General features: G+C 42.2%; 1 protein-coding gene and 2 long non-coding RNA genes across 5 annotated transcripts; 1 reads left to right on the forward strand and 2 right to left on the reverse strand.

Annotated features, from left to right (window-relative positions):
• Positions 1 to 35,537: 35,537 nt before the first annotated feature.
• LOC114593483 (uncharacterized) lies at positions 35,538 to 44,911 on the reverse strand. Of its 3 annotated transcripts, none has more exons than XR_013392395.1 (3): positions 43,805 to 44,911; positions 42,563 to 42,649; positions 35,538 to 35,685 (listed from the first exon to the last, which is right to left on the reverse strand). It is a non-coding gene; the product is annotated as an uncharacterized LOC114593483 (long non-coding RNA). The 3 variants fall into 3 exon arrangements; XR_003705707.2 differs by lacking the exon at positions 35,538 to 35,685 and adding an exon at positions 37,802 to 39,238; XR_013392394.1 differs by lacking the exon at positions 35,538 to 35,685 and having other exon boundaries at positions 41,451 to 42,649.
• Positions 36,307 to 37,792, reverse strand: LOC144327324 (uncharacterized). The gene is made up of 2 exons (XR_013392396.1): positions 37,522 to 37,792; positions 36,307 to 36,998 (listed from the first exon to the last, which is right to left on the reverse strand). It is a non-coding gene; the product is annotated as an uncharacterized LOC144327324 (long non-coding RNA).
• Positions 44,912 to 45,205: 294 nt separating the features above from the next.
• On the forward strand, positions 45,206 to 120,577 carry SPRED1 (sprouty related EVH1 domain containing 1). Its single transcript, XM_028721863.2, has 6 exons — positions 45,206 to 46,075; positions 90,083 to 90,257; positions 98,771 to 98,939; positions 100,177 to 100,226; positions 109,966 to 110,124; positions 114,699 to 120,577. The coding sequence occupies exons 1-6, from the start codon at positions 46,044 to 46,046 to the stop codon at positions 115,356 to 115,358; spliced, it is 1,245 nt and encodes a 414-aa protein (XP_028577696.2). The 5' UTR covers positions 45,206 to 46,043; the 3' UTR covers positions 115,359 to 120,577.
• Positions 120,578 to 142,397: the final 21,820 nt, after the last annotated feature.

Consider the following 142,397-nt stretch of genomic DNA (forward strand, 5'->3'; position numbering starts at 1 on the left):
TAAGCCCCATTGAACTCAGTAGGACTTACTGCTGAGTAAAACATGATTAGGATTTGCAATGAAATGACTGAAGTCAACTGCTTGATCCACATGCTCCTTTATGTATAGCTTCTGCTTCAGACCGTCTGTCCAGATAAGTGATCACAATAACACAATGAAGGACTGGCAGACTTTGGGCTCACAAATTTCAGTGGTGCCCTGTGCAACCCCCCCCCCCCTCCATTCTACACCATTGTTGTGGCTCCCCCTGCAGTGTGATGCCCAGAGCAGCTGAACCAGCTGTGCTACCCTAAATTTGCCTCTGGATAAAGCGAGGAAAGGGAAACATGTTCATAATGTCAACCTAATTAGTATTCAGGGCCGATCCATCTTCACCTGGAGAAAGCATCTTTCTCTATACAGTAAAAGAGCCAATGCCTTGAGCAGCATAGCCAAATTTGCAAGAAGGTCCACGTCTATTTGGCCCTGTAGACTTCACAGGGGAGGGTTTTCTTTAAGTGTGGTGCTTAAAGAAAAGCCCTGCTCCCGGTAGAGGCTAGTACCACTATGAGAAATAAGAGGCACACAACAGGGCTCCTTTTAAGGATCCCATGGTCAGGGAGGTCAACAGAGGAAGCTTCTCTCTGAGGTACCATTTAGGACAAAAACTGGACTTTTAATTCACCCCAGCTTATCAGAAGTACAGAGATGAAAGAATGTCCGAGGGGTGTCATAGGATTTTTGTGAGCTGGCTCCACCCTTCATGCATTCAGCTACCATGGCCCTCACTGATGTGAAGGAGCTCAATGCATGTACAGTGGTACCTTGGGTTACAGACGCTTCGGGTTACAGACGCTTCGGGTTACAAACTCCGCTAACCAGGAAGTGGTTGCTCCAGGTTAAGAACTTTGCGCAGGATTAAGACAGAAATTGCGCGCCAGTGGTGAAGCGGCAGCAGAAGGCCCCATTAGCGAAAGCGTGCCTCAGGTTCAGAACCGTTTCAGGTTAAGAAAGGACCTCTGGAACGAATTAAGTTCTTAACCCAAGGTACCACTGTAGTGATAAGTACGCAGCAGCAACCATTGCCCACAGACACAAACACACACACTTTTGTAACGACATTCTACACATGTACTAATGTATGCACACAAAACTCTTCTATGCGCTGCTGCTGGGCCACGAACCTCCTCACTTGGGGAGCTTGACACATGTCAATCATGTTTTGCTGTTTTACATGCTGGCTGAATTGGGTCACCAGAGGGCGGAGGGCATGACTACCCCACTCATTCTTTCAATGTGTGTGTGTGTGTGTGTGTGTGTGTGTGTGTGTGTGTGTGCGTGTGTGTGTGTGTGTGTGCAGCCCCACCCCATTATAGTTGGCAGTGATCACATCGCAAAATTCAGAGGAGTGAGTTTCTAAAGTTAGGTTTGTTTCAGTTTGCTTTATTTTGGGAAATGCAGATTAGGTAGAGTCACCTTTAAATTCAAACTGAATCCAATTTCCCCCTGTCCCTATCTGGGTGAAGTCTGGAGTTTCATATTGCTGTTCTGTCTTGTTGATGAGAATAAACATCCTTGCCTCGTTTCCTGGACGGTGTTTCCTCTAAATCTTCCATTGCATCCTCCTTATATAGTGATTGCTTACTGAATAGAATGAGAACTTCAATCTATGCCTCGTAACTTTGTAAAAAACCGACACACCAATTCATGAAGAAACACAACATTTCTTCAGAATTCTGCTTTGCTTTCTGTGATGTGAGGCAGAGTTAGTCATCTTTTAATAGTTACACTAAAAATATCCAGGTCAGGGATCATCAACCATTCGTGATGGAAGAACCTGGCTTACTAACTGCATTGGGAATGACTAACATGCAAACGCAAATATTCTTCATAATGCCCCCAGCTTAGTCAGTTGCCGGTGATTAACATTTCGTCACAAACATTAGCTTTCATTTAGAATAGTTCTCAGGACCATGAATATCACTGAATTTGTGGAGTTTGAATTTGAAATGTTGAAGAATGTGAGTTAGAAAGCACAAATTAGATAGCCAAAATTAGAAAGTTTGCAATGCAGAAGGCAACTTTTTCTTTAGAAATATACAGAGGTCTCGGGATAACTTGGTTGTTGAAGCAAGACTGAAGAGAAACAGGAAGCAGTCCTGGACTCCTTCCTGTCCAGGATGATCCAACAGCCAACCCAAATGGACGATCAGTCCATGGTCAGGGCATGAGGTTACTAAGCTACCTGTGCAGAGGCTGCAAGGAGCTATTCAGCAATTCGTCATATGGGGCAGTTGTTGTTGTTGTTGTTGTTTAGTCGTTTAGTCATGTCCAACTCTTCGTGACCCCATGGACCAGAGCACGCCAGGCACTTCTGTCTTCCACTGCCTCCCACAGTTTGGTCAAACTCATGCTGGTAGCTTCGAGAACACTATCCAACCATCTCGTCCTCTGTCGTCCCCTTCTCCTTGTGCCCTCCATCTTTCCCAACATCAGGGTCTTTTCCAGGGAGTCTTCTCTTCTCATGAGGTGGCCAAAGTATTGGAGCCTCAGCTTCATGATCTGTCCTTCCAGTGAACACTCAGGGCTGATTTCTTTAAGAATGGATAGGTTTGATCTTCTTGCAGTCCATGGGACTCTCAAGAGTCTCCTCCAGCACCATAATTCAAAAGCATCAATTCTTTGGCGTTCAGCCTTCTTTATGGTCCAGCTCTCACTTTCATACATCACTACTGCAAAAACCATAGCTTTTACTATACGGACCTTTGTTGGCAAGGTGATGTCTCTGCTTTTTAAGATGCTGTCTAGGTTTTTCATTGCTTTTCTCCCAAGAAGCAGGCGTCTTTTAATTTCGCGGCTGCTGTCACCATCTGCAGTGATCATGGAGCCCAAGAAAGTAAAATCTCTCACTGCCTCCATTTCTTCCCCTTCTATTTGCCAGGAGGTGATGGGACCAGTGATGGGACCAAACCATGGGGCAGGCAGACACCAACCCAAATGCTCCTAGCAGATCCTAAGAGTACTGGAAGAAAATGGGGATGGCTTGACACGGAACTAGGACCTGGGAGTCCTTGCCTGCTGCCCAGCTATCCTGCAAGCATTATCCCCCGGGTATCTAGTTTTGGAAGATCTCTCTACAACCAGAGCATGCCATTTCAGTGCTTCAGTAACTATGTACACTTTCAGCCTCTGAAAACAAGCTGGAAGCTTTTGAGTTTGAAGAGTGTTCCTCTTCATTTTGGAAGGAAGACTACAATAGCCCGTGTCTTCTTAAGTAGAAAAGGATAGATAGAATTCGTTTTTTCATGATTTACAAAGAAATTTCTGGTACACTTTTAGTGAGAAATCAGGTCACTTCTATCTGTTCTCAGGCACCTTCCTCTTCTTTCATTCCTTTGCATTGTCTGTTCCTTTAATTGTCCTTGGCTAGGGCTCCACATTGAACCAGCTGCCAGCTGTACTTCGAAAACAAAGAAGAGAAGAAGCCACCGTATTAATCTATTTCCTCCCTCTATCTCTAAAGAAAATGGTTTACATGTCATGTAAGAAATTCATCGCATGTGTAACCCCACTGATGCCAATGGGATCACACCAAGAATCAACTTGGCCCTCCAAGTCTATTGTGCAATACTTTCAGATCCACAGGGCTGGGATGAGTAAATGACTGCCAGATGTGAGCCAGAATTCTTCGCTCTCTTCGGAGGCCTGCGCACCAATTCTCATACGCAGTTTGTTAGCGACCTCAGTCATTAGCATATATATAGCTGCTACTTTAGAGCAATTCTGCAGCAAACGGTTTATAAAGCATCCTGCAAAAAAAACAAAAAACAAAAAGAATGACACAAGAAAGACGGCAGTTACAGCTAATTTTATTGCTCTGAATTCTGCTGCAAGCTTTATATTTTCTAAGGGCCAAGCTACATATTATGCACAGCTGCACATGATTGGTCTCCCCACAGGTTTTGGGGTCAGAATAATCTTCTGAAAATGCAGCCTCAGGAGAGCTGTAAATATGATCATAGCAGTACCTGTCGGTGAGGAAGGGTTTGGTAAATAGGGTTCTTCGAATTTTTCCTGTTGGACAGCAGCTGGGGCACTTTTGGTTGCAAATTTGGGTATGTAGGGTAACACCTTTTTCTAGTACCATTGCTCTTGAAAATGATGTGTAGGTTGGTTCTTAGAAAGCCCTTCCAATTTCACCTCTTTTGCATTTTATTAGCAGGGAAAATGATGGGTGCCTCAAGTGAGGAGAGCAGGCCACAAACCATTTTCTGCCTGGAGGAAAGATAGCCCATATCAACATTAAAGACACCAAGCACACAATTGTTTCTGAACTCTTCAGCTTCCCAAGGGAGTGGTTTGAAGAAGCATCTTCCTGTCTGCCACGGCTTATGTTTCTGTTCAAATGGGACTGTTTCAACTGTTTGTAGAGCTAGGCTTAAAATAATATATGGACCTGCCACTGTGGTGTCTATTTTAGCTCTGAGTGATTTGACACCAGCTTTACAAGTTCTAAGCAGAGCTCTGTCCCAGACCCACTATTTCTCCTTTTTAAACTGGAGATGCCAAAACCAAACCTAGAGCTTTCTAAATGCAAAGCGTGCACACTCCACCATTGAGCCACAGTCTCTTCTGAATAGCTCTTGGCCTTTGTTATATCTACATGACATATCTTCCAGCTCCTTTATTGGACCTCTCATTGTCCTAAATCCTGCTGTTAAAATCAGACACACATACAGTTTCTACATGATTTCAGCAGATGCCACTGTCATCTCTAGGTTGGGTCTCTGAGATCACAGTACTGGAATGGATGGACCACTAGTCTGACCTAATATAAGCAGCTTGCTGTATTTACATGGGGGGGCGGGTCACAAGCAATTAGACCAACAAGCTTTTCCCCCCCAGTGTTGTTCATTTCGTTGACCATGCTGGATTGCATTTTTGGTTGCTTAACTTAGCAGACTGATTGTCATGGTGATGAAAAGGTGGGATGTGATAGAGATATAATGAATGGTAATAATGCTCTTATTAGATTATTTCCCTTTATGTTAAATGTATCTGGAAAAGTATACTTTAAAAAAATATGTGTGTGGAGTATATAGCATATGGAGACCCCCCATAGTATTGGGGGTTCTTTAATTCCCACCCTCACTCCAAACACCAGTCTACACACACAGAAAGAGACCTTCATGCCACATCACAAGATGTTTGTCAGATTCCCTCAGATTTCAAAAACAACTTGCAGTTTCATACACAGAGTCATAGTAATTTGTAGTATCAATTTTAATCTCAAATTTTAATTTCCAGAAATACCTTAATTCCCACCACTGCCTAATATCCTTTCCTATATCTGGTACAAAGCCATAACAGAATTCAGAAATACTGAATACAGAAGTAGTATACTTAAAAAACTAAAACCTACTGTCGCAAGCAACAAAGATGTTCTTTGCAGGTGCTCAGGACAGATTACGAGATGCAGCCTTACATTTCTGTGTCCTGTGCCCAATACCATAAACTATGAATCCTGCCAATTAGGCACATGCTTCTGTGCGCCTGACACCACTAGATCCACTGCTGGTCAGGGAGAGATCTGTGGCAATTGAGCTGGGGTGCAATGTAGCATCCGATAATCCTTCAGGAGGAAGGAATCATGTGTCACCAGAGAACTGGCCCTGTGCCACTGTCTGATATAGAGCTCTCAAATCTCCTGCATCCCCTTAGTTTGGACAGATTATTACTATGAGAGGCCTCTAGGTCATTCTTCGGTAAAGGTAAAGGACCTGTGACAGTTAAGTCCAGTTGCAGATGACTCTGGGGTTGCGGCACTCATCTCGCTTTACAGACCGAGGGAGCCGGTGTTTGTCCGGAGACAGTTTTTCCGGGTCATGTGGCCAGCATGACTAAGCCGCTTCAGGCGCAAGCAGTGCAGTGCACGGAAACGCCGTTTACCTTCCCATCAGAGTGGTACCTATTTATCTACTTGCACTTTTGGAATGCTTTCGAACTGCTAGGTTAGCAGGAGCTGGGACTAAGCAACAGGAGCTCACCCCGTTGCGGGGATTCAAACCGCCGACCTTCTGATCGGCAAGCCCAAGAGGCTCAGTAGTTGAGACCACAGTGCCACCCATGTCCCTCACCCATCCCTCACATATTCTTCTGTACTGCTAATCAATTGGTAGATGCCTGCCTGATTATCTCCCTCAGGATACTTGACTACTGTTCCTGATACAACCTTTGGATTTCTGTGTTGCCAAAGATGATTGGCTTCCTTTTATGCATTGGTCTGGAGTGTTAGCAACATTGGAAGATGCCCTATATCTTGCTGTTTGTCCATCTAGCCCACTGTAGTCTTTTCTGATTGGCAGTAACTCCATGGGGCCTTGGGTAGAGGCCCTTCACATCACCTGCTTCCTTCCTTCCTGATCCCTTTTTTAACTGGAGACATCAAGGGACCTTTTGTTCTCTACCATTGAGTTATGGTCCCTTAGCTTATTCCATGTGCAGCTCTTAAAATCATCCATGTCTTTCTTCCTGCGTTTGATAGTGCAATAGCCTAAAATTTGTCCCTGGTAGGAATAATGGACAAAAGATCCATCATATCTTATCGCCATCACATCATTTTCAGTTGATGGGCTGGAAGACAAATTTTTTCTACAGGAAAGAAGGAAACAGAACATGGAAAATCTGGACTTTAATCTCACCTCTAATCTGGATTCACCACTTGGCTATAAACAAATCATTTCACTCCACTCATGGTTCTCTATTTACATATAGAAATAAACTATCCTTTTTCATTTTGAAAGGTACAAAGATGGAAAGAATTATACTAATGCTACTACTATTCTGAGAATCACGTCCCTAATTTTGCGTTCAACTTTTGCAAATCAACCTTTATTCAGATTGTCACCATGCCAGCTTGTATTGATTTCTGTGTAACTTGGTCTTTTAAGGATGGGTTAAAAATAGCCGTATGTGAGTAAGAACATCCATATTCAGGACATAATTTACTGCTCAATAAGAGAATTGTGCATGAGGTGTGGGGGCGGTTACATGACGAGTCATTCTCTTTGGGTCAAGTAACAGCTGGTTTCAAGTGAAGATTCAAATATGGGTTCATTATCTTGCCAAAAGGCTATCAGCCCTGGAGGTGGTTTCTTTTCTGGCAAAGGGTAAAAGGCCAAAAATACCCAAAACTATTTCCTAAAACACCCCTAAGCATATTACTGAGATTAAATTGCGTGGGGACTTGCTTTATATTAAGGACTGGGAATTTGTAGTCCTCCAAAATTTCTTGGACTCCAACTCCCACCAGCCCCAGCTAGCATGGCCAATGGTTACAGATGATAAGCCAGGAGGATTCTGCGGCTATTCCTAGGTCCTCAGTATGCAATTCATTTTGGTCACAGCCACCCTTAACTGTGTGAGAAATCATTTTTCACCTTTTCTTCCACCACAATCATTGCTGGGGGTGGGGGAGCTGACAGAAACTGAGGAACACCCAGTTGAAAACATACTCTAGGGATGTAACGGAGATGTTGAACTAGGCATGGAGAGTGCAGGGGCAGAAGTGTATAAAATTATGTGGGCTGTGGAGAGAAAGAAAAGTTTTTCGTTCTCTCACAAAATACTGGAGTTCAGGGAAATCCCATGAAGCTGAATGCTGGAAAATTAAGAAAAGGCAAAGAGAAAGAACTTCTTCATTCAGTTCATAGTTAGCCCATAGAAGACACAACCACAAGAACTAGTGATGGCCACCAATGTGAATTATTATTATTATTATTATTATTATTATTATTATTATTATTATTATTATTTTAAAGCATAGCTTTATAAGAGGATTAGGGGGGAAAATGTCTATCAGTGGCTACTATCCATGATGGCCATGTTCTATCTCCACTGTCAGAGGCAGTAAGCCCCAAATACTATTTTCTGGAAATCAATAGTGGGAAGGACATTTTTGAACTCAGTCATTTGGGCATAGGCATTTGGTAGGCAAGATAGGTGTTTATTGTGTGATTGATACCCCTCATGTATGCTTTTTTTTTTTTTTTTGCCATGCCTACATGGATTCATTGCATCATTGTATTCTGCTCCCCAATTTAATGCAGATTTACCCTTTGCAGGAAAAAAAATTCCAATGTAAAAAAAAAAAAAACCTATTGCCAATGATCCATTTACAATATTAAGGCCCCTTCTAGCAGCACCCTAAATATTTAGCATAATCAAAAGTTGATATTCACTTTACCACAGCTGTCACCTCTTATTTATTTGATGTTGCGGTGGGTTTTTTTAAACAGAATTTCTAGCTGGCCACATGGCTCCATTAATTTCTCTCTGTCAAAGTTCACCATGAAATCAAGAGTGATTCAAGAAAAGTATTTTCTGTGTTAAAAGGCGGGCAGACAGATCGTGCAGTCTTTCATGGACCTCAAAAGTTTTAAACTGGGCCAACTTGTATAACTCTTCATATTCCATGGAAATACACCAATATCACATCAGCACACTAGTTTATTTTAAATCCAAATTAAGGTACTCACTGCTTTCAGCATCCTCTCGCTGATACCTCCTCTTCTTATTTCTGCTACTCATTTCCTGCAGTTGTAGCTTTTATGAAGAATCCTTCCCTGGTATTTCTGTTTTCCCACTCCAAAATCATTTCATCTGCCAGAATATGCTGCTTTAAAACAATGTTTCCTGGATCAGATCCTTCCACATGCATCTTTTCCCACAAGGCAGACTGAAGACAGCTAGGTACAAATCATTTTCAGAAACACACACCTGTAATGAATTATCACTGCATACAAGAAAAATCAAGACTTGACACACTCAGGATTAGACCGAAATATTTGTTGATACAAGAATCCCCTCTTTGTAAAGCAAGAGGTTTCTTGGGCCCAACCACTTCAGTGGTGATGTACCTCTTAGGATGCTCTGGTCCAGAAAGCTGATGGGTTCTTGAATAGCAGGGAGTTTCCAGATAGCGTTGCTAATGCTTCTGTTGAAGCCTAGTCACTGTGTGGGAGACAGAGCAATCTTAGGTAGATGACAAAATTGCTCCTCACACCCTTCTCTACTGAATAGACTTAATTAATTTCCTTGGTTTGCTGGGTGGCAGGAGAAATAAGCGTTTGGGAGGCAGCTTGAATGCAAATGGTGGCAAATTCAGAGTGAATTCAACCAACCATGTGTGGGGATTATGGGGAGGGGGGAGTTTCATGAAACTGTCACCTGGCTTGCCTTTCTTGCTGTTTCCACACTTTCACAATTCAGAAGTTAAAATCATTCCAGGGAGTCCCAGCCACGGTGACTGCCCTTGCTTTCCTTTTCCAGCAGAATGTAGACTGAGGACTTCATGGTGATGCTCTGACATCACATAGTATTGCCGTGAGGAAGCCAATCAGAGGGCAGGGTAATACTTCCTGTCCTCGCACTGCTATTGGGAACAAAAATGTGGTGGTGATGAGAAAAGGGCTTGTTCCTACGAAGAAAAAAAAAGCATAGAACCATAGAATTGTAGACTTGGAAGGGACCATGAGGGTCATCTAGTCCAACCCCTGCAATGCAGGAATATTTTACCCATTGTGGGCAAACAACCCTGAGATTAAGAATCTTATGCTTCACCAACTGAACTATCTAATAGCAAACAACTGAGACATGTACTTCAAAAATCATTCAGGACAATGTTAAAACTATCTTACTCAGCTACGAGCAATCGCCAAAGAAGAAGACATGAAACAATAAACATCAGTTGCTTCGGATTCCCTGGAAATCATATATTTTTGCCCAGGTCACACTTGATCCTGTTTCTGTTTGTTATTGGATCATATTTTTATCTGTTTAAATCTGCTGAATTCCTGTTTTATATGCTTTTATACTACTGTCTTACAAGTTTCGTGTTGTTTTTGTTTTAATTATATCATTTATTGATCTTATGTTGTACACTGCATAGAGTATTTTTTTTGTTTTAATCTTAAATTGGTGTAGAATGGCTTAAATAAATAAATAAATAAAACTACCATATCTTCCAACCCTCATTAAATCCAATCTTGCCAATTTCCAAGGCATGCAGCTTTAAGATGGTGAGGGAGGAGGGACTCTCTAGTTGTCCCGAACCAAATGGTGACTAAATATAGTATCAATGCTCTCCAGGATATGGCCACAATAACAGATTACTTAAAATGGTTTTCAGCTATTCACTGCCCAATATCATGCTTCTAACAAAATGCGGAAGTCTAAAATATCTCTATAATTATGGTAAACACAGACAACAATCACTGAAATTGTAGAGTACTACTTGCTTTCCCTAACCTACGAGCTTTATATAGAAAGCTAAATGAAATAGTTCTGCCCCTGTGTGTAATTAGATATGTACTACATTCCAGGTGTTGGTAGATTATAGGGAGTTTTATTTTGCTGGGGGCCAAATTCTAATTTATTTCCTTTTTCAGTTGGTACTGTTTGTTGCATTTTGAGCAGAAGAATACAGGCTCTCTTGTACACATTTACAGGATAGTAAACCCCAATGATTTAAACAAAACTGATTTCAGCACAATGTGTTGAGGACCATAGCAAAAGTTTATACTTCTTCATGAAAGGCGTTATAAGGAAAAGCATTGGAAGTTCCCTGCTTGAAGGTCTCATAAACCTCATTTTTACAGTATCACTTTTTCATCACTTGACATTCAAAACAGGAATCTTTGAGATTGCACCAAGGGAAAAAATCCCATTAGTTGAAGCCAAGACATCACTTTGTTCAAAGAACTCATGCTAAGAACCCAGTGTAATGTGGTATCAAAACTCAGAGAACTCCCTGCTTTCACACATCTTTCAGTTCTGCTTAAACTGGGATATGACCAAATTAGGTATTTTGCTTTGTTTGTTTGTACTTTCATTTTTGAAAAATTAAAAGCTTAAAGGCAAAGTTACATAATACACAGTGTTTATTAATTTATAAGATTGCTTGACCACCTTTTACTAGAAGGTGAATGCAACAACAGAACATACAATTATAAAAACAGATAAAACCATTCCAATCACAAAACATTTAAAATCGTTCCAAATGGAACAGAACAATATAAATTGAGCAAAAGTAGAGCAAAACTAAATACCCTAACTCTGAAAGGCAAAAGCCATACAATTCAGTTGCTTGTTGCTCCTCTATGATTATTGAGCATTTTAATAGGTTGGACACAGAAGGAATAATTCCAGGTCAATTAACTTCTTCTTCTTCTTCTTCTTCTTCTTCTTCTTCTTCTTCTTCTCCTTCTCCTTCTCCTTCTCCTTCTCCTTCTTCTTCTTATTGTCACTTTATTTTGCCACACATGTCATTATCTTTCATTGAGACTAACCTCTTCCCTTCGTCACAATGACAATCTTGGAGGCCAGCTGCCCTTGGAGATCAAAATACCATGTTTACATAAAATTGTTTCTGGGTGTCTTAACTATTCATCAAGGCTGACCTAAGACATTTTGTTGCCTAAGGCAAAAGACAGTATGGTATACTCCCTGCATTCCATATACAGAAGCCAACTGGACTCGCAGCTGAATCTTACTTCAATACTGGCATACTGCAGCATGATAAGGCAGCATACTGCACTACACCTGAGGACAGCAGGCTAGGAGAGACATAGGGCAGGCCTTGTGGCATCCACAGTACTTCCTTCAACCCCTCACCATTTCTCCTCACCAGTACCACCACCTCAAACACTCTGCACTTCAATCGGGAGAAAGCCGCACTCGCAGAGCTCAGGCGATGCTGGATTTCGGCATCAATGTTGACTGGGAACCAATGTCCCCACTGTGGAAGGACGTGTGGTACCAGAATTGGCCTCCACAGTCACTTACAGACTCATTGTTAAAACCGTGTTTATGGAAGACAATCTTACTCGGCTACGAGTGATCGCCAAAGAAGAAGAAGACCACCACCACTTGCTATTTGAGGCGGCCACCTCACTGGCTCTGCAATTCATAGTAAGGTTATAATTCCAGCCTTTTGCCTTGGTTTTGCACCTTTAGTTTGTTACTTCCTCTCTAAACCACCAATCTTGCCTCTAGGATTTATTAATTTCAGCCTGACTCGTTGCTCCCTATCTTCATGGCCGGTTGATCCATCTTTACATTTGCCCACTTTTCCGGCATCCATCCTAGTTTGCCAAAGGTCATGAATGAGTTTCATAAAACATTCAGATTAAGAATCCACATCTCTTGCAGCCACTGTGGTGAACATGAAACAGTCATCATTATTTTGCAGATGTGAGGAAGTCTACTTTGCTTTAGTTTTAAACAAAACCAGATTGCACCACGCATTTCCGGAGCCAGTCATCAAGCACTTTATAAATTTTACAAATTCTTGTTCCTTGCATGGTTCACAAAGATTTACTGGTCTTCATATTAAATCAAACTCTTGTCCCTCTGTAAATCCCATTTAGATGTTGGAAGGATACAAGACCTCAGCATCAAACTCTGTTATAGCAGATAGCTTTAGGATATTGGTTCTGAAGGCAACATTGGTGGGGGTGTATCAACAGTGGGAAGAAACTGAACTATAGCACTTGTCTCAGAGAAATTTATTAGTAGGTGCAAAAGGAAAACTGCAAATTATAAGTCAAAGAAATACACACTCTTGAGCCTCAAAAAAGTAGCATTTTAAATTCACAAACTACAGTAGAATGTTATTTTGCATACATTAGCATTCATATATTTTATCTAAACCTGATGATGACAACTTCTGACAGCCACTTTTCACATATTTATGTCAACCTAAGTCTGACTGGGACTTATATACTCTTTTAAATCACATTCAAAAGATTCATTCAGCCCTCATTGCTATGCTGCACTACGTGTATAAGCCAATATTGAGATCATGTTAATTCGCTCTGTAATACGGAAGACTAGCTACTAGTAAGAGCATTGGTTTTTTTCCCCTAAGGAAAAATTAGTGCAGAAAGGTTCCAGTGTTCTGTCTTGGGTCCTCTCACTTCTATATAAAACAGGAGTGGGCAACTGGATCTTGCTGGACAGCCTGATCCAGAGCTGGCCAACTCTATGTGGGCCACTTTGGGTGGGACAGAACCAGCCTGCCCATGAGGTAAAGTGAAGCAGCCATCTTAGGCAATACAATCCCTCAGTGCTGGGGCTTTTGTGGCTTGCCATTTGCCACCACCGCATGACTTCAGTGAGGGGGGGCCCCGTACCTTCCCATTTCTGCTAAGCCAGTTTTCCATTTGTTTAGGAGCTGCTACATTTCCAAACTGTCAAGCAGTTTATTTTGTGCCTCTGAAAATGAAAGTCTGATTCCCCATTAAATATTTCTGCAATTCTGGGCTAGAACAAGTGTTGTGTCACTGGTACTTTGGAAACCTCACGTTTTTCGAGATGAGAGCAAGAGTTTCTCCTGTGGCTCAAGTACATTCCACTCTATAACACTTCAGGGATTTTTCTTTAAAAAGTTGAAGTTTGGGTCTTCTCCTGCCCATGCCTAATAATCTCAGACATAAGAGGAACTCTGTGGGAAAGAGACCAAGGGTGCTTTTAGCCCAGCATCCTGTTTCCAGAAAAAGCCAGACACATTATTCTGGGAAGCCCAAAAGGCAGTGCATGAAGGCTACAGTCGTTCCCCATTGTCTCCACCCCCTCCCCCTCCCCCGCCACAACTACCAACTCAGACCACACAGACAACTGGCATTCAGCAACATACTACCTCAGAACCTGCCACTAAGACCATTAATTATTATCTGTACCAAAAGGATAATATAAAGGCCTCAAACAGATACCCACAAGGGATGAATACAGAGTGAGGGAAAGGATCAAGGGAACCACAAATGCATACCTTCCAAGTGCTCTGGGAAAAAATGGGACACCCCGGTGGCCATTTTGGGTGCCACAATCTTGTTCGCTCTGTGCTCTCACCCCAACAAAAGCGGTTTTTCAGGGGTGCAATCTCGTGTGGAGCCCAAACACAACCCGCTCAGGAGCGCATCCTGGAAGACATGCGTCCTGGTTTGGGGCTGGAAAAAGTTGGATGATATACAGGTGACTCTGACATGTGAAGGGAGGTGGAGAGATGGTGTTGGATCCTGACCTAATGCTGAAATCCTTTATCCAGTTTTCTGGGAGTAAGCACCTTTAAACTCAATGGGACTTACATTTGAGTAAGCATAAACGGCTTTGTGCTCTTAAGTTGGTTTCCACTAAAATCCATAGGATTTAAGTGAAGTCACGACTAACTTGTCCCAAAGATATCAATGGGATCCGATTTCAGCTAGCTCACCCTGGACTCAACCCATGATATTTCTTCACATCTGATTCGCTCAGTTGGTATGCAAACAAGAAACTTTACTATGCAAGCAGGCCAGATAAGGTCTTCATGAAAGGATTGGCCAGATTGTATGCTGACTGTGGTGAATGTAACCTAGAAACAGTTGATTGCTGGTGTAATATTATCCATGAACCTCTACTTTTTCTGCCCCAACACTATGAAAGCCTTCACCCTATACTGATTGGACTTCGTCTGAGAGCCAATTCACCCAACTGTCTTTGATACCACAACTAAAATCCTCAGCCATTAGCCTGGTTGTGTGCTAATAGATATCAAAGGTCTGCACTCAGTGACAGACAAGCTGGAAACACAAGCCTAGCCCTTAGCAGTACCAAGCCAACAAGCTGAACTGGACATTTGAATTGCTATTATCCTTTGCTCATGAAAGTCATCCAACTTGGCCCTAGGAACATTTCCAAGCAAGTCTCTTTCTTTGCAGATGCCAAACTCTAATGGACCATATTTGCTGGTCGGCTTAAAAAAAAGGACAAACATGACCCCAGATTAAGGTGTTTTCTTTCACCTCACCAATCAAAAATGCTTCTCTACCAATAATACTGAATTAATATATGGACTGCAAGAAAATAAAACCTATCCATTCTTAAGGAAATCAGCCCTGAGTGCTCACTGGACGGACAGATCCTGAAGCTGAGGCTCCAATACTTTGGCCACCTCATGAGAAGAGAAGACTCCCTGGAAAAGACCCTGATGCTGGGAAAGATGGAGGGCACAAGGAGAAGGGGACGACAGAGGACGAGATGGTTGGACAGTGTTCTCGAAGCTACCAGCATGAGTTTGACCAAACTGTGGGAGGCAGTGAAAGACAGGAGTGCCTGGCATGCTCTGGTCCATGTGGTCACGAAGAGTCGGACATGACTAAATGACTAAAAAACAAATATATGATTTATACATTTTCTCACCTTATAGATGCTAAATTATTCTAGTTTGGAAAAGGTACCCATAGAGAAAAGCTAGTACCATTGTTTCATGATTTCAATGTGTCAATTATTGGTTCAGGAAATGTGAATTGGGTGGGTTGAAAAAGTGAACTGAGCATATTTCTCTCCCATCTGTACTCATGGGGTATGATTGACTTACCATAGTGCCCTAGAAGATCTGACACTAAACTGCAATCCTTCAATTTCATAGTGGCAGGTCCTGAAGATCACAGCACACAATCTGGAATACTACAATGACCGCAAGCAAATTTTGAGATGCCATTATCTGCTTGCAAGTGGGGAAGGCAAACTCTGGATTTGTCATTTTTTTTATAATCGAATACATAGTTGCTGAGTGCATCCAGGTAGACTTTTGACTACCATGCTGAAAATGCACATTGCAGTCATTCGTTTACATCCAAACATTGTGACCACTCAGATATAGCTTCAATATCTTAAATCCTTTGATCTCTTGTGTCCAACTTTATAATGTTCAATCACTTTTTCTTGCCTCCCTTTATCCACTAGCAGAGAAAAACAGAAAGAGGTGGGTGCGAGAGAGCCATCCTAAGATCTCTAACACCCTCATTCTAAATGTAATTGTTGAATAGTGGAAAAGATGGACGAAGGACACAGCTCTGTTGGATTCACAGCTCTTTATTGCAGCAGTTAGAACTGCTCCTGGAATCAGACTGACTGCAGCCTAGCTGGCTGCTTTATATAATACTAAGTAACTTGAGACAGTAACAACTCACAACTAGCTAACCAATCAGGAGCGACAGCTTTCAATCCTTCATTTACATACTGGTGGCCCTGAGTGAGAACTGCAACTTAATCTTAATACATAACAGTAATAATTACTTGGACGTTAATCCCAGAGATGTCAGTGGGATTTACTTCCAAGTAAATGTACCTAAAATTTTCTCAGATTATTTCAGCACCAGAATTCAGTTTCTGCTATTGAGGCATAATATCTTACTTCTGTCTTTTCTTCATATTTAACTTCTAGCCAGCACAACTAATGGCAAGGGCTAAGTTTTATTTTCTGTGAGTATACCGCGAGTCTTTACCTACCAATTCCTTGAGTATTTTTGAGAGATGCATGAAGGTATAGACACCACAGGTGGCCATAGACATCGTGTTCCTTCTCACATCCAAACTTAACCTTCTGTATTCAGAAACGTGAATGAGAGGAAGTAGACTTGATCAGCTGCTGCCTCTTCTGCATAGGAAGGAAAATGTCTCTATGTGAGCATGCAGATGAGCACACATAGGGGCCATAAACTACTTTGCTCTATCCTGTCTAGAAAACTTTGGCCCCCAAAGGCATAATTCCGTTTCCATTTTGGCAACATCACTCGAGATGCATGTACATTGAAGCCAGGCTTCCACTTTAGGGAGCAGAAGGGAACAGGATTTGTCATCTGAAGGGCCAGAATGACTAAAACACTATAAAATCAGAGGGAAAGTTAAAAATAGCAGTTTCTTCTTTGGAACAGCAGCAGCAGCAAATAATTAAGGTTATAAGCCTGCACACACTTTCGCATTTGTAAATTATATCCATTAACTGAGAAGGGACTTATCTGTGAGAAACAACTATGCCCAAGATGTTTGTGCATTAAGCACCTTTATTTGGAAACAGACTTTGGTGAAAATGATTTGGAAGCAGGAGCAAAACGCAACGAGGCAGACGAAAAAGAGATGTTTGTTAGTCCAACACATTTTGGACTCTACTGGTCCTTCTTCAGGGGAATTCGGGGGAAAATACAGATTTAACCTTTAGCAAAGGCAAAATGTTTTGCTACAGCAAAATAAAAGGCAAGGCAGCACATCTCCTACTTCCAGTTCCTTTTTGGAGTTCCCATTTTTGTTGCATGTCCACTGAAAATGAGAGAACTTAACATCCTGACCCTATTGTGATTAACAACAGGAGCACAGCTTACTGTGCTATAAGCCTTGAAGGACACTCACGAAGCAAGAAGCTTTTCACAGATCTCACGAATTTTTTATTTAGGATGTAGCTTAGGAGAAAGCATTATTGATACCCTTTACAATTACAGAGTTGTAAGATTGACATTCACTTTATATTTTCTCCTTTTGTTCTTATTTTGCTCATTTGCTATCCAACTCCTCCCCAAAGAATAATTTGCTGCCATTTTCTTTTTCAAAATTAGGAGCACAAATGAGAGGACAGGATGGAAGAGGTTCTATAATGACAGTAGAGACAGTGGCGGAGGAAGGGGTGTGTGGGCTGCCCTGGGTGTCATCACTGAGGGGGGGGGTGACAAAAATATGAGGGGTTTTTTTAAAAAAAATGGGCTCACGAAACTTTTTAGTTCAGTCAAGAAACGTAACGAAACACAGCTGTCACTGGGCACCACACCACGGGGGGCGACACTTACCGCGGGGTCTGCAGCGTGCCCGAGCCATGTGTCTCTCCTGGGCGTGACATGGTGGCTTGGGCACCTGCAGGTTCCACACTGCCTAAAACAGCAGCGTAGGACTTGTGTCTGCCCTCCGCCTCTCCCTCAGCCGCCCTACAGCTGAGGGGGAGGCAGTGGAGAGGCTCCACGCAGCGCGCCCTGCCCCCATGGGTGGCTCGCCCCACCCCTGGCTGCAGGACTCATGCACCGCACAGGGCACCCAAGCGGTTAGCTATGCTGCTGAGTATAGAGACACTTCGCAGAATGAGGGTTGCACTTCGCACTCCAATCTAACCTGGTGAAAAGCACGCAGCGGTTCTCAACCTGTGGGTCCCCAGATGTGGTTGAACTACAACTCCCATCATCCCTGAGCTCTGGCCTTGCTAACTAGGGGTGATGGGAGTTGTAGTCCAACAACATCTGGGGACCCACAGGCTGAGAAAGGCTGATTGAAGGCCAACAACTCTGCTTGGGCTTAGCTCAACACAATCTTATCCTTCCCAAGGAAGGTTGCCTGATCAGTTCTCATCCAGCTGTCAGAAAACTCGCAATGACCTTCGTCTTTTGGACGGCTTTTGGCGCTTCTTTGACAGAAGCCATCCTTAAACCGTTCACTTCTTATTTAGCTCATCTTAACTATTTAGTTGCTGTCATGTAAGGGTGTTGCTTTTTCAACATGGTTTCATGAGCTTGTTGTATTTTATTAATGGTTGTTTGCTGTGAGCATCTTTGAAAACTTTTTGTCTGGTGAACCTACTGGGAAATGAAACAAATAAGGCAAGGTTACACTGATGCAGTTGGCTCTGTGGCTGCCAATAACACCATTTGGGCTAAAACCTGGAGTGCATGTGAGTTGTGCTTATTGGTTCTGCTGCCCCTCTGAGACTAGGCCAAGTATTGAAAGCTGAGTTTGATTCCTCACAAGCATTTTGGGGGGGGGGTGATTAGGTGTGAGTGGGTGTTTCTGTATGGGAAAAGGTGCTGAATATTTTTTGGGGGGGGAAATCCAGGATGCTAAAAAAACCCCAATATTGCTTAGTAGTTTGACCATCGCCTTGGAAAATGGCCAGCAGTTGTCTTGGAAAACAAAACATGTACCAAAGACTCACAAAACAGGAAGTGAAGTGAAATTCATTTATACTTCTGGTTTCCTGTTTCAGTGCTTGCAGCAATGTGTGAAAACAGCCTTAAATGCATCATCCCCATTGTGCTGCTGTGTGTCCTTGGCACATCCTTCTCTTGCCAATTCTGTGCTATGGGATAGCTTTGTGTCAGACTTTGGGGGATCAGATCCCTCTCCCGGTGGCAGTAAATATGCAGATCAAACGGAAGGAGCGTTCTTGCCAGGTAAGTTCTTTAATGATCACAGCGAGAGACAAAGGAATGCATATATCTCTAAAAAATGGCATTGCTCCCAGTAAAGGTTCACCCCCTCCGTCCCCATTAATCTATGTCACTCCTATGTCGGGTAATCTGAGCTTGTTGCCGTTGCACTTTCTGTTCTAACACAGTCCAAGCCCTTCTACTCTTAGGCGAAATGGGTGTGTGTGAGAGAGGAATGCTGTCCAAGGACACTGAATCTGCCAGCTGTCTTTCTATCTTGGCATTTCCTCTTCTAGCTGTTCCTCATCCAGTATTTCCCAGCTTTCCCCCTCTGGACTATGCCCTTCTGCAAACCACTGTTCTAAATCAATACTGCCCTTGGGAAGGTTCAGAAAAAGGGTGTGTGTGGCTCCCGCCATTCCTTATCAATCCAGTCCCTGACACTTTGCATGTTGCTACTAAGCCTTTTCTGGTAATAGTGGTTCTTGCCAGTATAGCAGAAAGGAACCACATTGCACCCTTCTGGATCATCCTGGATGACAGCAGCATGATTCCATAGACAGTGGTACTTCAGGTTACAGACGCTTCAGGTTACATCCTGGATGACAGCAGCATGATTCCATAGACAGTGGTACCTCAGGTTACAGACGCTTCAGGTGACAGACTCCGCTAAGACAGAAATAGTGCCTTGGGTTAAGAACTTTGCTTCAGGATGAGAACAGAAATCGGGAGGCAGCGGGAGGCCCCATTAGCTAAAGTGGTACCTCAGGTTAAGAACAGTTTCAGGTTAAGAACGGACCTCCAGAACGAATTAAGTTCTTAACCCGAGGTACCACTGTAGTGCTATGTTGTGCCAGTCCCTGGATCACATTGTGGACCTGTACTTTCTTTCACATCCAGCTTATATATTTGTGGTATATGTGAGATGCCAGGGTTTTCACAATGCCTTCTTAGAAACAGGCCACAAAGTCACTCTGACAAACTATTGGTCCATAATTGAACACAGCTTCCCAAAACAGTTGCTTATTTAGTACTAAACTTTTGATGACCCACTTAGAATGAGGGGGGGGGCAGGGAAGCTATATTTAAAATATCCCAGGTTTTCTGCCATACCAAGGCAACAATTAGTGTAGCCTTTCATTTCTAACTGATCTGAATGGAACACATTACACAAGGCCGTATGCCATACAACAATGATCCTTCCTATCTCAGAGTTTTCTAGTGAGCTCAGTAAGATTTACTTCTACGTAAAGACTTCGGAAGATGAGGGAGGTTCTTTCAGGGGTTTTACCTCCTCACCGCCCGTAGGGGAGGAGACGGGAGGGGGTGAAGGGGGCCCTGGAGGGGAGGTGGATGTCAGGGAACTGCCATCGGAAGGACAGGAGGTGCAAAGGCTCACGGAGGTGGAGAGAGACATAGCAGCTGAAGAGGGAACCAGTAGGGGGAGAGGAGGAACTCCAAGGGAAAGTGAGTCGGAGGGATGGCTCAGAGACGCTTCCAGCGAAAACAGTGGGGAGGTCTCAGGACCTCCTATAGGGACACCCACTCCTCGCCGGAAACTGTCACGCCGAGAGTCCAGAAGACGTGTTTCCGTTAAGGAGCTTTTATGTTGGAAACGATTCCGAAAGCAACCACTTTCGGATTCTGCTAGCGACTGACGCAGCCATGCCGGAGGGGCTCCGTCACAGGCAGAGGTTTGAAAACCTGATCAAACTCTGAGGGACTTGCATTTTACGCACAAGCAGCTCATCATCCCATCACACTACGTAAGCATGCATTGTAGTTTCTACGTAAGCATGCATTGTAGTCTGTTGTTTTTTTACTTACATTACACTTATATCCCAAGGAGCTCAATAGGAGCTGCATAGTCACATTTCAACTTATATACTTTTTGCGTGTCTCCTGTGCTCTGCTTTATTATTATTATTATTATTATTATTATTATTATTATTATTATTTACTAAATTTATTCATATCCCACCTTAATAAATCATTAAAACATTAAGCTTTAAACATATTTTGGATCCTACATCCACCATTGTTAATACGGAGCTACTGCTCAGTTTCTGGACATTATTATTATATTCTCCCTCAGTAGCTGGAGAAGACCATGGCAACCTGTACAGTCAGGGGTGACCATCTCATTTTGCCACCTGATAGCACAATGGGCTTTTTGGGATGACTTCAAATAGTGGACTATGCAAACTTCCCTTTTCCTCTAATTGTCACTCAAGAGTCAGAATTAACATCCACTGATGACACATACGTGCTGGGGTGTGATTGTTAAGTACTTCAGGGGCTACAGTTTTGGCTGAGCCAGTGGGTGGGAAACTATTTTGAAGTAAAATCCTGAGGAATGGAGAATAAGAATGCTTCCAAAGAAGGGAAGAATCAGAAGACAGAAACCACAAGGAGGAACATGAAATGAAACAAAAGCAGAGGAATAGCTGTGGCTACATGAGGAGATGCATATTTTAACACTCTTAAATTCAGTCCCACAGTCCCACCATACCTTTAAAGCACTGTGATACCATTTTAAAGAATCACAGCTTCCCCCAAAGAATTTTGGGATCTGCAGTTTGTTAAGGGTGCTTAAAGTTGTTAGGAGACCCTGATTTCCCTCCTAGGACTACAGTTCTCAGGGTGGTTGAACCCTCTTCTCAGGTAAATCTGTTACCATTTAAAGTGGTATCATAGTGTTTTGAATGTATGGTGACACTGTGGCCTATGCTTGATACTCTTAAGGGTCAAAACCAGCTTCAAATTCTAATGCCAAGGGTGCCCACAGACTCTCACTGTTTGGGGGGAGGGATTCAAGCAAATAGCAAAAAAAAATTAGGATTGCACAGTTGAAGTGCTCTGTCGCCCTAGTGCGACAAATCTGCTTTTTGAGGTTAGGAAAGCAATGGGGAAATGCGCCGAAAAGTGTGGATGGATGGACAGTTTTATACACAAGATTAATTTCTGGTTTTTGTGGACCACTTAGAGCCTGTGGGCAGCCATGCATCACACACCCTGTCTAATATGGCCACCACTGATTCCTCACCTTTTAAAGAAGCTAAGATCCACCATTTTGATTTCTGGCAGATGTGTTATATTGGCATTGTGGGAAATGTTAATGGTAGCTCCCAGAACTATATCAAAACACTGCTCCTGTCCACCAAGACCCACCAGTAGATACTTTTCCAAAGGTCTCCTCATACCTGAAGCGAATCAACTTCAAGGCCCCAAACTGCCACATGGTAAAGAAATACCCGGTATCCAGCATTATACATGATTGTGGCAACCAGTGGCATAGAATTTCCCTTTGTTAATCATTTCAATAAAAATGAGTCTTCTAATGAAGAACAGCCAGCAAAATATATATTTGGAGGGGGTGGAACACATGGATTTATATTTCCTTAAATGAGGCAAGAGGAGCGTAAGTCCACTGAAAATGAGATCCAATAGTTATGAAAAATATAATGAATAGGAGACCCCACAGAGGATGCGTAAACAAAATACAAAAAGGTTTATGCTGGTATGGCCAGTCAGAAGAGACAGTACACAAGTAACAACACTACTAGGAAAAAAACTGGGAAGGATAAATGCCATGTATCCCGGAATGTCAGTTTACGGAAAGTTACAGCTTCTGTATTTGATAGATAAAGGCAAAGCACGTTACTAATTACGCCATATTGCCTACATTTTTTTTTTTAAAGCATACCATACTTTTTCTTGTGGCATCATATGGTTCCAGCTTTTGATCTTTTCTGTTTACTCCTACCATGTCTTTGATCTAATCAGTTGCATATGTAGGCTTGCTTGCATGTGCATATTATAATCTAACATGGGATCTCCAAAATGTGTCTTCTCCATGGGTAAGAAGAGCAGGAGTACACTGTTAAATTTATCACAGTATTTTACTGCCTGTAGCAGCACTGACTACGGTCAGTGGCCGTAGGTTTTTGAGGTTTCGGCATTCCTCCTGTTTCGGCTTTCCTTGTCAGGCATTTCCTCTTGTTTTTTATTTACCTTTTACCATCCTTTTTGTACCTTCATCTTCTACTTCAAGGGTGCCCTGGGCAGTTTACAATTGCACATAATCAAGAAAAGCACCATCCAAAAGGTTTTTTGTGTGCGTTCAGACCCAGAGACCTCCCTAATCCTAAATAAATTCACACTTGACTCAAATTTTAGTTTGGTGTTTGGCAGAATTTAGGCCACAACTTTATTGACTACAGAAAAGTGAGTGGTTGCATAGGCTCTGGTTTGACTAGCTCCCTGCACCCTTGCAGGTAGCGCTGACCCAGGGCACCAGCATAGGTCAGCCAAGGGTGAACACCTGGATAGGCGGAAAGCCGGGAACAGACTATGTCCGCCACCCAGATGTTCCCCTGGACTCAGGCACGGGCACAACCTCCTCTCAGGGGTTGACCAAGCCATTTGAGTCCCTGGATTCCTTTAACGGAATACCCTTCACATAGGGATGGCAAGACCATTCTCCCATCCCTATCACCTGAACCAGAGCCTATACGCAACCTTACAAGTTGTGACGATTTGCTACACGGCAGGTGAAACCCAAATGGCAACAGCCAATCAGCCAAGTGGGGAAAATTCCTGCCTTGCCCCTGTCCCAATGACAGACGACACACGATGGCATAACAAGGTCAAGTGCAAAGCCCTAAAAGTAGGGAGAGGTGGGCGGGTGTTCCGAATACCTGTGCTGAAAGATGAAGCTCTGGGTCATGTGCATGGGTATATATAGGTCCCTCAATCTGTTTGGACTGCGCCCTATTGGCCAGATTGAACCCAACATCGAGGGACCTACCAATCAGGTGTTGTGGCTGACCAATCTTACCCACCCACAACACAGAAGGTCAGTCTCCAGGTCCCACCACAACATGTGCCCTCTTTTAGGGAGGACACGATTTTAAAAAAGAAAGAAAAGCAGCACTGATTTGATTAATTAATATACCAGTTAACTGCCAAGGTGGCTTCTAAGTACATTGCAAGTGTAAAACCAGTGACAAAAAACCCACACATAATTAAAATGCACAGTGAAACAGTTTCATAAAAATGTTGAACTAAACATCCACAATTAAAAGCTAGAATAAAACAAGCCCATTAAAATAGCACAACAATTAAACAGTTAAAGCAACATTTTAAAATAGATCAGCACAGTGTCATTTATTATTATTATTATTATTATTATTATTATTATTATTATTATTATTAAAAGTTTAAGCAAGCACAGGGTTGTCACTGCCCAGGGCCAGGTGGAGGGAGTTGTGAGGGAGGGAAATGGGTGGAGTACGCATGTGCATTCAATTGCCTAACGGTGTCCGCGTCACCTAGGAGACTGCTGCTGCAGAGATAAGGAAAGAAGAGTCATTCCCTTGTCTGGAGAGGTCACATCCTAGTTCACATGGAAAAGCCGTTTTCAACGGAGCCCAGTGATGGAAGCGAGCAGCTGTATTGAGGCAGCACCCCTAACAATTTTGCACCTGGGGCAACCGCCTCTGTGCTCTCCCCCCACTACGCCACTGCAGGACACAGTTGGTAAGGAAATGCTTGTGGGCAAACTAGAATACTAACTTCAGAGCCAAGACCAGAGCTTAAACTCCAGTGAATCTTAGTTGGGCAGAGGAATCCAAGCCTCTTCCCAGCCCTGCCCAGCTCCACTGGCCTCTGCAGTCAATCATGGCTTCCAACAGGGGAGCCCCACCACTGAAGAAGAAGAAGAAGAAGAAGAAGAAGAAGAAGAAGAGGAGGAGGAGGAGGAGGAGGAGGAGGAGTTTGGATTTGATATCCCGCTTTCTCACTACCCAAAGGAGTCTCAAAGCGGCTAACATTCTCCTTTCCCTTCCTCCCCCACAACAAACACTCTGTGAGGTGAGTGGGGCTGAGAGACTTCAAAGAAGTGTGACTGGCCCAAGGTCACCCAGCAGCTGCATGTGGAGGAGCAGAGACGCGAACCCGGTTCCCCAGATTACGAGTCTACCGCTCTTAACCACTACACCACACTGGCTCTCACACTGAAGAGCACCCCGATGCTTCTACCCAAACAGTGGGCAGAAGCTACTGATGGCAGTACCCAGCTGTATCTGGACAGGGATAGCCTAACTTCTGTGGCCTACGCTCTGGTCACATCTAGGTTGGATTACTGCAATGCGTTATATGTGGGGCTGCCTCTGAATATGGTTCAGAAACTTCAGCTTGTGCAGAATTCAAAGGCTAGATTGCTCACCAGAACAAGATTGTTTGAGCATATAACACCAATCCTGGCCTGGCTGCACTGGCTGCCAATTAGTTTCTGGGCCCAATTCAAAGCACTGGTTTTGACCTGTAAAGCCTTACACAGCTCAGGACCTCAACACCATAAGGGCCACGTCTCTCCATACAAACTGACCCAGACTCTATGCTTGTCACCTGAGGCCCTTCTCTGTGTATCCCCTCCCTGAGAGTTTTGAAGGGTGGCAACACAAGAACGGGCCTTTTCTGTTGTGGCTCCCTGACTGTGGAATGCTTTCTCCAGAGAGGGAGCGATCCTGATGGTCATCTAGCACTATTTCCTGCAATGCAGACCACTGTAGCTGGAGAGGTTTGGATTGTGCTCTGAGATTAAGACGATGGCATTGGGGAGATACCAGATTCAGTCACCGCACGCTGGATTCACAAGGCAAGAATCTTTGAGTCATTTCTGCCATGAGTCCCCATCATGCTTTCCTGTGGAGTCATACAGAATCCATGCCTTCCCCTACAGTTTTCATTTCCCAAGTTATGCCTTCAGATTCTCACTAATCCTCCAGCCTCCTCCTAGTTGTCATTCACGTAAAAAAAAAAACCCCCAAAAATCTCAATGCATGCAAGCAAGTCTTAATGTTCTTCTTCAGATAAGTCAGTTTTCCTCACCGCCTACAGTGATCATCTCAGGAGTTTTCAGTTATTCAGACCAGATGGCGGGCAGATGCACGGGTCTCAAAGACAAACACAACCATCTCTTTGGCTTGTCTACCTCCACACTTTCCTCAGTGTTTTCTACAAAAAGAAAGAAGGATGTTTGTTTCTTTATTTAAAGCATTTTTACCTTGCTTCTCATGAAAAGGTTCCTGGTACAGCTTGCCATCTAAAAGATGGGACACAAAACGGGAGAGCGGGGTAGAGAGGGAAGAGGCAAAAAGCAAACACAGGCGCCAGTTCTTAAAAGTTACAGAGTTTTAATGAAGACCAGATGGGATGGGAACAGTTTAGGGAGAAGAGGAGGAGCCAAATGGAGCTGGTGTCTCAGCAGAACCAACAAAAAGGGCTGCTTTGCTGTTCCTGGGCTGGCACTTGAGGGTGGAAAGGAGACTGGTGTACTGGGCCCTGTTTTAATAAATATCCAATATCCAATAAGTACATGCCAAAGGTGCCTCACTGGAATTGTTCATGTTTTGTTACATTGGGTGGTTTTTGATATTTTGGCTGCAACCCGATGCATGCTTACCTCTGGGTAAACCCCACTGAACACGGAATCTAATTTGTAGTGTAAAAATTATGGGTGTGGGCCCCTCCAACAGGACAAAGATCACAGTGGGGGGTTGTCAATGTGTTAAATCTCTCCAAGCTCCATGCTAGGGTCATGTGATGTCCCCTCCTGTCAGCTGTTCTTCAGTTCACTCTTCTGTCCTATCAGCATACTGGAAGATGATAAAATTTCCGCCCAAAGGTATACATTGGCTGTGTACACACCACAGTTTAGTGTGCATTCTTTGCTTTCTGAGAGACAGAAAGCATTGTGGGATGCTCTGCGGTGGTACACACCGACTGTGACATCACCGTGGTGCAGGAAAGGGCTTTGACACAAAGCAAAGCTTAGCACAGGTACAGACTGGGAATTAGCCATTTGAAAACAGTGGATAAAACCTCCTGCCTAAAGACTTCCTGCCTGCCAAAGGTTAAAGATGGGGATGGGGAAGAAGATGGGGGAGCCGGAAGGATGCCAAACTTTCTGCACAACTGAAACCACTCCAACCACTCATATTAATTAATAGCACGTGGTAGGTTCACATGCAAAGGACAACACGGAAAGCTATCATAAGAAATGTCTGAAAAATCCAATAGGACAAGGGAAGAAGCAGTGGAATAACTACAGGTTGGGGCATGTGTTGTGTGTCTCAAGAGCAAGGAAGAAGTGCTGGGGTGGGGTCCACAAATGTGGTTGAATGAGAAAAAAATCTAGTTTTAGAAAGTAGGAGAAATACGCAAGAGCATTCCAGCCTAGTAGATGCCTGCCAATTGTAGGTCAGAGGTCAAACTGGCCCACATTTTAAGAGTCTTTTCTGACCATGAATGCTGAGAAGCTGTGCAGGCATATGTCTGCTTTGCGGTAATGTGCAGCGTTTGCTAAAGACTAGAGCTGAAGATAGATTTCCTTACCAACAAGGTTCAGATGACATAGCCTTGAAAATACATAACTGAATTGTCTATTTCCCTGACGAGCAGAAGCCTCCACGTAACCTCCACGTTCACTTGACGCTGACAGTGTTTGTTGCATAAACCATGAGCTAAGTGAAAAGCAGCAGGAATGTGCCCCACTTTGGAACATTGGTCATAGTTCTTCTGTATCTTCTGTGCAACAGACCATTGTTTTAGGCTGGCAGTCAAGGATCTCTTCTTGTTGCGAGACTTTTGTGGGTGAGCTGAAAGTTTGTTTGGACCCCAGGTTAAAACACAGGGGCTGAGAGGGAGCGTGTGTCTGAAGGAAAATGAACTGATATTGATTTATATCTATTAGTAACTTTGTATTAATGTAGCATTTTTATATGTAACTGTGTATTTTTGTAATATTTTGCTTGTTGCCTGTTGTTGCTTCCGTTTTTTGTACACCGCTTAGAGATATTTTTAACATGTTAAGTGGTACAGAAATTATATAATCAAATAATCAAAATTTCTCCCAGTCCACCAGATTGTGTAAAATCCGGAATCCATAAGCTTAAATAATGGATGAAAGAAGAAAACCGGCTGTTTGATTTCTTTCCTCTCTGCTCCCACCCCACAAACCCAGTCTTTAAGTCTGACATTTTTGAAGCCTACTTGTGTTATATTTTACATGGGGTGCTCAAGACATTTTTGAAGATGCCGTCAGAATACAGATAATTACTAAGTTCATGTAAGGTGGGTAGGCTGGCACACGCTAAACACTTAGCATTATGCAGCCAACCTTGAAAAGTGTTCCAAATCCATCAGTCATCATGGAAAAATTAGAAGCTTTTCTGGAAACCTGCCTTTCCAAATAGATCGTTTATACTTAATGGACTCCATAATTCTGCATTATGTATGAAGGATTTTGGTGTGCAGATTTCCTCAGCATGTTTTTGGTAGTGTGGAACAAGTCAAAACAACTAGCTGCTTCATAGAACAACATTAGTCAAGACACAGGAGCATTACTCATTATCAACATTACAAGACATCCTCTTTAATCAACCCGCCAGTATACTGCAAAGTGTGAGGCTCCAAAAGGCTTCCATGCCGCAGTGTTGGCACTATTAATATCCTTCTACTTTTTTGTGCTATACTTATTACTTAGTTTAAAACTTGATACACCACCTTTTGAGGAAAGCTCTCAAGGGGTCATGTTTTAGTCCCAAAGAAAATAAGACTAGAGTTCATTATATTTCATACAATGCTATTCATTCACAAATGGCTGAAGAATTGTGGAGAAAGGCAAGATCTTTCAAATCTTGCATTGGAATAAGACCTATGGGGACCCAGTGTGTTTATTTTTAATTGGACACTGGAATTGGGGGTAAAATCTTAGTAGACAGCAGCTGACCTCATTGCTGGTTACGAAGGGGCCCCCATGATAGTTTAAGCTTCAAGACCCCAAAAATGAACGTCTGCCACTGGGGCCACCTGAAATTAGGATGTCAGGTGTGTGGCAAGTGAGCAGCCCACCCTCCTATCAAACTTGGACCACAAGTGTTGGTGAAGATAATCTGTCCTGTTAGCCGTATAATAATAATAATAATAATAATAATAATAATAATAATTTATTATTTATACCCCGCCCATCTGGCTGGGCTTCCCCAGCCACTCTGGGAGGCTTCCAAAAGAATATTAAAATACTATAATACATCAAACATTAAAAGCTTCCCGAAACAGGGCTGCCTTCAGATGTCTTCTAAAGGCCTGGTAGTTGTTGTTCTCTTTGACATCTGGTGGGAGGGCGTTCCACAGGGAAGGCGCCACTACCGAGAAGGCCCTCTGCCTGGTTCCCTGTAACTTGGCTTCTCGCAGTGAGGGAACCGCCAGAAGGCCCTCGGTGCTGGACCTCAGTGTCCGGGTAGAACGATGGGGGTGGAGACGCTCCTTCAGGTATACTGGACCAAGGCCATTTAGGGCTTTAAAGGTCAGCACCAACACTTTGAATTGTGCTCGGAAACGTACTGGGAGCCAATGTAGGTCTTTCAAGACCAGTGTTATGTGGTCTCTGCGGCCGATCCCAGTCACCAGTCTAGCTGCCGCTGGATTAGTTGTAGTTTCCGGGTCACCTTCAAAGGTAGCCCCACGTAGAGCGCATTGCAGTAATCCAAGCGGGAGATAACCAGAGCATGCACCACTCTGGCGAGGCAGTCCGCAGTTTCCCACCCTTGGTTTAAGCCATCCATGCCCCTTGAAGCAAATCTAATGAGTGACGTTACTCCCAAATAGATCAGCATGGACCCCAAACACTGTCACATAATGCGCTCTTGATATTTCCTTAGTTAGAGCTACTTTCTCCATGGACATAGGAAGCTGCCTTTTGCAGCATCAGACTGTTAGTCCATCTATTTCAGTACAGTCGTACCTCAGAAGTCAAACAGCATCCGTTCCAGAAGTCTGTTCAACTACTGAAACATTCGGAAACCAAAGCATGTCTTCTGATTGGCTGCAGGAAGCTCCTGCAGCCAATCAGAATCCAAGGAAGCCCTGTCGGACGTTTGGCTTCCAAAAGAACATTCGAAAACCGGAACACTCACTTCTGGTTTTTGATCATTTGGGAACCGGAACTTTTGACTCCCAAGGCGTTCTAGAGCCAAGGTACGATTGTATTTGCACTGACTAGCAATGGCTCTCCACAGTTTCATAGAAGAGTGTTTCCCAGCCCTACCTGGAGATGCCAGGTTTGAACGTGAGACCTTCTGCATGTAAGGCAAATGCTCTACTGTTGATGCACTTCTATTCCCTTCAGCATAATTCAGAGGTCAGAAAAGCAGGTGCCTTTGCTTACAACAGAAAATTTCCTGGTCATATCAGCACCAGTGAGCACATGAAGGCCAATGAGGACATTTGCTCTTTCCCTACAGCCCAATCTAGGAGACAGTGAGAGTATGCTCTGCAGACATCTTTCCTGTAATAAACCATGCATTTGGAAGAGCAGTATGCACCAGCAACAGGAGGGCATCGGTGTCATCTGCCCAACCATTCTGCCGGAGAATTTTTATTGGCATCAATGGCATAATGATTGTGTCAGCTTCCTCCTGTTTGTGTATCATCAACACAACCAGGAGGAAGTTGGCACCATCATTATTATTCTTCATCAGATGTTCAGTCTTCATCAGATATCTTCATCAGATGCCATGGCTGCAATCTGTTGCTGTTCCTGCCACAACCACAAACTCTCTGTCACTGTGTCTTGAGGACCACAGTAGAGACTTCTCAGCCAGATACATTGCTCATACAACATGTTTCAATAGTGCGCTTATTCCTCAGTTTTTCTTTTTTCAATCTACCTCCTGATCCTGCTTTCTAATGCAGATATTAGTCACATGTGATCAGTTTTCTGAGCTGTATTTGCCAGCGCCTTTTCACCCAACGGTACAATCCTTCTCTGAGAAGCTTCAGGTACTGGGATATATTGGACATCTGCTAGTCGCTTGGTAGTTTCCACCAGTTCTGACATGGAGGAGGGAATGAAATCTCAGGCTCAGGGGTTGAATGTGGATCTCCAAACTTCCCTGTCTGGCCCTAGGAACACCTTGCTGTTTGTCCTGGTCTGAGCCCTCCTTGAATGCTTTTGCCTAGCTAGAATATGTGCTAATGCCTCTCGCTTGCTGGATGGAAGGAGAAGAGTGAAGCCTCCGACTTCTGCATTGCTGGAATGTAGCCTATTCTGTAAGAACTTGTGGCCACATACATTTTGCCTCTGGTCCTGACCACCACTGGCATGAGGTTCTCAGCAGGTTGTCCTTGAGGGAATGCAGACCTTGGGTTAAAATTTGTTCTCTACTTGTGTTCTGGGGCAGGCATGGCTTTTGTTTGTGTGATGCAATAAGCCTGTTCCATTTGCAGTAAAGAAGGGCCTTAGGAAAGCTGAGATGCCATACTGCCCAGGTATGCGTGGCATCTTATTCACATTAACTAAATGAAAAATATGGCTTCTCCTGAGGATCTGAAAACCCAGGCTCAGTCGTACAGGAGAATGCAGTCTTGAAGGTAAGCCAAGTTGTTGAGGGCGCTATAGATCATAACTAGCACTTGGAACGGTGCCCAGAAATGGATTGGTAGGAGCCAGCTATGTTGCTGCAACACAGGAGTTTACTTGCAAGATCACCTTACCTCGTACATGCGCACTCAACCGCTTCAAACTGCAGAGCTGGCACTGTTACAGGTGCCACATAATATTCATTCAGCACTTATAAGAGACTGATCTTCCAGTGTGCACAAACTTTGGAACTCACTGCCTATTGACATTAGGCAGGCTCCTTCATTGTACTCTTTTTGACGCCCGCTGGAAGCATCCTTTAACATGGTTTTAGCTTATTGCTTCTTTCAATTCTTTTTGGAATATTTTAAATACTTGTTTTTGACTGACAGTTTTGTTCTTTTATTCTTTTCAAAAAAAATTTATTACAATCAAGCAGCAGATAAATGTTGTGAAATAAAACTAACAAACAAGCTTCCCAGTTCCAGTCAATAGTCTGGCTGCAGATTTAGAACCAAATAAAGTTTCTAGATACAGTGGTACCTCGGGTTACATATGCTTCAGGTTACATACGCTTCAAGTTACAGACTCCACTAACCCAGAAATAGTGCTTCAGGTTAAGAACTTTGCTTCAGGATGAGAACAGAAATCGTGCTCCGGCGACACAGCAGCAGCAGGAGGCCCCATTAGCTAAAGCGGTGTTTCAGGTTAAGAACAGTTTCAGGTTAAGTACGGACCTCCGGAACGAATTAAGTATTTAACCCGAGGTACCACTGTACTACAGAGCCTAGGACTTGCCGATCAGAAGGTCGGCGGTTCGAATCCCTGCGATGGGGTGAGCTCCCGTTGCTTGGTTCCAGCTCCTGCCAACCTAGCAGTTCGAAAGCGCGTCAAAGTGCAAGTAGATAAATAGGTACCGCTCTGGCGGGAAGGTAAACGGCATTTCCGTGCGCTGCTCTGGTTCGCCAGAAGTGGCTTAGTCATGCTGGCCACATGACCCGGAAGCTGTACGCCGGCTCCCTCGGCCAATAAAGCGAGATGATCAGGGGTCCATTTACCTTTACCACTGTACTACATCTAGATACTAGATCTAGATACCTAGATACTAAGGTTGCCTTACCTAGAGCATGTTGCAGTAGATAAAAGAAGATGTCATTAAAGCATGTACAGCTGTGCAGTTGCTGTCATCAAGGCAGGGCAGGGCAGAACTGTACAGCTTACCTGGCTTTGCTTACCTGGTTGCTGATTACTGAGAGGGGTGAGGTGGCAGGGAGGTCAGCATGGTGTGGCTGCAGTGGCAGAGCCAATCTGATGCTGAGACACATCTCATGTCACGTTCCATGGTTTAGAACAGTGTTTCCCAGACTTGGGTCTCCAGCTCTTTCTGGACTACAATTCCCATCATCCCTGAACACTGGCCCTGCTAGCTATGGATGATGGGAGTTGTAGTCCCCCTCCCCCCAAAAAAAAAACAACCAGCCAGAGATCCAAGTTTGGGAAACACTGGTTTAGAAGTACTCAGAATCACGTTTTGGGTGCACGGTTAGTGGTGGCAAAACCTTTTAAGCTTCTGAGTAATGTAACCACTCTGGTGTTAATACCTGTCTCTGGATTCTACTAACTTTTAATTACAGTATTTGTATATCGACTATGTAAGTGCATACTTGCCCACTAAATTTAACAGCCAGGTATAAGGCATAATTGAGCCTAGTGTGCAAGATTTTTAAAAAGGCTTTTTGCAGACATTTAAGAGATGAACGACTTAGCAATGGAAGAATTCCACCAAAAACAGAGCACCTTTCCAACCACATGTTCTGTGTTATACTTGTCTAAATTTCCTATTTAGAGTGAATAACTGGAAACACTCTGTCAGTATCCCCGATCACAACAGCTGTAGTATGTTTTTGAATGACCCACATTTCTCAAATAAGAATAGGCTGTTTGAATGAATCACCATAGTGTTATGTTAGGCCAAGCTGAAAAGAATTCTCACAAACCTACAGAAAGCTTACACCTGAAGAGTGTTATTTTGCCAGAAAAATGACACCTGAACGTAACTATTCTATATATTTGAAATCCAAGGAAATGTGAATTTGATACACTGAGTTAGTAATAAAAAAAATGTAGACTTCCATAGGCAAACTGCGCCACACAATCCTATGCATTTTTACTCAAAGTGTGTCCAACTTTGTTCATTGTGGCTAACTCCCAATAGAAGTATGTGCAAGATTGCAACTTCAGAGACGTTTGGACTGCAGAAACTTGCACAGCAGTAGCTAGAGGAAAGATATTCAAACTGAGCAACCAAGAGTCAAATCCCTGTTTATGTGGGCTGCAAAATGTAATCACTAGGTTAAACAGTAGTCAACTGATTAAACTGTTGATGATGATGTTAAGTACCCATTTCTGGTGTTAGTTAATACAGTTCTCATGTATTATGTAACAAGGGGGACCTGAAACAAAATGTTGGGGTCACATCCACACCATACACCATAGGTAGGCAAACTAAGGCCTGGGGGCCGGATCCAGCCCAATCGCCTTCTAAATCCGGCCCGCGAACAGTCCGGGAATCAGTGTGTTTTTACATGAGTAGAATGTGTCTTTTTATTTAAAATGCATCTGTGGGTTATTTGTGGGGCCTGCCTGGTGTTTTTACATTAGAATGTGTGCTTTTATTTAAAATGCATCTCTGGGTTATTTGTGGGGCATAGGAATTCATTCATATATATTTTTCAAAATATAGTCCAGCCCTCCACAAGGTCTGAGGGACAGTGGACCAGCCCCCTGCTGAAAAAGTTTGCTGACCCCTGCCATACACTGAAAGGACATGTAAAACCCATGTCTTCCTCCAAGAATCCTAAGAACTGTAGTTTATTAAGTGTGCAGTGAATTATAGCTCTGTGTGGCATAAACGACAGTTTCCATGATTCTTTGGGGGAAGCTATGTGCTTTAAATGCTTGTTCAATTTATGGTGTGGATGTGACTATACTGTGAAGTACTCCCTGCTCAGAAGGAGAGCTACTATTTAATTCCCCCTTCTGCCTTGTTTTCAGGCACCACCACCAGTCAGCATTCCATGGCCACTGAGCATGCTCAGTGCTCACTGGGCTTCCTTCCCCACTTTGGAGGGCCCGCCCCTCAATTATTTTGGGGGAGCTTCTGCAAACCACCACCACATGGAATCTGTTGACTCCTCCCTCTTCGGGGTGGATGTTGCTGTTTTGGCTAGATAACACTCGCAACCTGAACATCTGAAACACAGAGCATTAAAAATAAAAAGGGCTGTTTCTTCTAGCAACAAGTGATTATTTTCATTTATAACACTGTCAAGTCAATCTTTGCAATGTTTACTCGGAGGTAAGCCTCCATGTTCAGTCAGGCTTGCTCCTAGTGTATTATTTTTGAAAAGACTCCTAACAGGCATTTGGTGGAACACATGTTTTTTAAAAGGAGGACCTGAATCTAAAAGAACAAGAGAAAATGAATTAGTGTTGTTCCAAGGACTTTTGCACAAGCGCTAGTGGAAGACGTCTTGCAGTGCACATGCACAATGTGTCAGGGGTTGTGAATAAGGAAGATACAGATTGTAGCCATGTTAAAGACTTAAGAAAGCACTTGTCCAGTCATGCACAGGAGTTTGCACAAATAGATGAACTTCTCTAGATCCAGCGTCACTTTTATGATTCACAGCACACTTCTTCTACCCCTTCCAAGAGAAGAAGAGGCTATTAGAATAGGGAGGGAATCCAATCCACAGCATCCATTCCACTGACTGGTTAAAATGAGGTGATTTGTTACCCAACTGAGCAACAATCTTACCAAGAGGCCTTAGGCAAAGTATTTTCTCTCAGCATCAGTTTACCATCTATAAAATGGGAGCAAATTATTTTGTAACATAGCACTGAGGATAGTGTTGCATATGGGCCCAAACCCCTCTGAACTAAACGATCCTATGGAAGTGATAAACAATAATATTGCAGATAAAACAACTATTTGTTTCTCGTTTGGCATAAACAGCTACATATAACTGTGTCTTTTTCGTTGACCCATAACACCTTATTCTACCCTCTAGAGATTTTTTTTCTGAACAACTAGAGTAACTCTATAACAAAAACAACAGCTTGCCAAACAGGTTGCATTCATTTTATTTAGAATAAATGAATTTGCAAATCCATTTAAGACAGGAGTATTTCTGCTGATAACATTTGCTGAGAGGCTCATAGCCCAGAGTTCCTGTCACACCATCGATGGCATGGATGGTTATTATTTTCAGTTTGCTGCAAAAAATAAAAAATGCTTCAAGGACCCCATTAGCTTGTGACAGCTTTGAATAGCCCGTGGTTTCGCTGGTTTCTTTTCATTTGACTTTGTTAAACATTTATTTAACATTGTCAGCCTGGTGCACAGATCTTGTCTCTAGTGGGCCTAAAGACTACCTTATTTTCTTCTCTCTCTCTCTCTTTCACTGGTTCAGAGGTTGTTGCTGTAATCACATTGGCTATGGGCCTAAAGCAAGCTGTGTAACTCAGTGACAGTTGCAATCCATACACTAGAAAAGGACAAAGAACCAATACATTTGAAAACTGCAACAATGAATGGAACTGGTGACAAGGGATTTTTATTTTTAAATGATTTTGCACAGATAGTTGAATGGAGAGCGACGGTTTAAACTGTGCATTTAAAAAGCACCCTTTTCATTAAGAACCAAGTTGCAATGATTGGGCACGTCTGGCTATTACTGCATTGCTATCAAGTTTCAATATACTTCAGTATTTGCCTTTTCCTGGCATGAGGAATGTAATTGCTGCACTTGACTAAGCCCTCGTTCAGTAAAGCACCAGGACAGGAAAAAACAGCAACTCCTGATCAGCCAAACCTGCTTGACTTTAACATGTATGTATACCTGAAGGCATGTTTTCAAATGACAGGAAATGTCTAATCACAAAAAAATCCTGTTATTTGTCTTATTTATACAGGACCGATTTTCCCCCTTTTGTTTTACATAAATAATATACTTTAAAAAAAATGCACTAACAGCTTAGGCCTTTGCAGAATTAGGCATTAGTGGGCTCAGGTACACCTAACTCTGTACAGGAGGAAGCTGTAAAAAAAACAGAAAGGGGGGAAATAAACTATGGCTACAATTCTAATGTTTCTTGAGGGCTCTCAAGACGCCATAGGGCGTTTTGGGTCTCCCTCTCTCAGGGTGGAGAGATGGGTCCTTAATCAGAAGGGAGATGTGACTTCATGATAGCTCTTCCTGGACACAACTCGGCAGCTGTTGTCCTACTGAATAGAAATGCCTATGTCAGTAAAGGCCTGCCTGGAGATCAGGGGAAAGGTTCCCATTCCAGCAGTTCCCCAAAATGTGGGTGGGTGGGAGATGGGGAACAGGGACAAACACCAGTAGTGGAGCTGGCATATGTATTTTCCTATTTTCCCTGTCACTGATTCCAATTTAGTTTTTATTTTATTTGAAAATGTTGTTGTTTAGTCGTTTAGTCGTGTCCGACTCTTTGTGACCCCACGGACCAGAGCATGCCTGGCACTCCTGTCTTCCACTGCCTCCCGCAGTTTGGTCAAACTCATGCTGGTAGCTTCTAGAACACTGTCCAACCATCTCGTCCTCTGTCATGCCCTTCTCCTTGTGCCCTCCATCTTTCCCAAAATCAAGGTCTTTTCCAGGGAGTCTTCTCTTCTCATGAGGTGGCCAAAGTATTGGAGCCTCAGCTTCAGGATCTGTCCTTCCAGTGAGCACTCAGGGCTGATTTCCTTAAGAATGGAGAGGTTTGATCTTCTTGCAGTCCATGGGACTCTCAAGAGTCTCCTCCAGCACCAGAATTCAAACGCATCAATTCTTTGGCGATCAGCCTTCTTTATGGTCCAGCTCTCACTTCCATACATCACTACTGGGAAGTCTTTGAAAATACCTACGTTTAATTTTAAAAAGTTACTCTTTCCGGGCACTGTACAAAAATGGAACTACAAAATAATGAGTAAGAATAAAATCCAAAGCTTTCCAATATAGCCAGCAGTAAAAATAAAAAAATAAAAAATGTTTGAAACCATAACAGCCAGCATTGCCCAAGCCAACAAATGAAAAGTTGAACAACATGTGTCAGAACTACAGCAGCACCAGCACATTCCTTTTATTAGGAAGGAAATTGTTTTAAGGAAGAGGGAGATAAACGGAACAGGAAACTGAACAACAACAGAAATCTTCCCATTGCACTGCTGACGCAGCCCAGCAGGACATTCAAAAAGACAGCTTATACAACTTTTTTCAGTCCCCCCTTTTTAAACTGCACATCTCACCTAAGAGCATCTAGACTAAAACATGATACTTTTAAAGAAATGCTCATATCAATGTCCTCAACACTTTGTCTGCCAGGGTCAGTTGGCAACCCAAGGTGGCAGCAGACATTGGTAGCACTGCTTCTATTTTTGTAGCATAGTTGCTGGGCTGTCCTCTCTTGATGCCCTTATCCCTTTAAATTGCAGCCCACATGGATTCCATGTGTCAAGCATGCTGATTCATCAAACATGACACTATCAGGTCATTCATTCTGGTAGTACCCTCAGACCACTTCTATGCAAATTTGCTAAGACGTTAATCCATCCTGGATTTGTTTCCAGGTATGTATGCAAAGGATTGATGCTTATGTCAGATTGCCACTTTTTATTCACACAAATGACAGATAATTCTGCAGAAATCATCCAGCAATACCAGATTTAGAGCAGTGTGGGTGGTTCCCACAAAATAAAATAATACTAATAATAATACCTGTATTATATGGGTACCTATTGAGAAGATCCATAAAAAAGCAACTGTACAAAAATGAATTATTGTGAAAATAACAAATATTTTGGGTGTGCCAATTTTTGTTGTCACTCAGGGCACCATATTATCAGTCTGTCCCTGCTTCCAGCCCCTCAAATCGACCCAGTTACTGAGATGACCTGCCAGCCCTCTTCTCTGGGTGCACCACACTATCAAAAGGTGAGGTTACTGGCAAGCAAGGAGGTGTTTGGGGCTGCTGTCCCCATTGGCTATCGGAGGTTTGACAGCACATTCTTCCTCAAGGAAGCGGAGACCATGATCCAAGAAGCCAACTCCTTCCTGACGACACCACCTGTGTGTGCAGCCAGTGGTTTATCTCAAGTATTTTCCTCTCTTTTCTTGGGCCACAACCTTCAACGAGGAGGAGTGATGAAAAGACTACCAGTGCCCCAAGTCTCTTCGGCTCCCTGCCCAGTGTCTCATAGTCCCTTGCTATGTGTTGCAGGCTTTGTGCGGCAGTATCATTTGTACCCGCATGGATCAGAAATAAGGGGTAGTGGGCAGTGGGCTGTATAAGCCTTGGCAACTTCTCCATCACATTGTGAATCTTTGCACCCAGAAGACAGCACACCTCCTGTGACATCCTGTTTCCTTCACACACTACTGCCTCTGTTCCCCTCAATAGGGAGTCACCTATCACCACCACTCGTCTCCTCCTCTTCTGGGGAGTAGCAGGGATCATTCTATGGGCTGGGCCTTCCTAGGCTGCTTGGAGTGTTCTGAGATCTGCTTCCGTTGTTCTCGAGTCTTCCCCTCTTGTTTATTGGAGCTTATTTTGATATTGTTGGGATAAGTCACAAAGGCCGGAAACTTATGGTTTGCGTGCTTCCCACGCCTTCCTCCCAGTTTGTCATCTCTAGGCTGCAATTCCCTTTTTCTAACGTCGTCACCACAGAAGGTAGCAAGTACATTATCAGCACACTCATCCGCGGTCAGTTGCCTTGGATCTGATCAACACATCCTTTTGCTATCACCATGCATTCTCTTTCCTTTTAGCAAAAAAGAAGGGAATGTTTCTAAATATTCTAAATTGCTTTAATAAGCCCCCAATAAAAACAAAAATGTTAAAGCAATGGGTATAAAATTGCTTCTTCCCTCCTCCAACCTTGGTTATACCTTCTTCATGAAAAAATAAAACAAACCCACGTCATTTGTGACTTTATTAACGGTGTCCCTAAACAGCCTTCCTTATATAACAGTCCTCCCACCTTGCTGCAGATGCATTGTTTCCCTCAAAGAACTGTCTCTGTAATTAGTTTTCCCCCAATTGCATGGATAGAGGCATACATCCTCATTCATTTCTCTTGATTTAAATACATCTTTATTGTGCAATAAAAGTTCCTAAATGGACATTTTCGGTTTTAGAAAACCTAAAAATCTTTAAATTATGTGAGTGGAGGCTTACAAATAACAGGGAGTTCATGACGGATGAGTTTCCTAAATGTGAGGTATTGAATAGCCTTCCAAGAAATAAAAGTGGGAAGCATCTAAAGAAACTGGTGTGGCTGTATAAGGCGCTTTCAGATGAGCAGGGATTTAAATGTGACATGTATAGGAAACAGAAGGGGCAAATCACAAAGGAAGAATATAAATGAGTAGCCAACATGGGCATGGAGTTTTCTGCTCATCTCGTGCCTTCTAGGCATGGGTCCAAACCGTTTTCCATTTGCCCTGCTGGCTTGCCCAGGGACACCTGCTTTTTTATGTGGAAAGTAATGCCCAGCGACTCTGCCGCTCCAAGGTTTGGCTACTCTGCCAGTACAACCATTAAAAATATGAGGAGAGAGAAAAGCAGAAGACAAAGGTTTACCAAGAGATCCGTCATCGTACATCAACCAGAGAATGAACAGTGGCAGACAGATTGCTCCTCGCACCATCCCTGCCAGCAAGGACCATCAGAAGCCAAGTAGGATCACTGGTCCTTTTAGCTCACCATTGTCAACAATGACTAGCAGTGGCTAGTTTAAGAGAGGAGTCTTTTCCTAGCTCTACTTGAAGATACCAGGAATTGAATCTAGGACTTTTCATATGCAAAATATGCGTTCAACCACTGAGCTATACTCCCACCTAGAAAGAACATACAGCCTCAACTGCCAAATGCAAGGAGGTGTGTTTTGGATGCTATGTTGTATATGTGTGCTTTGGGGTGTGTGGCTTTCTCTCTCTCATTCTTCCTTTCTTCCATACTTTCCATCAGTCTGTAATCACTGGATTGAATGGTCAGTATAAATCCTTTAAACAAATAATAATTAAAAATTCCCTAAGTGCACAAATGGTGGCAGAGAACTATGTAAACTATACTGAGCTGGAAGGGTGGGATAATACATATGAGACATTGTGGAAGACTCTGGATGACTGTGTGGTGCAAAGATTTTACAAGATACAGTGGTACCTCAGGTTAAGTACTTAATTCGTTCCAGAGGTCCGTACCTAACCTGAAACTGTTCTTAATCTGAAGCACCACTTTAGCTAATGGGGCCTCCAGCTGCCACCGCGCCGCCAGAGCACGATTTCTGTTCTCATCCTGAAACAAAGTTCTTAACCCAAGGTAATATTTCTGGGTTAGCGGAGTCTGTAACCTGAAGTGTCTGTAACCCGAGGTACCAGTGTATGTGAATTAAACAATTCCGGTTTTTACAGTCAGTGGGAGAGGCCCTCCAAAGGTGAGTGGCAACTGAGGTGGGGGAAGTTGCCAGAATCATGGCACAGGAAGAAAGGTTTAAATCCACACATCCCCAATAGTTCCTGATACTAATCGCCTCTCTGTGTCTGCTGCTTCTGTTTGAAGTGATGCATTTAACCATCTGCTGCAAGAGTCTTATGAGTTTGTCATGTCTGACATAGATGTTATTGCAAGTATTATTGGTTTTTTAATGCTTAGTCAAGATATTTCTGTTCTGGCCAGCTTTTGGCCTGCTGAGCTTAAGAATTTTGGTGGGGGCTACTCTATGGTGTGATATTTTTTACCTTGGTAACTTTTAGTGTTTTATTTGATGATGATGATGATTAGGGAGTGCAATTTTTAATTTTTAGCAAGCCATCCTGAGTATTGTGATTTCAACCAAAGGGTAGGGTATAAATTGTTTAAATAAATACATATATAAATGTCAATTTACTTTTAAACATCAGTTGTTTAGAATCATTTGCAGAAATTAGTGTATCTAGTCAATAATGCAGTTCCTCCCTTTCCCAACACACAGATCTGGTAGAAATCTGTTTATGAGATTTGTTAGAAAACCAATTTAGTTTAAGTACACAATTCTGTTATGCCCAGAAAGTATTTTCTCCATCTGACATTTATATGTGGATTCTCATTTAGAAATTAACAAGATCAGATATTGCTGAAGTGCTAATATAAGCAGCTCAGTCCAGCTAAATCCGTTATTAGCAGGATCTGGGCAATGACCTCTGTTTTGCCAGCCAAAGGATTGTGACTACAGAAAATGAGAAGGAATGCTAAGGTTGCAAGTCTGCATATAGTTAGGATCCTTAAATCTCATCAAGTTCACTGGGAGTTTAGGAGCTAAACTATGTGTTGGATTGCAGCCATTAATCAATAAGGTAAACAATAATTTTAAGTGTCCCTTTTACATTCTATTCATTTGGAGACATTCTACTAATGAGTCCTGTCAGTACAAGGATTTCCACTTGTGAAATGGGACTTTATCCCTTCTCCTCCTTCTCCGCCCCATGCCTTCCTCAAATCTGTTCCAGAGGGCTGGAGGAACCCCTAGAAGTTCTAAAAGGTGCATGGGGGAGAACATTCTGTGGCACAAGCAGAAATCTTTGTGATGATGAAACAATTGCCTTAGCACTACCTTGGATTCAACCCACTGTTCCTTAGCCTGAAGCTGCTTGCTGCTTTACTTTACCAGTGGAATTAATTTCATGGCAGGTTTTCTTAGACTGGTGGGCATGCTATTACTCCAGAATGACCATAGGTTTCATCAAGGAAACTAATGACAGATACTGTCCTGAAAGCCGAGGATCTCTCACTAACGTTTGCAATGTGACAGCAATCAAGAGTTTGCAGAAACTGACACCGCACTGGGAGTTGTGGAGTTTGTGACCATAGTTTGTATTAAGTGGTCTGCGCTGCGGAATGTGTGCAGATCTCTTTCTGGCTGTCTGAATGGCTAATTTTAAGGATGTCTTCAGGTGGAAACTTCATGACTGGTGTGCAGCAATAAGCTTGCCAGCAACACTGTAAGCATGTCTTGTCAATGTTGCTATGTAGGTGCTTGTTTTTGCAGCTTTTGTTTCCCTTCACCACATGCTTAAGCCACTGCACAGTTTACAACCTGCAGTCTTACCCTCTGCAGTGTTTGCCCAATGAGATGAAGAGGATTAGGAGGGGCCAGTTCTTCACAGGAAGGGGCTGTGCAGTTCCATCTTCACACCTGAAAGGATCCAGGGAATTCTTTAAGAGTGATGTAAATTCCAAAGGGACATAAAAGGAGGGGGCGGAGGAAGGGAGGGATCAAAGGCAAGTGTGGCTGATCAGTATCAATGTGCCTCTCAAGCGCAGGTTCTGCATTATGAAAGTAGCAACAGTTTCGGGATGCTATTACAGTGGTACCTCAGGTTAAGTACTTAATTCGTTCCGGAGGTCCGTACTTAATCTGAAACTGTTCTCATCCTGAAGCAAAGTTCTTAACCTGAAGCACTATTTCTGGGTTAGTGGAGTCTGTAACCTGAAGCGTATGTAACCTGAAGTGTATGTAACCTGAGGTACCACTGTATATCCTACACACACTTATAAGGACTCCAATTCCCCAGTGTAATAGGACTTCTGACTTGTGCTGCCCCCATTAAAACCATCACAAAAAAGTGATGTCAACAAAAGCAATGAGAGAGGCCAGATTACAGGAGTGTCTTAAGAATTCACTTAAGCCTCTTTGGCCTTTCTTGCAAAGATGGTACATCGGATGCTGCTTTTGGGATTCCTGGTGCAACACAAGGAAGCAGCATCTGAAGCACAACAGAACAACTTAATGTCACCCTTTTGCTATGTGCTGATGATTCAAATGCGTTGAAACCACAGATTGGGGCTGCCCCTTTGAAGGGACCCTTGTATGAAACGACCGCCACATTGTGAACATGCAACCGATTAACGCAGCTACCACTCTTGCAACTGCTACATTTAAATTAACAATTTCATCCCTTTATAAAATCTAACAATTACCAGAGGGGTAGCCAGGTTAATAACCTGCTGCAGTACAAACAATAGTTTTGTGGCACCTTAAACAGCTAAGATTGCCACCTTAACTAGTGGAGGGTGGGGGAGGCAAAGAAATATCGGTGAACAACTACTGCAACGCTGGCAAGAGAGGAATGCATGCCTAAGGAATCAAATCCTCGCAGGGAGAAGGGATGTAATCACAACAAGGCCTTGCTCCCCCTTTCCCCGCCAGAAAAAAAGGCAGGGTTTTCACAGGAGTCAGACCTTAGGTGGGTTATTGCAATCACCCCCACTTATTCCTCTCTTGAATAGGTGGAGCAATGCAAAGCTTTTTTCCCCCTTTTCTTTCTTTCAAAGCAATGCAACCTTTTACCGTAGGGCTGCGAACGCGAAGCGAATCCGCCGCCCGCGGCTTCCACCGCGCGGAGTTCTAGAACGGAGCGTGCGTAAGCAGCTGCACGCCTCGTGCCCGGAGGGTGCTAAAAGCGGAGCGCGCCAGCCCTTCCTTTGCAGAAGAGGAAGAGGAGGCGGCCACGGGGAAAGCCAACTTCGCGGGACGGAGGGAAATGCACGCGCCTTGCACCGTGCAGGCTCCAACTGCTTCCCTCTCTTCTGCAGCGGGGCTGGCTCTCTGGCCCTGGCGCCTAACTCTCCTCGCTCCCCTCCCCGCGCGTGTGGCCTTGTGCACAACTCCGCGTATCCCTCCGCGGTGCGCGTGCGAGACACTCGCAACTCTTTGAAAATAAGCGAGCGAGGGAACTACTTTCGGGAAACTATTTTTGCATGGCGGGCTGGGAATGTGGTCATTTAGTCTCTTCCCCTCCCTCCTGTTCTTCCTTGGAGGTAGCCCAGCCAAAAAAGAAGGAAAAAAGAGCGACTCCTTTAGGAGAGGCATGAGACTTCAGGGCCTCGGTAGCAAGAGCCTCTTTCTTTCTAGGCACGGGGTGGCAAAGCAAACCACCCGAGAACCAACTTGGGTTTTGCTCCGACTTGTGCCCTCCACTGTTCCATTGGGAGGAACCCGCTTCCTCGGGTGACCAGCCAGTCTCGAGCAGGAAGAGAGCTTTGCGTGGCCTCCATAATAAAATCCCTTCGCGCCACAACCCGGGGGTTTTATTGTGCAAACTTGAGGAACATTCCCGATATTTGCTCATTTGCTTATTTATTTATTTATTTGAGGGGCGGCGAATGAGCAGCCAAAGGAAACCCCCCCCCTCCGGCCTTGGAAGCGCGCGAAGGAACAGCAAGTTTGTGCTGTCCGGCTGCCCAGAGAGAGGGGAGGGAATCGGGGCCCTTGGCAGCCGTGTTCCTCCGAGTGAAGGGGCTCGGGGCGCCAGCCGCGTGCAAAGAGGGAAGGCGACGTAGCCCGCCTATGTGTGTGTGTGGGGGGGGGGCGCTTCTCCGCCCTTCCCCAGCCCCGTGGCAAAAAAAAAAAAAAAAAAAGTTCTGCGCCCTTCGGCGGCTCCTTCGGACGGAGGCGCTTCTCAAGTGCCCGGGCTCTCCTTTCCCGTCCGTCGCCTCGGAGAGTTGGCGGCGGAAGGAGCGTGAAGTCAACGCTTCCGCCCAGTTTTCCAGTCAGAGGAGGAAGGGGGGGGGGGCGCAGAGAGAGAGGCTCGGGGGCTGTGGCTGCTCCGGGTGGGCCTGGGGAGCAGCTCCTGAACTTGCTCGCCTTCTCGGTTGGGGAGAGGGCGGGGTGCCAGGGCTGGTGGCGGAGGAGGAGAAGGACGAGCTCTTCCTACTTCTCCTCTCGGCTTCTCCTCTTTCCTCCTCCTCCTCCTCCTCCTCCAGCGCCACCAGCCGTGACGCATCCTCCCCTCCCCTTTTCTAACCTCCGGGCTGCTTTCAAACTCCCCCCTCCCTCCTCCTTTCCTCCTCCTCCTCCTCTTCCTCCCTCTTTCCCTCCCTCTCCTTTTCGCCTGCCTGGGGCTGAATTAGTTTCCCTCAGTGCTGCCTCTGCTTGTTGGCGGGGTAGTCGGACTTGAGCCGCCTGCTTTCCCCCTCCTTCCTTTTTTGTAAAAATCGGGTTTGCAGACGCTGCTGCTGCTGCGGGCGTCCGGAGGAATTTCTGCCGCGGTGCTTTTCCGTCCTGCCCCGGGGGTTTGGCAGCGAGGAAGGGACGCGGCGGGGAGCTGGGGGGACCTGCTCGTGGGGACGAGGGGAGGGGGGTGAAGCAAGGAAGCCAGGAGGCCAGGCTTGAGGAGCTGCTGCTGCGGCAGCGGGAGATGTGGGCTCCTGGTGCCGATGCGGCACAAGGACACGGCTAGGGAGCCTCGCTTGCAGCCGAGGCGCCGCCGCCGCCAGCCGCCCGGTTCCCGGTGAAAAAGACCAGAAAGAGCTTCGATTGCTGCCGCCGCCAAAGCAGAAATCAGTCCCAACTCTCGGCCGAACAGGATCCCTCCGTTTCCGTGCGAAGAAGAGGCGGGGAAGGCTGCTGTTGCTGCTGCTGCTTTCGGAGGGGGACCCACCTCAAGGATTGAGGCCATTCTGGCGGAAGGGTGTGCAGTGGGGGCATCGGTGGGGTTTAACAATGGTGAGGTTTCTGGTGAGCTCCTGCTGCGCCCTGGCTGCGTCGGTGCTGCTCCATCCCCGGATCGGATCACGGTGAGGAAAAAATGAGCGAAGAGACGGCGAATTCTAACAACGAGTAAGTTTCTCGGCTTTTCTTCGGGGCTGGGGGTCTCTTCGGCTTGGCGTTTCTCTCTCCCCACCCGCCCCTACCGTTCATTGACTTGCTCTCTTCGGGCTCCTTACATAGCTGGCTCCGTACGGATAGGTTGATGTGTGTGTCTCTCTGCATATGTAAACACCCCCCACCCCCCCGAATCTGACTGTTTTGGTAATTTGGAAAAGTCATGGCAGACCCAGGATATGGTGAAAAAATTGCCTAGCTATGTGTGTTGAGGAATTGGACCCTCCGTCTCCCGCCCGCCACCCCCCTCGACCCTCAACTTCCAGTGGCCTACGTGCAACGTTTTGTGGGGGGGAAAGAAGTCTATTTTCGTTTGCATGTTTCCTATAGAAAGTAGTGAGTGGGAGCTTCATCCCGAGGGAAACTGTTCCTGAATTTTAATTGGATGAGTCAGTGTAAATACAGTGTTAAACCTTTCCCCAAAGCTTTATATATACATTTTAACGAGCTGTTAGGATTCTTCGCCCTTCCCCCCCTTCTTTAAATGGGGAATAGAATGAAGGTATTTATATATATAACGTGCAAGATATTAATATATTTAACATGCTTGGCTTGGATGAAATCTATTGGGGGCTTATGTTTTCTTTTTTTATATCTGTAGGGATGTAGCCTTCAAAATTGCTATGAAATATATAATTTCTGAAACAGGGTAGTCATGTCAACAATCCTGAACTTTCCCATTTCTTCTAAAGAATGAAAAATGTTGACGCTGCCTGTGACTCCTGCATCCTGCCCTGTCAATGGTTGTTCTTTTCTGCAAGAATGAGTTGCGAATTAGTCATTTTCTCAAACATACTTTGCAATAGTTGTGGCTCAATTATAGTGCAAAAGCATCCTTCTGGCAGAATTATCACACGGTAATTATTTTTCCAGTGCCTGTAGCAAGTAATTTGAATTGTAGGAGGAAATACTGGTTTTTGGTGGAGAAGGGAACACTTGTCAGTTGCATACATTCCTCCATATAAAACCTTAATTCCTTAAGATGGATCGGTAAAGGAACAGGCTTCTGCTTCTGCTTCTGCTTTTTTAATGAATGGCTTTACTCTTAAGCCAGAATCACATAATATAACAAGGACAAATCCTGAACTGCAACAGGAACAAGTACAAAACATTGTATTGAGCTACTTGGTAAGATGAAGTGCTGCAGTGCCCGTGGAACCGAGAGGGAAGCGGCCGCCATATTTTCTTTTTTGTGAATCGCTCTAATTTGCATACCACAGTCTTCATTCATAAAAAATAATAATTAGACCTATGCCACCTTCGACATTCGACTGAACATGGCTTGCAAGAAATGGGAAATTTTCATGAAGGTAGAAAGAGCCTAGTATGTTCGAGGTTTAGGGTTTTCTGGATTTTCGTCTCGAAAAATACTGTTCTCTGCTTGTTGACACTGTTATGTGGGAAATATCGGCTCGGGGAAGTGCTGGGAGCACGTGATCCTCTCCATTCATAAAATACCTGGCTGGCCATTCACAGTGCAGTACACTGTGTCTACATGGATCCACTTTCACATTAGACCTGTTTTTCTAAAAGAAAGGCACAGATTTGTGTCAGGGTATCTGCAAAAGCACCACCTTGCTTGCCAGAATATGAAAAGAAGTGTGCTTTTAAAAGAAAAAAATCGAGGCCATAATCTGAGGACTGCTGTAATGTCACTAAGGGATCTTTGGGGTGGTAGAGGATAGAATCTTCTAGTAGCTAGCTTCCTTTTTTTAATGTGGCACATCAGAAACTGCCAGTATTTCTAAAACAATACAAGATTATGTGAAAGTGGCTTAAGACGTAAACACTGCTATAACTGAAGCAGCAGCAAAACGTTTCACCCTGTTTACTTGTGCAGTTTTGCGGACCTTGCTGGTTGATATTCACGCCGTAATCGGCCCCTGTATTTTAATTGAAGAAAAGTTAATAAGATTATTAATTAGATATTGCATTTTACAATAAAAGTGCTATTATGCAGTCAACTTTCATTAAGCATTTTAAAGCCAGTCAAATGTAAAATTATTGAAATACATTCTCAAGATTAGTCACAAAAGCTGTCTGAATGTGATTGCTGGGGAAGAGCCCTTTGTTAATGCATATATTTCTGTGTGCCACTTGGTGCATGCATTTCTGTGTCACCCCATGATTCTGTGGCACTTTAGCATAAATATTTGAACAAAGACCAATTGATTATGCTTTTAGGACAACATAGAATATTTATTTAATTAAGAGAAAATGTTTTCTTCAATAGTTAGGATGCAAAAACACCTTCAGAACATTTGATTATAACGTAAAATGTGTTTGTCAGTCTGAATTGTATTCTTCATCTCTTCGATTCGTCTTTTGTATCGCCATCATACAGGAATTTCATAACTGAAGAAAATGCTAGAACACATCTACATATTCATACCGATTTTTCCTTCCTTGTGTTCTCATCAGGCTCTCCAGTCACATTTTGAATTTCTCTTCTTGGAATCGAAGTGATCTTCTATGCTTTGCGTGGATTAGCTTAGGGTTCTTTAAAAGTTGATTTTATGAACTTGATATAGTGGAAAATACAGTACACAGCTGCGGCTGCTGCTGCCACAGTCATCCATGCTTAAATATGGCAACCAATAATTCTAGTTTGCATCGGTTCACAGTTTTCACTTTGAAAAGTTCCTTGCATTCTAATGAATTGTGTAGTATATTGTCCATGCTGAGTACAGTTAGTTAGGCCTTAACTGTGTTATGTGTGTCTGACTGTATATGCAAAAAGCAACTTGCAGTGTTCAGTATACAACCATTTATATTACAGGACCGTTGTTAATTGTATTTTTCTCTTTTGAAAGCAGTACGTTGGTTAGATTTTGTTATTGCAGCTGCACAACTCAATTTTCCGGGAGTTTTTAACAACAAACCTCACCAGTTTGTGTGTTAGCCTGGTATGCTGTCAGAAAAAGTGTTTATGGTTTCACAGTACTATGCATTATATAAATCTTGTTTTCCTCATCTTTCTCTAGCATGTTTTGTTTTTAAGATACATATCTCCCAAGTCTTCTGCAGTCCTACTTTTTCCGTTGCTTGCTGGATGGGCCAAATTACTATGGCAAGTTGTATATTAGTGACTAATCACTTCATTAATTAGAAAGTAGTCTGATATCTGTTCACATGAAGTTGCAAGTAAATTTTGGATATTTTTGTTTCTAATGTGACTTGACACTGTGTTTTGTCATGTTCATTTGCATTTTAAAAGAAAGATACTAGGTTTCAGTTCAATAGGTCAGGGCTTTAAACTTTTTGAACATTGTCGAATTCCATTTTAGGGAAAGTAACTATATGCATGGGATTGCAGATCTGAAGTGTGCTTGATAAATTGATATGGGGCCTAACTGTAATGTATGTGTATATAGTTTTGTTCGGATCCCTTATTAAGCATGCCATTTCAAAGGGAGTCACGCAGAAAATGCCATCTGAGTAAAATAAATAAATGGAGGTAATGATGGTTCCCTATATGCTAAAAGTAATATTCATGCAAACATTATGATACCAAAATATTGCCTCTGTAGACTACTGCTTGAGAGAATGAAACTCTGGTTGTTTTCTTCCCCCAGTCATTCATGGAAACTGTTCAGAGGTTATTACTTGGTGCTTGAGCTTCTACCCTGGTTGCACCTGGTTCCAGGCCTTGGCCACTCTTGGATAGAAAGCAACTAGTGGACAGACAGACCCTGTCTAATGCAAACCTGAGGCTCTAATGGAAAATCTAGCAATTCAGTGACTTGCAACCAGGAGTCCTTTTTGAATCCTGCTTATACAGTAGTTGATTTGGGACTAGTTTAGCTTTTACAAGCCATATTCGCATGCCGTTGAATGCCCAGTAAGTTGTCTTCTTGCTATTATGTTCCAGTTTTTCTTGTAACAAAAATTAAAATGCATGTTGTACATTTCCGGGGGGGGGGGGGGGGGATTGTGATGCCACAGAAGCCCAGTGGCGCTTATATTCAAAGGCATACCCGTGATCGTCCTTTTCTTAAGACTGATTTAGTCTTTAAAATCTACCATGCAAAAGCATTGATTCTCATTCAATATGGAGACATCCTTTAATGTCATATATGAAAATTACATTTATACAGAGAGAGAGAGAGATGCACAATGACCTTTTGTTTGCATCATGTATAGAATGTGTGTGTCAGTGTTTGTGCTTACTAACAATAATATCTGCAAGAGGTTTTCATGATAGATAAAAATTCCTTAATGAAATTATTTTAATTGTGTCCGTTGGATCTCTTTTATTGATGTACAGAAGGAGTTGTATGTTATTTTTACTGCAAGTAATGCAGGATGAGGAGCACAGTGGTTTGTCAAAAGAGCTTTTCCCAGTGAATAGCAAATGCAAAATTGCAAACAGAGGAATAATTCATTAGGAGAGGATAAGTGGGGATATGGTTTCTAGAGAAAAAGGACACAGAAAAATGAATTGTAGAAAGGGCTAAAAATTATCACTGCGTTGACTGAAAAAAGGCAAGATAGGCCACTGGATTTCAGTGAGGCTTAAGTGCACATAGTACTGTGCAGTATTGTGGTGATCTAGGGTGGAAGTGAACATTCTTAAATTGCAGATATAAGCAGATTGAAGCATTGCATGACTTTAAAGTAATTGTCCAGTTTTTGGAGTGTGTGCATGCTCTGTAGATGTTACCAGCTGCTGTTGCATTGCTTGCACCAGGTTGTGGAAGTGTCTGGAGATAGAAGGAACTCAGACACCCAGTGGCCTACAAATTTGACGTGGACGCATAAGAACTCCGTTTTTTAAAAATAGCACTATATTCTAGGAGTGCCTATGGTTACTAAACATCAGGCACTGACCAATAATCCAGTCTTGGTTCCCTACCATATAGGTGGTTAAATAAGTACACACATGAATCATTCAAAGCAGACCTTAGAAGGGTTTGGGGTGTGTGTGAAGGTGAAGAGGAATCCTTACACAATTTATTTGCCTTTCCCTCCACATCCCCATCCTTATGACTGTTTGGTTCCCATTTCCTGAGCAGATACAATATTTTCCTCAAGTTGTTTCCCTGTAACCCATAAAATCTTTGTGGTGTGACAAATATGAGTGCTAGGATTTCCACAATAGCATTTAAATTACCGTTAAAGCTGCAGTCAGCAAACTTGCAAACGAGTAAGCTCTGTTCAACATTGTGGAACTTAAGCCCAGCTTGGGCGCTCAGTTCCTCCATGTGAGAAGAATTGTGTGAGGAGAACAGGCATGTGCCATCTAGCCTTGCCCCCCCCCCCCATTGCATCCCCATGCCTGGCCCAGCTATTCTTGCATTGGGAGAGTGAGCTTCAAAATTTGCCAGCCACCAGCCGCATTTTGCACTTGGGTGTCTGTCAATTGCCATCCAGTGAAGATGCCCAGGCACCCGGATGGCGTATCATGCCTGCACCATCTGGAGGTTCATGCCTGGGGATCCTTGGACCTTTCCTGTTTTTACACACTAACGACACAACCTGTAGAATTCTGTCTGTGATGTTTTATCTGCACAAATTTCAGGAACCAAAAAGTCGTATGGAAAAATGTGACTTATGAGCTATCTGGCCCCAAAATGGCAACTAGACATTCCATTTTGGCGATTGATACCATGGTTTAAGGAGCCGTTTGGCACCTAGCGTATGTGTTTCTAACACCGCCTTCTGTACCTGTTGAGGCTTCCTGTACCGTTTAGAACTGTGATTATGCAGAAGGATGCTACGAGGACTTGGCAGCAAGAACAGGGCAATCTAACTTCCCCACTATCCTCTATACAATTCTAAATAGCCCAACATAAAATTCTTTCCGTTTGAATATGTGTAGGGTTTGCACTCCGAGCTGTCAATCTCATGGGGTGCTTTTAGGTTAGGGACAGTGACTGGCCCTACCTGTCTACCCAGGAGTGCTTAGCTTACAATGGGAGTGGGGAAAAGCCAAGTATGTTGCTTGGAGCTTCTTAGAGTAATCACAGGACAAAACGTAAGAAACAAATGTGTTTTCTTTCTTTCTTTCTTTCTTTCTTTCTTTCTTTCTTTCTTTCTTTCTTTCTTATTGCCGTCAATATAATATGTTGGACTAATAAAAGGACTAAAGATTTAAAATGTTTTGGGATTGGTTTGAATAAACCAAAGTGTTAAAAAAATTTCTGGCCCATTAGGAGGAATTAAGGAAGTCCAGTTCAGTGGATATGTTAATCAGCTGATAGGGCAACAGCTAATGGTAATATTACCTGCATAGTACTTTCATTTGTACTTCCAATTTGTTGTTCATAGAATAAAAAAGTGTAGTTAAATAACTAAAAACCTTTCTGCTTTGGTTTAAATAAAAATGTATACTAAAGCTACCAGTGGTACCATGATTTGGTGAATAAATGACTTGATGTTCCTTTCTTGCTTTTTTCTTTTTTTTTCTTTTTTTCTTTATGAGTTTTTTCTTTTTCTTTTTCTTTATGAGTTAATGGTCTGTAAATATAAAGGCTGCATTTTGTGAGTTGGAATTTTTTATACTTATGTTGGACTATGTACACATTTTCAATTATTCTGCATCCAGATCCTTCCTGTGTCCTTTCTCTTTTTAAAGAAATACAGAGGTACTTCTACTTATGTGCCCCTCTCGTTACGTATCCTTCAGGATACACACGCGGCAAACCCGGAAGTATATTCCGGGTTTCGCCGCATGCACAGAAGCGCTCTATCACGCCGCACGTGTGTGCAGTACAGGCACTTCAGGTTGTGGAAACCTTGGGATCCGACCGGAGCTCCAGAACGGATCCCGTCCACAACCGGAGGTACCACTGTACTGCACTTGACGCCTTTCCCCCCCAAACCAGCTTTGATCCGAATGGAAAAGGGGGGGGGGGACTCGACCTAGCCTCATGTTAAACTGATAGTGTGTACATATAGATTAATTACGGAGTTAGTTTTTTATGACATTAATTAATTATGAAGTTAATTTTGGTTGCAGGCTTTTATATTTAAAGGAGGGCACTGACAAAAATATTAGCAGGATGGGAGCGAGTAAGATTACAGTGTTGTCAATGTCAGGGTGCTTATGTTGTTGGCTTGTGTGCTTGCACTCTAAACCTGTCACTGATCAATATGATAGGCAGTATTCACAATTTATTGGCCTTCTAATACTTCTTTAGCTGTGTAAGCAGGATTTCTGGAACCCTGTGCTAAAATTAATTTTCCATTTGGAAAGCAAATCTGTCAGTCTAGTATGCACTGCTCTGGTTTGTTTTTATTATTTTTATTAACGATGTTAGGTTGCATCATTCCTCAAATCACAATTTGTAAGAAGGCTTGGGCTCAAACATAGCACGAAACCTTATTTAGGTATTACATCTAAATCTAGCCCTATCTCATTTTATATAGCCAACTATAATATGGAGAGATCTACAGCATAATAGCTATTGCTGCAGTTGGTATGCTATGGCCCTTTGTGGATTCCCCGTACCTTTCCGATTACCACCACCCAATTTATTTGCAGGGTCAGTAGAAGTTGATGTTTGTGTTATGGCCGCTGGTGAAAACTGAGTGTGTGTGTATGTTGCAGATTAGTTTATGCCATCTTTAGGCTTCTTTGGAACTACAGTGGTACCTCCGGTTGTGGACGGGATCCATTCCGGAGCTCCAGTCGGATCCCGAGGTTTCCACAACCAGAGGGACCTCTTCTGCGCATGTGCGCGTGATGAAACCCGGGGGGGGGGGGAACACTTCCGGGTTTGCCACATTCGCATCCTGAAGGATACCCAACCGGAGGTGTGCGTATCCAGAGGTACCACTGTATTTGCAACTTGCAATTTCACTTCCTTTGCTGCTCTTGCCTTACGTACAGGAAACCTTGGTTTTGAGCGGGGGTTGCATTCTGAGCCATCATGCGTGTTGGCAGAGTGTGCATAAGCACACCCGTTACACCCCATTCCCACTCTGCCCCCTGCCCCCGTTCTGCCCTTTTCCTGGTGTGAAAACAGCCTGTGCGTGCACAGGCGTGTTCTTTGAAAGCATGCAAAACAGGGGTAAACATCCTTAAGAACAAAAGATGAGCCTTGCGGGTTCAGGGCAAAGGCTCCTCTAGTCCAATATCCTGTTCTCACAGAGACCAACCAGATGCCTGTGGGAAGCCCACAAGATACAGCACTCTCCCTGCTTGTGATTTCCAGCACTGGTATTGAGAGGCACAAGGCTCCTGACAGTGGAGCTAGATGCTAGAACATACCCACCACGGCTAACCAGTGATAGACTTACCTTTCATCAATTTGCCTATTCCTATCGTAAAGCTATCCAGTACAGTGACCATCACTGTATTTCATAGCATACTGCGTGAAAAGGTGCTTAACTCTTGCAGGATTGTTCCCATTATTGATGAAATGATGCATCTTTAACTTGGTGGCTTTTAAGAGGGTAGGGGAACCAAAATATCAGATTAATGATTCTTTGAGTGCCTTCTCAATCTGATGTTTCGAGGGCGTGGAGGCAGAACAAGCCCTACTCAGTTAAGGACCACTCCCCCCCAACATCTTTCTTCTCCCTTCACTAATGTATTTACACTGTCAGGCAAAGACCCTTCTATTGTCCGAGGCCTTTTAATTCCATCTTAATCCTTTTAACATCCTTTTAATGTTGATATTAATATTGTAATCTTTAGGATTTGTTTTGTTTTGCTTTGCTTGTTTTTGGTGGCTGGGACATGTTTTATCCCCTTAGGTTATTTTAGCTTTCTTGTGACCAGGTTATACCCTTTTTCTCGTTTCGGCTTCTGTATTATATGCGTTTTAGTGTATATTTTGATTGTATTTTGTAGATGTTATGTTACTGAGCACAGTTACGATAAGTTCTGTAGAAACTGAGAGGAACTCCGCGTACTTCACCCTTTAAAACAACCCCTGCACCGTTAGTGAGGTGAAATATATTAATAATTTGACCTCTACTGCCCTTGCATCTGAATTTCATTTATAGGGGAAAGAGTGAGTCTTTAAAAGTTGAACATAACGCAAATTAGATTTTTTGCTTTGTATTGATTAAACTACACAAAATGAAAATTTATCATTTGTTACCTTACTATCAAGGCTTTGAACATCTATTTGGAAACTAAGCACACATACCTTTTTAGTGCTCTTGCAATGTTGCTATGGTAATAGGAAAATGTCTGCATAGTTAACAAGCCAATGTCAGGTAATGGAGGCTTTGCAAAAATAAGTTCAGCTAAGCATTTGCCTGGGGCACTGAAAAACAAGTTGCCCATAAAAGCTGCTTACCAACGAAAACTATTTTAGATGGAATTGGATTTATACAGTCTGTGCAGTCCTCTGATATGCTAATTGATATTGCTGTGGTTGGAGAGTTTGCAGATGGCAAATAACTGAGGTAGGGGATTGCTGCGGAATAACTGCTTTTCCTCCTTTCTAAAAAAAACCCCCAAACATGTTATGCAACAGGTAACGTGCTTTATTGCGAGATAGCAGCACACAGCACACACAGCCAGCTGTCAAAAGTAGTGTTGCAGTTACACTGTGTGCATGTGTTTGTGGCACATCTCACAATGTTTTTCATCTTGAGAACTATCAATTCACAAAATGTTTCATGCTTTATTTAATAAAATCTTTCCTCTTCCTCTCTCTTTGAAAATGGGTTCTCCATTTGCACCAGTGTTAAATATGTTTAAGGCTAGCTACGGTTCACTCTTAACCAAGATTTGGCATGCTGTCTGATTTCTCTGGAGATCAGGCAGGGAAATTACCTCTAAAGTGGGAAAGAGGTGGAAGTAAGACACACAGTAATGTTCCTGATCTTTTCAGGAGCAGTTGAGAGAGACCCATACATTAAAAATGCACTGCCTAATAGTTGTGGAACGGGATTGGATAATGGTTTGCTTTTTCACATGAGCTGGTACAGATTTTGCACTGATATTAGTGTGTGGAAATGGGGGGGGGGGGTCAGTTCCCTGTCTTATGCATGAGAACGGTTGTGCACAAGATGCAGTCTTCCATGCCCAAATGACACACACACACTCACCCCGCTTTTAATGGAATTGCCCCAGTATTGGTGAGATGAATGAGACAATTTTTAAAGGAGTGAGCACTTGAACATTGAAATGGTTACAAAAATGCTAAATTTAGTAATAGCAAGAGAATGTCTTTAAAGTATTTTTAAATCCTTTCCAATTTTAAGGCCTCAGCGGATTGCAGAATGTTAAAAATAGAAACTCTGAAAAGGTAACTGCCAAAACCCTTGTTCCTAATCGTTGCACTGTGTTTGTCCAGAGTCTTACTAAATTTCTGCAACTCCAGCAACATATTTCTGGCAACAAGAGCCCCCTAAGCCATGGGTAGGCAAACTAAGGCCTGAGGGCCGGATCCGGCCCAACCGCCTTCTAAATCCGACCCGCGGACGGTCCGGGAATCAGCGTGTTTTTACATGAGTAGAATGTGTCCTTTTATTTAAAATGCATCTCTGGGTTATTTGTGGGGCATAGGAATTCGTTCATTCCCCATCCCCCCCCCCCAAATATAGTCTGGCCCCCCATAAGATCTGAGGGACAGTGGACAGTGAAAAAGTTTGCTGACCCCTGCCCTAAGCCATAGCCAATATAAGGCCTAGAACAAACATTTAAGTTTTTTTCCATGAGGTTTTGTTTTGAGTTGCCTTCATGTGCTTGCCATCCATGCAGAAATACAATCAAATGTTTGGGGACGAAAACTGTTTATCTGTGCATAATCCTGCTTTGTTTCCTCCAGGCATGAATCAATCATTGTGGGGGGGGGGGTTGTTAAGTCAACTTCCTCTGCTGCTGCATCTCCCAGCATTCATTGCACATGTTGGGTGATGGTAGTTCCTGTTGAATATTTGCCTGCTTTGTGGCCGAACACTTTCTGTCTTTGTTTATGCTGCCGCTGCCATACCAGTTTCACTGGAACAGTGTAGCGTGGATGATATTTTACTCTGGCTTTTCATGTGAATTATGCAGCGTGCTGTGTATTTGAAGCTACAGAGCAAACCTCTGCCCAAACTCTGCTCTACTGCTGCGTACTGTACGGACTTTGCTTTGTTATTTTTGTGAATGCACCATTTCCATTCGGTTGTGCCCTCTTATTAATTAATGTTATGGTTGTGTTAATATTATGATGTGGCTTGAAGCACAGAGATTTTGGTACCAGCTCTGGAAATTATCATTAACAAAAATGCTAATGATGCCACAAGGCAAGCAGCACACAATATTAATTACAAGTCCATGTTTTAGATGCATGAGTGAAGAGTTAGCGATAAACGGTTTTTGAAATTAGAAATCAAAATTTAGAATTATAATTAGCAATGCAGTGGTGTTTTACATATGACAACTGTTATGTAATATAATGTAAATAAATAAATAAATACTGTACTACTACTCTTTGGGTGCATTTTGATACTTTGATACATTTGTACTACTAATTAAAACCACTATTTTTGGTGCTAAATAAAACTCATTATTAAAAGATAAAGTCAAGCTTTTTGTGAAATTGATATGACATTGTGGCTTTTAAATTAGGTTGTTTTACTGCACTAGAAAAAGAAACTCAAAATGGTCATGAAGTTTTAACTTCGTTTTTATGCTTTCAAAACAACTTTTAATGCAGGAAATAGTGATATTTTTTTCAAAAAGGAGTCTTACACTGTTGTCATACCAATCTTTTATTTTTCATATAAAACTTTTTAAAGTGGTAAGATAAAGAGTTTTCCTTATTCCCCCCCCCCTTTATATATTATGATTTAAGCCACATTTATTAGAAGGACGTGGGTGGTGCTGTAGTCTAAACCACTGAGCCTCTTGGGCTTGCTGATCAGAAGGTCGTCTGTTCAAATCCATGTGACGGAGTGAGCTCCTGTTGCTGTGTCCCAGCTTCTGTCAACCTAGCAGTTAGAAAGCACATCGGTGCAAGGAGATAAATAGGTATCACTGCGGTGGGAAGGTAAATGGCATTTCCGTGCGCTCTGGTTTCCGTCACAGTGTTCCATTGCGCCAGAAGTGGCTTAGTCATGCTGGCCACATGACCTGGAAAGCTGTCTGTGGACAAATGCCGGCTCCCTCACTTGAAAAGTGAGATGAGCACTGCACCCCATAGTCACCTTTGACTGGACTTAACCATCCAGGGGTCCTTTACCTAACCTTACATTTCTTAGACATTTCTTAGAGGTTCTTTAGGATGATTCCTAAAATGCTTACAATAATAGAAATTAATAATGTAATTTTTTTTTAGTTATCAAAATTGGTTATTGTGCTCAATTTTCTGGTCAACAATAAAACACTGATAGGAGCATAACCATATTTTCAGTTTTTAATTTAATAGTTTTAATTTAACAGTTAAATAATTCATTTTGCGACATGTCAAAACTTTACACATTTTTTTAATTAAAAAAACAGTTTGGGTAACAGCACTATATTCTAAGCTACCTTGTGCAAAAACATGCTAGTAAGACTTCTATTTGTTTTTAGAACTGGAACTTTATGACTTATTGTCCATGCATAGTACAGTGTTGCATACTGCTGCTTAATACAAAAAAAAGCTCAAGCAGCTGGCTAAATGCTGCAGAGCTGACAATATTTGCAGTATCCTTTTTGCAAATATGAAAAAGTGAACTAAGGCAGCTGTATCGTTCTCCTTTCTGGTTGTGCTTTACATAGGATGATATTTTTCATGATTATGTGTTCAACATATCTTATACCTGATGTTCTTTTGAGACAGAGAAGTTATGTTCTATCAAGCCTTTTTTCAAATTCCAATCCCTATGAGTCATTTGCTGGTTAAAAAGATGCAGATGTTTTAAGCTCATGGAATTGTCCTTACCATTGCATTGCTAAGCAGCTGTCCCTTCAACCTAGCTAACACTGATGGCTGAAGGGTGGACAGCATGAACAGCAAGGTTTAACTTCCCTGTTCTTCCAGTAGATCTGTGTTGTCTGAGCTCATATTTTTAAAAGAGATATATATATATTAACAGGCTGTTTGGGACAAGGAATGGAGGGCTTCCTGCCAAACCACTCAATATGGAACTTTTAGATTCAAAAGGGCTATGCATATGCCTTGGTTAGGGAGACACACCGTACATAATGTATCGTTTACCAGTGCACAGCAAAAAAAAAAAAAAAAAAAAAAAGAATCTTAAATCAAATTTTGACTGCAGCCAAAAGCTTCCTTCTGGTCCTCTTCCAAGTTCTCCAGAATGCAGAGGAATATAAACTCAATATAAATGTACATTCTGAGTATGTGTGCTGTAATAACATTTGCAAAAGGCAAATGATTCTGGAAGAGTTGGCCTCTGACCTCAGATGTGTGCCATGTGAAGGCATTTTTATGTGGGGGTTTTTTAGGGGGGAATTTAGGAAGCATGTTAAATGTGCAAACAAACCCTCACAGTATATGCATTCAAACACAATGCACATACGTATTCCTGCCACTATGTGCGCAGCAGCAGGAGGAGGCCCCATTAGCTAAAGTGGTGCTTCAGGTTAAGAACAGTTTCAGGTTAAGAACGGACCTCCGGAACGAATTAAGTACTTAACCCGAGGTACCACTGTACAGCTACAGAGCAGCTTGGAGCCATCCTTGATGTTAACGAAGGATGGGAGGGATTTCCCAGTGCTGTGTCTGCTGCAGATATTTCCTTAATAGGTTCAGTTGTGTTCAGTTTGTAAAATGCAAGCACAGAGACCCCTTTTTGACACACAGTTTTTCAAAATGCAGCCCCTCATATGCTAAGTTCTATGTGCATGGTAACAGCACCTAAAGAAAACACTTGCTTCGCATGCCGCCACCATAAAGGAATGTGCTTCACCTGAGAGAAGGGCAGCAATAACCATCCACCAACTCACTTCTGTTGCAAATTGCTAAGCTCTTTGTTACAATGTACATAACGTTGGCTGAAGTGTCTGAATTGATTAGCAGAAAACTTCCTGGACTGTAATCAAGATAGGCAATCTGCAGTGATCAGTGAATTTGTAGCAAAGGAGACCTCCAATTGTGTTAGTGCTTGGACAAAAGTCATGTGCCCCTTTCAGTTCCAGACCTGTTAACTATTTTAAATATTATTCCTTGCAAACCATAGTGCATTCAGAATGTTCAGATCTGTCTTGACAACTGTCATGATGCTAGAGTCCTTAGAATACCCTGTGGTCATTGGGTAACCATGACTAAGGAGAACATGGGAGTGAGCAAGTGTTGTTGGCTGTTTGGCTTATCTCCTGTTGTCGTGTTAATGCAATAGTTTCCATACTCTTCAAATGATGCGGGGAAAAACTTTAGCCATAATCCAAGGGTATCTGATATCTTGGTAATAAAAGGAAGCTAGAACATGCTTCTGAACTGTGTAGATTTCAGTGGCTTCTTTACACAACATTTGCTGCCATAAATGAGAGGTTATTGTGTGGTACATCATTCATTCATTCATTTAGAGCAGAAATATGACCTTGGAGCTCTTCATCTGCACAGCACGCACCTATCCCAAGATCTGAGTGAGAAATAGAGAATGTGAGGGGAAATGATGCAGAATGTGATTTACAATCCCTTTTGGCCATTCATTAAATTTTCTTCATCTAAGACAATGTCTCAGAGATACTAATGAATTAAAACCAAATTCAGACATAAGAAGAGCTTGGCTGGATCAGACCAAAGGCCTTTCTTGTCCAGCATTGTGTTCCCACATGACCAACCTGTAGACAGGAGCCCTCTCCCACTCATGATCACCAGCAACTAGCTCCCACAGGTATACTCCTGAGAGTGGAGGTAGTATCTAGCCAACGATAGCTTATTCAAGTGGGCAGCCATCATTACATCTTTTAATAGTGAATTCTGTAGTTTAGCTCTTCTCTCTGGGAAGAAGTGCCTCCTTTTGGCTGTCCTAAATGTCTTTTGCCATTTTGCTTCATTGGAAGACTCTGGGTTCAAGTATTATGATAGAGGAATAAAAAACATTTCCAAACCAGCTTTCTTTATACTATGTGTAATTTCACACATCTCCATCCTGTCCACCCTCTTTCCTTTTTCTGAACTAAAAAAGTCTCACATTGTATTTTTTCCAGTTAGGGAGGTTTTTCCAATTCCCTAATAATTTTGGTTGTCCTTTCCTGCAGATATAAGAGGCATTTTATTTTTATTTCATTCAATATGTAGAATGTGAGTATTTGTTCAATAAAGTGTTTAATACAAACTAAGCAGCTTTAGTCTGTAAGCCTTAAAGTAGTTCCCTGTGTCATTGTCAGCCAATATACTAGTGCACATATTTTTTAAAGAGTGCATTGATTGATTATATAACACAGCAGAAATCCCGAATTTTATGTACAAGTTCTGCAAAGTATGAAACAGAGAATATATAATAAAATTATAAAACTGAAAAAGTGGGAAAGCAGTAAACCTCTACAGGTCAAACATTGATATCCATCTAGCCATAATGTTTAAATGTCTATAAATGGTCTCAGATTGTTTATGTATGTATAAGCATGTTTAGTGCACAGTTCTGGCCGAATTTAGAATTTGCAGATTACATCATTTACTTCTTACAGCTGCATCCAATAGGCTTCACACATTATCCGTTTTCATTTTTAAAAAATAAGTATCTTTAAAAACAGCATATTGTGAACTGCATTGCTCACCAGATATCAATAAACATGCACCTCCAAGAGATATCAGATTGGGTTACAGAAGTGCATGCCTCCTCCTTGTCCCTATATTAGGGATAGGATCTGGACGTGTGGTTCTACTTTTTCTTGAGCAAATCCATTTTTCCTTGAAAGTGATACTGTCTTTCGATACACAGAAGTGATGTTTAAAAATCACGCTAGCACAGAAGACAACGACGAAAGGAATGGCAGGAAAAATACCCAAGTTAATACAATTAAAGGGGATGCCTGGAGACAGTTGTTCCAAATTAGTCTTTTGTAATTTGCAGTACGTGGCTGGATAAATATTTGATAGTGCACCCTCATGAAACAGGCTGTAGTCATGATTTCAGCTGTAAAAAGAGAAAGAGAGAGAACCTATGATTTATGTGGAAAACATGGAATGCCATTCATGCAAACATGAAATCCATATCAAAACAATATAATCATATGAGATTTGTAAAATTTCAACTGAACAACTGGGGGGGGGGAGGATGAGAAGCAAACACAATAATCAGTTCTTTCAGTTTCTTACTACAACCAGCAAGTATTGAAACAGCCTATGAAATGGCTGCTGCCAGGTGACAGCTGAGGTCTCTCTCAGCAAACCTGATGGAATAGCCTTATTTTCCTTCTCTTCCAATACTTTGCAGCCTGTCTGAATAGCTGATGCTAGGAGACTTTGGGAGGGGGTGGGGGGGAGAGCCAAAGACAGCTGGTTTCTCAGTGGAGCTAATGGAATAGATGTTCTTCCATTATTTCCTTTTGCTGCAGCCACTGAAGACAGTGAGACTGAAATAGAGGATGTGTGGAATCAAGGAGGAGTTGAAGGGCAGTGTGCACGCATTTGCCATCCACATTGAACTCCTTTTCATAGACAGAAGGTAGCCTCAGATTAAGAAAGTGCTTAGCTTGTATTTTAATGAATCATGCTAATGAGTTCCTTCATTAAAATATAGCTTGCCTTATGTCTGATTTTGCACAGAAATCGCAAAGACGTAATAAAATAGAGATTGTACAGTATCTGGCAAAGAAATAGTGCATTGTGTCTATCCATTGCAGCGGAGAAGGGAAGGACATGCAAGAGGCTGGTTGAGTTTGTAGGAACTGTTGCCAAGAGGCAGAGTCTAGGGTTTATGTTACTTGGTAGGAAGAGGAGGGGAGGATTAATCTTTAAGGCTCGAGGTATGTATTTTTCCAGGCCTTGGAAAAGCATGTCACTTGTGTGGGCAGAGAAGTGTTTTTGCGCCTTGTGATCCAGACTTGGGGATGGTTATTTAAAACTGTTGGATGCCTTTGGAATTAAGCATGCTTCTCACTCCTGCCTCATCCCTCATGCTAAGAGAGGTGTGTTGCGAAAGACTAGAGAAGGAAGGCAGATGCAAAGATGGTGGGGTTTTTACATCTGTTAATTATTCCAGTACAGTTGAACCTCTGCTTACCACCACTGCCTCTTACAGTCGTTCCAAGTCACAACCGTGGCAAGCCAGAAGTTTGCCGCCGTTTGCGCATGCGCAGAAGTGGGCAATCGCCGCCTGCGCACAACGGCGTCTCTCCCAGTGACCCATTTCGACCTCTGGACGGACCTCCAGAATGGATTATAGTCGCAAATAATGGTTCCACTGTAGTGTAGGGCACTGGGAAGAAGACTTTTCCACCAATGACTGCTGATACTTTGCTTCAAAGCCATTCTGTGAATATGCTAAATCAGGCAATGTGGTAGCACACATGAATCACATATTTCTGTAGCTCACCTTAAGGCTGCTTCACACATTGTTTCTTCGTCTAAAGAGGCTTCTGTTAAAAAAAGGTTACCTCTATGTGCACGATGAACACATGGGGGTAAATGTGCTTCACCTTCACAGAATTGTGGCATGCTCCCTGACGTATGTACACACAGCAGCAAGCGTTCATATGCCACTGCATCATGTGTCATATGGCCCGTATGTGCATATGTGTGTTCTTCCTCTGCATATAATATATTGCTTTCCTTAGAAGCATGCCACAATATGCTCTTGTATTGAAGATATTTCAAAATATTGTAGGAATTTTGTTGTTTAGTCGTGTCCGACTCTTCGTGACCCCATGGACCAGGAATAGGAATAGAAACAAGTAAAAATGAACATTCCGACCAGAGTTTTTAAAGTCATTAAGATCAGCCAGGCTATTTTTCACGCTTGTTTAAAACCTCAGCCAGGGAAACCTGGGCAATGGGGATGGCCCTTCTAGGCTTGGTGCCGCATATTATCTTCATAGTGCAACAAGTGGCAAGTCTACGTTACTTTTACATTAGCAGCAGCCAAGTTAATTTGGCAGTGAAGAATAATGTGGAAAACAGTACATTGAAAGGATACGACTCTTTCCTATCACTCAAATAGCATCAGGCTTGGTTGGTAATAAGTCATATGGAAATTGCTGGGGTTTAATTTTAGGTAAACTTGTTTCGGGATTGACATACAAGAGTCCAGTTTTGCTCTGGAACTGAATAGCAGATAAACAGATGAGGTGACAGAGGAGCATGTGTGAGGAAGTGCTAAACATGCTTTTTTTCCCTGGAGTGGACAGTTATTCCTCATATAGCTCCCTTAGACTTATAAACCAGACAGATGCATTTGTTAAATCGTCTTCTGATGGACCTGATTGGTACAAAGCAAAGTTTCTTGATACCTCTCACCTTTGATGTACATTCTGAAAGTTCATGGGGCAGTGGCATTTCTGGATTCAGTTCAGAAGCACCAGTATAACAGCTCTCACAAATATTTATCTTCAGTTATCTTATGCCAAGGACAGACATAATGTAAAAAGATGCCATCAGGGGCAGGTGGCTATGGCCTGACTTCTTTGCAGTTCCTTTGACAGATGCAACAAGTTGAATGGTGGCTCAGCTGCAAGTCTTGACCTTAGGTGCTTCCTGCCCTGGGCAGCTTTTGTGTTTTTAAGTACCATGTGCCCTCATGTTATCACAAGGAAACAGCCTATCAGCATGGTTTTATAGCCGACTGAATCTGCAGGTGCTGCCCAGTCAATATGGGAGAGGAAAAGTTCAAATCCACTGAAGTGGGGAGCTTTCCAAACGGGACTCACTGCTCTAAAAACATCCCATCTGCCTTACTTTTTGGTTAATAGTTTTACTCGATTTTGCATATCTAATATGAAGATATGATAATTTAATCCTTTAGCCTGTTGTTCAGCCATTCATAAAAAAAAAATGCCACTATAAAATTGTACAATTAGCTAGCAAAATACAACCAAATATGGTCATGGTCAGAGCAATAATGCCGTACTCAAAATAGGATGCTGTACATACTGTAGGTGACTTCAGTGTTCCAAATTCTGTTCCTGGGCAAGGGAGTGTTGAGTATACATTTAGTTGTTCAGGCCAGATCTTTTGCGTTGCATTTTAGTACCTGCACCAGTGATCAGTGATTTATTCTTAAACATTTAGATGACTGTTCCATGCATCCTTCTCTGATACCACTATATTTGCACAAGTCCTGTCTTCATATTTGCCTTTATTTTATTTGCCACTTTCTATTTTTGACAGCTTAAATAATGCTAGGAAACATGTAAAGTAGGACTGCACTTGTTTAATAGATTTTAGGAGTAGCATAGGGTAATAGTGGAGGGAAAGTCAGTAATTTTAAAGACACAATTACTATTATATTAATTAAAAATATAAACAATATATATTGACACCATTGCATTGGAACTACCCAGGGCCGGATTTAAGTTTGATGAGGTCCTAAGCTACTGAAGGTAATGGGGCCCTTTATATGTCCAGCTGTCCTTTGTCAACAACAAATTGTCACTGTTTTTTGTGTTGAATATTTTAGGGAGCAGGCTAGCAGGCGGGGGCCCATTACTCATAGGAGCCTACCCAACACAAAACACTGTTGCTGTATGTAGGTTTTATTTTATTTGTTTTTTATCTTATATTTTGGAAAGGTACATCCAGTTTTTCCCCTTTAAATTTTTTTGAGGTCCCCCAAGATAATGGGGCCCTAAGCTATAGCTTGTTTAGCTTATACATAAATGCAGCACTGGAACTACCTATGACTTTACTGTGGTTATAGCAGAACAACTTGGCAAGAATTCTTGCATTTAGGTTCAGAATTTGGTACAGGAGCTATTGAAAAAGACAGTAACAAGGAAAACATTGCTGCATTGATGAAAACAGTGGGTTCTAGGACAAAAATTAAGCCAGTACATATAATATCAAAACAATGATATTTAATAAAGATTCTCAAATGACTTTTTTTTAACTTGACAGTTCAATTTTTATTTTTTTGTTATATTTGCACAAGTCCTGTCAGCTTTCTTTCTTTCTTTCTTTCTTTCTTTCTTTCTTTCTTTCTTTCTTTCTTTCTTTCTGCAGATTAGCCCTCATTCTTCTCAGTAACAGTTTATTCATCTTTGCATTACAACTTTCTTGGATAGATTTAGGCTTGCTGTTGTTTTGCATTGCAAGCAGGAACTGATTAAAATCTCCTTCTGGGGGAAAAAAACCCCCTGTAAGTATGGACTGTATGGCTGCTGAATAGAACATCTTTTCTGTTCACTCCCATGGTTGCTGCTGCTATTCATGCTCCGTTTTGCAGCCATTAGATAGCATGGGGAACTAACTATCTTATGAGACAAATATAACTCCATTAGTCAGCTTGCGTGGGTTGCTGATACAGAATGCAGTCAGTAATTTCTCCTGGTGGATTTTTTCAAGTCTGTTGCATCCTGTTAAAGTGTGTCGAAATGTACATATCCAGAATTTGACACCCCCCTCCCCGTTTCCTACATCAGATAGCTGTCTTCTTCTAATGTAATTGTATTAAGATACATTGAGACTAAATCTGTATGACATGTAATCCCCATGAGAAAAACACCTTCTGAGATGTGAGTGCTTGCTGTGGCAAGCTGAGATCCCGTTAGTGGAACATTCTGTTGTGAAACGTTTGTTACAGGACCGATCATCGGGGATCACTTTTGGGACCAAGTATAAATATTTTCATAAATATATATTACTAGGCATATTATACCAGAATCACCTGTTTTGCCTCTTAACGAAACAGTAATTTGTAGAGTTATTGAAAGGATAAGAAGTGTAATGATAATGTACTCTGTCAGCTTAGTGGCAGAATTGGGTTTTAAAGCTAGATGACCCACTTGCATTCCATACGACATTGCGACACACAGACATATTGTTCCCTTTTTATATTGATGGGAGTTAGAGCCCTTGTGCAATTCAATGCAGCTCACACAGAAACCCTTCCCAGCAGACAGTGTCCTTTACTTTCGGAAATGCATGTCCAGAATACTTTGAAATCTTATTAGCTTGCATGGATACCCTCTGCCAGTACTTGGGAAATGTAATATGTGGGCCAAATGTTCAAGTTAGTATTTTTAAAATCTCTCCACTTACGAGAAACAGTTCATCTTCCTGAGACCTTCAGAACATGGGTGGGTGTGGTGTTTAAGGCTGGTTATGTATATATATGTGGAAAAGGTGCAATTTGATACTGAAGTACCAGGAGTTCAGCCCAATGTAATTTAAACTAGGCACAAGCATTAAACCAAAACCTCCTTTTATTAGTGTTAAAGTGCAGTGTTTCAGTAATACAGAATAGATTTAGAAATGTTATGTAACAATATTGTGCAGCCAGTTAACTATTAGACAAGTAGGTTTTCCTCCTAGTTGCTAAGCAAAGAGGAGAGGAGTTGTCAATGTTAAGAAATCATATAGGGGCATTGCTGGGACTGCGATACAGTTCTCTGTTTCTACACCCAGGAACCGACCTATTGGCCACAAGGTTTTAAAACTCTGATAGCTTTTCAGATAGTGAGGTGCAGACAAGTGCTATGTTTGTCGTTGGAGCTTTCTCTTGCTGGCCTGTGTTTGTGGATCAGCAGTGTTTTTTGGACTATGCCAGGGCTGGTTAACCTTTGTTGGCCTGAGCCTTCCAGGGACACATGCCAATGGGGGGGGGGTGCAGCCACCCTACACTCTTGCTAGCACAGGCTAACTGCGTCTTTTTCAACTGATTGGTGCGTATGAGCTGAGGAGGCGGTTATCACCCTTTATCTTATCATATGAGCTCGCAGATGACTAGAGATGGACAATTTGCATCCCTATCAGGGCAGCGCAGAGCATTCGCCACAGCATGATGATTCCCTCCCCCTTTTTTTGTTGTGGGAGGGATCCTTGTGGGGGGAACAAAAATTGTTTGGGAGTGAAGCCCCTATGCCAAGGGTAAAGCCCCTATGAACCGTACACCTGTGATGGTGGGGTTGTTGTTGTTGTTTGCGGGGAGTGGATTAAATCAGAAGAAGTTTCCTATGAAAACTAGGGTGCTTTGTGTCAGAAAGAAACTCAGCACCTGAACATTTTATAACTAATTCTACAACTAATTTGGCCTGTTTAATATAGTTTTATTTAGTAAATGGAGCTAAGAACATTGAAACGGCCCAGGAATACCCCGCTTCCCCCCCCCCAAATTGCAACTAGAGTCCATCCCTTGTTGCTAATGAACTTATGAAATAGAAAATTTTCCGTAGGACTTTTCCACCGCATACCACTGCTTTACGCTTAAAAATCTGCCTTGCTGTTAAGTATCAGAGATAATAGTTTGAATCCAAACAAGTACAGCAGGACTCTGTTTGTGCCATGGGGCCTCCTCACCTACTTCTCTCTGCAGCCTTCTGTGCCCTCTGGAAAGCTCCTAATATTTGTGCAAGCCTCCAAAATGGTGTGGAATGTGACACGGGGGGGGGGGGGGCGTGCAGCATGGGGGGGGTGAATCAATTTAAACCACGGAGGCCACTTTGCATAAGCACAAGCCCACATTTCCTATGACTAATCTTTTTTACACCCATTCTTTCTCTTTGTTCAGTTGTTCTGCCAAATTGAAATTTCTCAGTACAGATGCATGAAAAACACACTTTTTTATTCTTCAAAAAAAGCCTACATGTTGCTTTACTTTCCTATATTCTCAGAGCCTGGTTCATTTTTGCATTATCTTCAGAGCCTAGGAAATAGTTTATTTTACTAAACTATTTCCTAGGAGCCTAGGAAATAGTTTATTTTATCTGACCAGCACTACCATTCTACCCATGGCAGTTGAATCCCAGGTCAGGCTAACCATTTTGCAGGGACAAAGGTACAAAGACTACTGTGACATACTGTTAGCAGATCTGCTAGAGTGTCTGTCCTCATGTATCATGAAAACATGCCTTGCACACTTAAAAGTTAATGTAGAGGAGTTAGGAATATTATTCTTGGGATCTTTAGACAATGGTTGTGCACACAGGCAAAATTGCATTAGCTTTGATAATCTTGCTTATTTTGGGAGATTTAGCACAAACAAATATTAGTGTGTTTTCTCCAGAGGAATAGCATTGCTGCTATTGTAGCTTTTATAAATTAATGAAGGTTTAAAGGTGACAACATGCCAATATAACATGAGTTAGAAGCAACAAAAGCAGCTTCGCAGCTTGGAGCATCGTTTGAATAGATCTATATATCAATATCTATCTATATACAAAAACTCTTTTGATGTTTAATTGTTTTTTAATGATTGCTTTTCTCTCTATGTCTTTAACTGTTTCTATGTTAGCTGTAAGTCACCTTGAGTCCCTGTGAAGGAAAAAGGCAGGCTATCAATAAATATTAAAATTGCAGAAACACCACTACAGAATACAAAGGGTTAAGAACATTGTACAGAGGAGAGTCATTCACCCATTGCCTGGACTGTGTACTTAGTTATTAAGACAGAGGGGAGAGACTAGAGGCAGAGTCACTTAATCAGGAATTATGAGGCAGAGTCTTGGAGAGCCAGCTTTGGTGCAGGAAACACAAAAGAACCAGGACTCGAGAAAGGTGGGATGTAAAGTAGTAGTTTCTCCTTCTCACATGACCATCTATCATGGATGCTTTTTAGTTGAGATTCCTGCATTGCGAGACGTTGACTGGATGATCCTCAGGGTCCCTTCCAACTCTACAGTTCTATGATTCTGTGACCCAGAAGTAGATGAGATTGAGGGAAAACAGGAGAGAGAATTAAGAATTTGGGACACTATTTGTGGTAGATATGGTAGTAGATTCCAGAGTTTATGGGACATGATATAACCTCCTTGTGACTGCCATGTGCCTACTGCTTATGCCAGCTTAAACCATGAGGGCTTTCCCTGGTGACCACAGTGATGCTCTCGTTGCTCGGAGCAAAGCCAATTTATACGCATACTCTTGGACGGGGGATGTACAGAGTTCCAGCTGAACTGAGCTCCTTGGTAACAGGAGTTGCTAGGCAACAGCAGGATAAATTCTGCAAGTTGTCAATATCTCAGGCACTTGTTACTTGGGTAGAAGGGCCCAGAGGTCCAGTTCAGACCAGCCTTGGTTAGATTATTGCACCCTTATTCAACAAAAGAATTCCTAATGGGACTAAACCCAATGAGTAGGAAAAATTCTCTCCCCTCCCCCAATTGCATTTGTATACATCTATGTTTTTGTGTTCATACCTGTTATGAATTCTATGCAGAAAAACACTTTGGAAACATTAGAGTCACTTACGTTCAGTAGCCACGTGACCACCGCAGCACCACTCTTCCCAGTATGACAGGGTGATTTGAGAAGCCCCAGAGCACATGGGAAGAACTCTTCCCAAAGCAATTGGTTTTGGGAAGAACCACAGTTTGGGCTTCTGTGTAAACTTGAAGTTAGGTGATATGACCTTGTGCCACCACAGGGAGATGTAGTCTTTCAGCAGCTCTCAGTTAAGGAATAACATGAATATGAGGTTCTCAATCTTCAAGTAAAATGGATACTCTCTACATTGTAAATAAGAAGACATTCATCTCAGGGAAGTGTTCGCACTGAGGCTGGGAAGGCAGGGCTACGACATCTTTCCTGATAAGTGTATGTGAACTTGTGGTCTGTTTTCTGTTATTCACATGGGTAGGTTTCTGATCTGCAGAGACTCCGCTGCACAAGGTTGTTTCCTGCTACCATGGGATATTTACTGGATGTAGCTTTATGGCCTGCTAGAAGCCTGTTTGTATAGTGTTAGAAAGCAGAAGGTAATTTGGATGGCAGTAAAGTTTCATAGCTGTAAAAATCCCAACTGTAAGCAAAGTTTATGTAGCAGTTTCTCCCTGGTGGCGTGGTGTATGTCTTCGTCTCCCCCTCATCCACCATTCGCTCTTGTGTATAATGAGTTGTGGTAGCAGAAACGGGAACACAGACATCTACATTTCCTTCTTTTCAAAGTGCGCCGGTAGGGGAGCTTTCCTTTCCTCTCTTGGAATGAAGGAACACACCAGATGGACCATTGAAGTTTTTATGTACTACGGCGAAGCGCTCTCTAGAATGAAGGCGAGCTCTCAACCCCCTACTGTAGTTTTAAGAAAGGCTGAGACATGACTAAGTGGAATGGAAATGGGGGGGGGGAGCATGTGGTGTTGTGTATATTTGGGTGGGGTTGGGGGTTAATTTGTGAATTTTCTATCTCTCAGGTTTTCCAGAAAACTAGCACTCCATTGTATGTGTATCTTAACTCCTTTATTGTTTTGCACGCATTTATAATTCAAGATGATTACAGACTATCGGTAATTAGGAGGTTTGTTTTCCAGCTGAAAATGAATTTTACTTTCATAAAGAACAATGCCAGGGTAGAAGTTGAAAGTGCTCATTCAGCATTGTGGTCACCGTTGTGGTTCCTTGCAAAAATCAGACGCTTACTTCAGTTTGTGCAGAGTGGGGTGTGTGCATCTCTACAGAATTTGCTCCTTCACAATTTGCTCCTACACCACTTTTAAGTTTTAAAGAATATAATGCGTGTATATGTGCTGTAAATATTGTGCTTGATGCGTGTGTTTTTGTGTGTGTATGTCTTCAAATGTACCTGTGGTATATTTGGAAGGCCCTATTTGGAAAGGAAAACAAGGCCCTTAAAACCTAAATTGGTCAGTTCCTTGTCATTTTAAGGCTGAAGCGAAGGAGGAAAGGGATGTTTATTTCCTTAAAATGTTTATCTCCTGCTTTTTGAAGTGAAAAGAATGAAAAGGCAGCTTACCAATTTGAAACCCAAGTATGATTTTAAAACAATAATCAAAACAAAAGAGAACACAACAGCAAAGAGCAGAACAGAGGCAAACGTTAATTAACTCATTGATTAGCATTTTTTTTAAAAAACACAACAGCCAAGCGAAAGAATCCCTTCATACTTGCGAGGCCCCAGAGGCACTCTGGAAAAGCACAAACTTTGCATGGTGTCTCTTTATTGGAATTCAATAATCTTTTGTTATATATAAATAAGGGGATTACTTAAATTGCCATAATGAAAAACATACTATTTGTTATTAATCTGCTAAGTTCCTACATCTTTGTCAAGCATCCTGTTAGTTTCTCTGTAAACAGTAATATTTCACATATTTACTCCATTCTTTCCAGAAATCAAGAATGTTTACTCTTGTTTTGCATGACATACAAGTAATATACAAGTTTAATTTTAGCAAGCAAAATCTCAAATGTCAGTGCATCTTTTTGAAAGTTTTGCTATGAATATTTTTGATAATTACTGTGGTGTCACTTATAGAATATAACTACCAAATGATAACTACCAAATGAGACCCTTCAGATCTCTTATTAATAATTGTGTCCATAGGAATTGTAGCATGTATAATTGGGTTGATAAACACCTGAATCATTTGTCAAGAGATTCTGATTTTGAGACACATCCACAATTAATTATTTTGAGGGGGGCGGGGTGTGCTATTAATATAGCCCCATCTGTAGCATGTACCACCAGACATTAGAAATGTCAGTTTTAACCAGTGCTTTTTTCCCTGAGGGTACTCAAAGGTTTTCCCCTAGAAAAAAAGCATTGGTTAAAAATGTGGCACTTACTGTAACAACTTCACAGTGAGTTTTCACCTGGTTTTGACCTTGATATTATTCACTGGGAAGTTATATAACTTTTTTAAGTTTTAAAATGTCTTAAATGTTTTTAAAGGTTTTTTTAAATAAAATAAAAACTTAGATTGTTTCGCTGTTTCAGTTGCTTTTCTGGGGTCCTTTGAGAGAAAGGTTGGGCTAGAAATTTAAAAGCAACTTATAGGGTGCACTGCTAAGGAATCAGTTTGCCTAGTGTCTGAAAACCAGGAAAGATGGGCAGAGTGAACATCTTGAAAGCGGGGGCGGGGGGAGTCCCACAGTGTGTCACAGCTCAAAAGTTCCTGCTTTGGGCTATTTTCCACCATGTTCCAGATGACAGAGGGGCAAGGTGCAGGGCTTCTGAGAAAGATCTCAAATTACATGTAGGTTCCTTTTGAAAGGGGTGTTTCTTAAGTTATTCAGACCCAGGACTTTCAAGTTCAAACTAGCACTTTGAATCTGGCATGAAAGCCAATGAACCTTTTAAAATATTTTCATTATATGTTCCCTCTAGCTCGCTGCGTCTTCTTGATCCTATGTTCTGAATCAGTTGCAGTTTCTGATAACTCTTCAAAGGCAGTCCCAGGTAGAGTGCACTGCAGTAATTTAGTTTCTATGTGACTTAAGGAATGAATTACCAAGGCTTAAGCCATTCTTATCTGGAAAGGTTGCAGCTGGCATATCAGTCTATACTATAGGAAAGTGCACCTGGGTTTATACACTGAAAAGCAATAAAACTTCCTATTAAAAAAGATAAAAAAGAGAAGGTGCTCTTGGACACTACAGTTTTGTGGGCATTTAGGAGCAGTTTGATCCAAGAGAATATCTAAGCTGCAAATGTGGATCCTGAGGATGTATACAGCCAGTGTTAGAAACTCAGATATATAAGCTAATCACCAAATGGCACCATAATGTTACAACAGAATGACTAGGTACCTTTTTTGCAATGAAATAATTTGTTGTTGTTATACTGCTTTATAATTAAAAGAAAAAAATCTCAAAGTGGTTTGCAACACATTAATACATCAAATAAAATAATCCAGAATACTGTAAAACAAATACAAGCTTCAAGGGAAATATTTCAGATCCTTCTCTAAGTGACATTTTGCTTTCATCATATTTATTTATCTACTTCATTTATATAGACTTCATTTATATAGCTTCCCCATAACAGAAGTACTCTAGGAAGCCAATGTAGTGTGGTGGTTAGAGTATTGGACTAGGACCTGGGAGATCAGGGTTCTAACCCCCACTCAGTCATGGAGCTCACTGGGTGGGTGACCTTGGGCCAGTCACAGCCTCTTAACCTATCTCACAGGGTCGTTGTAGGGATTAACTGTGGAGGGGGGTGAACCATGTACTCCTTGGAGAAAAAGATGGGTATAAATGCAGAAAATTTCTCTTCTGCTTACCTATTTAAGATAGCTGGAGGGGCTAGACAGATGGATATTTCAGTCACCAACCTGGCATCCAGAGATCTCCACATAGTTGCAGTTGGACCTGCACCAGTCCCAAAATGCATATGGCGCCTGGCGAATTTCTAATACTGCATGCAACCCCATCTAAAGCAGGAGGTACACATACTGCAGAATCACCCATGTTCTCAACCAGCAGCTCTGTATTGTTTAGATTAACTTTGAGTTTGTTCTCTCTTCTCTAAACCATCAATGAGACCTGAGACATCTTTTAAAATTTTTCTCTGCATCCCTAGGGTCAAATGGAAAAGAGGGAGAATTGAGTGCAGTCTTATATACTCAAGGCATTGTATCCCACACCTTAGGATTACCTCACCTATCAGTTTCATTTAAATGGCACGGGAGACAAAGTAGTTCCTTGTGGCAACCTGCAAGCCCAAGGCCGCTGATGTGAGTGGCACGTTTCCTGACACAATTTTCTGAGATCTGTTCCAATAGAAGTACTGGAACCACTGCAAATTAATGCTCCTACAGTTCCATTATAGCAACACAACCCAGAAGGACACCATGTTTGTTCCTCATGAAACCACTGAGAGACCCAGAACCAACTGGAAGGGATCTCATCCTTCCCCATCCATCTGATGGAGTAAGATCACCCATCAGGGTTTCTCCCCCCAAACGGGTTCATGTAATTCATTAGAGTGATAGCTTTTACTACCTTACCTTGATTTAGCTGTGTCCTAAGAGAAGAAAAACCTAAATTATGTTTACATATGAGTAGTTCTATTCATAGAAATGCATGTTTTCTAAACACAGTTGACCAGAGCCCCTGTATTGAATTTTAAAAATTCAGTTCCTTGTTTGTTCCTGTGTTACAAGTAGACCATTCCACAGTACCAACTGAAATACTAGATACACTGTAGTGAAAGGGCTTCAGGATGTCTTGTGGTGGTCCGTATATTTATTTATACAAGTGAACCTATATTTCCGTTTTCGGGAAGAAAACAAGTTAGGAAATAGCAAAACTAAATGTAGAGAAAACCAGTGTGTGTTAGAGACGAGCCAGAGACAACAAACCATCAGCGCTATTAAATAGTGCTGCTTTATGCATTCTGAAATGTATTACACTGGATGGATTATCCAGGCCCAGTGTAGGTTTATGCACTTTCCATATAAATTGTGACTGCACCTCCATTGTAAAAAGTGAACAGCTACTGGTTTAATTGCTCCCTACTTCAGACAGTTACAGCAAGTGCACATTTTGGAGAATGCCATGTAGGTGTGTGATGTTGTATAGAAACATGCAATCAAATATGTACACTCTAATTTCCTTTCATGTCACTGATGGGGGGGGATGCTTCAGCATGCACCAGCCTGTGAATAAAGTGGAAAAATGCAGATGGTAAATTAACTTGCTTGAAAATAGTTTCTGGTTGAAGTTGTGGCTATAAAACAAGTAGGGACAGTGTATTTGCTCTTGTGGAAGACACTAGTCTTTGAATTTGCAAAATTTACTATTAAAACAGTTTGTGCACATTTCTGTAGTTTCATCTGTTAGTGGGGTTTCCCCCCTAATTTGGCTGTTTTTAAAAAAATCATATTGATTGATATTAACTGCTTTCCAGTGCATTTTAATATATCCAGGCTCAGGTAAGTAAACAATTGGGGTGGGCTGATAGTTTACCTTTTCCCATCCTCACAACTTCTTACCATCCCTCAATATTCATCAAAATAGTTTTTTTCTCTTGTCCAATGAAGTGTGAAGCAGCAGTCTCTTATCACTGTGTCAACTTTTAGTGTCCACCACTTCCGTATACAAGTAATAACACTGTACCACTTTTTGTTGTTTATTTCTAAAATTTATATGCTGCTTAATATAAAAAGAAACATCTAAGCAGCTTACATAAAGCATAATAAAATCAATATAAATGCATGTAAAACAGAGCAATCGAAAACCTTTCCAAAGTAGAATAAAACTATAAATAAAACTGAGTATATAAAAAAGTTGAATTAAAAATTAGGAATCAGAGTCCAGGAGCCAAAATGGGTATACACAGTGCTTCTTTCTGGGGAGACACAGGGGTATGCATACCCCTAAATATTTTGTGACTCTTAAGTTTGGCCTCATTGAGGGGCAGTATTTCAATATGAGTAGGAAAATGAAAGTACCCCTAAACATTTTTTTTAGAAACAAAAACCACTGGGTAAACACATATGCCTTTAAGAGGCGTTTAGAAATCTTATTTCTGTATTGTCACCAAGTGACAATTCACTGGTCACAAAGTGGCCAGCAAGGTTTTCTTGGAAGATCTTAAGGTCCGGTTTGGTCTGGAGGAAGCAGTCTTCTAGGTACTATGGTCTCAAGTTGTTTGGAGTTTTAAATGTTAACACCAAAACTTGGTAGCTAATAGGCAGCTAGTGCAGATGTTTCAACACCAGTGCATCTGCAACCCAAAATTGTGTGTTTCACTGTGCTCCAAAGCAGCTTCATTTTGTGCTAAATGCAGCTCCCAAATTAGGCACAAGGTGAGCCCCACATACAGTGCATTACAGTAATCTAGATTGTGTACAGCACATTACAGTGCTGTCTGCATGGACCACCGTGACAAGGCTATCCTTGTCCAGTAACTGTTGTAGCCAAAGTTGATAATAGGTGCTGAAAGCCAGTGAGGTCAGCTGGGCATCTTGTGACAGTGATGGATCTAGGGGCACACCCAAACTGCATACCTGCTCCTTCAGAGGATGTGCATAGGTGCAGGTGCACAGCCCAATTCCCACACCTGGGAATGAACCATCCATTGCTAAGATTCATTTGCAGTTTATTAGCCTTCATCCAACACATAACTGCATCCAAGACACTGGTTTAGGATGTGCATGACCTCTAATTCAGATGTTGTGGAGAAACTGAGCTGGGTCCCATCAGGATACCAGTGTCTCTTTGTTCTAGATCTAATGATGGCCCCCAGTAGCTTCATACAGGTGTTAAATACCTGTATACAGACCAAAGTTCATGGGATTGGGGCACAGTCAACATTTCTATTATTTGGAACCAATCCTGTAAGAGGAAGTGAAATCACTGGAGGAGAGTGTCTCCAACCCACAGAGATCCAAGTTTTCAGAAAGAGGTCTTTCTGGAGATGCCAGCGACTGAACCTTGAATGTTCTGTAGTCATAGCACATGTTTTACCCTCTGTGCTGTGGACCTCTAAATTTGAGGTAGTTTCAATGCTCATTACATAACCTAGCTATTGCCGTGCCTGGAACTGTTTAAGCAATATGATCTTGTCTGCCGTATTTACATTTGAGTATTTGCATTTAACTGTTTGATTTGGTGTGTATTTCCTGGTGTGTGAGAAGCTCATACAAAGAATGACTCGGGCTCTGTAAACAGACATAAATATACCAAGGCACCTTAAAAAATGTATGCTTCCTTGCCTTCTACATGTAAAATAGCCTGGGGAACTAACATTAGCTATCTGTATAAATAAAGAGTGCCACGTTGTTTCAGTTTAATGAAGAACCAATCAGTATTTCTCAAGTCACTTTCACCTATGTCCTGCTTTAAACATTTACTTCCTCTCCTCCTCCCGACTCAGTGCCAACAAACTGCAAAAGAGAAGTACGTAGTGACTTTCACATTTATATCTGTGCAGGGGTCAAAGGGATATGAAAGATTCTTTTAGTGCAGGTGCTCCCTTCCTCCCTTGTTTGCCATCTCCCTTCCCACGGCTTCTCTTGCACAATTGGCCTCCCTTTGCTGAGATCAGCACTTGGGTTGCAGAAAAGTCCCAGTGAAAAGAGGAAGGGCTCTGTTATCTTGGTGGCTTCTTTTCGGTAACTGGTGTCTCACTCTCAGGGTCATGGGAAGAGAGACTGATGGGGTTGTAAGCAGCAACTGCAGTGAGAAAGTAAATTAGGGATGGGCATGAAAGGCAAGGTGGAACCGGAGGACGTAGAGGCCAAGGCCACCAAGGTCTCATTTGAGTCATCTGCCTGGTGGGTAGCTATTGTTTACTACACAGATAGGCAGGTTTAGCTGGGAGAAAAGGAGAATAATAAATACCTAGCATTGACCAGCACATTCCAAGAGCACTTCACATATGTCCATAGTTATCCTTGCAACAGCCCTGTTTGATCTGTATTAATGCCATGCTGCAGGAGCTCTAGCCAGTGAATAAGCACAGCCAGAGGATTTAGAAATTACCTTCCCTGACTTGTGCTGTTTGAAAACACACACACACCAGACACCAGACTGTTTTTTGCTGCAAATAGCAGCTTGAGGTTCAGCAGGAAAACGTCACAGGACGAAAGCTCCTTCATGTATTTTGTGCATAGGCTTTCCCCCTATAGACATCTGGGTCTAATGTGGGCGTGTCGGCAGGAAGCCACCTGTTATAGGATGTGGGGCTTAACCACCCCTTTCTTTGTGTGGACCCCCTTTATGTGAGTTAACATATGAAGTGGTGAAGGAGTTGACCGCACACACTGTTTCAATCTGGGTAAGGATTCCTCCACATAGCTGCTGAAGAAGAAGAAGAAGAAGAAGAGGAGGAGGAGTTTGGATTTGATATCCCGCCTTTCACTCCCTTTAAGGAGTCTCAAAGCGGCTAACAATCTCCTTTCCCTTCCTCCCCCACAACAAACACTCTGTGAGGTGAGTGGGGCTGAGAGACTTCAAAGAAGTGTGACTGGCCCAAGGTCACCCAGCAGCTGCATGTGGAGGAGCGGAGACGCAAACCCGGTTCCCCAGATTACGAGGCTACCGCTCTTAACCACTACACCACACTGGCTCTCACACTGATGAAAGAAGATTGAGATTATATTCTATCAAGAGATTCAAAGAGATGGCTAGCATCCCATCTAACGTTGACACTTGTCTTTCAGACACAACCAGTCTGTTGAATGTAACAGAATATTAGAGAAAAGAATATTTTCTCACATTAGCAGCCAAAGTAACACAAAGAAACTGGTGCCCCAATTGGAGAACCTTTTGATCAAGTATTTTAAAAAGAAGTATTTTCCAGTTAAAATAAATTAGCTTGTTCATCCTATATATAGATCTATATAATCTATCATCTATATATAATGTATTAAATTTGTGGCAGCGAAACCACTAACACTGATTGAGCTGGCTTGACAGTTTGGAACATTTGGTTCCTTAAGGGAAATAAATAGTTCACAATCCAGTTTCTGTGCAGGAAGGGAAAATAATCAGTTTGCGTGTTAAATAGTTAAAACCTCATACAGGAAGCAGGCTGAGGACTTAAATAATCTAGAGCAAGTGTCACCAATATTTTTGGGCCCATTGACAAATAGGAGAAACTGTTGTGCACACCACACACATAACAAGGAAACATGCACTGCAACCAATCTGATGGGTACAATATAATTCTTCTTTCAGACCTACTTGGAGAGCCTATAGGTAGCAGGGAAGGCTTCTGCTGGCACAATGTTGGCTACCCCTGATCTGGCCTTTGCCAACCTCCATGTGTTTTGGACCACAACTCCCATCAGCCCCAGCCAGCTTGGCCAATGACTGGGGGTGATAGGAATTGCAGTCTTAACATCTGGAAGGCACCAGGTTAAGGGAGGCTGATACAGAGGATGGAGGCTAAAATGGCCTAACATGAAGGCAAGGGAGTTGAATAATGAGATGTGTGAGGGAAAACGCAGGAACCTGCTTCCTTCTCCCTTCCAGAAATAAGTCTCCTGCAACAGTCAGCTGCTCTGTTACTACAGAGAAAACAGAACAAATAGTTTGGCCCACAGGAAGAAGGGCAACTGGAGACACATTTCTCCTCCCAACAATAAATTCTGTCTTTTCAAATGTATATGTGCAAGCTACTCAGGACTGTGAGATGGAGCAGGATATACAGTGTAAGTGATTCCAGTTTATGGAATTCTTCAGCTGATAGCTTCTGATTGGCTTATACATGATACCACACAGCAGACAAAACGGAATGAACCAGTTTAGTCAGAAGCCCTTCCAGGTGTTTTTTGAGTGAAAGGGGCTCCACTTGAGTGACAAATAATAGGGCCATCTGACTGACCGTGGTCCTGACACCACATCCATCCTCCTGGTTCTGCCTATCCCCAACTCCAGAACATTGAGCAAAGCTGCCAATGTAACAGGTGTGACAGTTTTGCAGTTGGGGTGTGGTTGGACCGTATCGGCTTTCCTCTGCAAGCTGCACTGTAATGTCACCTCCTGGGTGAGGCTCGTCAAAGAAGTACCTATAATGGACAAGGACGACAGTTAACTTGCCATAGTAAATCATCTTGGCTTGTAAAAATATCCCATTTGTTTTGCTAGCTGTGGTGAGCAGTAATTAATTTCTGACCGTAAAATCTTTTTCTAAACATCATTATTTTGCTTCCTTTCTTCCCCCTTGCTCCCTTTTAGTTTATTTTAACACTGCTACTTTGTTATCTGCCATATACAATCAATGTGGCTTACTTGTTAAAATGACCACAAATGCCTTGCAAAAGCTCATTCACGGTGTAAAGATTGTAACACTCTTATCATCAGGGAAGAGTTGCCTTAATCTGAAGAAAACCTTTAAAGTACAGTACCTGCCATGCCAGATTCTGGTACTGAGAGGCAAAAATAATTACGAATGATTAAAACTGACCACAAATGCTAAGTGAGAATTTCCTTTGCATTAAACCAGATTTCTGTAACTTGCAGTGAGAGCTGTTCTGAAAGAGAGAGTAGAAGAGCATCTGACTTTCTAAACATAATTATTCTGTATTTTTAGAAAAACAACGTATTTCCTTTCAGGCCGGGTGTTGCTAAAGTACTTTTTTAATGTCAGTTTTCTTTAGCTTCAGTCAAGTCTGCCAAAGTCCATGTTCTTGTTCTTGTTCTAGGTTTGGTAAATTGGCTGGGAAAGTTACATAGCCTTGTATTTCTGAGTTTGGGAACTGCTGGCTTGGGGAATTAATATTAAGAATAACAAATCTGTATTGTGAATGAAATGCTTTTCATTTGTTTTCTCTACTATAATACCAAATGCGCACAGGTGCTTCTCTAGTAAGCACATGTTCAGTGAGTATAAAATGAGGCATGCAAATGGTGGAAATAAGAACAGTTGAAAGTGTAAAAAAAAAGAGTGGTTAAAAATGACCAGCTTTCCTTTGCTCACCCATAAGAGCTTGTGCTGCTTCATTTAGAGCAAGAATAGGAGAACTGAGAATTGTTTCCAGTGAATGCCCTTAAATGGGTACAAGCATTTTGATTCAGTGAAGATCCTTTCCACTAACAGAAGAGGAAGGGAGGTAATTTTTGCAATTTTGCACCCCCCAAGCCCTTAGCACTCTCCCCCACTAAAAAAAAATGCTTTGGAGGTTTAGGAATCAAACGGATACCAGTTGCCATGGATCTGCAACAGAAAAAGACTATTACTTTTATAGATTTCCCAGAGGGATCTGGTTGGTCTTTATGTGAAATAGGACACTGGACTAGATGGACCTCAGGCCTGTTGTTACGGTATGTTCTTATGAGGCCGTGTGGATAAATCAATCCTAGCTTTAACTTATCCCAGCGCTGCTTCCATTTTTTAAATGTTGGGTTTGTCTTCTCTTTTGTAAATTTGATACCTCTTTCTAAGACAAGAGGGCCACTGTTCATTGTTGTTGTTTAGATGTATTTCTCACCCTTCACCAGCATGTCACAACAATGCTGTCACAGCCCTGTTTAGGGAAGTTTTTAATATTTGATGTTTTATTCTGTTTTTAATCTGTTAGGAGCTGCCCAGAGTGGCTGGGGAAACCCAGCCGGATGGGCAGGGTATAAATAATAAATTGTTGTTATTATTTAAAATTCAGTATTAAAAATGGTTAAAACAAATTACAGTCGCAGGAGTAGCGTGGGTCCTGAAAATACACATCTCAGGCATCAAAGGCCAGAGTAAAGAGGTGTGTCTTCGCCAAAAACTGCATAGTGAAGGTGACGGGTGTATCTCCATGGGGAGGGAATTCAACAACGTAGGGGCTGCCACAGAGAATAGGCTCTCTCAGGCCGCTGCCACCCCTGAACTTCTGAGGACAGTGGAAGTACCAAGAGATTGTCATGCCCAAGAGAGCCCATAGGGAAGGAGGGGGATCTCTCATGTTTTTAGGGACTAAGTTGGTTAGGCTTTTAAACACTAGCTTGTAACATAACAGGATATTAAAAGTAAATGAAACTTTAGATTTGCATGCTTTCTCCTTTTTCTCATGCTAGTGAAGGAGAAAAATTAGAATCATTCACTTCCCATTTTAAACAAGTCACAGTTCCCTGTGATATCCAGACTCCAGGAGCAAACCATGGCTTCAGATTCAGACTTATTCTGAAAACATAATACTGCCCAACCATGGTTTTCTGTATTCAGACCTGTGGAAACAATTGTTCATTTAGAATGGAAGCAGAAATTTCAGATCTCCTCTTCTTGTCCACCAGGGAAGAGTGGAATGTGTGTTACATCTAAACTGAACTTTGTGAGATGGACTGCTTATTCTCTAACTTCCTCTTTACCTGAAATATCATACTGCTGCTATCTTTTGGCGTATCGGAGAGGTGGTATTGGCTTTTCTCCTATGAAGGATGATACTAAGCCTCTTGAATCTATTCCACTTCTTTGACTGAGAGTTAAATAAATCAATTTATTTAATATATTTATATCCCACTCTTGATTGAAGGTCTATATATTATTACTATGTATATTTTCATCCAGGCATATCTCAGTATCCTTTATCTTTTGCGAGCTGGGTTGTAGCACATGCCTTTTAGGTCTTAAATGTCATCTTTATGAGCAGGAAACCTGAGGTATAAAATACCAGAAGTAGGACCTCACTTATATTCCAATTGGTTCACAGTGGCAGTGGCTAAGCCAACCAGTATTAATAGTGGTTGGCATTTGCAATGCTTCCCCGGGTTCTGTGCTTCTTCCCAATAGAAATTAATGGTAGTCATTTACGTTTATGAGTTGGATAAAAGTATTGATGGACACCATGGGAACAGAGGATATAAAGGCCCTGGAAATCCCAGTTTTGTCCCCTCCCAACTACAGTATGTCCCAAACCTCAGCCCCTTTACTTTGCTCCCATAAAACTTGGAAGGAGGCACTGAGACTCGAGCCAGTCCTTGCCACAGATCTCAGGCCTTGGTTCTGTTGGTCACCCTGGGCTAGAAGGTGATGGAATGTAGGAAACTTTTATAATGATACAGTTCCATTTGTAAACCATCTAATATGGAATTGGAGTCAATGTGATTTATTTATTTATTAAAAGAAGGAGCCTCTTTGTCATTGGGTTACAATCTAGCAAACACAGCACAAAGACTTTCTGTTCCGGGATATAGGCTTCTTGGTGGCCTGTCCCCCGCTTGGTGCAGGCTGACAACAGACACTTCCTTCCTCTTCCTTAAATAAAGATCCTCCTTCCCTAAATAAAAGTAGCCTTGTTTATCTTTGACTGCTCTTGGGAGACTTGTCTTTTTGCTGGCCAGAGGTTAGAATTTCGCTTTAGCAAGTACATTTGTGTCATAGCTAGCGGAACATCTTGTACTGCTATCTGACCCGTTTGCCTGAGGGAACAGGAAGTATTTTTTGATGTCCTGCATACTAAGCAATTGTCCATAGGCTGCATCCGGAATCTTATCAGGATCAGAACACAAGTTGTCATTTGGGTGGACTAGAAAACAATTGGCGAACCCTGGTATCAATTGAAAATTGATACCAAGAGCTCATAAGCAGAGGGTGAAATACATACTAAGCCCAGAATCAAGTAGATCAAAATTGTCTGCACATCAACAGAGCCCCACATGACAGCCCATATGACAGCTGCTACCATAGGATAAGGTCTTGGTTATCATACATAGCAATTTTTTTCCAAACTACCACGGTCATTTTCAGAAGAGGGTGGAGCAGTGGCTGAAACCTGGAAAGGATGTGGTGTTTCCACTTTGATCTGAGAGGGCCTGGTACAGAAACATAGATAAAGTTATCTTTCTATTAGTAAGTGAGAAGCATAGTAAATCAATTTGTTGTAAGTAGTGTCCTCCCTTTGCTCCAGCAAAAAAGAAAGAAAGAAGATGCTATACTTTTATTACTTTTACTGCTCTCCTAATGTGATTGTCAAATAGTGATCCAGGAAACCCTCAATGAGAAGATATATGCAAGCTTCTCTGAAAGATGCCTGGCCCATGACTGCTGACCAATGTTCCTGGTGAGTGGAACTATAGACAGAAGTAGTAATGAGATTGCAATGAGATTTACACATTCTACTCATGTAAAAACACTCTGATTCCCGGACTTTCTGTGCGCTGGATTGAGAAGGCGATTGGGCCGCATCCGGCCCCTGGGCCTTAGGTTGTCTTCCCTTGACCTAGACTCTAGAGAGACCTCTTTAGATAAAGACTTGACAATTTTGAGAGCTCCACTCAGATGGAAGACTAGAGGAACCCATAGCAGTCCAAAAGCAAAATGAGGATCTCTTGGTCTCAGGGATTTCTTGCATGAGCCCCCTTCGACCCCATGCTCAAAGAATTAGGATATAAAAATACAAGGAAAATTGGGATTAGCAGGAGAAGGAGGAAGGGCCAATGGATTGTTTTCTGAGCATAGTTGGAGACTGGCATGTTTAAATGTAGTAGCAAGAGGTTGAAGAGCGGGATAATTGTGGGGAAGGTATAGGGAGATCAAGGGATCACTTGGTCATTGTGGAGTCAGGGACTACAGGTAGTCAGCTCTTCAAGTGAGACAAGGAGTTAAGAGGGGAGAGAGGAAAAGAGCAAAGGATTTGGTTTTGATTTTATTACTGGAAAAGGAAAATCTTGGGCAGAGAGGAAGGAAGGAAGGAAGGAAGGAAGGAAGGAAGGAAGGAAAGAGAAGGTACTTGGGCGAGCCAGAGCAGGGCATCACAGGTAGAAATGTGGTGATGCTGAGAGTTTCTGAGAGTGAGTGGGATGTACAAGTGTTCTTTTGCCAGGTAGATGGCAGTTGAGAAGTAATATATTGACAGCAATATGGTCAGCCAACTCATTCTTCTTCAAAGGCTTTCACCAACACCAAGGATATTGCTAAATATGTTCAATAGAAGGAGCACAGCAGGAGCTTCTTCTTCATTGGGAGAGTGGGGCCACAATGTTAAGAACCATAGCTGTCAAGTGTCCCTTGTTTGAAGAGACAGTCCCTTATTCCAGCACCATGTCCCGCTGCTGTCCCTTATTGATGGATGTCCCTTAAATGATGTCCCTTAAATTTGAAAGGAAGCAGCTCCTCTCTCTCCCTCCCTCCCGGCCGGCCAGGAAGGAGGGAGGCTTCAACTGTGTTGCTTGGCTGTGTTGCTCACCCAATAAGAAGTCTAAGAACAACTGGGGGGTGGAGCTTGCATGCCTTGTGTGTGGCTAGTTAATGCAAGCTGAGGGGGGTTTTGAATGCTGGACGCCATTTTGTTGCACGTGCTGCTGCAAACTTTGCAGTGCAAAGCCAGGCCAGGGAGCCATCTTAAGTTGAGGATGCATAGGCCTTGTGGTGCATGTGATTCAGATTCTATTCAGTTGAACCTCTGGTTACAAAGTTGGTTGGACAGTGTTCTCGAAGCTACCAGCATGAGTTTGACCAGACTGCAGGAGGACAGGAAGACTGGAGTGCCTGGAACAGGTGAGGCTGCAGGTCCCTTATTTTGGCTGCTGGTCCCTTATTTTCAAATCTGTAAGTTGACAGCTATGTTAAGAACTGATTACAAGAGTGAATTGAAGGTGGCAACTGCAGAAGGTACTGAGCAGACAGAAGCAACAAAAGGAGATAAGCGCGTAGAAAATGGCAAGGCAAATTCCCACAATTTTATTTCCTGTGATTCACCCAGAATGAAGTTGTTCGTGCATTTAGTTGAACCGTAATGTTGCAGTTTCAGAAAGATCTGCTTTCCAACAACTGCAGCATTTCCTAGTGGTGATTTGGCATTCAGGATTTGGGAAAGGAAAGGGAGGGAGGGAGGGAGGGAGGGAGCCCATGACCTGTTCTCAATTCTCCCTAGCGGGCAGATGAAATATTGTTCTAGCAGGCCCCCACTCTTTTCCAGATTTGAATTCTGTGCTCATACTTGCTGCGTTGGATTCTCTCAGGAAGAAGGGAGGTGCATCTGTGAAATTATTTTTTGCTGAAAACAGTTGATTATGATAATGACAGCCCCAGTGAGAGATTCATTATTCAGCAGAGACTTCCACACCTCAAGATCACAGAAGATGGGTTTCAGGTTTGCACAGTAACAAGCCTAGTAGTAGAAGAAATACTTTCTTCATGTACAAGTCAGGCAAAAGAAAAGCTTGCCAAGAGTACTTTGCATTCAGAGTCTCTCGGTACAAATTTGAATTTTCTTTATAGTGCAAGCAAGCAGTTGAATTGGTCTGTCACTCCTTTACTCCTCTTATTACTTTCTCACCAAACCCGAATATTTCAAGATACTGACTGAGTAGATAGATAGATCCTACCTGAAATGCGAGCCAATTCTACGTAATGATGAATTTTATGAGTAGAATTGCAGCAAAGAAAAAGCCTTTACTATTTATAGTAGTTTGCTCATTAATTCATGTTTCTCCTCTCTGGATTTCTGGGTTCCTCTTGAGCTCATGGTGATAGAAGCACGTCCATAGTATTTTGCCTGATTAAAGTGGAATAGTATTCTGTATAACTGCTTCGCATGAGAGAGGAAAAAATAGACCATTAACTTTACTGAATTTACTTTCCTTCTGAAGTTGAGGACGGGAGATCCTTTTTTCCTGCTTTAAGGGGGAGAATGCCATTTTTTGGATTCCTTTTTCTAGTTTGTTCTGCGAAAACTGACATTCGTCAACATCCTAAACTTACGCTTGTCAGATAAAAGAATAGAAACACAAATAAACTCAACATCCTCTAGGCATTCTAGAAAGATGAGGTATGCATACAATCCTTTCAACTCTGACCTTTGTAACTTTAATTGACATATTGGAAACTTCTGTGGGTTATTTAAAAAAAAACTAAGAGGTACTTGACTGGAAAAAAATTGCAAACATTAAGGCAACATTAGCTATCTGTGCATACATAATAGGGCCTGCAAACTCAAAGGATAGCTTCTTTAATGATGATGATGATGACAACGACAATGACTGTTTATCAAGCATTCAACATAGAACTTTCACATCACCTCATGTATTTGCATACATTAGTTTGTGAGACTACCCTAAGATCCTCCTTGTTTCTCTAGACAGCACATTTGGAACAGTTGATGCAAAAGATCTATCTCGCATGAGTACACAGTTTGAGAGAGACAGAGAAAGAGTTACCGGGTATATAAAAAGTTTAAAAATGCTTATATGAAGGTATGTCTATAGAAATAAAGGATCTTTCACTGATCTGACTTCTATCTTTGTCATCTTGTCTCACTGTGTGATTGCACAACACTTTCCATCACGACAATCAGCACAATGATTTTGGGCTTCTCGAGTAAGAATGGGCACTCCCTTAAAACTAGAAACACTAAAATCTGTAAGTGAGCTTTTAAAAACTTCCTTGACACTCCCTAAGAAACCTCAGTGAAATTTAGTGCTATGGAATATGCAGCGCATGAGTTGCAGATCAGGAACTCATTTAAACCAGGACGGGAGTCTTATTTTCTCATTACAAAGACTGAGTGATTAATTTATTATGATTTCCAGTGGAGTTTGCAGTATAGATTACCGTACCCTTTGAAACTTGTGATGGTTGAGAGTGAAAATTATATGAATTCTTGAACTTTATGTTTCCAGTTGTTCCACGTTTGCATGTGTTTTAGGGAAACATGCTGCCGTGTGTGTGTGTGTGTGTGTGTGTGTGTGTGTGTGTATCTGGTGCAAAAAATAGAAAAGGGAGCACCCCACATTCCACCCTGGCTAGCATGAGGCTAGCATGGGATGTGGCAGTTACTCCACCACTTCTTTCAGTCCCACTGCTCAAAGCTAAAAGTTAGACTTGCTAATTCTAGCAACTCTATACAACAGAATATCTAAATACAAGTATTTGGGTATGTCTAGGTAACCTTTATCAATGAAAGAGAGTTTTCCTTCTGTTGAAGTGTCGTGTGATTCTGATCAGTGGTAAATAGAGGAGATAGTGGCTGTTTCAGACTGCAGTCATACCTCGGGTTACAGACGCTTTGGGTTGTGCGTTTTCAGGTTGCACATCATGCCAAACCTGGAAGTACCGGAACAGGTTACTTCCGGGTTTCGGCGCATGCGCAGAAGCACCGAATCGCAACCCCGCACGTGCGCAGACGCGGCACTGCGGGTTGCGAATGTGCCTCCCGCACGGAACACGTTCGCAACCCGAGCGTCCCCTGTACTCTGATATATCTGAAGAAGTGTGCATGCACACGAAAGCTCATACCAATAACAAACTTAGTTGGTCTCTAAGGTGCTACTGGAAGGAATTTTTTTATTTTGTTTCGACTATGGCAGACCAACATGGCTACCTACCTGTAATTAGAACTCTGATATAAAAGGCTCTGATCTTACATGCATGCCCCTACTAGTGTAGAACAGCAATAAAGGAACTCCTTTTAACCATTATAAGGGCAAAGGGGGAGTTGAAAATGTGATAACAGAAGCTTGCTGGACAATTTTAAGCGGCTCATCTTAGGAAGCAAATGTGCAAACATAATGATCTTTTACTTGGTTTAGGCTTTAGTGCAGTGGGGTATTTTGATCCAATCTGTACCCATTCATTTCTTACCAAATTAAGACAGTGCACAACTGAATACAAACAGGACCATTTCTGCCAACACTGTTGCCGTGGTTACCAGTAGTGAGTGATACTGCCTTGCCACACATTCTGATGCAAGACTGTCACGAACACCCTGGTATTTTGAGTTTGGTGAGACCAGATTTTTTTACATTGTTTTGACCTTTTTTCAGTCAATAAATTGTCCAGCTCTTACCTCAGCATCCATTTTTTTGATCAATACCGTCAGGAATTCATGCAAATGGCTCGAGGACTAAGCTTTGGGAACACTTCTTGAATACCTAGTGGTGTATCCCCTAGATTTTTGGCTTACTACAGCGCTATGTAGCACTCTGCTGAACATTTTTGGACAAGCCAGGCATGTTGAATAGTCCACTCAGTTAGAAGGATCTGGTAAACCCCAACTGCAGCTAGGGAAAGAAATGCAAAAGGCAAATTAAATATTAGTAAGAAGTAAATAAGCTTTATTGTACTAGCCAAAGGCCATGACGAAACCATAGAAACACTATCAGAAAAAGAAATATCTATATATCTGTATAAAAAAGCAGAACCTCTGCCTAAACCATTGGAATCATAAAATACAGGTACATGCTTAAATTGGGGGTCTCCACACAGCACACAGTATTTTCCTATTTAGACCCCTGAATTGCTAAGAAGTGTGCATTTAAGTAGAGTTGTTGAAGATGTAAATGTTTTGAATAGTGCTGTCAGGCGTGGAGAGCCCTCCTCTTCCTTCAGTAACGTCACAGATAAGAATTAACGCGCAGTTGATATAGTCCTTTTATTACAGCATCATGCTGCAAGCACAAATACACAGCTCTCCGCAAGGAGGGCAGTTGGCTACTCTAAATCCTCCTTCCGACTTCCACAGCATTTTAGGCGCCAACGGGAAGTTCCTCCCTCCCTCTGACTCCTTTGCTCTCTGATATGTACGTTCGGATCTCCGAGTTCGTGGGGAGGGGGGGTCCCCCACACTCTCAAGTGACGTCTCGACTAGCTGCCCCCTCCCTTCTGGCTCCCTTGTTATTATCTCGTAATTGGGTAACTCCTCCCTAAGCTGTTCAGCTTCTGTGTCTCTCTCTGTGACTCTTCCCCCTCCAGCTCTCCATCAGAGAGAAGCTGGTCTGCCATAGAACGCGTTCTCCAGTCCTCGTCTTCAGACCATTCCCTGACAAGTGCAAATGTCTGTGCTGTGAACTGACTTAGTTTAAATCACATTCAACTAAATGGAGAAGCTAACTGCTTTTTCTCACCTCTCTCTTTCAGTAATAGTTATGCCCGTGTGCGAGCTGTGGTGATGACCCGTGATGACTCAAGCGGTGGATGGTTACCACTTGGAGGGGGTGGTCTAAGCTATGTCACCGTTTTCAAAGTCATTCACCAGGAAGAAAATGGCTGTGCTGATTTTCTTATACATGGGGAGCGTCTCAGGGATAAAACGGTAAGGACAACTATTTCTTTTTGTACCATTATGAACATTTATATTTCTGTGTATCTTTCTAATCTGGACAATATGGGAGTAAGGTACTTTTATGATAATAGTTTCATTTTGTTATTTGACAAAAATAACAAAAACAAGCAAATGTCTGAGACAGAGGAGAGTGTTTATTTTAATTTTTAAAAATTGCCTCTCATTTCATAACCCAAATAATATTTCACACCAGGCTATAAAAATCACAGTAAAACTGTAAAACAAACAATAAGAATAGGAATGTAGTCTAGAATACTGTTACACCAAGTTCTATTTTTAAAGCTAGACCACTTCAAACTGGGCTTCAGTCATTTTGGAAAACTTAAAACTAATCACGTTTAAGAACAATAAATGGTGGGATAGAATGCATAAATATGACATTAATTTTATGTGGAAACAGAGTTTTATTTATTTATAAATATATTTATATTCCACTCATAGCAATGTATCATAGTAGTTTACAACAATGCAAAACTATAAAACCATACAGTAAAATTGTAAACAATTAAAAACAAGTTAAAAGCAAAAGTTTGTGCCAGAACTGAAGAAGCATTGGACAGGTGCGGGCACTTTTTGCCAATTCCACTTTCCCATTGCAGCACCCTGCAACCCAAATCTGTTCCCGATAGTTCAGGGACCTTTCCGTGCAACATGGAAGGTGGTGCAGAGGCTGCAGGGAAACTGCCCAAAATTGCCTTCCTGTTTCTTACATCAGTGGATGCCTCATTTGGATCAGTAGTGCTTCTGCAAACAGGACAACAACTTTGTGTTTTACCCAGAATTGCTTATGCGTCTTTGATACAACTACCCACAGAATCACTGGAAACCCTTTAAGGAGCCCTTTAAGTGTTATCTGAAACCTAAATGAAATCACTTCCAAGATTGGCTCCCTCAAAGCTGGGATTATATATGCAGGACCCTTCCACAAGCCAGCCACATAAATTCAAGCCATTCAGTCAGCATCCCCACTCTAAAATATCTCCATAGCCAGTCCCTGCCCCTGCGGTTTGGTCCCTTAAATGTTAACGCCAACCTTGCAGGAGCCACTTCCATAAAGGCTGCTCTCCACCCAGCAGACCACCACCCAGCACATGGCAATCCAAAGAAATAAATATTTATTTGGGGGATTTATTTATTTATTTATTTGGGGGGTATTCTTATTATTATGCATTTTGTGTTTTTTATCTTATATATTTATGTTGTGAATAGCTCTGAGATCTACAGTTGAAGGGCAGTACACAAATTCAATTAATAATAAATAATTTGTGCCCTAAATAATGTTTCCGCCATTCAAACGAATCATAAGGCTTTCTTTTAATATGTGTTGCTATCCTGTGAGACCATTTCCTGTGTTCATGCTACCAGCTGAGCTGCTGATATGTGATGTAAATCTTTTCATGAATGTGGTTTTGGTCGGGTTTTATTTGTAGTGCTGAAAATTATTCTTAGATTTTTGAATGAGTATCTTCAGAGATGACATGTCCAATGGCATGAAGCAACGTGTTCCAGATAGATTTCTATTTTTTTTGTGGCAGACCTTAGCTTGGGGACAGAAATAACTGGTTAGTACAGGCGAAACAGTGGTATTGGCTAGAATATAAGACTGGGGGCGGGGCGGGTTAAGCATATTATCAGATGCTGTGGGGTGATAGTCAAGGATATACCATATTCACTCGAGTCTAATGTGCCATCGAATCTAATGCGCACCTTGATTTTCAGAACCTTGAAACCAAAAAAGGTTTTTGTAAAATGGCAAATGTAAACGTGCCATTGAATCTAATGTGCACCTTAATTTTCACAACGTTATTTGGCCAAAAAAGGTGATATTAGATTCGAGTGAATATGGTAGCACCCTCTAAAGAGAAACTCCCCCCCCCCTTTGTTGGCTGATTGCTTATTATCCTCTTTTAAAGGGGCACCACTCAACTGCATCTTGATTTGCCATCCTATATAGATGCTGACACCCATATGCTGAGCAAATAAATTCCTGTTGCCATTTCACAATAGCCCTAGGTAGTAACATGAAGTTATTTATTGTCTGAAAAAGCAAGCAAATCAATTCCCCACTTCTTTCTTTCTCTCTGCCAGCAGCTTTTCCTACTTGCATCGGCCACAAAATTTGACCTGTATCTCCAGCCAGATTTGTTTCAGAGCTCCTCTGTGACTTTTCAATGTGGCTCTCAAGACTGAGGTTGGCCTGTTTAAAGTGTTTCTCTTTTTTGCCCCCATTTGTTGTAATGTGGAGTCTAAAAGAAGCTGTAAATTCTTTTCTTTTTCAACCGCCCATCCGGCATGGATTAAGCCTGCCCAAATTATAGACAAATACACCCAGAAGTACTTGTGCAGGGCACCTTTAAAGTTTGATGTTTTAAACAAAAGAAAGTCTATAACCTTTGGATTTTCTTTGAGAAATGTATGCAATTTGCTGGCTTGGTCACCCCTTCTGATGGGATGAAACCTGCCAAATTTCTGAAGGACAGCTGCAGTACAAAAAGAATCAGGAGGGAGTGGGGACACCAGAAACCCCCAGGAAATACTAGGATAGGTTTAAAGTTGTCTCCCAGCAGCGACCCTTTAGCCCCAAGGGTCATTTGTGGAGAATTTACCCACCCCACTGGATTTTGGAGTGTGGTGTAGTGGTTAAGAGCGGTAGACTCGTAATCTGGGGAACCGGGTTCGCGTCTCCACTCTTCCACATGCAGCTGCTGGGTGACCTTGGGCCAGTCACACTTCTTTGAAGTCTCTCAGCCCCACTCACCTCACAGAGTGTTTGTTGTGGGGGAGGAAGGGAAAGGAGATTGTTAGCCGCTTTGAGACTCCTTCGGGTAGTGATAAAGCAGGATATCAAATCCAAACTCTTCTTCTTCATTATCTCTGCATTTACTTACATATGGGCAGATATAATCCCCCCCCTCCCAAGCAATGTGATTGGAGTTGTCTGGGGAAATAATTCACTGTGATTACAAAGCTAGAACTCTCCATCAAAATGAAAGATTTCCCCCTGACACAAACACCCCCCCCAAAAAAAATTGGTTTCACTTCTCCAAAATGTGTTCTTTGAACACCCAAGACCACAGAGCTACTCAGAAGCTTAGGAGTCCCTGCTCTGACTCATGACATCTTGGAGTGCTGTCCAACTTGGAAACATAAGAGAACCTTCCCTGAATCACCCCAATCTGTCTTGTAATTTTGGGCACACGCAGAACGAATGCGCTCCCTAACGTGAACAGTTGAAAGTGAGAAGAACTGGGAAGAGAAGCTTCTACTGTATCTGAGAAGAGCTGTGTCAATGATTTACTAGCTCTTACCCATGAGGCCAAGTTTGTTTCTGCTGCTGCTGTTTAGGCTGAGCATTTGACAATGGCATAGACACTTGTTGATGGTGGTGGGTTAGGCAAGCATTGTGCAAGACCTCCAGGTGATTCTGCCTCTGCTGACTGACGCAGGAGGACAGCAGAAACAGCGTGGGAACTTCAGAAACTTTGTTTTCACTGATCCTAGGAAATAATTTATAGTATAAGAGTTACCATTAAAACAGGTTTCAGAACCAACGTTTAACTCAAACTATCAGGCATGTTGCCTGGTCAGTTCATTTTCTTCCCCGCATGGTTGCTCCTTTCCCAGTTAATGTGTTAATGCGCAAAATCATAAGGAAATGTGGCAGCTGGGACTGGGTGCCAGAGGAAATCGAGAGTAGCACTGAAAGGTATGGAGCAAATGGCAACAGGAAGGAATGGCACATGGGCTCAGCTGGCCAATTGGAGAGATGTTGTATTTGTCATCTCTTGCATTTCCGCCCTTTGTAGCTGCCATAAACCACCCATTAGGGTTTAGATCAGGCATGGCCAAACTTGGCCCTCCAGCTGTTGTGGGACTACAATTCCCACCATCCCTGACCACTGGTCCTGTTAGCTAGGGATGGTGGGAGTTGTAGTCCCAAAACAGCTGGAGGGCCAAGTTTGGCCATGCCTGGTTTAGATGAAAAACTAAATTCGTGTCATCTGCTGCAGCTCTGTCTACACTGCCCTGAGTTGTCAAGTCACACAGTATGGGTGGATCACACACTCTCTTGGTTTATTTAAAGTAGCTTTTGTTAACCTGGTTCCCCTCTGCACGTTTTAGGAGTTGTAACCCAGAACATACAGGGGGCATCAGATTCGCAAAGCTTGGTTTAGAACATTTCAGTCCCTCTTTTCAACAATCAAGAGTGAACATAGGAAGCTTTGTATTGTCCATACTGACTGGCTTTCTAGGATTTCAGCCAGTAAACCTAGATTGAACCTGGGACTTTTTGCATTCAAATCTTAAACTCCACCATTAAGCCAGGGCCCTTCCCGCTCAGATATGTTTGCAAAACTTTTGATTTACATTAATATTTTGTATGCTGATATTTCAGCAGCAAAGTTCACCTAAAAGCAACCCACAGCAATGGCAAAGCATTGGAAAACAACACAAATTACACTTCCAACAATTTGAGCATATAATGACAGTTAAAAAAAACACCAAGCCATAGTAAAGTAAAACCTAAAAACTCATTTAACAATTAATGCAGTTCAATACAAACCCATAATAAGTCAAAATACTTTTAAAACAAATAAGAACGTGTGACAGTAGCAGAGCAGCAGCCTAAGAAACATTTTGAAAGTATCAACCTGCTCATGGTCAGTGCTGAGTTTCTGAGACTTTCCTTATAGTCCCTTTGCCAACCAAAGTGCCGAGAGAAGGGACGACAAAGAAGAGCCTTTGCAGTACTGGCATATGAACTATGGAATAACATTACAGGACAGATTCACCAAGCCTGCTGTAAGCTTGCTCTTAAGAACCTGTTTTATTCTGTTGGACATTTTTTCCAATGAATTGTTTGATGCGTTTTTTAGCCTGCTGCTGTTACTGTGTGTTTTTTATCATGGTGATTTAAAGTGCTAGTTGGTTTCTTAAATGTGCTTATTTTTAAAAAAAAGTTAAAATTTAATATATATAATTACATTTACATATATATGTATATAACATATACATACAGATATTATATATATACACACACACATATAAAATAAGCTGCCATGAGTTTAATTTTATCATGGAATAGTGGGATGTAAGTGGCGTAAAACAGAGCTAGCATCACACAAGTTAAAACTTATTCTTAAAATAAAATAGAACAATAGGAATGCTTCCAGGAATGGGGGTTTCATTCATCAGCCCCTTCCTGTACATGAAGTGATACCACCAGGCAGCACGACAGCTAGGATGTCATGACTCTGACTGACTGGAGATTTCTCAAGCTTCCCTTCCTATGCCATACCATTTGATGAGGTGATTAAGGGTGGGTGGATAGAAAGGGAAAGCAAGTCTTCATGATTGAGCAAATTCCTGGAAAATTGAGAAAAAAATCCAAGTAACCTTTGAGCAGTTGGAATTCCCCTGTTGGAAAATGAACCAAATGTCTTAAATTCATAGCCCATTAGGTTGAATTAATGGATAAAGCATAATTTTACCACCCTTCAAACATTACTTACAATCAAATTTCATAATGGCAATGTATTGTAGTTCACTAAGGAAAGAACTTCATTAGTTCTTTTTAGAGAACATTCCTCTCAGAATCTTCCTCAACAGTACTGATTCACGGTACTTTCTGTTCCTCAGAGCATCCATTCTCCTTTATCAGGCTTTTGTTTTGTTTTAAGATGTCTTTGACCTGACACCAGCAATTCTAAAATAGGGCTGACTTCTGTAACAGCACTTCCTCTATCACACCAAGGCTTTAGGCAGTGATAAATGAATTGGCTAGAACTCCAGTGGTTCAGGGTAAACTAAATAGAAAGCAATGCCCCAAAACCTCTCTTCGTTTTGTTTTACAAAGGGAGCAATGAGACGAATTACTTTCAGAGAAAATAGATAGCAGGATACACACTAGATAGATAGATGATAGATAGATAGATAGATAGATAGATAGATAGATAGATAGATAGATAGATAGATGATAGAATCATGAGCTGGTTCTTGCAAGTGATAAAATGAGCAAGCTTTTAAGAAAACACATTGGGGAGTGATTCTACTTGCTAAGCTTTCAGACATATTTGACTTTGCATTATGAAGAATGCCTTTGCCATTGTGATTGCTCGAAAACATAAAAAAATATAGCTATAGCTGAAAATGTGTGTGATCTTTGGCACAAAAAAACATTTCCATTAGACCCAGGAAGGAGTTTTAATCGGAATTCAGGCAAAAGGTTTGCTTGCTCAGCCTGGATGAGATGTGGTGTTATGATACACAGTAAAATCACTGTATTTTAGTTGAAGATAACTTGTGGCAAAAGACAGGGTACAGCTTCATGAATAAGAATGTTAGCTTGATATGTTATTGACAAAGAGCCTGTCAGGTACCTTGAAAAGTGATAGCACCCAGGATATGGATTTCACTTTGGAGTGACAGCGACTATTTCTGGACTTGTTTACCCAGCTTGTTTAGATCTCTGTTGGAATGTGAAGGGTTTTCTTCTTCTTTCTTTTCACAAAGCACCCCTGACATAATTGCACACTTCCTCCTTTATTATACTTCCCTTCCGAGATCTGGCTCCAGCCAGTCTAGTTGGAACAATTACCTTCCACTCTAACCTGGACAGGTCTGCTGCTCTTTTAAGCTATGTAAACATCAATGGAGAGTTTCTTTTATATGCAGAATCAAACATACATTCAGGCTTCAGTATTTTAGATTTTCAAATGCCACAGACTTGATGATATTTATTTTTGCTTTCCGGTTTAATAATGAGACATTTATTCTGTTACGTGTTACGCATCTTATTGTCTGGTATCCTTGCTTAACCGCAGCAAGACAAATGAATTCAAAGAGGAAGGCATGGGAAGAACTTCACCATTCATTACTTTCTGAACAAAGAGAAATTGTGCACACCCTTTCTTTTACATGGTGTTCTTCCAAAGTGGATCCTTTCACAGCATTTGGAGACTTAGCAAGATTAGAGTAGTGAGATGAGAGAGGTGGGCATGGATGTGGTGTTTTGCTTGAGTATTGGAGACACTGGTTCAAATCCCCATTCAACCATGAAGTTCACTGGATCACCTTTAGCCAGGCATTACACATACGTCAGCCTAACCTCTTTCACAGGGTGAGGATATAGTGTGGGGAGCCATGTGTGTCACCTTGAACCCATTGGAGGAAAGGCAAGATGTGATTGAATGAAATTGAATAGGAAGACTGGAGGAGAAGGGAGACCGGGTACAGTCAATAACCCCTTGGCCAGTTCTTCACTAATACCTGGTTCAGGATGTTGTCTACACAGTTCGAGAATATTGTCCAACGTTTTAGAAGACCTGGGCAGTGTTTGGAGCCAATGTAAAGGGAAAATCAGCTTGTGAGAAGCCAGTCAGAGTGGAAGAGAAAAGTGGCTATGTTGCTGTCTTCAAATTCCCTTCTCCATAATTCGCCGCCTTTTCATAAAAGGCAGCCTGGGCTTGCTACATGTGTTTTGCATGTAATTAACTGTAACCTCCCTTTGTAACATTATAAAAGATCTCCTCTGATTCACCCAAGCACAAAGTGAAGTATGTGTGTGTGTGTGTGTGTGTGTGCATACATATCTACATTGGAATAAACTGCACAAAAGCATCTGTGGGTTCATCAAGACTTTCATATTTGTGTGTATCTGAAGAAGTGTGCATGCACACTTCATCAGATACCAAGCATGCACACGAAAGCTCATACCAATAACTAACCTAGTTGGTCTCTAAGGTGCTACTGGAAGGATTTTTCTTTATTATATTTGTTGTGGGATAAGAATCCTGGGCAATGACATGAAGTTCTAAATTTAGTAGATTCATAGGGTTCTGTTCATACATTTAGTTGCTTTTACCTACAGTACTTGTTTTAAGTTTACAAGCTGGCCTGGTTTATACATAATGCTAAAACTGTTGTTGTTGATTTATAAACTTTGGTTAACTCAAACCTATCTTGGCATTATGTGTGAACTCCGGCCTCCTCCTTAACTATAGTTAAAGAGCTGTCACAACCAAAAGGTGTAGCCATGAGTGTAAGAGCAGCAAAAATCAAAATCAAACCACTCTCAAGGTTTGACTGCTCTTGTTGGTGCTTTTAACTATTTTGTGGTGTAATAAACCGAAGTCTAAGTGATCATCTGCCAGGTGCCTTGGCTTCAACTGTGGTTTATTAACTATGGTGAACGTTAATCATGGTTTAGCATTATATGCCAACCATGTCACTGTGTACTTACAAAAAAAAAATGCATTGGTATTGCTGTATTATAGCCTGGAATCGGGAACAGCCAGTAACTAAGGCAAAACTAAATTTCTTTCAAGTAGGTTATATATAAATGGTTTTTCACAAACTTCTCTGCTTTGGGGAGGAGCTAAGTGGTCCATGACATGATTCATTTGAGAGTAGACTTTATTTTTAAACCTTGTTGTGTACAGAAGTCCCTTATGCTAAGTTTTTCCTTTAACTCTGCTTTTCAGGTGGTTTTGGAGTGTACGTTGAAGAAGGACCTTATTTACAATAAGGTTACGCCAACTTTTCACCACTGGAAAATAGATGACAAAAAATTTGGCCTGACATTTCAGAGTCCGGCTGATGCAAGAGCATTTGATAGAGGCATCCGTAGGGCGGTAGAAGATCTTTCCCAAGGTATGAATCTCTGTTGCATAAGCATTTTTAAATATATAGTAATAATTTTAAAACAATTATAGTAGTACCCACGATGTAATACTATATGTGTTAATAAAACTGTGCCAGTTCCCTTTTTGACTGGTTATCTACAGGCAGTTGTTTCTCTTTTCCCACTCTGGGCGGCCCCATTAATATTAAAAATAAACATGAAGAGCAGAAGCATAACTATTGTACATTTAGGTACAGTGTTAATGTACATTCATTAATGTTAAATGGCAAGCACCTGTTTTAGCCTTGAACAAGAGAGCAACATGCAGCTCCTACAGAGCTGGTCTATGTGGCTGAGGGGTAATGAGCAATGGTTACAGCAGAGATAGAACATGATGGTGCAGGTCAGCCATGGTAATAATCCCTGCTTACCAAGGGAAGAGGCAAATCACAAATTTGTGTTTAATATTTTTAAAGCCATATACAAAGCTACCAAAGAGAGTCAAGATCCTTTCATTGAAGGACCTTCACTACCTTTTATAGAGCATTGGCCACTTATCTAATTGTTTGGATTTCACTTGTATAACGTTAACTAACCTTCTTCCTTGGCACTCTGTCAGCTTCTATGATGCTTTGCTGTGAGCTGCGATTTTGAATAGTTTCCAGAGGATTATTTACTTGCAAATGTGTTTAGTTCATATTATGCCAAGTGAAGTGAGGCCTTCAGGTTTAGCAACCTTGTTCAGCAGCGTGTGTCTTTTGTTTTTGAGTCTGTATGTTTTGTAACATACTAGCTTTCGTGAATGTTGAAATATCAGGATGAAGTGTGCTGTGCACATTCAGGACACCATTCTGTATTTAAAGTTCAAACCCCTGTCTGATCCCACACCAGTTTTCATACGGCTTAGGAAAGGCGTTAAACACACTGCAATGTAATGCCTCTCTTGAGCCCTGAATTATCAGAATGAAATTTGATACGTGTTGTTGACATAATTCTCTGTTTGCTTGAACTTGACATTAGTAGTGTACATGCCTTGAATGCAGAAGGTCCCAGGTTCAAACCCTGTCATCTCCCATATAACAAAATTTAGGTGATGAGAAAGTTCTCTGCCTGGATTCCAAAAGAGCCCCTATCACTCAGAATAGCTGTCTCAGAAAAAATGGAGAGTCTGGCTAGGGGTACATAGGAAGCTGCCTCCTACTAAATTCTCAACTCTCACATCTGAAAGAAACTTGAGATTTTTATGTTTGTCTTATTCTTCCATAGGTTGTCTGACGTCACATGATGAAATTGAAGTATCTGTAGATGGCTTTCCAGTAAGTGCTTTAAGCTTCCATTATGTTAATTGTATCGGAAGAGATGACAGGAGTTTTCAGTGCTGAAAGTAGTCTTACTTGTATTCGTTAAAACTTTTTGAACTTTAAATCTGCAGAAGGGTAACCACGTGAACCGTCTTGCCTTGTAACTATAGAGTTTAGGCTGGGTGACTTTTCTTTGTCATTTTTAATTCTCAAAGATATAAGCTATTACTTCGTTTGAGAGACATTTCTTTCTTTTTTTACCCTAGATGTGTTAATGAAAGAGTGAGTGGAAATAACTAAGGCAAAGGGGTGCTAAAGTGCCTGAAGCTTAATTTGAATTAAGGCTGAGCTCTAGAAGAAAAATGTTCATTGCCAAAACTGATACTTGTGAAGGTTGTAGTATTATAAAAATGTCCTCTGATTGCATGCGGATTAAAGGGTTTAATGTCAGGCAGGCCTCATCAGGATTTAAACCTGTAACCCATTTTCAACGTTAAGGTTCAGTCACACAACATGAGAAGCAACAGCAAGATCATTAGTACTTCAATGTTCTTCCCAAGGCTCCTGTAGACAAGTAATACACAGTGACTACAAAAAATCCATGGGTGAAATCCAGTGGACGTATGGGGAATCAAGGGTTAGAGTTTATGGATTTCATTCACATGAGCTGGAAACTCTTGTTCTAGTTTGGATTATCAGAAAGGCTTCACTTTAACTAAGGTAGTGAATTGAAAGCTTTTCAGCCATGGTCTTAGTGTGTGGTGATAGTCTATCGCTTTTAAAAGTGATATACAGTGGTACCTCGGATTAAGAACTTGATTCGTTCTGGAGGTCCTAACCTGGAATGTATCTAAATAAGGATTATATTACTTTCTTATTGCAGTGTTGGAAAACCCAATTGTTGTGATGTGTTTTCAGTGGGGGTTTTTTTGTTTTTTGTTTTTAGTCAAAGATTATTGCACACAAGTAGATCACTGTTTCGTAAGTGTGTGACTTAATTGCCATATATTAAGATGAGTTACAAGCCTGGAAATGGGGAAAATTGCCAGTCTTTGCTTTCAAAAGCATATCATTACTTGGCAACACATGTGGGTCTTTCAGGCAGTATCTGTGTCATCCGTATAGGCAGCAGCCTGCATCATCAAGATTATCACACATTCTCTCATATTTTATCTGAGAATAAACTATACCGTCCCTTCTGTAATCAGATGGGGTTGTGCTTCATCTGTTTAACAGCATTCACACATGTTGATAAGCAAAGATGAAAAGGTGTAGGGTGGGTGGCCATAGTTTGCCCAAAATAGCCTCATAGGCCAAATGCGTAAGCCTGGTGGGCCAAGACTGGCCCACAGACTGGGGGCGCCAATCCTAGAGATGGAACAACATCACCTCAGAAGGTGAAGGTCTCTTGCCTTGCCTCAGGGAGCAGGAAAACCCCCCATTAAAGGTTGGAAAATGGACACAAAATGTCATGTTGTGGTGTTTGTTTGTTTGTTTGTTTGTTTTTACATAATTGAAAACAAACACCACAGACATGATGTCCGTATGAGAAATGTGAATATCCTGGAAGAAAGTTTCAGAAAAACAGCAACTGAAATACTGGTGTCAGTTGGCAACTTCATTAATGTTGAGCTTGAGAATGATGGGTTGAAAAGAAACAAATCATTAAGGGTGTTGCCACAGCTAAATGTAAATCCCTGTAGTCATTACAGTTCCCACACGGGCTTGATGCTGACCTGCAACTTATGAATGCATAGTGAAGTGTCATGGGCCCAGGACCTTGCTTAGGAGGCATTTATTTATGGGTGTCTATCAATGAATTGTAACATGTTACATTGGTCACTGGTCCTTTGCCTGAAAACCATTTTTCCATAGTTTCCAATAAAAATTTTCACACTTCCCCATGAAACATTAGCTCCTTATGTATTTTGCCTCAGGTGAGATTCTCCGCCCCCTACTTTTAGAGAAAACAATTGTCCAGGTTACAGATAAATTCTTGAGATTACAAAACTGTTTTGTTGGTCACATTATTTTACACCACAAAAATAGAGCATTTAAACTACTTGCGGCATACTTCTTTATTATTTTTGTTGGGAAGATCAAGCCAGTTAACTCACAAATAGTTTTGTGTTATTTGTGTTAGTTCAAATAATATTAGCTAAAACAGAAAATACTCTGTGAAGAATCTTACAATTTTTATGTTGGTCACTGTGGAATTACCCAGCTGGTTTTCTTTAATAATTTATATGTAATGTGTTTGGGAAGGGAAGTAAGAGTCCTGACATTAGCAGACAATCCTAATTTGGGAGGCATTATTAATACAGAATAAGGATGAGGAAGTTCCACAGGAAGAACTGGGTGACCTCAAGAACTGCAGTAATGGAAATGGAATGAAACTGAGTTCTGCCAAGTAGAAGGCTGTGAACTTCGAGTGATAAGAGACGTTTTTGTTTTCGGCCGGGGGCTCAGCAACAGGGGAAAGAGCTTGGGATCTTGGTTGATCACAAAATGACTGTTTCATTGATGCCGTGTTGTTACAGTATTGCTAAGAAGATAGAATCAATGTTTGCATTGATTTTGGCAAGGAATTATTACTACATCTGTAAAAATGCTCTGAAGGGACCCCGTTTGGAACTCTCGTGCATTGCTCAAAAAAAATTAATTTAGATTGCAACAAATGCAGGGGGGGACAACCAGTAGGATTCTGGGAAATGTGGACCTATGTGGAGAGCACAGAGCAAGAGAATGTTGCTTTGGCTTAGCTTTTAGAAGGGTGAGTTCATGCTATGCAGAACTTAAGAGGAACATCATCCAGTGGGGGAAATAAAAATTAATGGTTACCGATTGTCTGCTAATTTAGACTGGAGAGTAAAAATCAATGCTTTTTTCCAAGAATGCTGAGATTTCTGCAGAACATGTTATCATAAAAAACCCCCAGACGTTCTGTAATTTGTTAAAAATATGTTAATGCCCAGGGCAAAGAAAATCCTATGTCTTGGATTCACTTCTAAATATTTAGCTTAACTGAACTGATTAGGAATTTCCAACCAAAAGTAGCAGGATTAATCAGGAACTCTTAATCTCTTTATCCGATAATAAAGTCAAGGCAGTTTGGCAATGTGTTTTGGTTTTTGTTTTTTAACAAAAATTATGTTCTGTAACTGCAAATTTAAATTTCTGGTTACTATTTTTTCTAGTTCCAGTGTCTGAAGGATGTTCTGGGTTGGATGAGGGTAAACAAGCTGAAGCTTAATCAAGATAAAACAGATGTGCAGTGGATGGTGGACACGTTAAAAGGAAAAAAAGGAGGAGTGTATTGAAGCATTGGCTGGAAGGGGAAAATGTTTCTTTGCCTATATGACATCAGGACTAAGAAAGGTGGCTGTCGTTAGCCCAAAGCGCCAAGGCAGGCCAATCTCAGAGGTCTGCCAGACCTAATTTAGGCCCGCAAGCTGAAGATTCTCCACCTCTGGTTTAAAGCTGTAAAGCTTTTCATCAGCACTTAGGATTGAGCCTAGATATGCACTGACAACCGTGTGCACTCATGAAGTTTCAGTGTGATCCAGGAGTGCCAACGTGTCCCCGGAACCATAGGTGCCCAGGGCCATGGATGCCATGAAGCATGCACGACCCTGGCACCTAAATTTGTGGGTGCCCGGCCCCTTCATGGGGAATTTTGTGGGTGCTCAGGGTCCCAGGGATTTGGCACCTGCGGCGTGTTCTGATAAGATCATCGGCCCTAGCCAACAGCTGGAAGGCCCTGCAAACCAGCTACACTTAGCCATCACAATAGCCTAGTCTGGAAGTCACCAGTGCATGAACAACTGTGGCAAGGTAGCTGGAGTACCAACTGAAATTAATAAAATGTGCCTCTGGCCACCCAAATTTCCCAAGTTAGTGCAGAGCCCAGAGACACATTCAAGCTTTCAGGCCACCCAAGCTAGTTTGGGTGCCGGCTGTCCTGAGATAACCATCTCCTAAACTGCTTAGGGCAAGTTAGGAACAGGATCAGGCCAGCAGGCCAGATCCTGAACTTTCCAACCATGATGCCAGGGTGGACTTTGGCATGTTGTTTTTCTTCCATAGGCTTTGCTTGGGGTGATTGTGGGGGAAAGATTTTGTCCTGTGTGTACTGTGGACTTTGGCAAACGGTTTGTGTGTGTCTTTACCCATGAGTTGTTTGACATGTTTTTAATTTATATTTTAAAATTGTTTTACTGGCTAAAGTTAGTCAGTGACATTTCATAAGGGTGTTCCCCCTCACCCTCACATAGACGCTCAGTATGAACCTTTCTTGAGAGAAAGTTAAATGGTGTTGAATGGAATGCTGGGTAGAATGAGAATGAGTGTTGGGCAGAGAGGATCAGTTGAAAAATGACCATGTGAGATATAAAAGTACAGACCAGGCCTCAGCCTTGAAGTTTAAAGTTCAGGTAAGCATAGGTGTGTCAGGAAACAGACAGAAGAAATAAGAAATGAGTAAAAATAGTTTTGAGAGGTATGAAGGAAAACTGCTGAAGTGCACAGCAGCAGGATTTCTGTCAGACAGTTTATGAAGGCACAGGGGAGCCTTCAGCTCTTATTCTGTGTGGATGATATTGGTTGCCAATTAAGTACTTGTAACATAGAATGATAACTTCTGTCACATAGACTCCATTTGTCTATTCAGTTAGTGGACAGATCTGGGAAGTCCATCACTTTGCCACCGGCAGCCAACCAGCATCAAGGTAGTGGTGATGCTGGAACTAACAAGATAGGATGCCATATCCATTTTGCCCGGAATAACATGTCTGCTAAGACTGTGGTTGTAATTTCCTGGCAATCTGGAGCTTGAGTGGAAACTTCTGTTAATATGTTATTTTGTTAATTGAATTAATGTCAAAACACGTTGGCCAGCCTTCATAAAATGGCTGACTAGTCTACTGCACTGCAATATCTTAGGTTTGGAGAACAGGAGTTTGTGCTCTCAGGGTATTTTTCTGTATGCTAAAAAAGGGGAAGATGCTATATCCTGTGCTGTACTGAACAACATGTCACAAAGTACAGTACAGTACTAAAAAGCCACCTTTTTGCTATAGTATAGTGGTAATGACTATTGCCCAGACTATCTGCTGCAGATTGCCAAAGCAACTGAAGTTTTGCACACGTTTGTTTGTTTTACAAAAATGAAAACTAATGGTTCATTTTGATTTCCGAAAAAAGATTTCAGAGTTTGACAGCCCACCTGGCAGCCATAGGCAGCAAGGGATTACATACACTATAGATAGGCGAATGGGCTCCTGTATGATCATTCAGCCCTTACTCCACCAGCCCACTTGGTTTCTGTGCTCACTGCAGAGGAAATGTCTTCCCTTTCTCCAATTGTTTTTCTTTTGCAGGTTGGAAACTGTCTGGTTTGTGAACTCTTACAAGTGGTGTGAACTGGTCTACTGCTGTAGTTTCTGTAATTAAATTTGGAGGCTTCATAGAGCAGACTGTTGTCTGTAGAAATTTATGACACAATAACCTAGCTAGGTAAACTCAAAAGCTCTACAAAAATCTGTTAGTCGCATCAAATTTTCTGTGCTGATTTGCAGTTATAAGTAGTCTAATCCCCCATGAAGCTGAAGTGAGTGCTCTTATCACTGCTGTTCAATTTAGGAGGCAAATTTTGCATGAAAATTAGTATGTCTATGTTTGCAAGAAGATTGAATTGATCCACACCTGCCAGGAATTGAACATTGCTTGCAATACAAAAGGTTTTGAATTACATAACTTTATTGAGAGTAAACTAGGCACAAGATTTCTGTCTATATCCTTTTATGCTTCTTCAAAAGATACTCTTCCTGTTTTGCTTTTGTAGTTTGCTTTCATTTGGGATCCTAAAAGGAGGAAAATGTTGTATCTGTAATTCATCTATGCTTTTAGGATGTGCTTTATATGGGAAATGTTCTGTCTTAAATGACCGGAAAATATTCTGCAGATTCTAGGCCGCTGCTGAAGGTATTCAGGATGTAGGGCAGAAAATATGCAACTAATTGTAGGGAAACAGCTGTTGGCATTGAAAGTAATTGCTCTGTTCTGCAGAATCACTAAAGCAGAGGTTATTTTGAACTTGGATCTTAATTCATCATTCAAATGGGAAATGGGTGTTGCTTTTAAAAATACAGTCTTATGAAAGGGCTAATAAGCACAAGGGTCAGAAAATACGTAGCCTTTTCTAAGAGGTAGGAGAGTATAGTCTCCTTTACTCTTTTGTCAGATCACTTGTTCAGGGATAGAGGATTGTTTTAACAAGGCTTGCAGAAGAGCACCGCATTCTCTTACCCAACCTTCATCCTGGGAAAAGTGAGGAGAGGAGTTTTGAAGAAGAGGGGATCTCAGTCTGGTTTTCATTTTCTCTACAGCTGTCATCTGGCTTTGAGTTCTGCTGGGCTTCTACAGCTGGAGAGTCATTTTATTGCTTTTACCCAGCATCCTTTTGCTTGTGCACACAGAAATGTTTTAATAGTCTTGGAAAAAAGTCAGAGTATCTCTTAGCAACCATAGGACAGTAATTATTATACCAGCAGCTGGGAGCAAACCAGATTTCCGTTGTGCATTAAAAACTGGCGTAGGTTACTTCATAGATGATACTGGCTAGCCTATGCCAGTGCTGTGGTTGAAGGATATTGAATGTGGGCGGTGCGTAATTGCTTTGGCAGTAGAAAAGAAGTGGGGATTTGTGCATCTATGTCTGTGTTTTATGTGAGATAGAGACCATCAAACACTATATTTAATGTGGCACGTTTTTATACTGTAAAAATATTTTGCTGGTTTTATTTAGTCTTGTTTTCAATACAATAGTAGCCTGTGTTTGGGCCTCTTACTGTCAGAACCGTATTTCTTGATTTTTTGTTGTTGCTGCTGCTGTTGTTTTAAGTTTTAATAACCATCCCGTGACAAAACAACCTAAACTAATTGCTTCCTATCCAAAGAACTATTCTGAAATACTTCATCAAAATAGTTTGTTTGGAAACCAAAATCTGTGTAGCTACTGGGAGTTTGAGGAATTGAGTGTAAAAGGATGGGTACTGAGAACATGACACAAACACTGAACTTTTGTATGAACTACAGAAAAGATGTCAAGCATTTGTTGAAAATGGTAATAACACATAAATAGCCCCCAACACCAAATAAGGGTGTAGTTTGCAGTTTCCCACTGCACTGATATCGCCTTTGCTTACTTAGTGTTGAGAATTCATATGCCTCCACAGGAGTATCTGAAGTCCAGAGGCTGTTATAGCCCAACTCCATGCTGCAGTGCTGTGGCTTGCTTCAGCAGATCCTTGCTAGTTATACTGGGTTGTTAGTGGTTGTGTGGTACCCTGGACTATAAGGTCTTTGGACCCCAAGAAGGGTTGGCGTTTGCTAATGCACACAGTGCTTGTCAGAAAAGCTTTCCACAGCACCATCTGGTGTAGCAAGAGTTGCAGAAGAAGCTATTTCATGAGAGTGTTTTTGTAAATTCTAAAGGAAGGCAAAATGACACAGTCTCATTTGGATTGATGAAATCTCAAACCTGTCTGCACATCACATTTCTTGTAAGCCTCATGGATGCTTGACCATGTTCCTCTGTTAATTGGAAGTAATTATTCTTTTAAAAATGAACTCTTGGGTGAATATGAAAAAAATACTATATACCATTATGCACCCAGATTTCCATTAAACTGGGATCAGGTTTGACTATAAATTTGTTGGTCCATGAATGAGACAACAAAGAAAATCTTCAGACCATGGTTTGGATAGCCTTTCTTATATTGGAAGTCATGCATTAGGTTGCCAAATTCTGTACCATTAACCAATGGAACTTGAGTGCTACAGATAAACTTTGGTAGCAGATGCTCAGGCAGCTTGCATATATGCTATTTGTATTCATATTTGGAGTGTGTGCATCTTGCCATGGTATGTGAATTTCCCCATCAGACATTACACTAGAAGTATTAACAGCATACAGTGGTACCTCGGGTTAAGTACTTAATTCGTTCTGGAGGTCCGTTCTTAACCTGAAGCACCACTTTAGCTAATGGGGCCGCCTGCTGCTGCCGCGCCGCCAGAGCCCGATTTCTCTTCTCATCCTGAAGCAAAGTTCTTAACCTGAAGCACTATTTCTGGCTTAGTGGAGTGTGTAACCTGAAGCATATGTAACCTGAAGCGTATGTAACCCGAGGTACCACTGTATAGGGATTGGTTAAACGAGCCAATGTCATAAGCTGTGGTTTGAAGTGGCCTTGCCCAGCAGCTAACTAAAGTTTAACAAAACCTATTGTGACAGAAGTCCTTCTGGCCAATTGGTGAGAGGACAGTCTCTAAGGCTTATGAAGGCTCATCCATGTAGAGCTAAACCACAATGTAGTCTTTCATAAGAATGCAGTCAGTGTGTCTACTTTTGCTTCCTTCTTAAGTTTCCAAATTCTAAGTTTGAGGAGCCAATGAAATATGATAGATCTTAGAGCAATGATCTCTAAGGTGTTGGGCGTTTTAAAGTTTGGAAAGTTATTTTCCTCCCACCCTTTTATGTCTATAGCAAGCATGTTAACATGCTCTTCCACAACAATTGATTAGATTCTGCCCGACTTCACAATAGTCGGTTCAGCTCCTGATGAGCACTGTTTTCTACAATCTAGGAAGCTGTAAAAAGTGACTTGCTCATTGTATTATCTTAGAATTTACTACTTATTTACTACCTTCATCACTTAGGAATGACACTTAAAAGTGAATTGTGGAGAACATTGTCTTTTGTTGAGGTGGCTGAGCATCTTTGTCTATTAAATACAGTGCCCATCTGCACAGTAACAGTACTTCTAACAAGTCTCATTTTGTTGAAGGTGCAGAAAGGTGTAAGCATGTAAAGTACATTTGTCAGAAACATGCTCACAAAATGAGCATCTTCCCAAGGAACAGATTTTGTGTAGTGTCTTGCACATTAAGGCAACCTGTCCCAATGTATTTTGGACTACAACTCCCATAAGTCCCAACCAGCTGTCTAAGACTGAAAGAGCTGCAAGTTGCCAAAGGCTGCATCAAGGCACAGCCATCATATACTCTGAAAACAGCAGGTGTGGCATAAGAATATATACTCTGCCTGTTTGAAGTGTTAAATTCCATGGAAATCCTTGCCCTAATTATGGTCTTGCAATAAGTGTTCAGGTGATCACAGTTTCCCACACCAATTTGGTGGCCTTCTATTACAGAAGTGAGAGTGAGTCACACACCCAACCCGGTTGGCTGCTCTATTTCAGGGATCTGCCGGAACCAGGGGCAATTGCTGTGGTTAGTTGGTGGTCAGGTGGTTGACAAATATCAAGTCTTCAGTGCCAATCACTGCTTGGAAAAGGAAATGGCATACAATCCTCTCTGTAGTGATGTTTTCTAGATGTATAAATAACCAACTGGGAAATGGAGTTTGTGTGGTCCCATATCCATACCATGCAATCATGGAAATTGTAGGTCTGAAGGGCTGTTAGTGTTTTTCTTGTGCTGGGTGTGTTTGTGACTTGTACATTCAGTAAGCATTCCATAAGGGGGATACTAAAAGTATTTTTGACACTGCATAAATGCTGCCTCCAGCATGTAATATGTGGCATTTGTTTACAGTAGATTTTTTGTAAATGTTTAGTATGCGACTTGTTTTGATTTTAATTGAAGTCATATGCATTGTCATCCATCTGAATTGCTGGGGTGACTCAAGCACAACAACAACAACAAATGAATTATAATTTATTATCATTCCCAGGCTATTCCAGAAAGCATACCGAGTTTGCTAATGAAAGATCATCTTTTCCAACATGAACCTGGAGTGAGCAATGATTCTTACAAAAGCTTAAGTATAAGACCCTCAACCTTTGAAGATTTCAGCTCAAGAAGACCGTTTTTCCACAACCAATCCAACCAGGTAACAGCTCTGCAACTAGAAAAAAACAGCTGTCAGAAATTTGGCTTAGTTATTTTATTGTCTAGGCTAGACCTATAATGGGAGCCAAAGCTTTTCCACTATGTTAGAGAGCCATGGCAAGCCTCAGGCTCACATACTCCCTTCTCTTCCCTCTTTCATGCACCAGACTTAAAAGTGGAAGTGACTACAGGAAGAGATTAAAAACATCGGCTTCCACTTTTGAACAAGCTATAGTTCTTCGGGTTCCAGTGTCATGGGAAGTTGCAGCTTGTTTAAAAGTAGAAGATGCTTCTGATATCTCTTTGGCTGTATTCCCACGTGGGGTTTATTGTGTTAGTTTAACTGACTATAAGGCTAGTGCTTCTTTCTTTTTTTCTAACTTTCCTTTCACACTACACAAGCCTGTTCCATCGTATCTCAACCCCTATACGGCCATGTTGCGGTAAAGGCCATTCACACAGCAAGAACTAGCAACAGACATCAACAGATGTCAACATGCCACCACCATTCTGCTACTCTGTGCTGAAATACTAGCCTTGAAGTGGGCAAGGAATGCACTACATCAGGGGTGTCAAACTCAAATTCATCGGGGGCCGCATCAGCAGTTTGGTCACCCTCAAAGGGCCACTTGTAACAAGTGGAGGTTTCCTGAATGCATGTAAAGTGGAGGTTTCTAGTGTAGAACGGCCGGCACCGCTAGAGGGCAGACGTTCTCTGGCTTGAGGGCTGCCACGCATGCGCTGAAGAGGCGGCTTTCTTGTGTCAAAAAAAAAAAAGCGAGAATAAAAGGTGAAGGCTGGCGGCCGGTGGCGGCTACACAGGCCACATGACGAGGTCTGGCGGGCCGGATTCGGCCCGCGGACCTTGTGTTTGACACCCGTGCACTACATGCGGGTAGTCTGCCACACAGCTCGTCATGTGAGCGGCTGTGGCACGAACCTGTGAAAAAAGCAGGAAAATCACCACACAGAATCACGTGGTTTTTCGGGGGAGGGGGCTGCAAGAGGGTGGGGTTTTTGCAATCAAATAACATGGAAATGAGCGCTAGACTATATCCTCATACATATTTTCAGAAGTGGCTTTTATGTTGTGTGAAAGCTCAGTTTTTCTGTGCAAAATAACTACCAGGGAAACAGGGAAAGGGAATAAACTGTGGTGTGAATGAAGCCATTCTCTGCTGAAAGGGGTGGTGGTGTGTGTGGCTCATGCAACTGGAAACCATGACTTCCCATTTCTTCTGAATTGAGCAAATATGTGCAGTCGCAGCAACTTCCACCTTGTGCCTCTCCCTTCCCATCTGCATACTTCCCTCTTTTCCCTCGCCTGCTGTGTACAATTCCTTCTGTCACTTAGGAATTTTTACTCACCCAGCCTTTCTCATTGACGTATACTTGCTCAGTCCCATTGATTCTGCCTTCCTTTCCACTGCCATACAGCTTCTCGAAAGATGCTAAAGCCCCTACCAGGCTACTTGCCCTCCTTCCTGGGCCTCTCAGCCACATAGTTTTCTTATTCCCCTTTACAGTTTCCATTGTTGCCTCCAGGCAAGCAGCTCGGTCTGTGTCACAGTCCCACCCACTTCCTGCTCTGGACATTGATTTCTTCCTCTCCTCCACCCAAACAATCCCTCACTTCACAAAGCTCGTCTTCTGTTTTCCACCTGAGCAGTAGAAATGCTTATTTTTTAAAAATACAGCAGCTGGGGAACACTCCCCAAGAAATAGTCATGTTTTTGTCAGTCAAGGAATATTTTATGAGGTCTCAAAAAATCCATTTGCCAGAGAAAAAGGCCCCCAGCGTCTCCCTTTCCCTCCAGGCTCACAGGAGGATAGAAAGAATATACATATACTTATACATATACGTATAAGAATATACATTTCATTTGTGTGCTCGCTCTCCACAGTTCAAGCCATGCTCAAGGCAGCTTACAAGATAACAAAAATACAATTTCCACATAAATCATAATATCTAAAATAAAGATTAAAAAAAATCAGCTACAACCCGCCCTCCCCCCAACAAAAACTTCTGCTTTTGTAGCTGGAGTCAGCCAGGGCCCTGCCCTCTTGGGCCAGGTGGGGAAAGGCCTGCAAGGCAGGGAGCAGGTCTTCCAAGACTCACAGCCAAGATGGTCTCATATTGTGTTGGGCCCTGGAGCAAGCAGAAGCAGAACTGGCCACACACACTGCTTCTGCCCTCAGCGAAGCCCAGAACAACACAAGACCTCCTGTCCCAAATTCTCAAGAGGAGAGGAGAGGTCAATGATAGCCACAGACTGCAGCTGGCTAGTAAGCAAAGTCAGGCCCTGGCTTTGTCGGTTTACTGTTATGATTTTAGGTGGAAAGAACAAAAATGTCTGCTGGCATTTAAATTCGTGAGTTGTCTTTTTTTTTATTGTCAAGCCTCTAAAATCCTTTGTGGTGAAAATAGAGCACTCCATGATAAATTAAATATTATCCTTTCCCAACCTTGTAGTTCATCTTATGCCTCTTTTACCCACAATTCTATATTGTGGCACCCAGGTATCCTGGAGTACCTCAGATATAGGCATAAGATTTTCTCTCACCTGAGTATACCTGGGTTAGGGAAATTTCCCATGTGCATGTGTGCAAAGATCACATATGTCTACTTTGTAAGATTTATATTTGTGAATGCTACTACTTGCAGCTCTTCAACTGTACTCCAGCATTACTGTGTACACCACCACCCAAGGTTTTTTTTTTTTTTGGGGGGGGGGGGTTGCCTGCACCAGTTGTACTGTATACCTATGTAGAAAGAAAGTTTTGTGCAAAGTAGCTTTTGCCTGACTTCAGCCTGATCTCTCATTTTCCTGACATCCTTCCCCCCCCCCCCAAGGTTGCAGAGTTAAAGCCCAGAACAATCTATTACTGAAGCTTAGGCTTGCATTACTCTGTTTTATTTTAGAGTGATCTTCTACTTAGATTTCAAAGATTTCCCTATTTAGCTTGCTCTAGTTGTTTAGACAGTTTTAACCATTGGCAAGGGTGACCGATTACAATTTTTATTACTTTGAGCCAAGCCATTTTGAATCTCAAATATTCCAGCAGAAGTTTGCTCTGCCCTATAATGGAGTGTCTTGTTTTTGCCCTTGGCAGGGATGGGAAAGGATTGTTTGCTTTTTAATCTTTGCTCATAAACTAAAACTTTATAGCAAACTTATTTTCATTAATAGTGAAAGATGTTTCTGTCATCGCTGGCCGATCCTTTAGAAGGTTATGGAAAAGTTATTTCTGTCTTGGTTTTGTGGATTTCCATTGGTGCCAGCAAAGTGAGCAACTTCTTTGGTACCGGCTACAAGTTCTCACCACAAGTGTTAATGTGTTTGTTAAGCAAGTACTTCAGTAATCAAGAACTGCTTCTTCAAAAAGCATTTTGAAATAATTCAGGCATGAGTTGCAAAGTGGTTTTTATTTCTACACCTGTAAGAAATCCTCCACCCTTTGCAATATGATTTAAAATTAACCACTTTCTGCAGGCAGCCTGAAATTCTGGTCACACCTACCCAGAGTAAGTCCTAGTAAACTCAATGGGGCTTACTTCTGAGTAGATATGCACAGAATTGCACTTGGGGGGCTAGTTCCAAGAATTTCAGAAGCATGGATCACCTGAGCTCCTAATTCTCCACTTTGTCATTTGGAGACTTTTTTGAGTCTCGCCCATGTTTGAAAATGGTCTGCTTCACAGTTATCTCAAGAGTGTTGTGTTGCATTCACAAATCCTACTTCACATTGTTAAAGCAGAATTGTGAGTTGAATAATTTCTGCTTTTGAAATTCCTGCTCTTTGTTAGATACTACCTTTTCTGAGACCCATCCTTTTTGTCCAGAGCAACCCAAAAGGTGGCAGTGGAGGAAATAAAGGCAGATTAACTGCCTTTCCCAGTGCCCTGCCAGCAAGACACTGTTTGTGTGTGTGTGTGTGTGTGTGTGTGTGTGTGTGTGTGTGTGTGTGTTTCTCCTCTCTTCTTTCAAATGTTATTACTGGTCAACTCTTTCCCTCCCACCCCCAATTTGCACTCACCCTCTTTTCTTCATGGTTTTTGTTTTTCATTTGCTTGAGCTTTCCATCTCCTCATTCTTTTCATGTCTTAGGTGACCTACGATGGGCATTTAGGGGAGGGATGCAGGGTTGTGAATACCTCTGTATAGCATATAATTGTTAAGGTGCCTAATCAGCATTAAATATGAATAGATTTCATGAAGCTGCAATCCTGTGATTCCAAGGAGGGTGGGCCATGAATGGCAGGAATCATTGTACTGAACAGGAAAGGAAAATGCACCCGCCACCACTTTTTGTCTTACCAATGCAAGCCCAGATGGGAAATAGCAGTTTATCCATTTTGAGTTCTGCCCCCCATAACACCCCCCCACACACACACACACATACCATTTGGATTACTCTGCCTATCATCTTTGTCAGGTACTCTTCAATTCAGTTTACGGAAAACAAGTAGGGATGAAACCTAACAATAAAGTTCTCTGGTACTTAATCATCAGCTTGTGCTGAGAGATTCTGTCACACTTGTGTGTAAAACAAAGTGTCTTGCTTCCCTTTCAGATACCCCTGAAGCCAGTCAGGAACGTCAGTTTTCAGGACGACGAAGAAATTGTTCGAATAAACCCTCGTGACATTTTAATACGCCGCTATGCAGACTATAGGCACCCAGACATGTGGAAAAATGACTTGGATAGGGATGAAGGCGACGCCTCGCTGCAGTGTCCCAAGGCAGATAGTAAAAAACCAGACTATCTGTACCCTTCCGGGGACGGAACTAAGTTGAATTCGCTAAAAGATTCCAAGTGTTCTGTGGTACTGAAAACGCAGCCTTCCTCGTTCAAATTGAAAAAGTCGAAAAGGAGGAAAGAGGACGGGGAGCGCTCTCGCTGCATATACTGCCAAGAAAGGTTTAATCACGAAGAGAATGGCCGGGGCAAATGCCAGGACGCTCCCGATCCCATCAAGAGATGCATCTACCAAGTTAGCTGCATGCTTTGTGCTGAGAGTATGCTCTACCATTGTATGTCAGACTCGGAGGGGGATTTCTCTGACCCCTGCTCTTGTGACACTAGCGACGACAAGTTCTGCTTGCGATGGCTCGCCCTTGTCACATTGTCTTTCATTGCGCCGTGTATGTGCTGCTACCTCCCCTTAAGAGCGTGCCACCATTGTGGTGAGGTCTGTGGATGCTGCGGAGGGAAGCATAAAGCGGCTGGATGAACCAGTCCGGTACCACGTTTGGGCTAACAACGTCTTTATTTTCAGGAAGTATCTAACTCGTGGAAGCATTTGGCAAGCAGAAGGGGGAAACCTGTCGTCTATGAAAGGTCAATTCTGAAAGAAGCATCAGAACTTGTTGCATTGTAGGAATGCTGGCCACGCCGAATGATCTGCTTTTAAGTGCATGGTGCAAGTTGTGTCGGGAGTTCTTGCGAAAGGAAAGCCTTTTCTTAACGATTGGTGGTTGAAAGAAGTATAAACTGCAGTCCGTACTATAAGGGATCAACTTCAGCAATTTGTACATATTGAGGTTAGGTGATGGGGGCTGTTGAAAGAATCTATTTAGCAGAAAATTTAACTCAACCTGCAGTAGCGAGAGCTGATTTAAAACTAAGGAAAGTTTAAAACTTGGCGACTGCAAGAAACTAAATTGATTTTAAATGCAACTAAATTGCTTATAAATAGTTTTTTGGAAACAACTTTATGTACAAATAACAAATGTTTATATTTAACAAAATATATGGTACGAATTATTAAATCTTCCTTCCCCTTTCCAGTTGCAACACAGTTATGGACCACATTTCCAGTCACATTCCATGGTAGTATTTCTCGATATTTAACTAGTTAACTTAGTAGCATTTCTATTCAAAATGGACAAATCAATATTTTCAGTCTTGTTTCCCTTCAGCTACATTTTTGTATTGAGTTCTCTCTGTACATTCTGGTAATCTGAAAGCCTTTAAAATATTAATTATTGTAGTCTTGAATGACCAATGTTTTGTTAAGCACAGGTGTAATTGTCTAATGCTCTTATAAGAACATAACATTTATTTTTATATATAAATTACTCTGTATTCAGCGAAATGGCAAAGGAGTTTTTTTCCTTTCTCAACCAGCAAATTTTCTTCTAGGGTTTCCTTGATTTCAGATGTTTGGGGAAAGAAAAATACAACAAAATAATTGTCATAATATATATATATATATATATTTATCATGCAATTCAACGGTACCAATTATTACTTCAAACTAGCAAAAGAACAAAAAAGCATCCATTATTCTAATCTTATTTGGCCTATCAGAAATTTACAATACTCCGTATATCAAACTATAACCCAGGTAGGGAAAAGCAAATGAATTTCTTGTGAATGGAAGTGGGTTTTATTTTGTCTTTGTTGTAGCATATTAATAATGAATGTTTAACTTAACATTTGGCTATGTGCTCTAAATACCAATTTGGGGAAATTTCTAAATGTCATCCATCATATAACATAGCTGAGTATACAGGTTTTTAATTAATAAAACTCTCTAAAGCAGTGAAGCAGTCATTCATTCAAAATCGTTAATGGGTGGAGGGGAAAAACCATGTGTTTAATATGCTCTTACAATTAAAATTATAATTGCACACTACCTTTTCTTTTATTTCCATGCATTTTTTTCCCAGTGAAATGTTTTGGTTTATTTTCTTCCAAAGACCATGTTCAATCATAGGAATCTTTCCTTCCCCTCCTCTTCTCAGAGCCCAGGTATCAAACTGAACAACTGTATATAACACTATCTGTAAAATACTTTTTTAAAGAAAGCATTTATATTTATATGACAGCTTGAACTGACAACGTTATGTACATAGATCATCTTGAAGTATTATTTCACATTGAAAAGAAGACAAATATATTGATAACTATAGAAGTTAAGAGCTCCTTTCTAGTTTTGTACTTTAAAAAAAAAGCCTGTATGGATAACCGAAGTCAGCAAACACGACACTGTAGCAGCAATCTCTTTAAATCCTTTCCTTTTATATATTTGAGAACTGCTGCTCCAGAAGACTTTCACGCTTCACATATTGAGCTAAACTTGGTTGCCTAGATAGACTGTTAACTTTTTTTCCAAATAAACAAACAAAAACGAGACAGAGATTCGTAACCTGCATTTCACTGTTGACATAGGACCTGCATCTTGTGATATAGCATTTACTAAAACATTATCCTTTTAATTAAAAATGGAGCATGGTATCAACAACCCAAGAAAAGAACTTGCTGGCTGTACAGAAAAGTCCTTTGGAACTTTGTGTGTATGTGTGCGTATGTGCGTACTTTGGGAAGAGACAAATCTAACCATTTTCTATGAGCACTCATCGACATAGTGCAACTCTTGGTTCTTGTAGTAGTGAAACCTTATATGCTTTAAAAAAAAATTACTGAATATGTGCATTAATATTTTCAGTATATATTTAACCACTTTGCTGCTAAACATTTACTATCCTTTACTCTTGAAGAAATATTATTCCTATTTTGTTTTTTTTAAAAAAAATACAAATTAATATGGATACTGGTATATAGGTTGTGTTATTTGCAACTGATCTAATTTGAAATAATTGCATCGGTTCAGTATCTGGTTTCATGGATTGTGTGATGTCGGCCACATTTCTGTATGTTTAGGCTTTTGCTTTAACGGGGGAATTTCTTAACTAACTGTGGCCAACTCACATATGAAGTTGCCTTATAGGGAGTCAGACCATGGGTTAATCCATCTCTGTGCTCAAATTAGTGGTCATTTTTCAAGATCTCATCTGCTAACTGAGGTGCTTTTTTAACTGGGGATGCCAGTGATTAAACTAAGAAATGATGTATGGCTCTATCTTCAAACCATTGAATCGCCACTTCTCAATCCACTAATTCTAATTCATAGAATCCGCCATGGAGTTGTTTTGTTGAATCTCATGGATTTCAGTGCACTTAAATTTTTTTGTCCTTAAATCGGATTGTGGCCCCTGTGTGCATTTTATCTTTTCACCCTGCTTTCTCAGAAGGAGGCTGGGTTAGGGACAAAGAGTCAACAGATAAGAGGTTTACTGTAAAGCATGTAAATTCAGGTGCCTTTTAAGGTGTAATGTAATGAGGGACTTTTCTCCAAGCCTATATCAACTCATGTGCAGTAATTGCCGAAGGATGTTCAGGTTTCAGCCTCCTAAAAGGTGCGTTCTGTCTGAGGTGAAAGCAGCTAGCTATAACATTAGGGTACCACCTACTGGACAAACATGATTTAGGAAACTTAACTTTATTCATGCAGCCTACACACACACACACACACACACACACACACACACACACACACACACATTTTCTCTGATAGTTGTTTAAAACATCAATGCCAAAATAGGGGATGGAAAGAGATCCTTGCAATTTCAGCAACTGCAGTTGTTTTAGACACAATTGAATTAATAAACATGTCCCATTGAAAGTCCAGTAGTGTAAAACAAGACATTCTTACTATCAGGCTTTGTGGAAATGCAAATGTTCCAGACCAAAATAAAACAATAGCTGGAAGTTTCTGGTTCCTCCCCACCCCACCCCCCCATCCTGTTAATTGACATTGTTGGTCTTATTCCAGAAGAGTCATTCTTGAAAGTTTAGAAGATTATATCCCACCTTGCAAAACAGTGAGCCTTTAACTTTTCTATATTATTTTGTTGTTAAAAAAAAAAAATCCCCACAAAAGCCTACGTTTCTGTTTCATATAGAAATCTCTGAGCCGGTAGTTCTAAAACTTAGGGCCTTGAACTTGAATGAAAACAGTCATGAGTTGTACCACACGTGTCCCGCTATCCACCTGTTTGTTATGCAGAAATTCACTTACCTAGACACACTTATTCACAGCTGATTCAGATATTTGAATAGCTGGAGTTTACCCACTTCCTTACATGTTAGTGCTGTGCTGGTGTACGGCAGCCGTTTTTGGGAAGAAACCATACAGAGAGAGTGCAGACAAATCAGTTTTTCATTTGTCTCTATTTCATAGCTGCCAACTTTCCCCTTTTCTTGCGAGGAATCCTATTCGGAATAAGGGAATTTCCCTTTAAAAAAGGAAAAGGTTGACAGCTATGCTCTATTTTGCTGGCTAGCTCCAGCCATTTTGGGCAGAGGGGAGAGAGATTACGGATTAGAAATGTTCCCATAGGGAATGGAAATCGCCAGCTCACTGTGTGAATGCTTGCCTAACAATTTCCTGGGAATGCATTGTGTTCAGAAAGTGAACTGTGTGTATTTTTCCCACCAGCCAACACCTGGGGCACTTGAATGTTCTGGGCCCCTAAGCGTTGCACATTAAAGTTATTTGGAGGTAGTGTCACCTTTACTTCACTTCTCATCCCAACAGAATTTTGAATTTGCATGATTTTTTGAGAAACCTTCTTCTGTTCCTCCTTCAGAACCAATGTTAAGATTTGTGCCCTAGTGTATACAGATCCTTGCATATAGCAGCTTCATTACCTGCAATCTCGCCTGTGGAAGAGACTTATTCTTGCTGGGTCAGAAGGTCTCAGAGGACGCAGATACTTTAAAAGTGGTGCCCAAGTTCAAAGCAAATTTAGATCCTAGAGCACAGACTTCTGTATTGACCAAACTGCACACTTTCAAACAGCAATTTCAGATATTTTTGCATGCTGGAATGCAACATTCCCATTTTTCTTCTATAATCTTTCTGTGAGTAATCCTGTATGTGTGTACAAGGAAGAAAAACCTCGAGAACTCCCCATGTAAATAATACACAATGTTTGTGTTGGTCTTTCGATCTCCAGAGAACATAGAACACTGTATATATGGAGTCTACAGTGGTCCACACACTCTTGAGGGAGAAGAATAAAGGAGATGGTTTAGTATTCCAATTAGTACTATTAAAGTTGGCAGCCTGGTGGTTAAAACTTGCATATGCTTTTTGGTGCACTGATGAAGTAGCATTTAAATGGCATCTCCCTCCCCCCCCCCCCCCTCAGCATCTTAACTGCAATAGCTGTGGTTAGCTTTGGAAATTAAAACAAAACCTAGTGGGGAAAACTTTGTATTGGGAGCTGCAGCATAATCTGTACATAGGTTTTTTCCCCTCCCTCTTGTTTGTGAATATTTTGCTTAGTGCAATTTGCTTTCCACCCTATTGACCTCAAAAAAGTGCCTCACTTGTATATTATTTCCATTAAAATATTAATTGCTATCTCTTTCTACTAAATGATGTAGGTTTAAGTTTTAATTCCATGCCATAGATGTATTTCTTTCTATGTATAAGAATATAGCTGGTTACCTTGAGGACATAATGTAAATACACATACGAGTTTTAACTGTTTTGTTATCATACCCTTTGTAAGTTGCCATACTGGATAATATCATAAAACAGATTTAAGTTTCAATGTTTTCCTGCAATTACCTGATTAAAACTATCATGAAATTAAAGGGAGATATGTCATGTGTTTTTGTATTTCACTTTTGGGATGGCTCAGAGCAGGGAAAGGGGAAAATATTGGTGCAGAAGAGTACCTTTCAGAATTGTGTAGCATTAAGATGGATTCAGCAACATGGGCCTACTGCCTTGCATAAAATAATAAAATTGTAGAAGTGACCCTGAGGGCAATCTAGTCCAACCCCCTGCAATGCAGAAATCTCAGCTAAAGCATCCCTGACAGATGTCCATCCAACCTCTGCTTAAAAACCAAGGAAGGAGAATCTACCATGTTCCAAGGGAATCTTTTCCACTGTTGAAGAGTTATTACAGTTAAAAAGTTCTTCCTGATGTTTAGTCGGAATCTCCTTGCTTGTGACTTGAGGCCATTCAGGTCCTACCCGCCACAGGAGAAAACAAGCTGGCTGCATCTTCCATGTGACAGCCCTTTTGATATTTGAAGATGGCTATCATATCCAATCTCGGTCTCCTCCTTTCAAGGCCAAACGTACCCAGTTCCCTCAACCACTCCTCATAAGTCTTGGTTTTCAGAACTTTTATCATCTTGGTCGCCCTCCTCTGCATACATTACACCTTTCTAATGTGAGCTGTGGTGTGTTTTTTGGCATACATACACAAAGCAGCGGTGTTCTTGGCAGCTTCCTTTTTTCTTTTTACATTCTAACCTTGTGTACAGATAGGTAAAGGTAAAGGGACTCCTGACCATTAGGTCCAACGACTCTGGGGTTGCGGCGCTCATCTCGCTTTATTGGCCGAGGGAGCCAGCATACAGCTTCCGGGTCATGTGGCCAGCATGACTAAGCCTCTTCTGGCGAACCAGAGCAGCAAACGGAAACGCAGTTTACCTTCCCGCCAGAGCGGTACCTATTTATCTGCTTGCACTTAGACGTACTTTCGAACTGCTAGGTTGGCAGGAGTAGGGACCAAGCAACGGGAGCTCACCCCGTCATGGGGATTCGAACCGCCGACCTTCTGATCGGCAAGTCCTAGGCTCTGTGGTTTAAAATACACCAATTTAAATTGTTGAGACTAGCCTAGGCTTTCAAGTAAGTAATTGTTTTTCTTGGTCAAATATCCAAAAGTACCACCAATCTTTCCCCAGTTTGCCACCTTAGTGTATTTTGCTATGGAAAAGGAGCAAGTCGGATGCACATGTGCCCCTCTCAAGCGATTCAAGGCCTGTTTCATAAGTATCTGGGTCAGCTGTTGTGTTCAGGTCCTGCTTGCAGGCTTGCCATTGGTGGGCCATTGTGAGAGCAGGATGATGCACTAGATCAGTGGTTCTCAACCTGTGGGTCCCCAGATGTTGTTGGACTACAACTCCCATCATCCCTGACCACTGGCTAGGAATGATGGGAGTTGTAGTCCAACAACATCTGGGGACCTACAGGTTGAGAAACACTGTACTAGATGGAACTTTGGTCTGATCCAGCATGGCATTTCTTATGTTCTTACATTAACCAGATACCAAATATGAAACAAAAACTGACCCTCTGTGCGATATTGATCTTTACTCATATTTTAGTGGGGTTGGGCAGCATTGTTTTCTGGGCAGCTGCAGATCCTATATTCCTGCATCCCTTACCTTCCCTCAAGTTATTGGGCCACATTTTGGAGTCATGCGGCACTGAGGATTTGCATAGAATCCATGCCCTGGAGCCTTGATCTAACTACCATTGCCCTCACAGGACTCCTAATTATTATTATAATTTATACCCTGCCCATCTGGCTGGGTTTCCCCAGCCACTCTGGGCGGCTTCCAACAAAATATTAAAATACAATAGTCTATTAAACATGAAAAGCTTCCCTAAACAGGGCTGCCTTCAGATGTCTTCTAAAAGTCTGGTAGTTGTTTTTCTCTTCTAAATAGGGACAAACAGTGGGTGACTTTCTGTAATGACCTCTCTGTGGACTTCCAGAGACATCTGGCCATGGCAAGAAGCAGGTTTCCTTGATATGATCCAGAAGTGCCATTATTATTTGGAGGTTCTGGCTGCCACATACACTGCTCCAAAAGGTCCACACAGAGAGGGGTATTGTCGCAAGGGATGTGCAAGATTAAATTTGTTCTTGAATTTGCTTCAGATGTTTCACTGAGTTTTATTGTTTTTGTGTTTTAACCCCTTTTAAATGCTTGCTTTAATTTTAATTTTATTTTATTTTATTCTCTTGTGTTTCCCGCCCATTTAGAGGACAGAAGAGACAGAAAATCCATAAATAAGGTTAGTGTTTCTGGGGAAGGTGACTTTAGGGAAACAATTCCCATGGTCTCCATTAGGTACATTAGTTAGCTGTCCTTCCCCTATTACTTCCCCAAGAGTTACACAACCACTTAAGTTACATCCACGTTCTCTAGCCTGAGCACTGAATATTATAAACATATTCAAATATTTATGGCTAGCAACATTAAGTTGCACAGACTTTAAAACCAGATCATATTGCAGCACCACTGTAAATCACATCTTCAGCAACCCCATTGTTCAGTCGACAGAATTCCCAAATGTCTATAGACAGTAAGATTTGATCCCAGGGAAACAGGAACTGAGGTTCTGATGCATCAGATACAATTTTCCAGCTGAAAGCCATGAGGAACTGTTAAAACCATTTTTATTCTTAAGAGGCACAAAGTTATTTCTTTTTAATTGTACTGAAAAGAGGAACAAGATGTGGAGGGGCAGTGGTAGAAGTTCTTTGGGGGTATGAGTCAAGGGATAAAAATAGAAAAGGGCAGGAGGAGGAATATGAGATGCCAAGAGATACTGCCTTGCCATCGTCTAGGCTGTGTGTGTGTGTGTGTGTGTGTGTGTGTGTGTGTGTGAACTAAGCAAATCTTAGTAAACCGGCCCATGCTTTGTCAGCAAAGCTTGCCAGGTTTCTGTCTTTCTGTTAATATTTAAGTGCAGGAAGGAATGTACTAGCAAATAGATTTAACTTTTCAGATGTTATATCCCATTTCAGAAGAACACCAGAAATTAATTTAGGATAATCAATAATTATATTGATCAAAAGTCAGTGGTTACATTCACTTTTCACCTAAAAGGGAATTAAAATCACAAGTAAAACTAGACCTTAATAAGCTACTGTGGTGAAATCAAGATCTTGCTTTTACGATTTCCAAGGATCCAGGGGGGAAAGGAAGAAAATAAACAGAAATGGACTTTACTGCAAAATGTTATCTGTTAGCTTTCCAAAGAGGCAGTGGCGGAAGTACAGTTTTGGTTTGAAATTTACTATCATTTATTCCCTATCTCATTTGGCCGTGTCTTCTGTAAAAACTTCACTCTGTCGCTGACCTAATGCAATAAGCCTATTAAGTCACCTGCACATCCTGCTAGGAGACATTGTGTAGTCTCAATAAGAAAAGAACATCCAAAAAAGTAATCCAGACATGGCTGATGGAATCAGTTTATTTAAGTTTGCTATTCTTTACATTTTCGTTTTGCCTTGGCAATGTCAACATACTTTAGAGGGTTGCTGGGGGGGGGAAATACCTAAAAGCACTCTCAACCATGAATGTAGTTTGAAAGTTTAAAATTACTTCAGTAACTTATTCTCGAGAAGTATTTCTAGCTACATCAGCACTGCAGCCAGTTTCCTGTCCTACATTGCCCAGAATGCTGTGCCTGAAGGACTACCGACCCTTCCTTTGAGTGGGGAAAGGCAAGGCTGGCCAGCCCTGCTGTACCATTAGCAGCCACAAATCAAGTGTGGGTGGGATACAGGAGCAAGCAGGGCAGAGAGGATGCAGCCTTGCTTTAGGCAACACAATGCCCTGCTCTGACTGCTTACTTTCTGAAGTATAAGATAAAGCTGAGAGCAGAAAAATGTGAGATTCAATGTAATTTTGGACAGAAGCACACATCTGCCTATTTCCCCTTCCTGGTTACCATATAAGACTGCCCCTGATAAAATGCTGCTAAATTTCCCTAAAACCATCTCAAAGGTGGTATTGACAGAGGAAGTGCATGCTCCTGATTTTTTTAATTTTGTCCTGAAAGTTTCGGGTTCATATTCATTCTCACAAATGGCCTAATTTGACAGACAGCCTTTGCAAAGAAAATTAACACAAGCTATCCTGTCTCCTGATCATCTTGCCGGAAAGAATACAGCAAGGATTGTCAAAGTGCGTGCTTAATGGCTGTGGAATTAATGGATTTGAGTTCTGTGTTGACAACAAAATGCAAGCTCCTTGAATTCATGCTTTAAAACGTATTTAAAGCATTCATTTGCTGAGCTTTGAAAACTCACTAAGTATGGGTGCCCTTTTCTCTCTTTGTTGCATGCTTTTTGTTTTTAAAGGGGGGGGGGAGTATTGATCTGTCCTCTCTTGTGTACTTTGAGATCAATTAACTGCATTAGCCCTGAGGACACTGGGAAATGTGAGTGCAAGATATGACACTCTACTTCCTGGGCCAGGAGAGGAGTTGGCTGGCCTAAGGCTGCGTGGTGGAATAGAGCTTGCCTATTAGTCATCTGCTATGCTAAGTCCAGCATTCTCTTTCCATAATCATCACACAGCCATGTGTTCATCAGTTATTCCAAGAGTTGAACCAGATGAGTTGTTTTCTCTTCTTCTACACTCCACAGGACTGGCTTCACATTTTCCTTTTCTTTTTTGCTTTATTATTATTATTATTATTATTATTATTATTATTATTATTATTATTATAGAATACCCCGTCCATCTGGCTCACCCATCTGGTTTCCCCAAAAAACAAACCTGGTTCCTTAAAATAGGTAGACTGCTACCTATTTCGGAGAATCAGATGACATAAATTGTTTGGGGAATCAGATGGCATAAACTGATCAGAATTATAAACCAGGTTTTAAAAAAATCACTGTTCTATGTGAACCCTATGTGAACATGGTAATGGGCTCACCTGAAAGCTTCACTGATAGCTTGGTGGGCACTTTGAAAGATAAGAACCACTTCCCCACTTGCTGTTATTCCTCCAGCAGCTAGTATACTGCTACTGAATCGTAAGCTTATTTTTAAGCATTGTGGTAAAAAAAAAAAAAAAGCCTGCCATAAACGAAGTGAAATAATTAGTTCGCCCAGTTCAGTGCTCTGTATGTGGGCATTGCTGGGCAGTTTCTCTCCAGGGTTCCAGACAGGAGTCTCCCAGCCAAGCCTGGAGCTGACAGGGATTGAATCTGGAACCTTCCGCACACAAAGAAGCTATAGTTCTTCCCTGATAGCTAGGCTTGCCTTCCATTAATTTGTCTAGTATTCTTTAAAAGCAATCTAAGGTAGTGGCATGAGCAAATTTTTATTCTGAAAGTTTGGTCCAGGGAAAAAAGCTTGAGAACCACCTGTTTTTAGAGTAAATCAGCATTCATTAATAATTTTATTAAAAGCAAACGTACACCGTCAGCCAAGCAATTGGCCAGATGTGACCCATAACTTCTAACTAAACAGTGAAAGCAGTTTATGGTTTACTGGGAAGAACAAAATGAGTAATAAACCGGGCTGGCCCTACTATAAGATAATTCACAAAAGTAGTACACACTGCCACATTTCAGGGGAAATGCAGGCCCCTGTGACCGTGGAAGCCACAGCTTCAGTGCTGTAGAAATAGCTATTGGCGGTGGGGACCTGACACCAAACCCATTTTGATTGAAACCTTTATTGATTTATTTTTTGTTTATTTAGTTACTGATTTGACTTTAAAAGAGAAACCGACAGAAATTCAATACAGTCATAGCATTTCTCAATCTCTTGTTGCAAACAGACTTGTCTTTGCATTCTTTGCTGTGACATATTTGCCAGATTGTGGGGGCAGGAGTTGGGGCCTTTTCCTTTCAGTTGTTAGCCCATCTTCATATTTCCAAATTCCGACTCCACTTCCTCAGGAGCGAGCATCCAACATATTTTCAGAGGAACTGTCATATTTATCTGTCTAAAATATGTATCTCTCAGACAACCAATTTCCAAAGGGGTGAATGTGTTAGTCTGTTGCTGTAAATACAAAAACAGAAAAATCTCGTGGCACCTTAAAGGCTCAACACATTTATTGTGACATTGACTTTCATGGGCCAGAGTTCACTTCATCAGTTGCATCTTGGCAACGCTGAGTAAATTAATATCCGTAGTGGGATAGGAATCTATTGGCTTGGATTCAGAGATGCCTGCAGTGAGTGGAAAAGCACTTCCATTTGAGCAAGACAGTGCTGTTGAATTTCTCCAGTTTGCCCATCCTGCTGCAGCCCCCATCCCATGCCAACACAGAGGGATTTTTTGTGGCGTGCAGGGGACTATAATGGGGGGCAAAGAGACAGGCAAGTCCCAATGTGTGGCAGGGATTCCACTTGATCTTTTCCAGGGCTTTTTTCAGCCACCCAGACCGCAGGTGGGCGCTATTGTAAGGTAAAGGTAAAGAGACCCCTGACCATTAGGTCCAGTCATGACTAAGCCACTTCTGGCGAACCAGAGCTGCACACGGAAACGCCCTTTACCTTCCCGCCGGAGCGGTACCTATTTATCTACTTGCACTTTGACGTGCTTTCAAACTGCTAGGTTGGCAGGAGCTGGGACTCAGCAACGGGAGCTCACCCCGTCACAGGGATTCGAACCGCTGACCTTCTGATCGGCAAGTCCTAGGCTCTGTGGTATAACCCACAGCGCCACCCGCTATTGTAGGGTTGCCATAATTCAAAAAGTGATTTTTTAAAAATAAAAAAAGCTTTTTTTTCCTTTTTGGAAATGGGTTGCCATATGTCCAGATTTCTGTCCAGACACTGTTTCCGATGACTGAAACTCGGCTATGTCCGGGAAATTCTGGACGTATGGCAACCCTACACTATTGCCATTATAAGAGAACAAGGCAGGAATTCGTGGTGGGTTCCAGCACCTCTTTTTCTAGAAAAATAGAACTGATCTTTTCTATGTTGCCGCTATTCAGTTAGATTTGAACAGAGACAGTGGGCGGTAATTTACACAGCGTTATTAAGATGATCACCAGATATGGCTGCTTGCTTATTTTGCATACATTCAGTTGTCATGAACTATACTTTCTGCATTCCATCGTCATCATGCAGAAGTTGTTCTACATTTCAAGACCTCCATGCTGAGATAAAACTGGAAGCCTATCCAGACACTGGATTATCCCAGTATTTTTTTTATCTCATCTCAGTCCATTTGGAAGACTGCACTGCCCATTTCTAGATGTGGAAATATGAACGTCAGTCCTTGCTTAGATTACATCCGCCACGGAGTCAGTTGTGCCAACCATGGTCACCATTATGGGTTAGCTTTGTGGGTGGTGACATGTATCTATTTGTAGAGTGACAGTAAATTTATGTGTAGTGTTTATATGACATGTAGGTTGGTGTGTAATTTGGGAACTTGTGTGGGCAGAACCTTGGTTGATGCATATGTACCTGGCTGGCCCCAAATGAAAATCATTTTCTTTAAGAGTTTGCAGATACATAACAACCTCTTTGAAAATAGTTTTAGGTTTCTTTAATCAGCTTTTTTAAAAAACAACAACAACCAAGTTTTAAGCATCTTTCTAGGCGTTCTAAGCATCAAAGCACAGTGGTGGTGTCAGCATTCCCTTGCCTACTTTGCTTATAATGCCAAGCTCTGAAGAAGGAACTTCCTTGTCCCTTTTCCAGAATAGTGGCAAGATGAGGAAGGGAGGAGATAACAGAGATGCTGCTAGCACGGCTTCTTCTGTTACAGCGGCAAAGAAAGTAAAAAAGAAGAGGGGGCAGAGGGAGAGGACAGTGCTGCTACCATGAAGAAAAGGATGGGAAGTGGAGGAGTATGGGTGGCAGCAATAGTAGGCCTGTACTGTTCTGTGTCCAGGGGAGCTGTTTACCAGCTCCATCTGGTACGCAGGCTGAGACCCTACATGTCTGCAGACTGTCTCGCCAGAGTGGTGCATGCTCTAGTTATCTCCCGCTTGGACTACTGCAATGTGCTGTATGTGGGGCTACCTTTGAAGGTGACCTGGAAACTACAACTAATCCAGACTGCAGCAGCTAGACTGGTGACTGGGAGCGGCTGCTGAGACCACATAACACCGGTCTTGAAAGACCTACACTGGCTCCCAGTATGTTTCCGAGCACAATTCAAAGTGTTGGTGCTGGCCTTTAAAGTCCTAAACGGCCTCAGTCCAGTATACCTGAAGGAGCGTCTCCACCCCCATCGTTCTGCCTGGACACTGAGGTCTAGCGCCAAGGGCCTTCTGGCGGTTCCCTCACTGAGAGAAGCGAAGTTACAGCGAACAGAGGGCCTTCTCAGTAGTGGTGCCTGCCCTATGGAACACCCTCCCACCAGACGTCAAAGGAAAAAGCAACTACCAGATTTTTAGGAGACATCTAGAGGCAGCCCTGTTTAGGGAAGCTTTTAATATCTGAATGACTATTCTATTTTAATATTTTGTTGGAAGCCACCCAGAGCGGCTGGGGAAACCCAGCCTGTTGGGCGGGGTATAAATAATACATTATAATTATGATTTATAATTATGTACTGGTCAGTGGCAGCAACAGGGAGTGAGGCAGGGGGGCATCTTGTTTTGGGGTGATCTATCAACTACAGGGGGTGCCAGCAGCAAGGGAGCATCAGTTGCATGATGCCGATGACCCCCTGAAGCCTGTTGCCAATCCTCTTTTCTGGAAAAGCTCTGAGAGAACGATCCCATTCAAAACTGAGATTCCAATCTCTAAACTGGAATGTGTGGGTGATCTGTGTGGAGCAAGAGAAATCATCACAGTTTCTGGATTCCAGGAAACTGCAAAGGCTACGATGAAATCCTGATGAGTATTTCTTGCTAAATTAAGAGCTGCTTGATTCATGCCCATTGAGAATTTATTTTTGCACATGGTGTATCACACAATGCATCCTCCTAATCCAGTGGAATCTAGCCCATTCTTAATGTTCCAAAAGGAAATGTCAGTCCCTGTGATCAAACAGCCTTTCCCTATCCAGCAAAAATTTAGTCCGCAGAGTAATATTTAGTTTGGCAAAGAGGAAAATTCTCAAGTTGCACAATATTGTCATAACTTTTGCTGCACCCCTCCCCTCTTCCTCCCCCCCACCTTTCCTTTCCCCTAGACTCGCCTGCCCTGCAGAAGTACATGTGTGAAGACATTCTTCTGTCCTTTCGGAGTTGTTTTGGTTAGTAATTTAGTGATGGCTAACAAAGACACGTACTGTTTATGATTTCCATTCTCCCAGATTCCTAACACATTCTACATACCCTGGCAAGGCAGTGGGCTCTGTCAGAGGAAGATAACCAGACTCTTAATGATTCATTCAAACTTCTTTTTTTAATATATATATATATATTATTATTTTAATGCTTATTAAAAGAGTTCCCCCCCTAGGGAAATAGGGGAATAGGGTTGATATTGGGGAATAGGGTTGACATTCAGTTTCTTGGAGGAGGGGAGAATTAAGGAGATGGCCCACCTACATATACACACGTAATCCACTATATAGAGTATCTCACCCTGTAAATTGGGGTCACGGCTGAGCTGTCTCTCTAGGAACACATGTCAATGGTCTTCATCTGCATCAACAGGAAACTTGGGGCTCCTCCAGACAACCTGTTTATTGAGGATTCTCCCTGATTTGATTTGAATTAATTTTATAATGAAATGATTTTAGAATGTTGTATTATTTTATTGTTGTTAGCCGCCCTGAGCTCGGCTTCGGCTGGGGAGGGCGGGATATAAATAAATATTTTATTTATTTATTTATTTATTTATTTATTTATTTATTTATTTATTTATTTATTTGCTTGCTTGCACAAAGCTTATGCAGAGGTTTATCTATCTCTGGTTTTTATTGAATATTTGTTCTGATTTGTTTGTGAGGAGGTCATACAGCAATGAGTGGATATAAATGCTTAAAATAAATAACTGGTTAAAATTTTAGATGGCTTGCTGTTGAATTAGTGCTTGGAGGACTTTTAAAAATATTCCATTTTAATGGGGTTGAAAGGGTAACTGCATCTCACCATCCATTAGCATTGAGACTGTCCTTGTGACCTAAACAGGACCATTTTTTTTATTAATGGGCTCATACGCAATGTTAACAAAGCACATGAACTACTGACAGATATAGTTAAGAAATTTATCAGGATAGCTCACTTGTTCAAAAATGAACATAAAAAGATATTCAAGTCTCTTCAGTGTTTCATAAAAAGAAAACAAAAACCACTAGACAATTGTTGAAAATGTTTGGAATGTACTGAATGTAGAAATGTACACATTTATTTTTTTTTGAATGGTATGGTTTATGAGTTACTCATTCTTAACATGTATTTTCTACCTTTGTTAGCAAACGTCTGTAGTCAATATGTGAGATTTTAGAGTTAACTTTTTTTTCCCTTTTAAGAGTGCTCTACAATGCGTTTACCTAGAGGACTGAAGACCAAAATTCACCTTTATTACCTCATCCCAATAGTTCCTTCCCTTGCTCATAATATGGTACATCTCTGTTTTCCTTCAAGGGGGAACCGCTAAGGGTGGGGGAAATGTGATGGTTGGCTATTTACGAACCTCAAGTTGCTAGGTGATGCCATGTGACTTCTTTGTTTAAAGAGCCACCCACATTTTAGCATCAACAACTGAAAGAGAAAATAAGGTTGGAGGGAAAACAAAGTGCTTTTTTTCCCCTGGGTGGGGTGGGTGAGTTGACTTGAGCTACAAAAACTTCCTAAAAATAATCTGCTCCTATATGCCTTGCAGCATAGTTCTTTTATCTACCAGCTTGTGCTATGGATGGGTGACTCGTTTATTGAGGAAGGAACATCAATGAATCATCCAGCAGAGAGAGCCTCAGAATTAAGCCTCTTCCACACACCCACATCTCATTATGTATATGAGTCACGCCACCAGGATGTATATATGCATTTATCTATGTAAAAATGTGTAAGAGAGAGAGCAAGCGGGGGAAAGCATGGTAAGGTAGGCATTGCTTGTTAAGTACAGACAGATCCTATAATATATAATCAACTTGCATAATGCAAGTCCTTTTTTCTAGATGTGTGAGCGCCTACTGATGCTGTTGCACAATTGCTTCTAGCCATTAGAACAGCAGTGGGAAACATTAGAAGAAGAAGTGGAAGAGGAAGAAGAAGAAGAAGAAGAAGAAGAAGAAGGGGAAGAAGGGGAGGAGGAGGAGGAGGAGTTTGGATTTGATATCCCGCTTTATCACTACCCGAAGGAGTCTCAAAGCAGCTAACATTCTCCTTTCCCTTCCTCCCCCACCACAAACACTCTGTGAGGTGAGTGGGGCTGAGAGACTTCAAAGAAGTGTGACTAGCCCAAGGTCACCCGGCAGCTGCATGTGGAGGAGCGGAGACGCGAACCCGGTTCACCAGATTACGAGTCTACCGCTCTTAACCACTACACCACACTGGCTCTCTCCAGTCCTCCCCTTTTGCCCCTCCAAACACTTATCTGGCTTTTTGGACCAGCTGCACTGGGTACCAGCAGCTACTAGCCACTATGGCTATGTTCTACCTTCAATGTTGATAGAAGTATGCCTCTGAAGGCCGGTTGGTGAGATTCACAAGTGGGGACAGTGCTGTTTCCTTCCTGTCCAGCTTGCTGGCTTCTCATAGGCACCTGGTTGGCCATTCTGTGAACAGAATGCTGGAGTAGATGGACCATTGGCCTGATCCAGCAGGCTCATCTTACGTTCTCACGCACTGTTGTCTCACCCATTCTGTTGAAAGAGAGTGGGGCAGGTATAGACGCAGCTGGTCTAAAATGGGGGTTGCTGGCATGATCAATCAGTTTCAAAGGTGGGTCAGTAGCAATCCTTCTCTACAAGTGGCACTGAGGCTGTTCAAGAGCTCTGTATTTGGATATCTTCAAGTTTCAAATGCTAACAGTTGTTAGGCCTTCACAACTTGAGATCCACCAAGCGAAAGTCAGCCCATCAGTCGTATGTGGAAGCCTATGAGGTGCTTAATAATTGTCCCTCCCCCTCCCTTTTCTTAGCTGTCTGCAATGAAAAACGTAGAGTAGAACCAACTGGTGGGCTCTGTACAACTTAAAAAGACCACAGATTGTGTAGATCCAGCTCAAGGATCCAGGAGTAAGAAGTGGGAAATCTTGAGTTTATGGTGTCTGAACCGTATCGTGAAGGCTATATTAGAAAAACTAATAAAAGTGCAATTTGTGGTTTAAAGTGAAACCAGATGGCTCAGCATGCTGTGAAACAATCGTGCAGGGCATGTTCAGTTCATTTCTCCAAAACTGTCATACTTGTCAGGAGCCTCTGGAAACTGTGTTCAGCTGCCCCAAGTGGTGAACCACTGAACTGCAAGTGGTCACCTTTTCAGTGAAGAACCTTCCGGGCTGATTCTGCCCACTTAGGCTAGCTGTTAGATCTTTTTGATCAGCAAGGGCTACAAAGGCTTTCCAGTGGAGACTTGTCTTGACATCTGGCTTGCTCCTTGGCCTTGTCTCCTGGTTTGTCCTCCATTCCTGACATCTCATTTGCCACATGGTTTATGGTTCCTGGGCAGGCTCACCTCAGACAATCTGGGTTCTGGCCCTAGGTGGCTTTGAAAGCCCTAGTGAATTATCTTAATCAGCCAGTGGCATCGGTGGTTTCCAATGCTATGGGTCTTGCTATTCTCTTAGGTCACATGGTCCACACTCTTCTGATTGGTTCATCAGTGCAAGTATTTCTGTTTGCCCAGTGGAATGATCCTCTCTCTCCTTCCCCCATACACTGTTCTGGGTTTTTTCCTGACCCCCCGAGAGCCAATTTCAGGGGTGGTGGGCACGGAAGGTGGTGTGGGAAAGCCCTGTTGCGCAAGTGACAGTCCTTTATGCAGGGCACAAGCCCATGGCTCTCTTCCTGACAGATGCTGAGAGGTCAAATCATATTCAACCAATGCAGTGCTGTCAGGGACTGGACAGAGGAGAAATGGTGGAGACCACCTCCCCATCCTGACCCTTCCAGAGAGGAGGAAGAGGAAGACAGTTTAGAATTACAACAGGGATTTGAGGGAGGTCACAGCTCAGAGGCAGATGAGGGGGAAAGTTGGGAAATCATGGGAGAGTCAGAGCAACACCCGGCCGACACGTTGTCATTAGAAAGCGTTCCAGAGCCTCCATCTCCTAGAACCTGGCAAACCTTAAAAGTGGGAGAGCAAAGAGCTCGAAGACAGAGGGCACATAGTAGCATCCATAGAGGAGACAATGAGAATGACGAATGAGGAAGTGGGAGAGACGGGGGTGGAAATTCACTCGGGACAATGACCTTATCCAAGAGTCTGGGTTCTATAGCCTCTCTCTATAAAAATTGAATTAAAAAAGGATGGTAAGAAACTTTTCCTTGACTTTATACTTTCCTGGGCAACCAGCTGGGAGCTGCTGACAGCATCCTGACAAGCGCTCACCATTAGCTTCTCAGTATGATTTGTTTTTATGCTTGTTTTGGGTTTTATTTTAAGAGGTGAAAAAGGGTAAAGCAGAAAGATTGGCGAGGGCAATGAGAGAATGAGAAAATTGGGGAATCAGAAAGATGGACATAAAGGCTTTGATCCTACATTCACTGAATGAAAGTTTCCTTCCTATTTCTCTGCTGCTTCCTAAAAAGCCTCAGGGGGCTCTCCAGAGGAATGTCGGAAGGGACACAGGTTGCTCCTCCCATCAACTTCCATACATTAATTTAAGACTCCATGCTTAGTTTAGGGGTAGTCCTTTTGGCACCCCTCTACTTCCTATCTCCCATTGTTTGAGAGGGACAGCACTGCTCCAGAAAGGCTTTGAGGGTTGGCACAGATGTCTGCAGGCAGGAGGCAGAGATAGAAAACTTTCCTTCCATTAGCTTTGTCTTAGGAGCCCAGCCACAATGAAAAAAATGAGAAGGGAGTCCACCAATTTATGCATTTATTTAGCTGTACAGTGGTACCTCGGGTTAAGTACTTAATTCGTTCCGGAGGTCCGTTCTTAACCTGAAACTGATCTTAACCTGAAGCACCACTTTAGCTAATGGGGCCTCCTGCTGCCGCTACGCCACCGGAGCACGATTTCTGTTCTCATCCTGAAGCAAAGTTCTTAACCTGAAGCACTATTTCTGGGTTAGCGGAGTCTGTAACCTGAAGCGTATGTAACCTGAAGCGTATGTAACCTGAGGTACCACTGTATTGTGGTGCTTCTCCCTAGCCTGTCTTCTCTCAGCTTCTCACATTCTGTAATCTACAGAACCTGGTATCCTTCAGATATTTTTCCCAACCTGGTATTCTTCAGATATTTTTGGACAGCAGCTTCTATCACCTGGTGCTGGCTGGAGCTAAGGGAGAGTTGCTGTGGTCAAAAAATCTGGAGAAGCCTATTGGGGAAGGCAGACCTAGATGAGGGCACATTTGTATTATTTGGGCTTATCCTTAAGGAACACCATGATACACACATATCGGGGTTAGCCGCAAATATGAGTGCAAATCCTCTGAAGTGATTTCAGGCTGTGGCCTGGGAAGTTCTTTCTGGCAATTTCTTAAAAACAGCAAATCTGATCACACCAAGCCAACTTCCTGGCATAACAGATGGAAACTATTTAAAAAACTATTCCGATATTCTGTGAACACACTTCGCAGCAAATGATGAAGCATGCCTTGTGAGTCAAGCCCCATTATAAAAGATGTCTCATATATACCTCATATTACTGCCTTGCTGTCGAGCCACAAGTGGTTTCCTAGCAAAACAACCTTTGCCATTTTATCGCAGGGTTTTTCAGACTTATCTGCCTTCAGGTAAGTTTTCCCACCACTGCATATCTGCCAAGCAGTCCTTGCATGTTTGCCCCAGAGCCCCAACGTGTATTTCAGAGAATTTGGCAGAGACAGAGACATAGTCTAGGGAGCAAGCTTAGTCCACATGGTGTGCTGGCTGGGCCTTTGGGGCTTCACTGTTTCTCTGCATGTACTGACACTGTACTCTAGAACAGTGTTTCCCAACCTTTTTTGGGCAAAGGCACACTTGTTTCATGAAAAAAATCTCGAGGCACACCACCATTACAGCCCCGTGACGTCAGCGCGCAGCGTCACGCCGGGAGGGACATGAATTGCTAGCAAATTACATAATCACCTCCTTGAGGGCTGGCTCATCTTCTCTGAAGGCAGAACCCCATTAATTAACAGCACAGACTCACACCATAGCCAAGACGAGGGGGGAAAACCTCAGTCATGCACAGTCATGCACATGTGGGGGCTAAATGAGGATGAAGACCGGGCAGAGAGCAGGGTTCAAATCACCCCACCTGGCCAGGACAATCCCTGGGTGCTCCCTTGGGCCACTCGCCTGACCCACCTCGCAGGGCTGTTGTTGCGAGGATAACACGGGGAGAACCACGCACGCCCCCGGGAGCTCCTTGGAGGAGAAAGCGGGCGATGAATGCAATGCACGAAATATATGAGAGGCGACCAGGTTTTGCAGGTGAGGGGCCCCCGCCAGCCTCCGCTTCCAACACCCGGCGCAACGACGCCGAAGTTTCCCCCCGGGCTCGGCTCGGGGAGCAGCGCTGCTCCCCCCCTGGCTCCCCTTCGCCCTCCCGGCTCTCTCTGCCGCCCACTGGGGACCCCCCTCACCTGCCAAGTCCGGAGCGCCGGTGGAAGTTGCATGCATGCATGCAGGGCGCCGCGTTGCCATTGCATTGCACTGCACTCCATGCAACGCCTGCACGCATGCATTGCCTTGCACGCCCGCCAAGGGGTCTCCCCGCGGTCCGATGCGTCCCCTCCAGCGCGGATGCAGCATTGCAAAAATAAAAAAACCCCGATGCAGCCCTACCTGGGGGGCAGCCTCCGCCGCTCCGCCTCCGCGGGGATCCCCGGGCTCCATCCTGCCGCCCGATTTCCGGGGGGCGCAGGCAGGCTGTGCGGGGTCTGCGCGGAAGAGCCCCTGCCCGCCCGCCCGCTGCCGCTGCGCTCATTCCATGGCCGGGAGAAGAGCGCTTCAAACAAAACGCCTGGCCCGCCAGGCCACGCTGGGAAACGTAGTTCGCGCACCCCGCGCGGGCGCGGAGCCCAAGGGCGAGGGGACTACGGATCCCGGCAGCCCCCGCGCCGGGGACGGAGGGGGAGAGGCCGGGTGCAGGGATGGAGGGACGGGTGGGCGAGCGAGTGAGTGAGTGGCAGCCGCCAAGCCTTGGCCGAGAGCCAGGAAGGGCCTCCCCGGAGGAGAAGGGAGGCGCAGAGCGGGAGGGAGGGACGGAACCCCAGGGGTCATCTAGTGACGGCGCCCCAATCGAAAATTTGACTTTTTTAAAAAAAAAAAAATCTTTCAATTTTTTAATTTTTCCCGCGGCACACCAGGCAACATCTCGCGGCACACTAGTGTGCCGCGGAACAGTGGTTGGGAAACACTGCTCTAGAAGAAGAGTAGGCTGACTTCAGGCTTGTCACCTCTTCTATGTTTTCATTTTTTTACCAGAACCCCAAGATCTACCAAATAAAGTCAGGTGCAAAAGACATACATACGGATGATACCCAGAATAGGATGATACCCAGAAAAGGGACGCTGGTGGCGCTAGGAGCCTAGGACTTGCTGATCAGAAGGTCGGTGGTTCGAATCCCTGCGATGGGGTGAGCTCCCGTGAGCTCCTCGGTCCCTGCTCCTGCCCACCTAGCAGTTCAAAAGCACATCAAAGTGCAAGTAGATAAATAAGTCCCGCTGTGGTGGGAAGGTAAACGGCGTTTCCGTTTGCTGCTCTGGTTCGCCAGAAGCGGCTTAGTCATGCTGGCCACATGACCTGGAAGCTGTACGCCGGCTCCCTTGGCCAATAAAGCGAGATGAGCGCAACCCCAGAGTCATCCGCAACTGGACCTAATGGTCATGGGCCCTTTTTTAATGCTTTCCTCAGGGAGATTCATATGGCACCTTCATTATACATCTTTAGGCATCAGGTGAAAAGGTTCCTATTCACCCCAGGCCTTTGGCTAATTCATATTCTACAGCCTTTTAAATGTTTTTTTTTGGGGGGGGGGTATTGGTTTTTGTTTAAACTGTTTATTTTGTGCTTTTATCCTGTATTTTTATCTTGTGGACAGTCCTCAGATCTTCAGATGACGGGCAGTATATAAATTTAATTAATTAATTAATGATAGGCAGGTCATTCTATTCATAATTGCACCACTTTTTCAGGTGTTTTCTTACAGTCAGTTCCATCCCATTTCCACTCAATCTGCAACTAAATAGAAACAAACAAAATCTGCCTTAAGTATTAATTTAAATACTTATTTTAAAAGAGAATTTCTCTTAAAACATGTATTTCTAAACACATGTTGGTATAAAGACCCAGCCCAAGACAAACAGTTGTTGATACTATTCTTCTCAGAACAACATTTGCGTTAAGGCTCAAGTGCAAATTTAAAAACAGCAACAACCCAGCAACATCAATTTAAATCATGTTGTGAACTGTTGGATGGTTCAGTAAGATGATTCACACCATATGGACCATTTTATTTTTAAAAGAAAAATGAGAATTAGGGGAAGGAACATACACTGCACTTGGATGAGGTTGGCTACAGAAGAGGCCAATGTCACAGCATGTCTGCTTTTGTTTTATTTCAGTTGGTTAGGGATGAAGAACAGATAAGCTCCATACACTGAGCTAGTGGAACATAAGAGCACAATCCAACTTTTTAATCCTGTTGATTTCAGTGGGAAAGATGTAAAGTTGAAGCTAATCCATGTTTGTTAGACACACCCAAAAAGTTCCTTAGTACCGCTAATAAAATACAAAAATGGCCATTATTATGTAGATATACAGTGGAACCTTGGTTTTCAAGCATCTCGGAAGTCGAACGTTTTGGTTTTTGAATGCTGAAAACCCGGAAGTAATTGCTCCCATTTTTGAACGCGCCTCAGAAGTTGAGCGGCTTCTGAGGCAAGTTTCTCAATTTTCTCAATTGAGTTTGCTGACTGCCCATTGCGCCTCGGTTGTCGAAAATTTTGGAAGTCGAATGGTCTTCTGTAACGGATTACGTTCGACAACCGAGGTTCCAGGGTATAAACTGTTTCAAAGGCATCATTGAGACGATTCAACCACCCATCTCCTCAGGCACACCAGCTTAAGCCCCACACTGTGGGTGTGCAGCCCATGCGCGCCATGATGTCATGACGCCACGTCACAACATTGTGGCACATGTGCGCACTACAACACAGTGGCGGTGACTGGGCCGGGGCCAGGGCCTCCGCCACGGGACCTCTGTTGGGGCCTGCTGTGGCTGCATCCCACAAGCATGTCTGTGGCCACACCGAGTCCCAACAAAGGCCCCACGACGGAGGCACAGGCCCCAGCCCTGTTGCTGCCATGATGCCGGAACACCAAAGGTAAGGCAGCAGGCAGTGGTGGGTGCATGTGGTGGCTGCAATTGGTGCACAGCAGCAGCAGGGCTGGAGGCCAGGCATCCACAGCAAATATTTTGTGCGTGCCCAAGTCCCCAGTGTATCTCATTGTTGTTGGCATCTGTCTCTCAAGAGAGTCAATGGAAGAGTGTATCAAAAGTCAAACTGTAGAGACCAATATGGGAGAGCCATGTTTTATTGCAGCTGGGGCAGATGAAGCTGTCCAGTTTCACTGGGGCAGATGCACCATGGCGTTTCTACTCTCTGTGCTCCTCCCGGCAATCATTTTTCTTCTGGTCACTGCTGTGGATACAAGACCTGACTGTCTCCAGGCATTGCAGTCGTCTGCAGGGGATCGCCACAAGGCAGGGTTAATGTTGGCAGCCTCCGTGTTACGTCTGCAGACATCTTTATAACACAGAGTTGGTATTTTCCCCACAGTACTCAGCTGGGAGATTCCACAGTAGTTGTTACACAAAGGTGGCAGTCACCTTTGTCCATGCAAAGGGCCACAATGCTGGAGTTGAGTGTGTCTTGTGGCACTGTTTTCCATCACTGCAAGAGAAGGCCATGGAGGTGCATCATGAGGGAGGAGATGAGTTCAGCTTTCAGAACTTCTGTTAGGATTCCGTCCTGTTCCTGAACTTTGTTGATGTTGTTTAGTCGTTTAGTCATGTCCGACTCTTCGTGACCCCATGGACCAGAGCACGCCAGGCACTCCTGTCTTCCACTGCCTCCCACAGTTTGGTCAAACTCATGCTGGTAGCTTCGAGAACACTGTCCAACCATCTCGTCCTCTGTCGTCCCCTTCTCCTTGTGCCCTCCATCTTTCCCAACATCAGGGTCTTTTCCAGGGAGTCTTCTCTTCTCATGAGGTGGCCAAAGTATTGGAGCCTTGGCTTCAGGATCTGTCCTTCCAGTGAGCACTCAGGGCTGATTTCCTTCAGAATGGGTAGGCTTAATCTTCTTGCAGTCCTGAACTTTACCACATGCCTAATAGTTGATGGCATTCTTCAAGGGAGGCAGGAATATCCAGCTCTTCCAAACAGGCGGAAAGCTGTCAGTTGTTGTGGCGAAGACCATGCTTCCTGCTGAGTACAGTTCTTGATAGTGCGCTACCCATCACTTCATCTGCTTGCTGTGATCTGTGATTATCTTTCCAGACAAGGTTTTCAGTAGGACAGTTTTTCTGACCATTGATCCAAAAGCCGTCTTCATGCTTTTGTACATTTTGTGAGTGTTGCCGCTGTCAGCAGAGAGTTGAATGCTCTGACACAGCTTTAGCTAGCAGTCACTGTCACATTGTCTAGCAATCTGCTGGGCATCGCTCCTTGTCTTTCTCAGTGCAGCAAGTGTCTTGTTTTGTGTGTGGCATTATCAAAAAGGCTATTTTAGCTAACAGCTTTCATTTCAAGTGACGCTATTAGGGAATCAGCTCAAAGTATAGATTTGGATCTCATAGTAAATCCTATGAGCCATCCTTTTCAAGGGTTCCTTGTGAACTCTTATTCTTTAAAAACTCTGGGCATTTAAAGAGAATTCCATTTAGAGAAAAATCTTTCAAATGTGTCTTTTAAAAGGGTAGGCATGAAATAGAACATCATTAAGAATACCTTAATGTAACTCAATTAAATCTTTGTTGGTTAGTTGTTATTTTTAAAATCTAACCACTAGCTTAAATTCTCTGGTCACCAACATTTAAGAAGAGATCTTCTCTTTTAGTTCATCTGTTTTTCTAACAATAAACCACCATGTGCTTTCAAAACTATCACCATCTTTTATATTTTGAAATTTATTCAATTGCTTTTAAAACTGAATAGGGCAACTGAGGGGTGCAATACTATTCCTGGAAGAAAGCCTCATGGAAATCAATGGGATTTACTTTTGAGTAAACATGCAAAGAATAGCAAAATTGTTTTTCAAGTTCTCATTCTCTTCTCTTTGCTGCTAACACTGTGATGCCCTCCAGTGGCTGATAATTTTCTGCTCAGTCCTGTACAGAGAATTATTTAAACAGAAATAAATCATGGAAAGACTTCAGTGATTTGCCCGTGGTGAGTTCAGCCCATATGTGATCTGGATAGTTGTTCAGATTGCATAACCAGTCATTTTATCAGCTTTCCCCCCAAAATATAATAAAAGTATCAATCATCTCAGGCTTATTACTAAGATGTATAATACCATAAAGAAAAGGAGAAACAAAACACCTATTTGACCTGTTCTTTTATAGAGTGGAAAGAGAGTTGTTCAGACCTGCATTCCAAGAGGTGTGAAGCTTAATCAGAGATCAAATACAAAACATGCCACTGCGATGATACCTACTCATCAGTCTTTTGACAAGACAGTTTCCTGTGACAGCTTAATCTGCAACATAATCTAACAACAAATTAAATGTACCCTGCAGAACTAATATACTCCAACCTATCTTTATAACCTGAAAGCTTTGATATTTTTAAAAATAGCCTTGGGGTTGTGAAGAGTTAGCATGTTCCTTCACGCTAATTAAAATGATGTTTAAGTATAGGAAACTCAATCAGGGATTTACCACCTTCAAAGAGAAGGAAAGCACTATATTCTTCAGAACTTCTATGGCTCATGCCTTAAACATAGTTGTGGTCTGATGGAAGTCTCTCATACAAACACAGTCACCAACAGACAATAGCTTTCAGAGAGACAATATTGTATTTCAGGGGTGAGGAACCTTTTTCTGCAAAAGGGAGTCACAATTCTGGGGTCTGCATCACACTGTTGACTCATGTTCAGCTCATAGATAATTTCCACAAGTACTACTAGTAGGTGTCCCCCATCTTATATTTGTGCAGCTGGGTCTTCCTGCCTAAGTGTAGAAACTTTGGCCTGTTCCTCTTTAGCTACAGAAATTCATTTGATTAGTTTTGGCCCAGTTCGTTATTGCCCCTTTAGACAGAAAATGAATCAGGTCTAGGCTTTTGCCTCTCTCCTCTTGCTATTCAAGTATATTATCCATTTTTAAAGAGAGCTTTCTCTAAGCAAACATTCATATTCACATATCCACCGGTGTTCACGTAACCACACTTAAGAACATTTGTTTAACCTTTCCCAAAGAGGCTTGTGTTGAATGGGGAAAATGGAAGATTTTAGGCTGCAGTTCTGTGCCTATTTATCTGGAAGTGTTATTCTTATTTCTGTTTTTAATTGAATTTATATACCGCCCTATACTCGCACGTCTCAGAGAGGTTCGCAGAATAAAACTGAAATATAAAACCACAAAATACATAATCAAAATAAAAACAACCCAATAACACCTCCCCCCCCAAAAAAAACCCCAGCACATTTTAAAGGGCACAGGATGTCAATAAAATCAACCAAAGGCCTGGTTTAAAAGGAACATTTTTATGTCCTTGCTTTGAACTCAATGGGACCGTCTTCAGAGTAGACGTGTGTCGCAAATGTTGGCAGGGCCGGATTTAGGTTTGATGAGGCCCTCAGATACTGGAGGTAATGGGGCCCTTT

This window comes from Podarcis muralis, chromosome 1 (genome assembly GCF_964188315.1).
Source record: "Podarcis muralis chromosome 1, rPodMur119.hap1.1, whole genome shotgun sequence".
Taxonomy (NCBI): domain Eukaryota; kingdom Metazoa; phylum Chordata; class Lepidosauria; order Squamata; family Lacertidae; genus Podarcis; species Podarcis muralis.

What these genes read in the sequence shown, in the direction of transcription:
- SPRED1 (XM_028721863.2), top strand. Translation starts at nt 46,044, where the DNA reads ATGAGCGAAGAGACGGCGAATTCTAACAACGA. An exon ending in ACGGCGAATTCTAACAACGA is followed by an intron (nt 46,076 to 90,082) that starts GTAAGTTTCTCG and finishes TCTCTCTTTCAG; the next exon opens with TAATAGTTATGCCCGTGTGC. An exon ending in GGTAGAAGATCTTTCCCAAG is followed by an intron (nt 98,940 to 100,176) that starts GTATGAATCTCT and finishes ATTCTTCCATAG; the next exon opens with GTTGTCTGACGTCACATGAT.